This window comes from Manis javanica, chromosome 4 (genome assembly GCF_040802235.1).
Source record: "Manis javanica isolate MJ-LG chromosome 4, MJ_LKY, whole genome shotgun sequence".
NCBI classification, from domain to species: domain Eukaryota; kingdom Metazoa; phylum Chordata; class Mammalia; order Pholidota; family Manidae; genus Manis; species Manis javanica.
The window spans coordinates 166,563,953-166,689,097 of NC_133159.1; the positions used below are offsets into that span (position 1 = coordinate 166,563,953).

The 125,145-nt window shown below is 46.9% G+C and overlaps 6 protein-coding genes and 1 long non-coding RNA gene across 23 annotated transcripts; 4 read left to right on the plus strand and 3 right to left on the minus strand.

The window, feature by feature from the left end:
• Positions 1–4,583: 4,583 nt before the first annotated feature.
• PLCD3 (phospholipase C delta 3) lies at positions 4,584–22,112 on the minus strand. 7 transcript variants are annotated; one of them, XM_073235696.1, is made up of 16 exons: positions 18,249–18,320; positions 13,741–13,873; positions 12,764–12,925; positions 12,441–12,669; positions 11,983–12,112; positions 10,750–10,978; positions 10,363–10,447; positions 9,933–10,077; positions 9,061–9,246; positions 7,904–8,044; positions 7,649–7,799; positions 6,745–6,861; positions 6,022–6,188; positions 5,707–5,842; positions 5,461–5,610; positions 4,584–5,256 (listed from the first exon to the last, which is right to left on the minus strand). In XM_073235696.1, exons 1-16 carry the CDS (start codon positions 18,303–18,305, stop codon positions 5,168–5,170), a joined length of 2,307 nt encoding a protein of 768 aa, XP_073091797.1. In that variant the 5' UTR covers positions 18,306–18,320; the 3' UTR covers positions 4,584–5,167. The 7 variants fall into 7 exon arrangements, with proteins under 7 accessions (XP_073091797.1, XP_036853173.2, XP_073091796.1 ...); XM_036997278.2 differs by having other exon boundaries at positions 9,094–9,246; positions 10,246–10,447; XM_073235695.1 differs by having other exon boundaries at positions 10,246–10,447.
• Positions 22,113–23,587: 1,475 nt separating this feature from the next.
• Positions 23,588–30,170, plus strand: ACBD4 (acyl-CoA binding domain containing 4). Of its 10 annotated transcripts, none has more exons than XM_036996846.2 (11): positions 23,594–23,810; positions 24,194–24,323; positions 24,580–24,700; positions 24,771–24,855; positions 25,116–25,236; positions 25,488–25,574; positions 25,892–25,962; positions 26,047–26,125; positions 26,826–26,956; positions 29,432–29,550; positions 29,909–30,170. In XM_036996846.2, the coding sequence occupies exons 2-11, from the start codon at positions 24,236–24,238 to the stop codon at positions 30,054–30,056; spliced, it is 1,050 nt and encodes a 349-aa protein (XP_036852741.1). In that variant the 5' UTR covers positions 23,594–23,810; positions 24,194–24,235; the 3' UTR covers positions 30,057–30,170. The 10 variants fall into 10 exon arrangements, with proteins under 10 accessions (XP_036852743.1, XP_036852741.1, XP_017526481.1 ...); XM_036996845.2 differs by having other exon boundaries at positions 23,617–23,810; positions 29,429–29,550; XM_017670991.3 differs by having other exon boundaries at positions 23,622–23,810; positions 26,050–26,125; positions 29,429–29,550.
• A 3,873-nt stretch (positions 30,171–34,043) lies between these two features.
• Positions 34,044–36,168, plus strand: HEXIM1 (HEXIM P-TEFb complex subunit 1). Its single transcript, XM_017670986.3, has one exon. The coding sequence runs from the start codon at positions 34,713–34,715 to the stop codon at positions 35,790–35,792; it is 1,080 nt and encodes a 359-aa protein (XP_017526475.3). The 5' UTR covers positions 34,044–34,712; the 3' UTR covers positions 35,793–36,168.
• A 5,770-nt stretch (positions 36,169–41,938) lies between these two features.
• On the plus strand, positions 41,939–47,066 carry HEXIM2 (HEXIM P-TEFb complex subunit 2). The gene is given in 3 exon segments (XM_073232902.1): positions 41,939–42,103; positions 43,767–43,865; positions 46,028–47,066. Coding segments are annotated over 3 exon segments (1,059 nt in total). The 3' UTR covers positions 46,823–47,066.
• Positions 47,067–50,046: 2,980 nt separating this feature from the next.
• Positions 50,047–68,416, minus strand: LOC118968138 (uncharacterized). Of its 2 annotated transcripts, XR_005055580.2 has the most exons (6): positions 68,285–68,416; positions 67,648–67,837; positions 62,123–62,195; positions 57,667–57,818; positions 57,383–57,455; positions 50,047–56,111 (listed from the first exon to the last, which is right to left on the minus strand). It is a non-coding gene; the product is annotated as an uncharacterized lncRNA (long non-coding RNA). The 2 variants fall into 2 exon arrangements; XR_005055583.2 differs by lacking the exons at positions 62,123–62,195; positions 67,648–67,837; positions 68,285–68,416 and adding an exon at positions 58,244–58,341.
• Positions 68,417–69,538: 1,122 nt separating this feature from the next.
• Positions 69,539–85,412, plus strand: LOC108407769 (formin-like protein 1). The gene is given in 16 exon segments (XM_073235711.1): positions 69,539–69,668; positions 70,040–70,177; positions 70,467–70,484; positions 71,791–71,899; positions 72,423–72,499; positions 72,716–72,809; positions 73,751–73,864; positions 74,125–74,184; positions 74,187–74,237; positions 75,341–75,490; positions 76,021–76,122; positions 76,283–76,514; positions 76,755–77,054; positions 77,227–77,351; positions 78,035–78,237; positions 79,342–85,412. Coding segments are annotated over 15 exon segments (1,860 nt in total). The 5' UTR covers positions 69,539–69,668; positions 70,040–70,046; the 3' UTR covers positions 79,436–85,412.
• A 5,569-nt stretch (positions 85,413–90,981) lies between these two features.
• LOC140849174 (serine/threonine-protein kinase TAO1-like) lies at positions 90,982–112,631 on the minus strand. Its single transcript, XM_073235712.1, has 5 exons — positions 111,667–112,631; positions 108,938–109,141; positions 106,747–106,986; positions 102,456–102,638; positions 90,982–97,172 (listed from the first exon to the last, which is right to left on the minus strand). The coding sequence occupies exons 1-5, from the start codon at positions 111,784–111,786 to the stop codon at positions 96,846–96,848; spliced, it is 1,074 nt and encodes a 357-aa protein (XP_073091813.1). The 5' UTR covers positions 111,787–112,631; the 3' UTR covers positions 90,982–96,845.
• Positions 112,632–125,145: the final 12,514 nt, after the last annotated feature.

The following is a 125,145-nucleotide window of genomic DNA, read 5'->3' on the forward strand; positions in this document are numbered from 1 at the left end:
GAGCTCTTAAGCCAGCTGTTGCCAGCCTTACAGGGATGATTCCCCTCTGAGATTGTTTTTCTACTGCCTGGGATAACTGGCAGTTTGATGGGGACTTTGGACCCCCTTGTAGTGTCTGGGAGCTTGTGGAGCCATATCAGTGCCTGCCTTGCTTAGCTCATCCTAGAGCAAAGAGCCGGCTCCCTGATTTCCCCAGGGTGACTGGGTGAGGACGCATGGGGCCAATACCCAAACCCCTTCAGCTACCAGTCCCATTAGCCATCTCTTGTGCTCTTTTCCCAGATACACAGCCTATAAGGAATGGCAAGGAGTGCTGGTTAGGCACTGATCTGGACTTGGCAACAGAAATTATTTCATGTTGCCGTTGTCTGAGTCTTTCACTAATGATGTTCTGTGGATTTTTGCGGTGGTGGTGATGGCTATTGATGCTGCCAGTTTCCCCAAAAGTAATGGAGTGTCTGGTCATATGGCTGTCCATGTAGGCATTCCTGCTGTGCTTAGCCAAGTGGCTTGGGGAGGATTGGGCTGTGGAAGGGTCTACAACCCACACCCAGGCTTGTATATAACATTTGCTCTGGGAGAAAGTAAATGGGTGGATAGCGTGATGTGTGGTGTGGTGTTGGGGGTTTCCTTGCTGCTGTCACTTCTCAGCTACTCGTCGTGGAAAGAAGCTTTAGCCGGGATGCAGGCTCAGCCTAGTCACACTCACTGGAGGCATGGTCTGCAGGCCAATGGAGCTGGGTTTCAGGCTGCAGATTGTGGTGAGGTTTGTCAGAGGCTACTTCTGCAGAGTCCCCAAAGCTGGAGGAACTTGTGTGTTTGGAATGGGGGCCACGCCACCTTCCTGAATGCTGCTGGAGTCGCAGCTGCACTGTACCAGGTTGTCACCAGAGGCCTCTAGGGGCCACCTAAAGCTTCCTGTTGTCCCTGTGCTGCAAACTGCAGGCACCAGCAGTCATGGCTGACCTTTGACTCCTCCAAGACACCCAGACCAAAGAAGCTGCTGTTCTTAGCAAGATGTGCACTGTTTTCCACAGACCGGAGGAGTCAGAGAGGCGGGGGCTTGCCTTTACAGCCTGATGGACATCACACAGATACATGGCGCCCCAAGTCCCAGAGCAGCTCCCAGTGTGGGCTTCTAAGGATATCAAAGGACAGAGTACCACTCTTTCCTACCTTGCACAGGACCTGGAACTGGAAAGGCTCCCTGTCATAGGTATGGTCAGCCCTGGGCCAGGTCCCAGCCTGAGCTGCCTCTGAAATTTGGGGTGCACAACAGCCCCTGGAGTGAGCTTTGCCTTGGTTGACCCAGGTCTTGGAATGGGAACTGTGAGGCCTGTGGTTGCTCTAGTAGAACCAGATTTCCTGGAAAGGCCCTGTGTCTCCCTCTAAAACCATGTGGCCAGCACCTTGGACTCTGCTGTTGTCTCATGGTGTGGATCTGCCCTACCCTGAGCACCGCCACCCCCATCTGCCTGAGTGGGCTCAGCAGCTGCCGTTAGTCTCCTTGTGGTCCAAACAGTCCCTGGTGTCTTCACTCAGCCCTTCCAGGACTTAAGTCAGAACACTCAGAGAGAAGCCTTGTTTGGGGTTCGGGGCCTCTGCACAAGGAGCTTGGCAAGATGGTGGAACCAGACAAGGAGAGGACCCTGGGGCTTCCGAGCATACCACCTGGGACCTGCCTTGGGCAGCTGCTTTTGGAGGGCCTCCCAGGCCTCACCTTCTGCCACCGGTTTTTGTTGGCATTACTGGGCTATGGACTCCCATGTTTCCAGATACTCACCTCCTCCCACTGTACTGACTCTGCATTTGACCCTCGACATGTGGCACATTCCCATGGCCTCCATTCTCGTGTAGGGAAAGAGCCGGGTAGAAAGGAGGCCTCAGCTCTGGGTTGAGGTGTACATAGGGCTTACTTCCCACCCCCTATGTACCTACTTCGGAAGATGCTGACATCTTGTTTGAAGCCAGCCCACACTAAGCCACTTCTACACCAAGGTTTATGGAAAATTTCAGGCTTTGCCTGCAACTCCCTTCTACCTGCCACTGTCCCCCATTATTTGCTGGCTCACTGAAGCTCAGGATGGGTGTCTCTGTAGTCTTGAATTCTTTGTCCAAAGATGACCAGCATTTTACCAACCAAAGGATTGGCCCAAAAGGCCTGGCTGGATAGCTTCTTAGAGCTGCAGTCCAGAAGAAGGTGAGAGACTGGTCATCAGGCCAGGGAGGGGACAGGGCGGGACCATATCTCTGGCCAGGGCCTCCCCACCCAAGGGCAGCCTTTGTGTGGCCTGACCCTACTCACCACCCCATCTTCCCAGAACCGGAGACCCAAGGCTTCATTTTCACCCTACTGCCAAGTGTAGGCAGGCCTGCAAATAGACTGTCCCTAGGGAGTCTGTGTGGGACAGCTTCATTCAAGTAAATTCAAAAATACTGGCTGCAGGCAAAGTGCCACATCTGAGACAGGGAAGGGGGGAAGCTTCACCTTTTTGTCTGGCTTTTCTCTGGGCTGTGGGAGGGGCATCCGTTTCCAGGGTGGGGGAAGAAATACCAAATGCATTGTTCTACTTGATACATCTCACTTCTAATAAAGGAAGCAGCTGAACAAAACCTTTCTGCCCTCCTTGTTTTCCTCTGGTCAGCAGGTGGCAGCCAACAGAGGGAGCCCCCTGCCTGGGCTAGAGCGCCCTCTCCCTGCGGGTGACAGGGTCCCACAGGAAAGGCCACTTGAATACCTTCCTTTGTAAGGCTGCCCTTTTGGGGCAAACTTGTGTTTTTTCCCCTAGCCTCCCCAGCCTGCCATCAAGGAGCCAGTGCCCACCCACGTTCACTCCATGTAAGAGGAGCGGCTGGGCTGTGAGCTGTCACCGGGTCCCCCGCAGCAGAGCCAGTCCCAGGCATCCCTGAAGCAGAGCAGCTCTCTGGGCCAGCAGTGGCCCCTCTGATGCAGGGCACAGGCACCGCCCCTCCCCACAAGTCCAGTACCCCATCTGCCCCTCTGAGCCAGAGCCTGGTGGTTCCGCTGAGCCAGCAGGGTGCTTTTAACACTAAGTTTCCAGGCCCCACTGCACATCTACTGAACCAGTCTCTGAGAAAGGGCCTGAGTGACTACATTCAGATATCCCATGTCCCCATTCTCTTCCTCGGAACTTTTCGTCCATTCTCTGATCCCATGCTCCTTTTAGGCCCTCCGTAGCTGATGCCTCTGAGCCCCTTTGCTGAGAACCTGAGCCCTGAACTGCAGCCTGAGAAGACACTGGAATCATTTGTGAGGCCTTTCCTAGAGTACTTGACACCCCACCCTGCAAAACCCACACTTTGTGTCTCTCCCCACTCCCAGCACCCCTGCCTCCCACCCCAGCTCACCGTAGCTCCTGAATGAAGATTGCCTTCATTCCCACCCTTAGATTTAGGCTGAGAACAGCCCTGTGGGTGGTCCCCACCCAGGGACCTCCAGAGTTACAAGCTGTGGCGTCTTCACATCCACTTCCCATATTCAGTGCCTATCAGCTTCCCTGTGTTAAAGACTTGCCTTTTCAAGGCCATCTTCTCAGCTTTGGGGCTCTTACCCTAGCAGCAGCAACCCTTTTCCTGTTACACCAAGCCAAAGAAGCAAAGCAGGATCATGGATCTCTGCCCCGGGTCCAGAGCTCACCTGACATAGGACCCCCAGCCCAGGCCCTGACCGGAGCTGGCCCTGCAGGGACTAGACTCTATTGCTCTTTGTATATTAAGACTGGACTCGGCCTCGCTGCACCTCTCAGCCCAGGGCTGCAGTTTACGTGGCCCTCCTCACAGCCCCAGGCACCGGGTGCCTGGATTGCATCAAGTCATGGGATAGCAGGAACGTGGGGACAGCACAGCCTGGAATCTTGGGTGGCAGATCGAAGCCCAAGCCCAGCCCTCCTCTCGGGCCACCCTCTGGGAACTGCCATCAAGCTCTGTCCTTATTCGGTGCTGGTGCTGTTGACTGATGGAACGCAAAATACCAGGGCTCTGCTTTTAACCCCAGAAAGTCAACTTTCTTACAGGTGTTTTCTGGATTCTGTCATCTGTGTCTTGGCACGCTCTCCCAGCGTCTCAAGGAAGCCCGGAGCAACCTGCTGCTTTCCAGACCTTTGTTTAAAAGGTTGGTGGTTGGTGGAAGGCGGGCCCCAGGTCTCTGGGATTTGTCTGCTGAGCAGACAGGGGCCTCAAACCCAGCTGAGCCCAGGAAGTGGGGGTCTGTCTGAGGCCCCTCAGAGTCCTGTCCCCATCCCCTTTAGGGCTGTAACAATTCTTCCCTGGCAGAAGCCCACCTACCTGCCCCTCCCCATTCAGGGCACCTCCGTGTGCGTCTGGGGGGCGGGGCACGGGGGCGCAGTGAATTAGTGTCCTCACCATCTTGTGATTCCAGCGGCAGCTTTAAGCCAAGAGGCAGGGGTGGAGCTATTTAGAGCCGCGGCATTTCCCCCAGCATCCTCTGGCTGTCCTAGGCAGATTCAAGCCCTGCTGGGGGAAGACGCCCAAGGAGCTTTGCCCCCCAGCCCTCCTCATGGGCCTCTGGGTGTGCCTCAGAAGTGCTCAGAGAATGGCACTGGTAAAATAAACTTGCTTTTTTATTTTTTAAAGTAGACTTGTTTTATCGTCCTCTCGAGGGTTCTTCTATGACACAAGTTAAAAACTTATACCTAGTTTCCCCCAGGACTCTGGGCCTCAGCCCTGGTCCAAAAGCTGGAAGGGGGAACCCAGGAAAGCCTGGGGGAAAGGAGGGCCTAATGCCTGGTGGTGGACAAAGGGGGCGCTGGACTCTTCTGGGGGAAGGAGTCTGGGATGACCTCATTGTGGGGCAGAGGGGATGAGGGCTCATATGTCCTGCTCCCTAAGTCTCTTGGCAGCAACAGCCCTGGCTCTTCATAAGCCATCATGGGCAGGGGGTGGGCAGCAAAGCCCCGAGCAGCTGAGCCATCTCAGCAGCCCAGGGTTGCAGGGAAAGGATCAACTGCTTGTCTGGAGGGGCCGAGGCAGCCCAGCACCAGTGGAGACCAGAGTCTGGCAAGCAGGCAAAGTGAGCAAGCTGGAGGGGCTGGTACTCCCCACAGTGCTCCCCTCCAGAGGAGGAGAGGGCCTCTGCTACAGGGTGCAGACTGGCACCTGCAGAACTCCAGGCAGCGTCATTCGGCCTTCAGGAGTACTGGACACGGATGTGGACAAAAAGCGTGGCTGGTGACAGTGAGGCCCCATCCTTGGAAAGCAGGTGGATATGGCGGTACCCTGTAGGGAGGGTAGCCAGGCATCAGGTTCTCTGCCCCCAACCCTATAGGGGCAGGCCCTGGGAGCACAGCCCACCCCTCGGGGCTGGGCTCCAGCTCAGGCCTGGCTCAGGGCAGGCTCTCAGAGGAAATTCATGGCCCAGGTGCAGAGGGTCTTGGAGGCCTGGACCCCAACACCTTTCCATCCCCACCAACCCCCGCCGACCTTGCTTCAGGCTGTGGAGAGGTAGCGTGAACTGGCCCACAAAATCATTGGGGGATGTGGTGTCATAATCTTCTACCACAAACCGGACAAGCACCAGCTCAGGAGCCCTCAGCTGGAACTGCAGGGTCTGCCCCCAGCAGGGGTTGAAACCTAGGGCACAGGCACGGCAGTCAAGAGCAGCTGCTCCCTGGCCCACCCCGTGTTCTCTGTTGCTGCCCCCCATGTCCACCAGCAGGGTCCACCCACCATTGTTGAGGACGTAGTTGGTCTCCTTTTGAGCACAGTCTGCAGGCACCCCATGGATCTCGACACGCACCAGGGGGTCCACGATGGAGTTTGGCTTCTCAGCGTTCAGCTTGGGCAACTGCTGTGCAGTGAGCACCTGCACAGGGATGATGGGCAGCTTCTGTCTGGTCCCAGCCAGGACCCAAGCCTGCCATGTCCCTCCTTCAGGGCAGGAAGCCTCTGGTCCTGGGCATTTAGACACTTGGGCTGCCCTCACCCCAAGCTGTCCCCAGACCTCACCCTGACCCAGGGGACAGCTTGGTCCAGGCTGCTAACCTGGATGGTGAGAGTAGTTCTGGGGGGTCCAGGGCACTCAGGGTTAAAGTTTGTGTCAGGCTGCCACAGGCAGGCAGGTTTCAGGACGTAGCCGCACTGCCCATTGATGAGGAAGCGCCCAGCATTGAGGTCCATCTCGTAGCCTGGCGTCTGGAAGTTCAGGGCCACTGTGGACAGAGCAGGGTCAGGGCAGGGGCTCTTCGTGGCCACCTTCTCGCTGCTCAGCTTCAGGGGCCCCACTGCTCACCTCGATCCACCATGGCTTGGGGGCTGCATCGTGGTAGCCACAGAACCCAGCCCCCACTGTCACTTTATCCCTGGTACCCTCGAGGCCAGAGGGTGGGGCTGGGCATAGGCCTGAGCCAGAGCTGGGGGCTCCCATGCCTATCCCCAAGGGGACGGTATTTCCCTCCTTTGTCAGGGCTCAGCTCACCTCCAGACCCACCCTCAGCGTTGACCCAGTGGGACTCCCAGGGGCATGTGTGTGTATATGTCTGGGGGCACATGTGATGGAGGTTTAAAATTTTTACCTTCATCAAAATGTGAAACTTTTACATTGTCAAGAACAAAATGAACCTGATTTGTGTTTACCCACCTACCTTGCTGACAAATTCTTTTAATAATTGTTACTAAGAAAGCACGTCTTCCTCCATTCTGGGAAGCTGTGCCCCCCCACCCCCCTGCAGCACGCTGCCCACGCCCCATTTCTGCTGCCCCACTCACCCAGCTGACAGCCTGAGTTCCACATCTCCTGGGGGCTGTAGTTGGCCGAGTTCATCCGTAGCCCCAGCGGGTAGACACGGGTCAGATGGCGGGCATTGTGCCTGACGAAGCTGTTCCCTGAGGAGATTGGGGTGTAATGTGGCCGCCCCTGGGGGGCCCCTCACCTGGTGCCAAGGCCTGTAACCTCTACCCTCCCAACCCCAGGGACAAGCTGGACACAGAGGCTGAACCCCTACTCCAGACCCCCTGCCCCAGCTCCTTGATTTCTCTGGCCTAGGGTGAAGGGAGGATCTCACAAAGGAGACTGCTTTAGAGAGGGGCAGGGACCCGTGTCCACAGCCCGGCACAGCACCCCAGCCCCAAGTCCCCACACTCCTGACCCCAGGCCCTCGTCCCTCATCCCGCGTGCACTCCTCCAGCCATGCTGCAGACTCCCAGGACTCTTCCTGCGCGTCACGCCTCCAGGCCTTTGTACACCTGCTCCTCCTGCCTGGAAACACCTCCTCCTTCTTCCACTGGCTGCTTCCTCCTCATCCCTTGCTCAAGTGCCTTTGCAGGCCTCACCTGCTCAGGAAGCCTTCCCTGATCTCGCCCTTCTGCTGGGCATCCCTAGGTCCTGTTCATGGCCCAGGTGATTGCCTTGCATCATAATTCCCTGACTATGTCTGGCTCACCATAGGCTGTGAGCCCCGTGAAGGCAGACAGCAGCCTCCCTCCTCCCTGCACATGTGGTGCAGAGCTGGGCAGGTGCTGGGCACCTGTTCCCTGAGCCCCTCTCTGGGGTCCTCCTATTTTAATGCACTGAAGCCCTCTCAATCTCCTTTCCAGACCGACTTCAGAACACAGGATCCTGCAGGCTTCCACTGCCCTCCTGCCCCCAGATACCCGATGTCCCGACTCCTACCTGCCTCTCGGATGAGCTTCTTAGCCTTGCGCTCACTGAGAGAGCTGACCTGGCAGGGCTGGGGCAGGGCAGGCGGCAGGCGCAGGGTCCGCAGGCGGCTGGCACAGCAGTACACGGCCAGGGCCGACAGCTCCGGGGAGATCTGCTTGGCCTGGGAGACGAGCCCAGTGGAGGTCCAACTTGCTTTCCCTTGCACACTGGCCTGAGTGCCACAGTAGTACCCAGCCCCTTCCCAGCCCAGCCAGGCCCACTCACCCACCGCCTCTGCTGCTCAGCCTCCACCTCCCCTTCCTCCTCCTCTTCCTCCTCTTCCTCCCGGTCAGAAAGCATCCGAGCATCCTTGCTCTGAGCATCTGGTAGCTTCTTCCCTTTCACCAGGATCCGGCCCTTCAACTGCTGTTAAGGCCAATATGGAAGGATTAAGTCCTCCTGCCCCTACGTCAGTGGCTGGCTGGGGGTGGGGAGCAGGAAAGGAGGCACAGAGACAAGTGGTGTTTGTAACAGGAAAACCGGGGAACAGCCTGCAAGGCCATTCGGTGGCTGGTGAACCCCCTCCCGACACCAGAACACTGCACAGCAGCATTCAATCAATGGGGCAGCTTGAGACTGAAAGATCGACATGAAAGAAGTGGGTGTAGAACACACAATCACATGATCTTCCTGGGTGAGATCTCTGAAAGGGAAGATAGCTACGTACAGATAGCTTCATATAAATGCATGGGAAAATTCTGGAAGGACACACAAGAAACTGTTGAAGGCGATTACTTCCTGTGAAATAGGGCAGGAGAATCCATTTTTCATTGTATACACTTTAGCTCGTTTTTTGTTTTTTTTTTACCATTTGTATGTTATTTTCATGCTAATAAAGTCTAATCATACACACACACATGCACACACACGCAGAGGTGGATCGACATTCTCTGCGTATTTGGGGTTGGGAGTAAGGGGAGCCTTACTTTAGGCTTTCAAGGATCCTAAAGAAGATAACTGTCTTGAGGAGGCGATAAAATGTTGTGGGGTTTGGGAGGAAAGAAGGAAGGACCATCTCTGGCCAGAGAGCTGAGGAAGGTTTTAAGTTTATAAGGCCACAGGAAGAGGCCGTTTACTTTGAGCTAGAATTCTAACCAATTGGGCTTGGTGAAGACGGTGTCAACCAAGGGAGTGGCAATGACTGAATTTGCAGGGACTCTGAGCAGCAAGGCAGAGTGGGGAGGGCAGGGCCAGGTCTTGGGAGGTTTGAATTTCAGTTGAGAAGGTGGGGTGAGTCTAGTCAAGAATGGAGGGCAGGTGAGTGACAACACCTTGGTGACAGATAACAGATGAAGGTGAAGGCAGAGAGATGTGAGGGGTCCTGACCCAGGAAGGTGGCATGAGCAGATGCGGATGGATGGTGGACCACAGGCAGGCCCTACCTCCGGCCCAGGCTGAGTGTCTGGGGGCATCACCTCTGGGGTCGGCAGCTCTTCAGGGTTCTGGGAGTCCAGCGCCTGTGTCACCAGCATGTCCCCCAGGATGGTGCAAAGGTGGCGGGCCATGGCAGCCTGCTGCTCAAGCCCACAGTGGTTCTCGAGGGACAGGATGACGGGGTATGGGGACAGCTGTGGGGGGTGGGGGGCAACAGCTCAGAGCCACTCACCCCTCCCCCATCCAAGACCCCCGCCCCCCACTCCACCTGACCCCCAACCCCTTTCAGGACAGGCAGGCGAAGGCAGGGCTCTGGAGAGCCCACTCTGAGGGGACTGGGTAGGTGGGATGCGGGACACATGGTGGGACCAGTGTGTCCAGGGAGGGGCAGAGGTCAGACCTGGGGTCTCAGGGAAAGGGGTGGACTGTCTGGGAGGCTGAGAGCAGCTACAGAGATGTTTTTCTTTTATGAATGTTCTTTACACGTTAATGACATTGACCAGTTGTTTATGTTACAGATGTTTCCCCTGAGTCCACCCTTTGTTGATGGAAGGATATGTGTGGCTTAAAAGAAGTTGAAATTTTATAAAGACGCCATGCTGAGCTTCTTTTTAATGGCTTTATCTTTGGGAGTCATGATTAAAATGTCCTTCCATACCCTCAAGGTTTTCTTCTGGAAATGTGATTTTAATACATTTACTAAATCTGAAGGTGGGAGAAGGGAGCCTCTCACAAAGCTTCATTCCTCCACTGGCCAATTGTCCCAGCAGCACTTGGCGAAAGAGTGAGTCTTTGGGCAAGATTTCCTTTGGAAGGGCTGAGAATGGCTGGAGTCACCCGGAGGACTCCGGGGCTGGGCATAGGGGTCCTGGGGGCTCACCGTGAAGGCGTGGTCACGTACAACCTGGACCACATCTCGGAAGAGGATCTTAGAGGTGAGGGTGTGGCCATGGTAGATGATGGGCTCCCCTCCTGGCCCCTCCCAGCAGTCAAGCTCCACACAGCGGCATCCCTGCGCAAAGGCCCTGAGGACAGACAGATGGACGGGCATGGTATCATGTGGGTGCCACAGCACAGGGAGACAGATGGGCTAAGCCAGGTAGGTCCAGGAAGTTCACAGTAGGAGCTGAACTCCATATTGCCCCCAAGTTGGACTCTCAGACACGTTCACTCCCACTGTGCCCTGGCTATACCTAACATAGGCCTCGGTGCTGCTGGGTCCCCCAATCTGAGAGTCAGTCAAATAGGTATTGTGGGAGGAGGAGATGAAATAGTGGGAGAGGGGGTGGTCCATGTCCTGGAACACACACGTGTGGGCCGAGTCCAGGGCAGCCCCTTCAGGTGACAACAGGTACATCATAAAGCCATCCAGTGTCATCAGCTCGTGCTGCTTGGCTGCAGGGATGGGCAGAGCAGAGCATCAGGCCATAAGGAGGATCCCATGTCCAGCCCCAAATGCCCCCAAAGCTCACTCAATAAACACTATCTACCACCTGAACTCTACCTAAGTTAGGCCATTTCATCTCCACCAAACCCTATGAGAAAGGCACATTACTCTGCCATTTTACAGATGTGGCAGCTGAGTCTTGAAGAGGTGAGGTAACCTGCTGAAGATGGCCCACTTGACTGGAACCCCGACCTGTCAGATGCCAAGGTGGGACTGTGTTGACCCCAAGCCCCTCTGTCAGACCCCCCACCTGTCTCATTGAGCTCATAGGTCTGGATGAGCTGCTGGGCGTGGGCCAGCGTGGCGCCATCCTCGCCCTGGTCCTCCAGGAACTCCAGCAGCTCAGGGGCACTCAGCACGCGGTCTTCGCCTGAGTACCAGTGGAAGATGTCCTCCAACTCGGGGCGTTTCAGCAGACGCCGCAGAAACTCTTCAATCTCAGTTCCCTCTAGCCGCTCGTTGTTGGAGTGGTCACACTCCTAGAAAGCAGCAGGGGAAACTCAGAGGAAGGGGCCGCCCTGCGCAAGCTAGCCTGCCCTGACACACCTGCCAGAGCAGGAAGGCAGATTTCACAGGCTGAGAAGTGGAGAGCTAGTGAGGCTCCAGTCCCGTGCAAGCTCACTGCTGGTACGTTGTAGGGCTCGGACTCTCAAGAAGGTCTCTTGGCTTCAGTGCCAGTCCCCTATACCATGACCTACCCCAAGAATGGAGATGTGGGAGGAAAAACAGTGGTCTTGGACAGAACTGAGCCCATGCCATAATTTCCCTTGCCCATGCATACATTACCATCCTCACAGTTCCACATTCATGCCCAGGGGCAGTGTGCAACAAATAACCGAGAATCATGTGGAGCAGTCCGGGGGGAGCTGTCAGCCCAGGTGTACAGGTGCCATGGCTCTCTTCAGTGTCAGGCTGGGCAAACAGGTGTCACAATATCCACACAGGTGTTTACCATGTGCATGGACTGGGCCTTGGGTGCAGAGCCCAGCCCTGTGTGCCCCTGTCTGTGCTCCCACACATAGGGTGTACACGGTCACATGTGGAGGTGTCACATGAGCGTGTACACGGTCATGTGTGGAGGTGTCACATGCACCACAGCGGAGGAGGTGTGCACACGTGCCTGTGACTGGACTCCTGCCTGTGCTCCTGCATGCACACCACACACAGTCACCTGTGCAAAGGGGGCCCTGTAGGCCTGGAAAAATGAAAACTATGGCTTTGCTGCTCACTTTGGAGGGGTGGGAAGGCCCGAGGCCCTGCCTGTGCTAGGGCTCTGCCTGGGTGAGGAAAGAAGTTCTGGGCCGACACTCCCATCCCAGCCCAGTGGCCTCAGGGGAGGGTAAAAGGGTAACCAGGCCCAGATGTGGCCTTTCTGCAGGGAGAGGCCACTCTCCCACAAGATGGGGGGGTGGGGTGGAAGCTGATGACTCAGACGGCTGGGGGAGGGCAGACAGCAGAGGTCAGAGTGGTGGCAGGAGCCCACCTTGAAGAGGCGGTAGGCGTACATGTCATTCATGTCCACGTTGACCATTCTGAGCAGGCTCTTGATCTCCTTGAAACTCATCTTACTATCCTGGTCCGAGTCAGCCCGGTGCAGGTAGGAGTGGATCCAGGTGTGGGTGCTCAGGAAATACCAGCAACAGGCTGGGCACTGCCCCTAGCTGACAGGTAACTGACAGGTAGGTCACCTCTGCCTGGCTCCAGGGCACCCTGCAGCCTTGGACTCCCTGAGCACAGTATTGGCATGTCCTTCAAGGGACCAGGACTCTCCAGAGATGGGAGACCATGTCACCACCCACAGTTCTGAAGACAAGGGACTGTTTCAGAATATGGGCCCTCTAGGGACAGGGTCATGCCTCTCCTCGACCTGGGATCCTCCAGGGACAGGGCCTGCCCTCCCGTCACACCTGGGGATGGCCCTCCCCTCCCCGGGCAGGATATTGGTCGAGGCGCTCGCGCTGGCTCATGGCGTCGAGGCGTGCGCGCAGCTTGGCCAGGCCGCGCACCCAGCGCTGTGCTTCCTCGGCTGTGGGCGCCGCCAGGTCCAAGTTTTTGCGGCGCCCCTTGAAGGCGATGGTGAGGCAGCGTGCCGGCGCGAAGGCACCGCCGAAGCGCCGCAGGCCCTCGGACTGGTGGCCCTCGCGGACGGCCTCGATGTGCTGCACGAGGACTGTGGGGAGGGACGAGACGCGCGCGGAGGGTCAGGGCGGCCGGGCGGGCCTGGGCACTGTACCAGACCGTCCGGCTTCCCGGCCCAGGCTCACAGATATGCTGCGAAGGCGCACGCGGGATGCTCCGCTGGAACCACACGCTCAGGCCATCCTCCTGCAGCCGGTACAGCCGCTCCTTGTGCCACGTCCGTGAGCGGATCTTGCAGAGCCGGGATCCCCGCAGCATGGCACGCACATCCTCATCCTCTGTCAGGCCTGCAGGGGGCACAAGGCCACAGGGCTTGGGGTCCTGGCCCTGCTGGGAAAATCCCTCCACCCTCCTCCCAGCTGCGAGCAGCGGCCTACCTCCCTGAGCCTTTCCAAACCTGCTCAGGCTTTTCTTCCTCTCCTTGGTGTAACAGGCTCCAATACTGGGCTGGGCTTTAGGCCCTTTGGCCCCAAGGTCTGTGATCTGTGTACCCCACCCAGACCCCCTGGGAGGGGTGCCAGTAGCAGGCCACCTCCTCCCTGCCAAGCAGCCACCTCTGGAGGCTCTCAGAGTAGAGCAACCCTCCGGCAGCGCCTGGGTCTCAGACTTCACTAGAAATCACCCTCTCTGTCACCCCCTCCATCACAGCCTCCAGCCTTCAAGCCCCAAACCTGCCACCAACAGCCTTTTTCCTTGATGTGAAACCTGGACCATCAAGAAGGTCGTCTCGCTATCTAACCTAATTCTCTCTTGCTACAACTCAAGCTCCTCACCTCTGCTTTCCCAAGGACAAGGGAGGAAGGCAGAGGCCTCTCTGACTCCAGAGTCCTGGGCCAAGGACTCCAGGACCAGCCCTGCTTTGGCAAGCCTGTGGCTGATCTCCAGGGGTCTCTGACCTGGTGGGGCCCAGCCAAAGGCTTGGTCTTCTGTGGCCCCTTGCCCAACCACTGTCACAGCCCTGAGTAATCCCTCAGTGCACATGTGCTTTCTGGTCATTGTGTCCTCCTTCCTCAATGGGACAAATGCTTACAAAGCGCCTACTGCGTGCCAGCCTCTGCTTGGGTATTAACATAAGAAAACAAGTGCAGGAAAGTGTAAACACCTGCCAGAATTCCGTGGCTAGAAAGTGGTGACGCAGCTTCAAAACCTGGAGGCTTGGCTTTGCGCTTGGCCACCACACAGAACCCCTCTGCTCCCGCTTGTCTTTTCCTCTCCCCCACCTCCCTGCTACTAACCTGGGAAGGGGATAGAAGGAAAAAGTAGAATTTAAATTCAGGGGTCCATGGATTCCGATCTGGTCACTTCCCAATGACATGGCCTTGGTGGCACTGACTTGTGACTGCTCTAAGCCTCCTATTCTCCATGCATAAAATGGAGACCACAATAGTACCTCCAGCAAAATCCAAAATTCAATCGACATGCTGCCCATCCTGGGGGTGCCGCACCCTGCTCTGATTTGCCTCAGCAGGGGTCAGCACCAAGGGTTTATGAGGCAGGGAACAACAAAAGGGGTGGGAACCAGGCAACTGGAAGGCCCACACCCTTTGGAAGGAGGAGGGCAGCAGGAGTGGGTGAGGCTCCGGAGTTTCCAGGGAGCAGGAAACTGGGTTTCTATGTGAAGCATCCAGATTTTCCAATGTTGGCAAGTAAATCAAACTGAAACGATAACAAAAAAATCCCTAAAACACCACTGTGCTAAACCAAACAGGACAGGGGGCCTCTCTTCCTACTTAATTTTAACAAACCACCAATACTGGGTTTGGCTTTAGGCTTTGTGACCCTGAAGCCCCTGCTTTCTCAAGTTTCAAACTCTGACCCATGGAATCAAGTCTAAATCCCTGGGCCTCCTTCTCTCACTCTCTTAGAATCTTTGTAGGATCCTTCTCCCTTTCCTCTTCCTCACACTGGAGTACTTCAAGGACCAGCTCAGACACTGTCTCCTCCAGGAAGTCCCCCTTGATTTGTCCTCAAATGGTTATTCTCCCTCCTTGACCACCAACAGCACTTTTTACTTTAAATCACAAATGTGCAGACACTGCAGGTAAACTGGAACCTCAGTGAGCTTTAATAAACTTGAGGCAGGTATGAGGTCTTGTGTCGTCACCTCACACTCGTTCCAGAGCCAGGCTCACAGCCTGTGTTTTCTGAAAGGGGAGGCAGGTGGACAGACCACTGGGGAGCTAAGTACATTGTACCCCCAGCCCTGCCCCATCTGTCCTGAGTTCAGGGCAGAAGCCTTATGTTTCAGGGTTTTTCAACCCTGGCTGCACATCAGAATCACATGGAGGAGGATGCAAAACCCATGGTTCAGAGATTCCTCCAGCAGGTGTGAGTTGGGGCCTGGGTAACTGTATGCTTAAAAATCTACCCTGTGACTTTGAGGGCAACTGCAACTAAGAATCAGATTCTTGGGGCCAGCAGGAAAAATCTGCCATCCTTAGGAGGCTATGGACCCCTTCAGGGCCAGCCTGTGGCCCAAATGGCTCCAAGGGTCTCTCAGGAGTCAGTGCCCATTTGGCTTCCCTTGGCCAGGAGGGGGAGGTGGGACTCTCTTCTTCTTTCCGAAGAGCTAGAATGTGGCATGTACCAGACCAAGAGACTCTCCAGACCTTCAGCCCCCTATGTCCATCTCCAGGCAACCTGTGAATTCTCTCATCCTGAGAAACAACAGGGCAGGGGCAGGACAGTTGGGGAAATTGCAGGGCCACAGCTGAGCCCGGCCCTCCTCCACCTCTTCAGCTGTGGGAAAGGGGGCCTCTCCTTCCCACGATAGCCAGGCTCTGCAGCTGGGCCCCCCCTACCCCCCACCCAACCAGCCCTCTGATATGCCAAGCCCAGAGTTGGGGGGTAGGTGCGGGGACTGGTGAATGACTAAAGCCGGAAATGGAGGTGAGTCACTGAGGGCCTGCTTTGTCCAGAGTCTTCTACAAACAGTACATCGAGACAGGCAGCCAGAACTCCTGACCGGACACCCTTAGGACAGGTTCCCACACTGAGGGGGCCCCTGCTCTTGGCCCTCATCCCAGCTCCCCAAGAGACTGTTGGGGTAAAAGGTGACATTCCAGTATGCCACCCAACCAGTACTGGCCCCTGGATCACACTGTCCCCAACCACACACCCAGTGGAAAAGCGACAGTGTGGTGCCAGGTAGGCAGGCCTTGGTGCTGATTCCCAGGTGGGGGCCACTATTTCTCTGTTGCTTGAGCTTTTGAACGCTGGAGTAGTGAGGGGGCTTCAGACAGGAAGGGCAGCTCCAGCAGAGGTAAGAGGGTGAGGTCAGGAGGAGGGCCCAGGGCCTGGGCCATGATGCTGAGAGGGGCCTGGCCCTCCGGCCAGCCGCCTAGTAAATGTTTATAGGTCCTGCCAGGCACAGACCCGCAGATGTTTCCTGGACCTCACTCCTGCTTGGAGCAGGTACAGCTGCCTCCTGCGGTTTCTGTGGATTCTCTACCTATCCATCTCTGCCTGTACCCTGGGCTGGACCAGCACCATGGCCACTTCCACTGAGCAGGTGTGGGAAACAATCATGAAATAAGAGCAGTAAAGATGAAGGTGAAAAATAGCCAAAAAGTGGAAACATGTCCATCAGCAGATGAATGGATGATCAAAATGTGATGTACATGTACAGCGGAATAATCGGCCATAAAAAGGAATGAAATCTGATCTATGTTACAACATGGATGGACCTTGACAACATTATGCTAATGAAATAAGCCAGACACAAAAAGACAAATATCATACGATTCCACTTATATGTGGCACCTAGAAGAGGCAAATTCATAGAAACAGATTATATGTCACTTAGACCTTAATTAAATAAGCAAACTCTGAGACCGAAAGTACATTAGAGGTTACCAGGTGCTGGGGGAAGGGAGGAGGGGGAAATTACTGCTTAATAGTTACTGAGTTTCTGTTTAGGATGATGGAAAGTTTTGGAAATAGTAGCACAATACTGTGAATGTAATTAATGCCACTAAATAAGTTGCTTAAAAATGGTTAAAATGGCCAATTTCATTAGATATATTTTACCACGATTTTAAAAAACGAAGAATGTAATATGCCAGAAAGCGAGTATACTCTAAATGGGTGAGTTGTCTGGTATGTGAGTATCTCAGTAAAGCTGTTGAAGAGGCGCAGAGCAGCTCACTTGTCCAGGGCCACCAGGTTGGCAGTGTGCAGCTGGAATGCGTGGAATGAACTGAAGCACGGGGAGCCCTCTGTTTAGGGCCGGACCCACGTCGGGCACTCACTAAATTATAAAGAAGGAAGCTGAAGCAGTGCTCCAGGAGGGAAGAGGGATGCAGTTCTTCGATCCATCTGTCCTCCTCGGTCCCGGGGCCCCCAGCAGAGCCCCCAGCGGGGCCCTCCTCTGCCCTGTTCAGTGTTGTCAGCTGGGTTCAGACACATTCCCTGCTTGTCTCAGCCTCCAGAGAGACCAGGGTTGGTGAGGAATGGGCAGGTCCACAGTTTCCCAACTACTACCTTTAGCCTGGGCGATATGGGCTGTGTGTGGTCTGGGGCCTGGGCAGTTCTATCTGGGTAGCCAAGGCCATGGGCAGGAAACTCAACGGCAGAGCTAGAAGGGGCGTGGCAAAGGCCAAGTCCATCCCTGACCCCCAAATTCCAGCCTTTGCATGCATGGGTCCCTGGAGCTCAGGGAGGGCAAGCCCTCTGACAGCAGTGTGGCTGATAGCAGTGCGGGCTGCCCAAGGCAAAGATGGGTGGGTGCAGGGCAGTGGCAGGGGTGGGTGGGGGCCAGAGCAGGGGAGGTGGGGGTGCTGTGTGGTTACAGGCTGTGTACACAGAGGGGTAATATGCAGAGAGCAGGGTGTGGAAGGAGTGGTAGGTCTCCAGTGAGGGTGTGTGTAGGGTGTGTGTGCACTGGTGTGTGTGTGTCTGTGTGTGTGGTGGGCAGGAGGAAGGTGGGTCAGCTTAGGGAGGAAAATAGGCTGTGTGTGTGTGTGTGTGTGTGTGTGTGTGTGTGTGTGTGTGTGTGTGCCAGTGCACTCAGGAAGGGCACATGGGCTCCAGCAGGAATGTGAGACATGCAGGGAAAAGTGACAGCCCAGTCGAATGATAGTTTCATGCCAAAGGGGGGAGGGGAAGGAGAGCAGCTGTTCCTGGTGGCTGGGGCCATGAGGCTCTGGGAGGGAGGACACAAAATGGCAGGGGGTCCCAAACACCTTCGCACCCTAATCCTCTAGCCAGCAGGCAGCCCCAGGACCTCAGGTACTGAGCATGTCCCCCTTCCTGGCCACCACACCCAGTGCTATTGCCCAGTGCAGCTCAATGCCAGACTCCATTAACATTCCTGGGAGAATCAACAAAGTCAGGAAAGGCAGGCGGTACTTCTCCTGCTCCAAGGCTGGACACAGGAAAGTGGGGTGGTAGCCCTCTTCCAGGCAGGGCGAGAGTAGGTGTGAAACCTACTTGGGGACAGAAGTCATGGTGGGGTCTCCTCAGAGCTGAAGAAGGCAGAGAGAAGAGGGGTCCACAAGGCATGACAGAGCCAGTCAGCCACCCAGTCTTGCCGGGCATGAGAGGCCAGGCACCTGCCAGGACTGGGAGGCCTCTCTCAAGGCCAATCCAGTGATTGGCAGCCCCACTCACCCTGCAGGAGACGTGCCGGGCAGGCCATCGGGAGAGCCCTCTTGCTCTGCGGCCCATGGCGGAGTGTGCAGGCCAGGAAGGGAAGGGAGCAGGATTCTGCCCACTCAGGGCTCTGCTTGCTGGGAGGACTAGGGGAGGGTGGGGCATCAGGGCCACAGGCACGGATGGGGCTCTGGGAGTTAAGGCTCTCAGATAAAATTCAGATGTCCAGTTAAATCCCAATTTTGGATAAACAAATATTTTAGTATAAATATGTCCTTCATTGTCCCTAATTGTCCATTGTTTAAAATTCACATTTAACTGGGCATCCAGTATTTTATTTGGCACGCCTATGAGGATACCCCCAGAGGTTGGCAGAGCTGCTCCGGGAGAGGGGAGTAGCAGGCCCTTCCCAGGCATAAATCACTCATTCACTCATTGTGCTCCCAGCTGGGACAGACTGCCTGAGCTGGCATCCTCTCTCAGCTACTTCCCTGCTTTGAAGCTCTCTGAACCTAAGTTTTCCTCATTTCTAAAATGAGGCTAACGGTACCACCTAGCTCATATGACTGTGAGCATTAAATGAGCTAATACATGAAGTACCCCCGGCATAGTATTATAAAGGCATTAATTAGTATTCATAAATTCTGGAAATGAAGAGCTATCATTGAAAACTAGGCTTTCGGGGCAGACAGACCCGGTGGCCCTGGGCGGGTGAATTCAGCGCCTCCGCCTGAGCTCCCGTGCACTGGGAGAACAGTAGTGGCACCTTCCCCTTGGGACCGCCAAGGACCAGGCAGGATCTGGGCAGACGACGGCTCAGCCCTGTGCCTGGCCCATTGCAGGTGTGCACTGGACTCTGCTTCCACAATTCCCAGGCTTCCTGGGGCAGGCCAAGCCTGCAGCTGGCCCAGGGGCAGGGACAGGAGAGGGACCCCAGGTTCACAAGTGACTCCCAGTCAACATGGGGTGACCATTCCTCCCTCCTCCCCTTTACCCAGTTTCCCCAGTATAGCCCTAAAGGCCCTTTCTTTTCCTTGGGCACCTTTGAGCTTTTGAGCCACTCCCTGACCTAGTCTCTCGATCTGATCTGAAATAAAATCTGCTCTGTTAGCCAAAGGGGTGTGGCCATGGCTGTGACAGGGAGCAGTGTGGGGGCCATCTCAGGACGAGCTTCGGCTCCCTGTATTGGGGGGCCTGGGTCTAAGCCCTGATGGCCCAAGGGGATGGGCTCACTGGGTTTCATCTCTACCCTGTGTCTGGACTCAGTGAGGCCTGGGGAGGGCCTTCCCCTCAGACCTGACATTCCTCTCAAAGCAGTCACTCAACATGATGGGGCAGTGGTGGGGAGGGAGGGTGGCCCAGATGACATTCTGACACCCACATAGTTCCTGACAGTGTCCCTGTGACCACGTGCCCAGAACTCCCGTGCAACCTTACTCAGCCAACAGGTGCTGAGTCCTGGGCTCACCTGCACTTATTTGTTGACAAGTGTCCCCTGCTACTAAGCTGTGTGCTCCCCCAGGGCAAAGTGCTGTGTCACTCACTGCCATAGCCTCAGCCCCTGACACAGTGCTCCGGCACACTGATGGGGCTAAACAAAATGTGTGCAGAATGAAGAGGCAGACAGGTACGCAGGTACATCGCCGGGCCCTCCTGAGGTGGCCACAGCCCCTGCGGCAGCCAACTCGGAAGGATGGCTGACTCCTGGGGCTGCTCCTTTGGCCAACACCAGCCCTGATTGCCTCAGTGGCACCTCATCCCCCACAGCCATCCTCCTCTCCCCAGACTACTGCTCCTTAGCCTAGAGAACGACACTGCCACCCACCAGAGACACCTTTCAGATCCTGCAGATAGCAGAGGCCAACACAGTCTACCTCCTAGGTGGTCTTAGAATCCACCTTGGCTGCGCCCGCCCAACTCTGAACCCCACCATAGCTTGTCAACGAGTCTCCGTTGACATAACACTTTCCTGTTTCACCCACGCTTTCGTCCAACTCACTCCCTCTCTGCACAACTCCTGCCTCCCTCCTCCTGCTTGAGACCTTTCTGGGGCTCCTGCTGCCCTCCAGTGGAAGCCCATAACTTCCTAAGGAGGACCCTGAGGACCAGGCCACCACCTGCCTCACCCCCTTTGCCTCTCCTCAGTCTCCCTCCAGCTCTGGGGTGCAGCCTGGGCCCTCACTAGCTCCCACTTGCCCCCTCCTTTTATACATAGTCTTAGTTCTTCATTCCATTGTCTGACCTCCTTGCCAATACTTCAACTCTAAGGGCCAGGACTGTGTCTGTCTTGTTCATTTCGGGATCTGCAGGGCAGAACGTCCTATAAGCACTCAATAAATGTTAGGTGAATGCATGCATGATTGGTGGAAGGTAAGGTAGAGATCATCTTATCAAGATCATAAGAGATCATCTTATGTCTCTGCAAGGCAAATGCCAGGCTCAGTGCTCAGAACACTCAGCGCTCAGTAAATTCAGGTCGAATGAGTGGCGGGTGGGAGAAATAAGAACAAAGGGCGGGCAGCGGAAAAGAGAAGGCAAGACTGTCAGCTGGAACCCCTGAAGTCTACTCCACATTCGAACAGGCTCCTGGGCAGCCCTGCCCTTCTGTTCCCTCAGCCACACACTTGGCCTCTCCATCATTAACTATTCTACCCACAGCAGGTCCAATATGCCACTCTGGTTTCATGATACTTTACATTTTATAGAAGACAAATTCAAGCCACTCAGCCACCCAATCGGCCACACTTTGCTCAGACCCTGAGAGGATACCAGCGGCAGTGTGGTGCAGCACTGCCTGCATGCCCACCTCTGCCCTATACTAGCTGTGGGGTCACAGACAAATTCCTTGACTTCTCTGAGTCGATTTCCTCATCTGTGACCTGGGGATCATACCACCTACTTCTCAGGAAGGTGAAGAAGACTGACTGACACCGCTTATGTAGCTACACCATGCCAGGCCTGTCTGGGAGATGCTTAAAAAGCCACAGTCACATTCCTTCTCCCCAGCGACTTCTCCCAAATCTGAGGTAGAACTCTGACTTTCTGACTCGGAAGGCAATGCGCTCACCAGTTAGACCAGTCCTACTAGTCTATGTTGCTGTTGCAACTCTGTGGGGGCTGCAGCGTTGGAGGACTGGTTGACAGGCCAGCCTCTTCCACAATTCTCATGCCCTCCTGCCAGCGGCCAAGAACCCAGGACGCCCTGGGGAGCCGCAAACCCTAGAAGGCACAGGGTGTTGGGGAGCTGGGTGAGGGAACATCGCAAGCCTGACGTTTCAATCTACTCTCGGAGCCCTCAGGAACACCATTCCGCGTCCCTCGCCCAAACTCCCACTCCCGCACTCCCCGCGGGCGCCTCCTGGTGGGAAACGAAGGCCATCCTGGGCGCCTCGCTCGGCCCGGAACGTCCCGTGACCCCAGGTGCACCCCCAGCGAGACCGGTGCTGGCGTTCCATCCCTCGCCCTACTCTCCACAACCCCATGCAGCCTGGGGAGCCCGCGAACGGCTCGCTGGAACACCCAGGCCCTCCCGGGCTGCCCGCTGAGCGGAGTCCGCGCCCACCCCGAACCACCCCTGCCGGTCACTGACCCATCTTCTTCAGCGCTCGCAGCCCGGGTCTCTTGGTGCCGCCGTCCGGGGGCGGCAGCGCGACGGGCGCCGCGACCTGGGCCGACACCGGGGATATCTCGGGCGGGCGGCCGCGGCAGCTGCTCCAGCGGCCGCACAGCATGGCTCGGTGGGGCCCGGGCCGGGCCCGGGGTCTGCGCGCGGGGACAGGGCAGCGGGCGCGCCTCTCCAGGCCGGCCCCGGCTCAGAGTGCAGTCCGGAGCGAAGAAACTTAGCGGCCCGGGAGGGCGTCGGGAGGAGGTGGTGTCGGGAGGAGGGGGCGGGGGAGGAACGAGGTTCAGGGAAGGAGGGACCCGGAGGGAGGGGGCGGGGCCGAGAACGGCGCAGGAGGCGGGGGCGGGGAGAGGAGCGGTGACCGCAGGCTGGGACACGCGCCCTGCCTGAGGTTTGGGAAGGTGAAGAGGGGCCGGCCTGCGTCCCCCCCTCCGAGTCTCCGCGTTCGCCTCCTGCTCATGAGTCTGCCTGCCCTTTCTTGGAGCGATCCTCCTACCCTGGCCCCATCGGCGACTGGAGCCCCCATTCAGGGGTTGGGGCGCACCAGAGGGGAAGAGGGCTGCCCTCTAGCACAGCCACCCTCTCCTTTCCCCAGACCCACAGTCAATGCGGACTCAGGACCTCTCTCCATCCGCTCTTTCCCTGACCCTCCAGGAGGCCTCAGAAGGGAGCCAGACAGGGACGGGGTTCTGGGCCAAGGGTCCATGGGCCGGAAAGTCGACAGAACCTCGGGAGCTGAGGTGGGCTGCCCAGCAGCTCGACCCCTAGGGATGGGGGAGCGGGAAGTGAGGGGTGGCGGATAGGAAGGCTCTGGCTGTTATGTCACAGGATTAACCCTGTCAGTGCCAGGGCAATTGCCGTCGTCTCAGTGGTAGAAGTCTAGAAGTTGACTGATCAGGAGAGGATGGTATGGCGCTAAGTCAAGAGTCACTAGCAGAATCCCGGTTCTGAGTTCGAGGGTTGGAAGGGTTGGCACCCCAGCGCACGCTCTTTTTCCTGGGACAGCCGCTGCACGCTTCGTAGACGTCCGTGACATCAACCCATGGGGGAGCGTCAAGTGCGGGTTCTGGTACTGAGTCATGCGTTCACTTACTATACGTGAAGCCACCGGAATATTTGTGGTTGAAGGGTGGGAGGACAGGGACGAACGCTTGCGTGTGCACGCCTGTCTGGGTTGTCTGTAAGTGCCCTAGGTCAGGATCGGAGAACTGGGCGCACAGCGCCCCTCGGAGGCGGCCAAGAGCGTGGCATCTCAAAAAGAAAGCTTAGTTTCTCTGGACCTAGATTTGCCTTCTATTTGCTTCAGGCTCTATCCCATTCTCAGATATTCCCGACGCAGAGATTCTGCATGCTGGTTGGGTCCCCACCCCTCTCTGGATATCTTTCTAAATGTCAAATCTTCGTCTCTGGACTTTTGATCCTGCAATTCTTTCTTCCAAGAATGACCTTCCTCATTCTTCTCCTGGTTTGCACTTAAGTGTTCCTGGGGACACAATGTCCCTACTCCTGAACCCCTGACCCCAGGACATAACTCCCTTTTTTTTTAACCAGCACCTGGTAAGTGTCTGAATAACAGCTGAGTTGGTTCACTGGAATCCGCAGGACCTGGGTTCAGCTGACAGGTTTCCACCAGTGGGCGAGAGGACTCAGCATCATTTCACTATGTCCACCGGGGGGCGCTTCCGCCCGTCTTTGGCTGTCAAGGATTGGGGAACCGCCCAGCGGATTCGCCCCGCCTGATTGGGAGAGGCACAGCTAAACTATTTGCATAATCCTGAAAGGGCCGCACTGAGTGGTTGGGGTATAGAAGCCGAATCTGAAACGGGCTATCTCATTGGTTTAAATTTCCCCGCTTGCCTTGCTTTCCCGTCGCGGCCAGACTTGGCCCTGAGGTCAGTCGGAAGCCTCCGGCTAGTGGCGAGAGAGGACCCAGGTGTCCAGGCCGTGGGCGCTGCAGGGTGAGTGCCGGGCGGCCGGGCGGCCGGGCGGGGGTATGAGGGAGCCAGGTGGGGGGATACTCTTCGCCCCGCCCTGACTCCTCTAGGCTTGCCCATTGGCCTGTCTTAGAAGTTGGAGATAAGCATCTACAAAGGAACTGCGACCCTTGCCACCTGCTTCTCCACCCACCCACTGAGGTCTCCTCCGCCCACCCTGGCCCCCACCCACGCTGCCTTGGGTTAGGAAAAGGGGTCTTCTCAACCGGAGCTTCTGGCATTGGAGTATCTCACTCAGGCCTCTAAGAGCTTAGTCTGCCCCTCTGGAAAGTGGATCACAGGCTTACAGAGGTGTGTGCTGGGATGGACCCTGGGAAACCTATTCACACGGAGGCTTGTTCTTGCAGAGTCGCTCAAAAGCAGGGCCCCAGGGCTCGAAGCAGTTGGGTATGGGTACTGAGAACGAAAGCCCAGAACCGGACTGCCAGAAACAGTTCCAGGCGGCAGTCAGCGTCATTCAGAATCTGCCTAAGAACGGTGAGGGTACAGGGACCCGCATTTAGGGGTCAAGATGACTTGGGTCTGCCTCCTAGGAGGCTCTGATCTCTTAAGTTTCTGCAGATGAGTCCCTGCCTGGGTTTCCCTGGTGGTCCCCCCTGCCTCCTGGTCCTGTCCAGCTGCCCTGGGTGGGAACCCTCAATACTCTGTCCTCTCCAAGGGTGGTTCTCCCCCTCCCCACTCTCTTGGAGCTTGGGGTAATACTCTGCCCTCCACTCCCTAACCCCATGCCCAGGCTCTTACCGCCCCTCCTATGAAGAGATGCTGCGATTCTACAGCTACTACAAGCAGGCTACCATGGGGCCCTGCCTGCTCCCCCGGCCTGGGTTCTGGGACCCCATTGGACGATATAAGTGGTGAGCTCCCCACCAGTTGGGCAAACAAGCCTCAGCTGTCAACCAGCCTCTCATAGCCCTCTGCCCTCAGGGACGCCTGGAACAGCTTGGGCAAGATGAGCAGGGAAGAGGCCATGTCAGCCTACATCACTGAGATGAAGCTGGTGGCACAGAAGGTAGGGAGAGGCTACATCTCCTCTTTGTCCCCAAACTCTAAGCCAGGTGGCCTGCCCCCCACCCTTTCAGTGCTGACCCCCATTATGTTTCCTGTCCATTGACACTGCCACAGGAACTATCATCTTCATGCTCATCAAATCATAGACACTCCCCAACCCCACCTGTCTCTGGTCCCTGACTAGATGGAGGGGGCCCAGCTCAAGGGGAATAGGAAGGCAGGAGGGGCCAGCCCCTCCCCAACAGTTGCCTTCCTCCACAGGTGATCGACACAGTACCCCTGGGTGAGGTGGCAGAGGACATGTTTGGTTACTTCGAGCCCCTGTACCAAGTGATCCCTGATATGCCAAGGCCCCCGGAAACCTTCCTAAAAAGGGTCACAGGTCAGGCCCCTAGGCTGGGAGCTCCACAAGTGCTGAGTGAACTTTCTGAGGTCCAACTAAGGGGGGCTGCTCAGTTGGAGGGGGTCTGGGGGTAGAAGGCTCCAGGTGCCATCCCTGTAAGGCCCCCAGCCAGTGCCCCTGGTGGGGTGGGTCTCAGGCAGAGTTCATGGCTAATGCCGAGCAGGGGTCTGATGTCACTGGAAGGCACCAGCCTCTTCCCAGCCCCACTTCTGGGTGCTGCATCTTGGCAGGCCGGAAAGAGAAGGTACTGAATGGACATGCTGGGGCTGCTGCAGAGCCTCCCTGCCTCCCCAGTGAACCAGCACCCACCAGCCCAGGTCAGTGCCTGGGTAGGAGGGGAAGACAGCCAAACCCAGGCCAGGGGAGGGGGGGACAACCAGGAAGGTGAAGGGGAGAAGGATGGATGCCACGCTGTGCCTGCTACGCCTCCACAGGCACTGAGACCTACTGTCTCCCAAAGGCCAGGAGGCAGGCTCAGGGATTCCTGTTTCGGGGCCTCACTTCTGTGGGCCCATCTGTGCCTCCTGTGGCACAATCTCTAATGTGCCCTGACAGTTGCCTCTGCCCAGTTGCACACCCCTCTCTTCCCTCATACCCTCCCTCTTGCCACTAACCCTACTCACACCCTCCTCAGAGTCCCAGCTACCTAGGGACCTAGACTCTGAGGTTTTCTGCGATTCCCTGGAACAGCTGGAGCCTGAGCTGGTGAGACTCCCCCCATATCCCGTCCCCACCCCACTGCTCCCTGGCTGCTCGACCCCCACCCTGGGATCTCGTGACTCATCTCAGCAGGTTTTGGCAGAGCAGCAGGGAGCCTCCGGAGGAGAGCCTGCCACCGGAAACAGCCCCGTGCCCCCTGCAGAGAAAGGTGAACCCCTGCGTGGCCCTTCACCTCCGTCTCCCCTTCCCCGTGGTTCTGATATCCTAGGCCTTCCCTTGGCTGCCCTCTGGGGTTGGAGGTGAAAGTCCAGTGTTGGGCCCTGGAGACAGCAACCTCTGCCCAGGGAGGGTTCCCAAACAGCCAGGCACAGCCAGGATGGGTAAAGTCCCTGCCTGGTCTCCTGTCCCTGAGGGCCACCAGGAATCTGCCTTGGGCTGGCAGCTGGGATGGGAGTCCTAGCCTGACTCTCTCATCTCCAGCTACATGGCCTTGGGAGTTATCCTCTCTCTGGGCCTCCCATTTGGGACTCTCAAAGGACAAGTTCTGTCCTATCTCCTTCTAGAACTTCCAGTATGCCATGCCACACAAGGGGCACTTTCATACATAATATCTCCCTTATTCCACTAAGCAGCCCTGTGAAGGAGATGACATCTTCCCCTAATTCTCAGATGGTGAAATGAAGCTCAGAAAAATTACTGACTTGCTCAAAGTCCAACAGCTAAGTGGTATAATGTTGGAATTCAGTCCCTGGCAGCCTGTTCCTCAGGCATGTAGGTGGACTTTACAAGAGTTATACTTGGTACAAGAGATTGTGCTCTACTCTTACTCTTCTCTGGACCTGCCACCAACCCCCTGCCCCCAGCTAAGTTGCCTCCTGATTGCCCTTTGCTGTGTGTCTGCTCTGCAGAGGGCAGCCTCCTAGGGCCCCAGGACTTGGACACGTGGCTGGTGGGGACAGTTCGGGCACTGCAGGAGAACATGCAGGATGTCCAGGGGAGACTCCAGAGCCTGGAGAGCGTGAATGACCCACCCAAGCAGGTGAGCCCTGACCAAAGCCCAGGGCAAGCTTGGGGCAGAACGCTGACGGTCTTTATCAAGACCCTCTGACTTCTTCATCAAGTCACTTCTGACTTTGTCCCCACCTCTTCACCTGCCCACATCTCTGCCTTTGCCAGAGAATGGTGTGGCTCCACGCTGCAAGCAGAGAAGTCAGGGGGTCTGAAGTGCTTCCACCCTGGGAGGGTGGGAAGGGCCCTCTTTTCCTGCTCTTACCTTCCTTTGCCTGAAGAGAAGCAGAGCATGACGACTGATTTCAACACTTTGGAAGAGCCAGGATGTGTCTACTCTTTGCATTGTGGCTGGGGTCCCTTTTGCTCCTCTGAATTTCTGTTCCCAGATTTAGAGTTTGCCCCCAAACAATTCGACTCTTGCATCCTTCACTCCCGCCCCGTCTCCTACATCTGCTTGCCCCTTATACCTCTGCTCCTAAACTCCTGCAAAATAAATGACAGCTGCCATTTCTGTAGCCCCAGCTATGTGCCAAACACATTATTTACATCATCTCATTTGATCCACACAACAACCCTGTATGTTTTCTTTTAATATCCCTTTTACAGCTGAGAAACTAAGTCTCTTGAGAGGTTGAGCAATTTACCTGAAGTCATACAACCTGGAAGAACCTCACAGAGCTGTTGTGCGGATTAGATGAGATAATTCAACTAGGTGCTTTTGCAATGCCCAATACACAGGAAAGTCTTCTTGAAGGGGGTTCTGTGTTATTATTACCATTAGGTGATGGAGCTGGGGTGGCCCCAGGTCTGTCTCCCTCCAAAGTTGGCACCCACCATAAACTCTGTGTAGGTCTGTTATTAAGTTAAGCCTGAGTGGTGGGGGCAGGAGAGCGCCGACTTGCTGGATGTGGGGGAGCACCCGGTGACTCCTTGCTGTATTGGCACAGTGGGTGGTGGGAATTTCCTCAAATCTACAGTGGCTCTCTTTCAGCACTCACCCCCATGAGGCTTTCCTTATTTTACCTTTTACTAATTTTATATGTTGAAAATTTCAAAGGTTTCTACCTTAAAATTTTTGGCTTTGCATCTCTAAAAATCAGAACACACTACTACCTAGCCAAAACTACATTTTGTCACACACAATAATTAAATCCTTCATGTCATCAAACACCCGATCCAAACTAAGATCTTCCCAGTTGTCCTGAAGTTGCTTTTTCCAGCTGCCAGTCCAGGAGCACATGCTGCACCTGGTTCCTCTGTCCTTTCAGACTCTTAATCTACGCCAGTCCCTTTTCCTTGCTATTGGCTTACTGAGACTGGGCCAGTGGTCCTATAGCATGCTCACTTTTTGGGTCGGTCTGATTACACCCTCCTCGTGGCTAGTTTACATGACCAGGTTATGTCAGAAGTGACGTTCTTCACATCAGGGGATGCCTATCTGGATGTCCCACTGTTAATGATTCTAGCACGGATGAAGGAGTGAGTCTGTCCTACCATTATAAAGTCATGTTTTCCTCTTGCAGCCAGGGGATGTCTAGTTCCCCATCAGTCCCATTTGCCACACAGTTTTTGACAACAATTGATAGATAATCCTCACCTGGATTAATTATTTAGTGGTTGCAAAAAAAAAAAATGTTGACATTTAAATTCCATTATTCCTTTTACTTTTATTCACTGCCATTTTTCTGTAGCATTTCCATGATCCAGGCACATCTAGGACCTCCCTGAAATACAGTGCCCTTATACCAAGGCAGAATAAACACTTAATCTTTCTCTTCAATTATCTATTTTTAAAGTAAGGAGTTGATTTGCTGTGGTGACAAATTTCCAACTTTCTTTTTGGGTGTCATTATGGAATCATGGATTTGAAAGATTCAGTATTTCAAGCAACTGTAATTTATTTATTTTGATACACAGATTGTCACAACTTTGGTAGCAGAGACCCTTCTAAACTGGGTCTCCTGTTCTTACACCCATTACCTGATTAATCTTTAAAAGCTTCTTTGCTTTCTAGTACAATATGCCCCACATTCACATCTACCTTCCCTGTACCACTCTAAGAAGCCCTGGCTCCTTTAAGCAGAGAATGATATTCAGACTCTAAAAATCTGGGCAACCAGGGTCCTCATTTGAAATGTGTGGCACATCCTTTACAATATGGGGTCTTTGGGCTACACCAACAGGGTCACTGCTTTGTACTTCAGAGGAGAAAGCCTAGAAGCCAGTGCCTCCACCAGCCTCCAACCCTCTTGGCAGCTGGGATTGCCCTGGGACAAGAAGATGTGGGAGGGAGGTGGGGCTCAACTGTCAGGGACACCTTGGGAACCCCAGGATCCCTTCCTTTCTGGTAGTGCTGTTTTGGGGGTATGGTTTTCTCTGTCCCAGTCCTCACAATCTCAGGGAGGCAGACATTCCCACTGAATTCTGGGAACAGGTTTCTCAGGAGGGCCCAGTCTGTGCTGATGCCTGGGCTGACCCCTAAATCCTTTCCTCTTGGCAGCAGAGGCGTCTGCCCAGTGCCCAGCCTTGGCCCCTCCGGCTCTCGGGCCGCACGCTGCTCTTCTTCCTCCTGTGGCCCTTCATCGTCCAGTGGCTCTTCCGACAGTTTCGGACCCAGAAGAGGTGACTGTCTGTGATGGGGATGGGGGGGCTATTCAGCCAACTGAGGAGGCTATGAGTCCCCTGTCCTGCTGTGCCCTGAGCCTTCCTAGGGTTTAGGAAAACAGCATTAACTGCGGTTTCTCCCACCACCCAGTGGTTGCCTTGGCACCCCTCCCCTAATGGGGTGTGGGATAAGACCCCACCCTTCCCTGCAGCTTCACTTGGACGCCCGCTCCCCTAACCCCAGTCTCCCTGGGAAGGCTGCAGGAGTGGTGTCAGTCCCAGGTTCTGGGTGGGCCTGTGACTCGGGGGCGGGGCTGCCCGGGCCCAGGCTCCGCGCTCTTCACCGTCGGGTCACCTGATTCTCCTTCCACCCCAGTCTCTCCCCGTGGAGGCGGTTCTGGGGCCAGCTGGGACTTGGGCCGGGGCCTGGAAGAATGATTGGCTGGGAGGCTGCGGGACGAGGCCCGGAGGCCCGGCCGAGCTGGGGGAAGGTGGGGAGGGCAGGCCCCAGAGGAGGGGAATGAGCTCGGTTTGCTGGCCTCCCTCCCCACCCCCGCCGCACACACTCAGGACGTCTTCACTGAAGATACACTTACCGATGAATGTTTCACTAAATAAAATAAAACCTTACTCCTATGCCGTTCGGGCCCCCATGGGGTAAGGGAAGCCGGATCTGGCGCGCACGGGGGACAGCTCCTTCCCTGCCCCCTCCCCAAAGGCCCGCGGACAGCCGTCGGCCGGGGAGGCCAGAGGTCTGTGTTTGGAGGTAGATTTCCCCTCCTCCCGGGGCAAGTGATGGGAACACAGCGACACACAGACTCGGGTCTGCAGGGGAGGCGGGGGCGGCGGGGAGCGGGGACACCGCGAGCGGGGTGGGGGCCCTCTGCGGCTCCGGGCGGCGAGGCGAAGAGCGCGGCTCCGTCGGGGGGCCCGGCGACTTGAGGGTGGCGGGGAGGAGAGGAACCCGGCGGGGATGGGGCGGCTGCCGCCTTGCTCCTCGCGCTGGGCGTGGCTGGGGGGTTCCCAAGACTCGGGCCACGGAAGTGCCCACGCCCACTTCCCCGTCCTCGGCAGCCCGCTCCCAATGCTCCTCCCCGAGACATCCAAGCTTGGGCTTTCACAGGGAATTTTCTGGAAGGCCGAGACCCAGCGGGAGCTTCGTCCTGCCCCGCCCTGAGGAGTGGGGGGCGGGGACCTGCGCGGGAGCCCCTGTCGGGGTGGGCAGAATCCCTGCTGGGGCAAAGACCTCCGGGAGCGCCGGTTGCTGCAGGCCGCTCGGGCTCCGAACTTACTTTTCTCAGCGCCTGGCAGCTTTGGCCCCATTCTGGTCAGCGCCAGCCCTGTCGTCCCCAGGCTGTAAGCCACGGACCCGTATTAAGCTGGGAACCCGCCGCTCTGAGTGCCTGCTAGTGTTGGTGCCTCAGAGGCCATTGGCCAGAATCCCCATCCGTGGAGGCCGCAGCAGCTTTGAGCCCCCTATAGCTGCCACCACCTGGGATCCTGGACCTTCTTACCCCCTTGGTTTGGAACAGACAGTTTTGAAGGCCCCTCCTTGGAGAACTTTAAACTCCCAAACTCCCTCCGTCAGTCCTCTCACAGCGGGGAGAGTGTCTGCTTTGGAGACACACGGGCCTTGTTACTTCGGGGTCCAGCCCAGGTTAAGCAGAGAGGCTGAATAAATCGCTGTGTTAAAAACGGACATCAGGACAGTGGGACAGGCAACAAAGTGGTGCTGGGGTTGCAGGCCTGGGGGGACACACCTCCACCACTTGCACACACTGGCTGTGACTTGGGCACATTAAGCGTTCTGAGCCTGGATTGCCTTGCTTGTGAAATAAGGATGAAGAGCTCTTCATAATAAATCAGTCCTGGTGTTTAAATGACCAAGACATATAAAATGCCTGGCAGAGGGTTAAAACTCAGCTAATATCAAGGTGCCTGGTCTCTTGTTTGGCAAAATTCTAGAATTCCACAACTTATCAGTCTGGCCACCCTATCCATGACAAATGAACCCATTCAGCTGAGCCCCGTCCAATAAACTGAGGCTGGACTCAGCTGTACCTTCAAATCCCGATTGAGAGTACACAGGAGTCCTCTACAGTCTGAAAATGTGGCAAAAGTTTACAAGTCTCTGAGTCCCAGTCAAGAAATCTGCAAAATTTTTTTACTCAGGGAGTTCTCATTGAGAGCGGCAGCTCTTAGAGGGAGCCTCCTGCAGGACTAATGAAGCACCACAGAGAAGGGCAGGCTTTTCAGATAGACCCGAGTTCTTGAAAGGCCAGGGAAAACAGGCTGGGACAGTTGATTTTAGAACATCCGTATGTGCCCCAGAGGCACTCTTGTTTGCCTCTCCCTTTAGGCATGCTGATCACCACTTCCCCCACAGAACCATTCACAAGTTCCCAGACAAGTGTCTTTGGACATGGTTCTTGCTGTTCATAGAACGCGCGCTTCATGCCACCCTCCCTGAAAATTGTGCATCCTTCAGAGACAGCCGGGATGTCACCTCCCCAAGAAACCTGTCCACAATTCTTAACTCCTAAGCATGTTGGCTCACAAGCTCCTGCAGAGATTTTCTTCTCCTGCCATTTTGGCTCCCTGTGGCTGATGGTCTCTCCACACAATCCATGAACAGCAGAGATAACATTCTATTCATAATGTGCCCTTCTAACAGATGTTTGTTAGATGAAGAAATAAATAAGTGCCTTTTATTAGGTTGAAGCAGTAGGCAATGAAGAGAAACTAAGTCCAGAGTTCTTGAGAAAAAAGGTAATTTTGTGTTTGACAGAAAGAAAAATGGCACGGGGACACAAACACCTTTGCTTCATGCCACTTTGTTGTATTGTTGTATGACCTTGGACAAGTCGTTTCACTTGAGTCTTACAGATTTCTTATCTCTAATAGGGAGTCAATAATTCTACCCAGCTTAACTCACTGGGCTGTGGTGGGGATCAATGGTTCTCTGTGTTAAAAACGTTACACGGTGCAAAACAGTTGGAATGTAAGACACTGCTAATAAGGAAGAAAGGAGGATGGGTCATTGGGTGTGTGGCAAGGAGAAACTGAGATTACACTCAGGTTTTAGGCCCAAGTGATTCGAGCAGAGGGTTTGGGCTATTTCCAGGGCCCTGAGCTGTGGGCAGGAGCTTGGAATACGGGTGATTTTCTCAAGAATATATCGCGCCTTCTTTCCCCATTTATCTACACCACAGTACCGGGCCAAATGCCCCTGCCTCCATTTCTGAGAAAGGCCTCCTCCTCCTCGGGGAAGCCTCTGGCTGTTTCCCTCCCGATGTTGCCCAGAGCCTATCGATAAGGAAGAACCCCTGCTGATGACACCCCCTTCTCTCTTGGCCAGTTAGTGTTGATTATTTAAACTGGTTAATTTCGAACCCTTTCCCAAGCAGAAGGCTCATCAGCTGGCCCAGACTCCCCTGTCCCTTTCTCAGAAAACGTTCCCGGTCAGCTCAGTGGGCTCGAAGCAAAGAAACCAAGTTGACCCCAGGAGGCCATTTTCTTCCAACAGAAGCCGAGGCTCCGGGGCGAGGCTTTCCTGCCCCGGGTCTCGGGGGAACCCTGGGCTCACACCCGACGCTTCCCGGATCCCGGTCCAGGTGAGGGGCTCGGGCAATGCCCACCATTTTGCAGGGTCCTTGGCGCAGCGGCCGCCCTGGAAGATTAGTCTGGGGGTGGGAGTCGCCCTCGGGTCCCAAGGCCAGTCCGAGGGTGGACGTCACCCGGGACTCGAACCTGCCTTCTCATCTTCTGAGGCCTAGTGCGAAGTTGCTGCGCTAGAGCAGTCACACTTTCCCTTTAAGGCGGGACTTTTTATCCTTCATTTGTTTACTTCTTCATGCGCTGTTCTTTTTTTATGAAATATTTTTATAATATTCTCCGCAAATGTCAGTCCCAGGCACTAACCACACAACTTAAAACCATTACTAAAATCTTAAGAATCAAAAGTTATTAGCTGTGGGCCAACATCTCTCTTTATACGATTTAATCCTTTTTTTACACGTTAGGGACTACTTTTTAGGAATAAACCATTTTCGCTTTCGTTAACAAATGTTTATTATCTTCAGAACCCTTACGCTAAGGACAGGTATACGATAATAGCCTTTAAAACGCACCGTTTCATAAAACTGTTCCGTGTGAACCCGTAGAGACCATAGAATCTTCTCGTATTCCTGAAGCAGAATGGTACGGTCCAGAACCCGCCCCATCTTCTCTGCGATTGGTCTTTCTTCCTCGGCAAGGCGTCTGCCTCTTGACCAATGGTCACTCAAATTTCTTTAGTAAGGGATAAGCCATGGAAGGAGGTGTCCTGAAAGACGCTCCCTACACGTTCTGGGATTGGCTACGTCGCACGGCGCGCGAGGACAGCGGGCCTGAAAGATAGGAACTACGACTCCCATCTTCCGGCGATAGGGACTCCGTTACGCATGCGCGTAGGCGGGGCGAACAGGCCTCTATATAAAAGGGGCGCAGAGGGCTGGGAGGCAGCAGTTGGAAGTTGGCAGGTGGAGTGGAAGGTTGGGAGGGGAAGTTGGGGGAGGAGGCGGAAGAGGAGCTGTAGGAAGGGGGAGGGAGGAAGGGAGGGAGGAAAAGAGGAGGCGGAGAACTGAGGAGAGCAGAGCTTCGAGCCAAAGGGGAGATGAGTTTGTCTGTCCTCGGCTGAGGCTCCGGCCGGGCCTAGGGAACTGGGAGTTCGGGTTGGAGCGACACCCGTGGAAGTGGGAGGAGGTGACTCTGGGACTTTAACCCCTTGTGGGCTCTGCGGCAGGGGATTTAACCCTTTGTGGATGCGGCCCCTCGGAGGCAGCGTCATCTGGTAGTTTTAACCCCTTCGGGGCTGGGTTTAACCCGTTGGACTTAATCTCATCGCTTTGCCCACCAACTCCTCGGACGTGGGGGCGCTTCTCCGCCCATTACTGCTGCTGCATCCCCTTGGACCCGCTAAGCTGCCCGCATTGTGGGGGCTTAACCCTTTAGTGACTTGGGTTCCCCGAAATTGCAATTGGAGTTTCCTGACAGGATTGGCGAAAGGCATCGCTGCAAGAATTACAGACCGAAGAGGACTCTATTGGAGAACATTTTTTTTCTTTAAAGAAAAACCTCTCTTTTTCCTTAAGGACTTACAGCCCACAATTTTCAAACTTCGAGAAGAGGACTGTATCAACATGGCCGAGCCACTTCTGTCAGAATATCAGCATAAGCCTCAAACTAGCAACTGTACAGGTGCTGATGCTGTCCACGAAGAACGGAACCCGGATCGCCCCCCAGGAGCGGAGGAACGTGTGCCCGAGGAGGACAGTAGGTGGCAACCGAGAGCGTCCCCCCGATCGGGTGGCGGTCGGGAGCAGGAGGGGGAAGGGACCCTGGAGCGCCAGCCACCACCTCTGCAGACCCAGGTCTGTCCAGAACCTAGTTGTCCGGAAGTGGGTGAGAAGGGCCAGAATGGGGATGACCTGTCCGCTGGTGGAACTCCCCCACCGGCAGCCGGCGGGGAACCGAGGCCCGAGGCCGAGGCGCTCACCCAGCCGTGTCTTGACTCTGAGGCCAACAAGTTGGGGGCTCCTGCCGCAATGGGCGAAGAGGAGTGGGGGCAGCAGCAGAGACAACTTGGCAAGAAAAAGCATAGGAGACGCCCCTCCAAGAAGAAACGGCATTGGAAACCGTACTACAAGCTGACCTGGGAGGAGAAGAAAAAGTTTGACGAGAAACAGAGCCTGCGAGCTTCAAGGATTCGAGCCGAGATGTTTGCCAAGGGCCAGCCAGTCGCGCCCTACAACACCACTCAGTTCCTCATGGATGATCACGACCAGGAGGAGCCAGATCTCAAAACCGGCCTGTACCCAAGGCGGGCCGCCGCCAAATCCGACGACACCAGCGATGAGGACTTTATGGAAGAAGCGGGCGAGGAGGATGGGGGCAGCGACGGGATGGGAGGAGATGGCAGCGAGTTTCTGCAGCGGGACTTCTCGGAGACTTACGAGCGGTACCACGCAGAGAGCTTGCAAAACATGAGCAAGCAGGAGCTCATCAAGGAGTACCTGGAGCTGGAGAAGTGCCTCTCGCGCATGGAGGACGAGAATAACCGGCTGCGGCTGGAAAGCAAGCGACTGGGTGGCGACGACGCGCGTGTGCGGGAGCTGGAGCTGGAGCTGGCCCGGCTGCGCGCCGAGAACCTCCAGCTGCTGACAGAGAACGAACTGCACCGGCAGCAGGAGCGAGCGCCCTTGGCCAAGTTCGGAGACTAGACAAACTTTTGAGGGGGGGGGTGGTAATGGGGACTTTTTACACTGATGGAGAATGTAACATTATATACATCTGTATATAAGACAGTGGTCCTTTTTAATGACACATAATCCTAAAAGAAATCCCCCCTAGCTTTGGTTGATTTGGTAAATTTAGCTATGATGTAGAGCTTGTGTGCTTTTTCCTATTCTTTATGTGAAACTGAAGGGTTGCTTTCTTTGTTTTCCTTTTTAGAAATTTTTTTTATGTGTAAGTAATTTGACCAAGTCATACAATGCATTTTTCTGTTAAAAATTCCCTCCTTAAAGGGAGCTTATAAGATGGCCAAATCTGAGAACCATTAAATTCACTCATAATAAATAATATTTGTAAATGTAAGTTGCAGTGTGATTGCTAGAGCTAATTCAAAACAATACTGATTTATGTGATTGCATTTTGGAGGGTAAAGTCATTAAATTTATCGTTTTCAAAAAAAAAATTTATATGGGTGAATTTTCAATTTGCCGGATTTTTCCCTTGAATAGGTTTCTGTGTGGTACAGTGTACAGTTCAAGCAAAATATGAAGACTCAACTATCTTCAATACTTAATGTTTGCTTGCTTTCTAATGTCTTGGATTTCTTAATGCTGGAGAAATGAACCAGTTTGGGTGTTTCGGGAGCAAAAAGTGGCTACAATCAGAAGATTAAAGTTTTAATTCTATTCAGTAGCCATTCACATCTATTAACAAAAATGTAAACCTAGTTTGGCAGTTAGACGACTGACATGCTCATTTCATTCTCACAAATAAATTTTTAGTGATCCCTCCCCTCTCCCCACTAAGGCTGTAAGGAGTTTCTGGATGCTTGCAAGAAGCTCTTGCATTCTTAATGCAAGCAATGGCTGGATAAACTTGTGGGGCAGCTCTTTATGTAAAGATGTTTGGAGATAGGGAATATTGGATTTATAGAGGAAAATGGCCGGGGCATTCCAAGGACTAGACCTAATTATCCAATATTTAGGTGCTCCCGATACCCCCCACTCCCACTCCGCAAAACAACGACGCTGCCCACCTTTCCAGGAGGATCAAAGGCTGGTGGTTAAGGAGTTAAGTCCTTAGGGGCTGAGGGGAAACCAGCACATTCCCTGTAGACACTACTCTCAAGTCTCCTAGACTGCTGACAGCTGTTTAAGTTCTAGAGTTCTGCTCTTGAAAATGTGGGAAGCCCTGGGAATTAACTGCTGCCCCAAAATCACACTAGTAAGAAATCATGATTGCTCCCTCCTGCCACCATAGTTAACCCAGGCCCATCTCCACCCCTACCCTGTATCAGTATTTCCCTAGGGCCACTGTATTACTCAAATCATGAGCACAAGGGTTCCTCAACTTGGGGCCTTATAAACCATAGGGGGCCTTGGGGTACGTGGACCCCATGAAATTTTATGCAGATTTGTGTTACATGTACATTTTTCTGGGTAGTGGGTTCAAGAGAATGATGAGATTGTCAGACTCCTTGGAAGTTGAGAACCCCTGCAGGGAAAAGAAACCTCCCACTGGGGAGCTTGCTTCTGCAGTTAAATGAAATAGTGGAGATGGGGGGGAATTTCAAGAGTGAAATGCATGTTATGATGCATAAGCAGCATTCACTAATCAGTGAAACAAGTGAAATTATCCTGGTCAAGACTGACTCAGGGCTTTCAAAGCTGGACTGAGCTGGCCCTATCCTGGCAGTCCACTACAGATGATGACTGATCAGTTTTTCATTTGGCCTAAAAATTACATTAAACGTCTATTTTAAAATAGTTTCCTGGTGTTAATTTCCCTTCTATGACGTCATGCTGCTTGGTGGACTGGCAACAACACTGCCCTCTGGCTTTACAGTGCTGAGCAAGAGCTTCACTTTGACTCATGCAACAGCGATAATCTCAGATTCTAGAACCTCTTAAGATGGATTTAAGTAAAACAATCTTGTTTTCCCTAGTTACTAGTCTTGGAAAGACACTGTAAGTGCATTTATCAGAAAAAAAGTTTTACTTTTAGACAAATTCAGTCTTTAAAAATATGCAAATATTTAATTTTCAGTAATTCATAAATTACTAACTTACCTTCAAATACACAACTTTCTGAATTCTCCATTCAAAGACACTGGCATTTTATATTGCATTTCTGTTCTCGGAATGATGAGGTTTGTGTGAAATTTCAGTTTTCTATCAACACTTGCTACTGAAACACTACTCTAGCATATAATTGCTCTCAATTACCTATATTATCAGGGGGTTGTGATGACAAATAGTCCTAAGCCCACTCTAACCTTTCACTAACGTGCTCTCTGCCAAAGGTTTTAACAGCTGCTCAAAAGACCAAGTTTACACATAGGCAATTGATTTGTTCCCTTTTTCATACTGGAGCCTGGTTATCCAGCCAGGGCAAAGTGTTTCCCAAACTTTGAGACAGCTGGCACAATAACTTGATCCTCCTTTGAGTAAGGAAAACTTTCCTTGGGCTAGCCTCTAACATAAAGTAGCCCTCCAGAGACAGTACTCTTTAGATTTCAGTTTGTGGGACAGAAAACCAGGAGTCACAGATGGGTTTAGTTCAGGGTAAAAAAAACAGATGAGGTATCTCTAAAGGAAACATACAAATTAGTCCAGACTAGGAGTCAAAAATCCAGGGTCCTAGTCATAATTTTACCATAAACTAACAGTACAACCCTGGACATATCTCAAACTCTGTGTGCCTCATTCTTCATCAGTAAAATGGGGCCATGACTATTTTACATAATTTGTAAGGACTAAACAAGATAGCATGAAAATGTGCTATACAAATGTCAAGTACCATTTTTAAGACCAGCTGGCAACAAATATTCACAACAGTGTGATGGAAAATTTGGCTAGAGTTAATTAAGATAGTATGTGTGCCTAAGTACACTTGAGTATATGGGTTTTTAAAAAAAAACATATTTTTCACATTTGACAAGATCACCGGAATAAAATTCCTCATTACTATTATTTCTCAAAGTATAAATAATTGATGCTTGAAACAAAGGTAATTTTTAAAAGAAGGAAAATGTTAAAGTCAGGCCCTGCACAGTGGGATCTGCTGACCAAAGGGTAATAGTCCTACTCTGCAAGTGGAACAAAATACACAGAGGCAAAGATTCAATCTTGGGCCAATTTTTTGCCAGTCATCTTTGAATATTGGAAAGCTTACAACCTCAATCCATTTCTTATTGAAAAAACAAAGGCTGGGTTTAGGCAGATCAATAATTTAGCTCTCACAAATCCTCCTGAATAAACTTTTTCTTGGGTGTTAGAGGCAGTTCAATTATGACAAATGATGCAACTACATGGGCAACAGCAAGAATCCTAGTTTACTAATAAACCTTTGCAGACCAACAGAATTCTTTCAAATGGTTGAGCTGCTACAGTAAACTATTGGCAAGTCTTTTGAAATAGCTAGTGTGATCCCTCAATAAAGCTCACAGAGCAATTATATGTGGCTTAAACACTTTTTTTAAGAAAAGCAGAAATTCAGAAGGGAATTGTAAATTCTCACCTGAAATCACATTTTATTTGACACTTCCACTGACTTCGTGTTAAGTGTTAAAAAGCCCTGGGTCTGCAGTGAGCAAAAAGGGTATCCCTGAAGGAAAAATGTAGGGGCTTTAGGCAGCTCCAAGCACAAGAATTTGAGAAACTGATAGCATCACTTGTCCTAGCCTCCAGAGGGTCAGAATAATTTGAAGTTCTGAAACCTGCTTTAAACACAGAATTCTGCATACCTGAAGAACTCCAGTACAACTTTTAGGCACAGGCAGAAGCCCAGACTGCAGGATGGAGGGGAATATGTCTGAGAAGTCGGTTCTCTCTCTAGTTATAATTACTAAGTGTACTTAATAAATAGCAAACATTTTAACAACTTAAAAGGAGAAAAGACAGAAGATGATGGGGAGAGCCAGACATAGAGTGTAAAAAACTGATTAACTGTAGAAACCAAATGGTTCAGAAGCAAGCATCTTCATCATAAAGAGGACAGCTGTAAAGAATCCATTCCTCCCTCTATCAAGGAATCCTGCTCACACATGGCCACAGGTCGCCAGGAGTAAGCCACCAGGCAAATGCACATGTCGAGGACATCACTGTAACAACTTCTTGGTACCCAGGAAAACTGACCCTCCTTCAGCTTATCTGGATAGCCAACCTTTATGCTGCCATGGGCAACAAAGGCCACAGTTAGGTAAGGCAGGCCTCCCAACTGCCCCAAATAACCTTTGAAGCATTAAGTTCTAAAGTTCCCAAATAATGAAGTTACAGCAAGTAAATGTTTACATAGCTTTCAAAGTGATTACTCTTCAAGGTATTTATGAGGGAGGCAGCACTGATACCACTTCAAATTAGGAAACTGAGGTATATAGGGTTTGACCAATTTGTCAAAAACTACAAAGCAACTCATGTGAAAGGAGAGAGCTGAGGAAGTTGAAGGTCTGGATGAACATTAGATGAACAACAGACTCAGCAACAAAATGCCAGCCTGGTCTCCTCCTCAGATTTGGTCTCTAGCCAAGCCTATCAAGTCACTGGCAGCGCACACACAAATAGAACTTGGAGTTCCTAACTTCCAGTCCTGAGTTTTGCTCAGTTCATAACCAAGGGACCCCTCATAAATTAGTTATATTCCAAACTTTTCTTATCAAGGAATGGTTATGGTCAACCCTTAAAGATAAGTTTTCAACTGTACAAATAACCAGTTTCTGCACTTGGTACAGTGTTCTTCACTTGATAGCATCCAGAGGCTTAACTAGATTACTTCACAATGGAGCCACAAGAGGCTAGGATCCTCCTCCATTAAATTCTTGACAGAAGAACCACACAGTACTTTCAGCTCCTGTGACTATTTAACTTAACTGCTACCAAGTAGTTTCCCAACTCACATATTGACCTGTAGATCAGTGTAAAATGAAAACAACATAAGCCAAAAGCCAACCTACAGTACAAATCAAGTGTACTGAAGCTTCTTTTTAGGTGTAAGTGGTTCAAATTCTGGATTAAGAACCCAAGTCAATGGTGATCATATTTTTGCAACCTAGTTCTAAGACTTTCTCCAAGAATATCTGGGGGTAGGAGAAAACAGTTCAAGCTATGGAATTGTTACTCTTACAACTTAAAAAATACACATATATTAATAGGAGAAACAGGATTTTGGTTCTGAAGAACCTTTTAAGGTTCTTGCTACTAAGGCCAAAGGCTTCAGAATGATCTACGTATAACTGGCAGAGATTTACTGCAAGTTACGCTCAAAGATAAAGTTCATTGCCTACGTACTCGAGTCTACCTAGGCATAACTTTACCTCACATTTTTGGCAACAAAATTATTCAGATATCCCTGAGCTATAAATCTCTCTGAATTTAGATTCTGAACAGTAGGAAACAAGATAGTTTAATTTGCAATTCAGGAAAATAATTTCACATCAAACTTCAATCCTTAAGAAGCTGCTACAGCTATAATGTTTATTTTTTTTCAAAGTATGTCTTCCTAACCCACCAAAGGCCACATATGTGATGTAGCTCAAAACCAATTTCTATTTTGGTAGCATCTAGGACCTACAGAAATGATTTTCAATTAATTACAATTTCAAAATTGAGGTTCCTTAGTAACAATACCCAGTGGCAAAACAACACCCCACCACCACCATTTTGTTTACTTTGTGGGAGAAAAGTTTTCAAACTGGAAAGAATTTGTAGTTTTATGAAGATTAACATTGGAATTCTCTAGGACAGCAACCATTTCTCCACAAGTTTTGGTAAAGGTTATAGCTCAGATTTCAAAGTGCAAACAGATGTTCCTGGAGCATCCGAAATGGGCCACTCCACTTTTATTCCTAGAGCCGTCGCGACTCTTATGTGCCCCAACCCCACAAAGGGCAAAACCCATCCCCTTTTAGTGTACAAGTGCAAGAGCACACTTTCGGAGTTTCCCAAAATGACCGGCAACGTACGAACCCGGGTCGTTCCTAGAATCGGGGCTGGTCAGGAGAAATCTTGAGGGAAGGGGCGCCCAAAGATTTCCAAGCACTGGGATCGTGAAGGTTTCCACGTGCTCCTATCTAGGGAGAATCGGTGGCTGCTACAATAGGAAGAAGGCTGCTCCTTTCCGTGGCCCTGGCCGCGTAATGGCTTTGGCGTACGGTGGGGGGATGGCGGGTGCACCGGGGTCCCCGCCCTCGGAGCCTTCAGCTGACTGCCACGCTAGAGGAACGTGCGGCTGGAGCTGCGGCCTCCACCCTCCCCGGCGCCAGTCTTTAGAACCTGGCGTCGCCCCCACCTCGCCCGTCGAAGTGGGTGTCCCGCCACGCTGGGCCTCACCGCCATACCCAGGCCGCATGGGGTAGGGAAAGAACTTCGCAAATCTCGGCTTCAGAGTCTGCGTCCCCGTGGAAAGAGCAGAGGAGAGCCGTTTCACCCGATCTCATACCAACTGGGGTATTGGGAAACAAGCGGTAATTGCCTAAGAACCCCGAGCTCTGAGAGGTGAGGCTGCGGGGACGCCGGGACGGTTTGAGGACCGGGCCCGGTCGGGAAGACTCCAAACTTCACCCCTCCCAGGTCCCCGGTCCCACTCCCCGCCGCCTCCTGGGGCTGCCACTTCAGGCAGCCCACTCGGCCCGGCCTGTCCCCGCGCCCGGACCACCCCCCATGGGGTGCTCTCACTGCGCAGCGAGTCCCTCCGCTGCTTCCTCCCAGCCCAAAATGGCGGCGGCGGCCACCGATCCTTCTCGTCGCCCTTCTCTAGGGGCGAGGATCCCTCCGCGCCCACAGCCCCGCCCCTGGCACCCGGATCTGTTTTCTGCTCAGTGAAGATTAACTCCAGCAATGAACTCTTTAATTGAGCTCGGAAGAGGCGGATCCAGTTGTGCTTCTTCACAGCTAATCGTTGATGAAAGTGGAAATATTGGCAGACAAACTGGCCAATCAAAACAGGCCTCGGTGAACGCGGACGCCGCTCGCGCAAGGGTAGACGGGTTTTGGAGTCCTCGCTGTGGCTGTTGACGTGACAGTATCTTGATCCGCCTTTCTAAGCAATCCCCAGCAGGCCCCGCGCTGCCAGCCTGTCCCCTCCCCGCAACTTCAGTGCTTGAGCGGCTTGACTAGAGCTGCTACAACGCAACGAGAGGTAGAATAGAAGCGTTGGGATTGCACAGACAGGCGGTCGCACAGAAAGACACACAGACATAGTCGTGTGTCAAATAGGTCAGTTATGCCCTTGCAGAATCTTCCCGGACCATTTCCCCTCACTAAGAAGTCCATTCTTATCCCAGTTGGGTTTCCCTCCCAGCTGCGTGTAGTGCAAAAATTCCTTTTCCTTCCTCTGTTTCCCCCTCCTGAGAGGAAGGAGGGAGGGAGGCAGGCCAGGTCTGTAGATGAAAAGGCCTCAGGCCCAGCGCGGGCCCCAGCCGTGTTTCTTGAAGCATTGACTTCTGGAGCCCGGCCTGGGAAGGAGGTGGCTGGGGTGGGGGTGGGGGTGGGGGGACAGTGAAGACTGGGGGCGCTGGAGGCAGAGGGGAAACGACCCATCCCAAGCCTGCTACATATTTTCTTGGAGCCCCTGACCCACTCGACACGCAGCCTCTCCCGGTCATTGCTGGAGAGGTCATATTCTCCTCCCTGGTAGTCTCTCTTCTGGTTGTTGGGGGAAACAAAGCATATGCCTCACTTCCTAACAGTGAGCCTGGGCCTCAGTGACTTCCCAGAGAAGTCATAGGATGTAAACCCTGGCCTGCGGCTTGAGGAGCAGAACAGGGAAGATGACCTCTTAATCCCCATTTGGCCCCTTGCTGGCTGGAGGTGTGAAAGCCAGGGTGTGGGGGCAGCCTTCAAGGCCTTCATTTGAAAATGAGGGTGTGCAGGTTTGGTGCTACAAAATGGCCGCTGCTGCCTTGGTTAAAAAAAAATTCTTCTTCAGGACTTAGGTTGCTTGTTATTTAAAGCAGGTGTCATTAGTTAAAGGCAACTGCTGAAAGATTTGGAACAGAGGAACGTGGCTACTCTGAACCAGACCACTGTGATATAGAGTCACCAGCAGCCCTGGAGGAGGCTAAGGTAAGCCCCACACTGCCAGACACCTGAGTGCCCTGAACATGGATCCTGCCAACTAGGATCCTAGCATCTTGTTTCAGATGTGTCGGCATATTTAGAAAATCAGTATTTTTGAATGAGTCCTTACTCAATATGCCAGATGCTACATCTGTGCCATCTCATGACAGCCTAGTAGTCCTTCAAGGTGGGAATTATTATTTCCACTTCAAAGAAACTAAGGTTCTAAGAGCTGAAATACTTTTTCTAGTCTCATGCAGCCAGCAAGCAGAAGACCTAGGGTTTAAACTTAAAAAACCCTGCCTTGCATTTTGTCCTGGCTGAGAACCAAGTCTAATGCAAGGAAAAGAGTTTGAGCAATTGGTTCATAATTTAGGATGGAGGTGGAGAGTACAGTATCACCCAGGAGAGAGGGGAGAGACAGATTGTATCAGGCCCTCTGATATGGCAACAGGAGCCCAAACCTTCCCAGCCCATGTTCTCACCTTGTCCATTCTTCTCACCCAGTCTCCAGCTTCCTGCATGGGAAGAAGGAACTTAGCTCCTCTGACCCACTCTACCTAGCCACCGGATTTATTTATGACATGTCAGGCTAGAAAGTTTAGAGAAGGCAAATTACTCACCCAGAGCACACAGCTTGCCTGCAATAGTGGTAACTGTGGTAGAGGAACAAGTTTTCAGGAGAAGGTGGCGCTTGGGGCTGTGGGGCAGGTCTGGATAGGTCAAGAGAAAAGAGCACTGGGGGCATTTACTGAAGGCTGAGAGTAGGTGGATGATTGGGCCACCCTGCCTCAGAGTTCCCAGTTCTCTTGATTGATGATTTCCTTACAGGTGAAGTAATAATACCACGCAACAAACAACACTTGCACTTCCAACACACCCCATCCCAAATTATGAAGAGAACTTCACAATCTCCAAAACACACATAACACACCTCTAGCTCTTTCAGGCTGCATGTATTCCCCAATACATGCCCTATGCTTGCATGGACCTGTGCTCAGATGTCTCTGAACCTGTTCTTTATAATAAAACAACATGTGAATGGTAGTGGTTATTATTAGAATTTCCTAAACCACAAACTTAGAGCAGTTCATTCCCCATCCCCCACATGCAGTATTCCCACCCTTAACCATGGGCAGAGATAAACAGATGCCCTGAACACACACTCTCTTGACAGAGTCCTTTCCGCCTCTAAAATAAGTTCAAGAATTCTCTTGTCTGCAGCCTGAAGGTTGACCCTTCCTCTTCCTAATTAGGACCTCCTTTCTGCCCCTCATGTTGAAGAGTGATACCAATTTCTGCCTGGACTAAATACATTCCATCTTCTTCACCCTAGAATGACAAAAAGGAGTTTAGTTTTCCAATTTTATGTCATTTAACATATATTTATTGAGCACTTACCTTGGGCTGTGCATGGAGACCCAGTGTGAACTGAACAGACAAGATACATTCTTACAGGAAGAACCAGATGGTAAGTGGTAATGTGCTAAGTACTACATGGGACATTAACTGTGTCACATGATAGGGAGTCTCTGGGAAGGGAATCTGGGGGCTCCTCTAGATAGGATGGCCAGGGAATGCCTTTCTGAATGAGTGACATTGGAGCTAAGCCTTAAAGGATGAAAAACAGTCAGCTATGCAAATAGTTGGAAGGATCAGCTACATTATTTGTGGAGCTCAGTGCAAAGGGCTCTTTGCTCAAAAATTACTAAGTTCGAGACAACAGCAGAGCATTAAGCAAAGTTTGGGGCCTGAGCAGCTGCATAAGTGGCTTACCCGTGAAGCCAGCTCTGTCTGAAAGATAAGCTTTCTAGGAAGAGGGAAGAACAAAGTTCTGTTTGGGTTTCTCATCAAGCAAATGCATCAGGAACCACTTTCCACCTGTTTTCTCCTCCTCTTCCTTCATTCATTCAAAGACTATTGAACCCTGTACCAGTATTGTTGTAGACATTGAAATTACAGAGTGAATACACAGGCAAAATTCCTGCTCTCACCATGAGTTTGCTGGGGGAGGGTTGGGGGACAAACAGTAGACAGGTAAGCCCATAAACAAACAAATGGTTGCAAAAGGATGAGAGGCTAGAGAGGGACCAAGTTAGCTGTGTGGACAGGGAAGAATTCTTCCACCAGCTGGCTGTGATCCATCCTCCACTGTCCTCTCTCTTTAGACCTCAGGTGCTCCTGGGAGCATGGCAACACCCCCGGAGGCTCACAACCCTCGCTGTTCCCTGCCCCTGACACCCAGGATGGAAAGCCACTCAGAGGAGGATGATCCAACCTGGGCTGGCAGTGGCCTGGACTGGAACAGTAGGGGTCCCAGGACCCAGAGCCCAGGGAGCTGCTCAGTGGAAGCTGTGCTGGGTCGTAAGAAGCACCGGCGGCGGCCTTCTAGGCGCAAGCGGGACTGGTGACCCTACCTGGAGCTGAGCTGGGCTGAGAAGCAACAATGGGATGAGAGGCAGAGCCAGAGGGCCTCACAGGTCCGTGAGGAGATGTTTGCTAAAGGCCAGCCCGTGGCACCCTACAACACCACCCAGTTCCTGATGAATGACCGGGATCCCGAGGAGCCCAACCTGGATGTGCCCCATGGCGCCTCCCACCCAGGCTCCAGTGGGGAGAGTGAGGCTGATGACAGCGACGGGCAAGGCCGAGCTCATGGTGAGTTCCAACAGAGGGATTTCTCTGAGGCCTATGAGCGCTACCACACAGAGAGCCTGCAGGGCCGCAGCAAGCAGGAGCTGGTGCAAGACTACCTGGCTCTGGAGCAGCGGCTGTCACAGGCTGAGGAGGAGACAAGGAGGCTGCAGCAGCTGCAGGGGTGCAGGAGCCAGCAGCCCTGTTGCCAGGTAGAGAAACTGGCTGCTGAGGTAGAGAGGCTCCGGACTGAGAACCAGCGGCTTCGGCAGGAGAAGGAGATGTGGAACCGCGAGGGCAGCTGCCAGGGTGGGGTGCTGGGCACCTAGGGGTGCCCCCCATCCAGGTTGACCAAGGGAGAAGGTTCCATTTCATACATGTTCAGACCAGCGAAGTCTCAAGGAGGCAGGTGGCAGATGAAAACCAACCTCAGGACTCCTGAGCCCCTGAGAACAGCTAAAATAGGTTCAGACTTCCACTTTGTCATTTCTGCAATTTGTTCTTTGACACGATCTTATTTTTCCCAAAGAAATTAAATGGTTTTGATGAGATCAAATGCGAGTGGCTAGGATTAATGTCACTAGGCCTGCTCTGAGAATCAATGCACATTCATTCCAGAGAGCTCTGAGACTGGGGTTCTAGTTCCCCCTTGCCCCAAGTGTGGGAGGACAGCAAACCTCTGGATCCAGGACCCAGCAAGGTCTTCAGGATGCTTGAATTCTACTCCATGTGTCCGGGAACAATCTGACTGCTCTGAAAGTTCTATAGATAGGGATGCAGAGGTGAGAGGGGGCTCAGTTAGGAGCCACAGTGTTGAGCCAGAACTTGACTTAAGATTTCTGATGGCTGTGAGGAGCTGGGACCTTCCCCTGGAGGACAGAGGGTTGGGACTTTTGGAGAAGGCCCAAGTCCGAGGCTCCTTCAGGGTTTGTTCCCAGGCTCCCTGTATTCTCCCTATCCTCCCCACAGTTCAGAAAACCTGGCTAAATGAGGTCTGGGTGCTTCATGGGCAGGTTAGTTGGCCCTTTTCCCCCTTAACTTACAGTAAGCACTCAGGGGAAGTTTTCTCCTGATCGAAGAAAATCTGAAAATAGAGGAGGGGTGGGCAGTGAATCTATACTTAGCAGAGCTGGTGGCCTGGCTTTCTGGTGCCCACCGTGCATCATCTGGTACATCCTGCTTCTCTTAGCCTAATCACCTGTGTGATTGACTTCCTCCGAGGTGAGCCCCTCACCTGTCTGCATAATAGAGAGCTGAGTCGGCCAGGCTGATGCAGATACCACCAACATGCTAGCAGTCTCGGCTCTGAAATGCGCTTACACCCCCCGCCATAGTCACACCCTTCTGCATCACTGTTCTGTTCTTGCTGGCTGCAGAGTGTCAGGCTGTGGTGGTGGAGGGGAAGTTAGTGAACTCGCCAGTGAGCCCAGGTTGGCTCTGCCCTGTGCTAGGGGAGGGGTGAAGGCCTGGCCGGCCCAGCCTAGCTTCCCCTACAGGAAGGCTCATCTTGACGGAGCACCTTGGGCAAGAGAAGGGCTCAGGCCTGGAAGCTGCTGGGATGGAAATGTTGATGAACACTGTGTATTGCCAGGACAACTTGCATTTTCGCCCCGCCACACCCAGACCTCCCCAGCGCCTTCTACAATGAATCAAGGCAAGAACAGATTCTAGGAAGGGATGGGTTTCAGTAGAGAGATCCAGGAACCCTGGTTGAGGGCTCTAGCCCCCTGCCCTTTGATCCTGGACAGCTCTGTCAGGAAGGGCTAGAGGACTGCAGACCCCATTTTGCAGATGGGAAACCCAAGGCTCAGAGAGGAAGTGGCTTTCCGGATTCCAGGAAAGCTAGCCTGAGGCCTGCCTTCTGTGGGGTACAAGCCAGGGACCCAAGGGCCCTTGGGCCAGGCTCAGCAGCTGCTGCATTCCTCAGCCTGGAGGGAGAGAGGAAGGCCAGAGGGGAAGGCCGGGAAAGGTTGTTTACCCAGACACAGTGACACGTATGTGTGTGTGTGTGTGTCCTAGAGAGAAGCTGGAGTGTAGGGGGAGGGGTGTGGACACACACACACACACACACACACATACACACACACACACACACACACACACACACACAGAGTGGCTGAAGGGCTCTTGGTCAAGTGGGTTAAGGAGAAGGGTGCGAGGTGGGAACGTGTCAAGGGGCTGAGAGGGACCAGTGAAGGGGAGTCAGGTGTCCCTCCCTCCTCTCATCTGGTTCCCTGACTTCAGTGCCCCCAACACCAGGGTGGAATAGGGGTACTTCAGGGCCCAGTACTGGAGAGAGCCGGCTCAGCTCCCGGTGGTGGCCAGGTGCCGGTTCATTTTGCTTCTCTCCTTTTTGCTCTGGCTGCCTGGTCCTGAGGCCTGGGCTTCTCTCTGCCTTACCACAGGGACAGAAGTTCCAATTTACAGTCCCCCCACTACAGAAACCCCACCCTCAGCTGGAGGGACAGTCGGGCTTAGACACACCCCTCTCTCCTGCCCAGGCCTTTCCAGACCAGATGCCCAGGGCCTTATTCCCCTCATGCCCTTCTGCTTTCCAGGACCTTTTTGGTTACCTGGGCTGGGGAGGGAGCCCCCAAGAAGCAGATATTTCACAGCAGTGACTGCTAAAGCTTCCTACCAGCACTGCTACCCTGGCCTGGGAGCCTCCCTTCTTCATCAACAACTCCTTCACCCCCAGTGGAAGCTCCTATATCTAGTAGACAGACCCTGCCTGCAGTGGGGTCAGGGAATGAGAGGTGGAGAGGTGGACAGAGGAGTAGAGGGGGCAGGAGGTGTCTGCCACGAGTGTGAAAGGGGTCTGAGGTGGTAGGAGGGAATGGGATGGCCAGGCCCCATTGCCTCTGTTGGGCACAGACAAGGATGGCACTGGCCCTTTAAGTGGGGGTGCCAGTTAATGCCCTCCCCCAGCTAACCAATTCATGGGCACACTGAGCATGTGCAGGAGCTGTACAAGCAGAGGGGAGGGAAGTGTGGGAATAGATTCCAGAGGGAACTCCTCACCCCCCAACTTCCTGTAGCTGCCCCCACTCTCCTTCCTGGGTCTGACAAAGGAGCCCCTGGTGCCCACCCAGTCCCTCCCCCATCCCAGCCCCTAGTGGGTGGGGTCCTCTGAGGGTGCTGGGGCCTCATAGGGGTGGTGGGCAGGCCCTATCTGCCCTGGAAGTCTCCGGCAGCCTCCCGCTGTTGCCTGGAGGTGGCACACACTCAGCCCAGAGCCAGGCTCACATCCCTGGTGTGGGTGTTGGATGGTGGGTAACCTTACTGCCACTCACCATGTTTTATTTCATTCCATTGGTGCCAATGTTTTTAAAAGAAGCATCTACCACCAATGATGCTCTACTCTGAAAATTAAAAACAGCTAAAAAATGAGGTCCCTGCGCCACTGCTGGAGCTTCCAGTTTAGAGTCTCAGAGGAAGCAAACAGCTGAGAGGCTGAAGGCACCTGCCCCACTCCCTCTCCTACTTCTCCTTTGTTCCTCTAAAGCGCAGTGGCTCCCCAAGTCCACAAGGGTCAAGTTCTATCTCCTCAACCAGCTACAGCCTGCAGACCTCCCTCCCTCAAACCTTTCCCGAACCTCAAACTTCCCGTCTTCTGCACCGTCCTCCTCCTCCCTCAGACCTCAGCCCTCCTTCACCTTCCCTACCCTGCTTGGCACTTGCCCACTCTTTTCCTTCCCCTAACCTCTTAGTGACAGCTACCCTTAATTTTAATTGAGGTGAAATTCACATAACATGAAATTAACCATTTCCAAGTGTTTAGGGGCATGTAGGACATTCACAATGTATGCAACTGCCACCTCTATCCAATCCCAACTGTAAGTACGGGGAGAGGAAATCCCAGGGCAAAATACCTCTAAAAGCCAAAATCAGTCAAAAGGAGAAATAAAGTTTGAAATCTGTTTATTGCTCACAAGCTGCAGTCCTGGAACAACTCTCTTTCCTGCTCCAGCAGAAGCAAAACGGGACCTCCCCTCACCTCTCAGGTACAGATAAGCCCTCCTTTGCCCAGGTAATTACCCACTGATAAGGAGATGAACTTCTCTCCACCCCTGAGGGTATGCAAATGCACTAAAGCCAGGCGAGATATTCTGGAAATGTTACAACTTTCCCCACACCATTATGACCCCAAAAGGAAACCCCATATGCATTACAGTTACTCCCCATTCTTGCCCTTCTCCAGATCTGGCAACCACAAATCTAATGCCTCCTGCCTCTATGGATGTACCTATTCTGAATATTCTGGAGGTAGAGCCAAGAGGGAAAGCCTGGTCTCCTGGGGCCTGTATCTGAAAAGCACAGATTCCCTGAAGGCCTGTTGTGGAGGGAGCACTGGACCAGGAGTCCTGAGACCTGTGATCCAACCAAGTTCTGCTTCTAACTCAGGGACTTCCTTTCCTCCTTTGTTCAAAGGGGTGGGGAGCTTCAGGCCAGTCCAGGGTCCTGGGCCCATCCCTGCCAGGAGGCTTCTGTCTGGGATTGCACTGCCTGGCCTGAAAAAAGAATAGTTCCTTGATCCCCTCGGCTCTTCCCTGCCAGGTTCAGGTAGTGAAGGTGGCCTCAGGGGACAGTGGGATCAATACTATGGGGTTTGTGGTCAGATACAGGAGATGAGGAAACTTTGGCTCAGAGAAGTTGAGAAACTTGCCCATGGCCACAGAACTCCTGCTCCACTGGAGTAGCAGCCTGTTCTTATCCTGTTGTGTTCTGGCTCTTGACCACTGTACTCTCCTCTCTTCAAAGGGATACAGTAGGTTAAGGGCTTACCAAGTATCAGCTGTGTGGGAGGTGCTCTCATATGGAAGCATAAAGTAGTAAAATTTTACTACTTTTGGGGCACTGCATAATCGGGAAGTGAATAGCTCCATTCCAAAGTGGTTCTTGAGAGTTTCTCTCACCCCCTCCCACCCCTTCCCTTATCTTTAGGAAGGAGTTTTCTTTTGCCTTCTCTACTGGCCTTCCTAGAATGATAGCTTTTGTTGGGGCTGAAAGAGGCTACCTGTACCCTGAGACCTTAGGGCACTGGGAGTGGGAAGCATGGCTCTCCTCTCCCCCAAAGAAGATGTTACCATTGCCATCACCTGGGGTTCAGTTCCCTCATTTCTCCGTGGCTGAATGTCCGTTCTTGCCCCCAAACAGAAAGGCCTTCGTGGACCCAGGGAAGGCAGGAGACTGCACAGGCCTTGCCTGGCAAGGGGACTGGCTGAGCAGCTGGCTTCCAGTTGGCCACTGTGTTCGAGCTGCCTGTTGGCATGGACATTCCAGAGACCACCTGCCCCAGAGATCCTCCCTGGGCTCTATCTAAACTGGGACAGCCAGATCAGCCTTAAGGGACCTGCTTTTCTCCTGCCTCAGGACAACCAGGACAGGCCCTTTGCCCAGCTCTGTCCTTATCCCAGTGGCTCTGAGAGGAAGTTCCTGAGGAAACTAAGTTGTGAGGAAGACATGATGAGCAATGTGGGCACCCAGCACCCACCTCTGCCACAGCCCATTATTTCAGAGGGAAGGAAGGGAAAGGGGTCTCCTTGGGCCCGTAGTCTCATCCGGCTCTTAGTCCTCGCAGCTCCCTCCCTGGGATTCTCCTCAGGGCTGTGCATACCTAGACAAGCCAGTCAGCCTCCGTTACCACAAGGTGAGGACCTGGGCATTGTAGGAAGCCGCAGGCAGCCATGCCTGGAGCCTGGCCCTGTGGCTGTGAGGCTGACCGGCTCCTGCTCTTACCACTGGGTCCTTAGGCCCCACCATCCTTTCTGGCTAGACCTCCCTTCCTTTGCTTCTCACTCTCAGCCTCAGCTAGTTCCCTCTTGAATCTTTGAAAAAGAGGATCTTTTTTCTGTGGGTCCCTGGGCCAGTTGCCCTTGCCTGTAATTCCCATCAGCTGTGTTTGTAGCCACAGGCGCCCGTGGACCCACCCCACTGCTGGGATCCCCCAGAACAGCTCTGCCTTCCCTGGCCTCCATGTGCTGTTCACCAGCCTCCCCTTCCTCCCCTCGGCTCCAGATGCTAACGGCCTCCCCCCCCTCCAAATGGCTACACAGGTGGTCCTCACACTATTTAAAAAATTCTTTTGTCACCATGATTTCAAATTCCATGTTTATCATAAACTAGCTTCATGTATGCATTTGTGGGTTTTCTATTCCCACAAATGGGGTTCAATTCTCTCTTATTTATTGATAAACCAATAACATTAAAAAATTATTATAGCTGCATAATATGCTTTAATATCTGATATCTCTATTCTTCCTTTTCTTTTTAACCTTCCTTTTACAGAAGATGCCTGGGTATTACTGGATTTTTTATTTTTCTAGGTTACTTTTAAAAGCACCTTCTTCAGATTCCCTCCCTAAAGCATATCTTCATATATTTATATAAAGATATAGATAAGATAGATATGCAGATATAGACATAGATTCAGGTATCTCAGAAGGAAGCATACAGAGATTTCTAGATGTTGCCTAAATAAATATCCCATCTTTAGTCTGGATTAAATTGCTTTCTAAATCTGCAACTATCTCCTGTATTCTTTAACCACTTTGAGGCATACAGTTCAGGGGTATTAACATTCACGTTGTTGCGCAGCCATCGCCGACATCCATCTCCAGAACTTTCTTTTTTTCATCTTCCCAAACTGGGAGTGTGTACACATTAAATAATAATTCTGCATACCCGCCTCCCTCCAGCCCCTAGCAACTGCCATACTTCTTTTCTAGAAGCCTTTGGATATGATTGCTTCCCTGCTGCTTCCCATCCAGCTGGAGTCCAGGTTTCCTCTCCTTGTAGTATTCCTTTGTCCAGTAAGTGATTGCTTCTCAGCTTAATGCCCATTGGAATCACCTGGGAAAATTTTTTAAAGTCCTGCTGTCTGGGTGCCACCCCCAGAGATCCTGATTTAATTCTTCTGGTGTGCAGCCTGGGCACTAGAGTTTTTCAGGCTCTGTGGGGGCTGCTCATGTGCAGCCAGGGCTGAGACCCAGAGTCCTAAGAGCTCCAAATGTTCTCTTTGCCCAGCTCGCCGTGGTCAGGAGTCCCACATGTGGGTGCCTGTCACCTGCCCACATCCCTAGGAGGGCTCCAAGATGGCATGACCTCCGGTGTGCAGATGCCAGACAGGGAGTCAGGTGTTCAGGGAGCCTTGGAGGGCAGACAAGATATGGGCAGAGCTCAAGTTAAAGAGAAAGGAGGAATTTCCACCGAGAAGTTGCAGTCCAAATTGTCTCCAGAGACTCCTGGCTTCTATGGTGTGCCAGCGCTCACGAGGAAGGGCAGGAGGTGAGATCAGAAAACAGGCCAAGGGCCCCTTCAGCCATCAGATGTTGAGCTCTGCCTAGCAAAGAGCTGTTGCTTCATTGCCACAGCAGCCCAGCCCCTGGCAGTATGTGCGGGTGATGACTCCGGTTCCATCTGGGCAGGGGCCTCACCACAGGGTACCCCGGCCCCCTGCTACGGACATCCAACTGAGAGCAGGTGCTTTGTAAGAGTCTGCTGGCAGTTTCAGGATCAAATACTATCCTCACTTCTCTTTTTAGTGCCTTCTTGATTATCCCCTGCTCCATTTCTTCTCCATTTCTTCTTGTGGAGGTGGGGAGGAGAGAGGCCACTTGGGCTCTAAGGCAGGGTGAGCTCTCGCCAGCTGGGCTTCTCTAGTGTAGAAATTGTGAGTGTGTACTCTGGCTTCGGAGTGCTCAGGTTTAAATCCTGCCTTCTCCTGCCCACTGCTATTCCCTGCCCACCACGGAACAGGACAGGCACCTTCCCCATTGCCTGCCTGGACACACACATCCTCCTCTGCTGGGGAGGAGATGCCATATTTCACTGGAAGCACCCACAGCACAATTTGTTCATGCAACAAATATTTACCGCGTGTACTGATCTTCTGGGGCTGCTGCAACAATGTATGTACCATGATCCTGGGTGGCTTGGAATGACAGAAATGTATTGTCTCAGTTCTGGGGGCTAAAAATCTGAAATCAAGGTGTGGATGGGGCCCATGCTTCCTCTGAAACCTTAGGGGAAGGGGTTTTCCTTGCTTCTTCTTAGTTTCTGGTGTTTTGCTAGCAATCCTTGGCATTCCTTGATTTGTAGATGCACCACTCCAATTCTCTGTCTTCCCTCTCAGTCTGTCTGTGTCCAAATTTCCATTTTTTAAAATAAGGGCACTAGTCCTGTTAGGTTAGAGCCCACCCTCATAAGCTCATTTTCACTTGATGACCTATGTAAAGACCTTATTTCCAAATAAAGTTACGTTCTGAGGTACTGGGGGTTAGGACTTAAACATATCATTTTTTTGTTTGGAGGGACACAATTTAGTCCATATAACCCTGGGCTTCTATCTGTGCCAGGCACTCTGCTAAGCAGTGGGGATATCACAGTGAGCTTGATGGGTATAGTCTCTACCCTCATGAAGCTTACTCTCTCAGGGTCTTTTAACTTATAATTTCTTATTTAATATGAACTCTTGTTTATGAATCACTCTGGAGGGTGTAAAGCACTTTCATTCACATGAGTTTATTTTGGCCATAGGATGAGATCCCATTTCACAGATGGGGAGACTGAGTTTTGAAGAACCGAAGTGATTTGTTCAGGGTCACATGACTAATAAGTCCTAACACAAGTAAAAACAATGTTCTGCACTTGCTGGATACCAACCAGTGCAAGCTTCACTCACTTCATCTCATTTGGTCCCCACCAGCATTTTTCATGGTGAAGAAATTGAAGTTGCCCAAGCCATGGGTTATCAAGCGATTGCATCGGGACTTGAACCCAGATGGTCTAGTTGCAGGGTTCAAGCTCTTAGCCACCTCATGGCTCACTACAGCACGACACAGCCTTGTGCCATTTCCATGGCTCTGCTCTTGCTCTGTGCCTGCAAGTCAAACCTGATTAATGCCTGTATCCCTTTATGCCTAGCAGAGAGCCTCCTTTGTTCTCCCTTACTCAACTCATCTAAAGCTCCTTCTCCCTTCCTTTTTCCTTCCTGTCCCTCTTACTCTGGATAGAATTGCTTTTTCAAGTGTTTAATTATTTCATCATATTTTAGACGTAAAGCAAACACCCATGCACCCACCGCCCAATTTAAGAAACCCCAGCACTGCTGTTACTGTTGAAGTCCCTGGTGTAGTCCTCGACCTAGATGGGACCAGGATCCTAGATCGGTGGCAATCATTTCCATGCATCTTTAGAAACATGAAGTTGCTTTTGACTGATGGTAAGGGATTTTTGAGCTTGATTCTTGACAAGGAAACATAGCAGGAGGTGGGAATCAAGGTGGAAGTATAGCCTCAACTGAATCTCTTTTGAAAATATATTATGAGGAAATATTTAAGACATAGGAAGGCATGTAGAATAATAGAACAAACCTCCTGCTTAGGAAATAATACATTAAAAATAATCCCCAGGGTTTTCCGCCCTGATTGCATCCTCCCAGATGAAGCACCCACCTGAATTTGGAACTTATTTTGAGCAGAATCTTGGGAGATGAGCAGGGGTTCACAGTCAGGTGGGGGTGGCAATAGCCATCACGAACAGAGGGAACAGTAGGGCAAAGCCTTGGAGAAAGGGGTTTAGGAAGTAGGTGTTGGGCATGGCTGGCAAGCTGGGTACCTGTGTGGGAGGAGAGAAGGAGCAGTTTGGGGAGGTAAGAAGCTGTCAGCCCTGCCTTCCTCAGGGCCTCAGTTCCGACTTCCCTCTAGCATTGCCCTAATCACATGGCATTGTTATTATTTATTAGCTTGACTCTGGGTTCCTAAGGGTAGGGACCTTCTTAGTCACCTTTGTCATCCCAGCATCTATCCAGTGGCTGGCACAAATGGGTTTGTATCAAATATTAAATTGCCTAAAGAATGAATAATAACAGTTTAATTTATTACAGCCTCTTCTGGGTGGGTGAAGGGGAGTGCTGGTGAAAAGAGGACAGTCTGAATGATAATGTTTTTGAAGAGAACGGTCATCTTATTATCATAAAGTGCAGAACACCTCTACCTTCATCAGTGCTGACAGGAAGAGACCTGGCTTTACTGCATAACCATAAGGGTAAGAAATGTGCTATGCAGACAGGTGTGCAAAGATGGGATAGATGACCAGATGGGCTCATTGCAGTTTTAGCCACCACCAGCATCATCACAATGCTTCAAACTATTCGCTTTGATTGGAGGTAAGCGACTGATCAGCCTCCGAGAGAAGTAGAACCTATTTGTTTTCCTTAAAAACAATCGTCAAAGCCCATGCATCCCCTCCTATGTGTTCATGATGTAATTAGCTCTGCTTTTTGCTGCAGAAGCAGGCGGGTCGTTTGCATTCCTTGAAGCCCCTCTCAGGGCTGGGCATGCTTTGGTGGGTTTTCGGTAGAAGTGCTTTTCTCAGAGGCTGCATTCCACATGGGGCCTAACAAACAGATAAAATGGGTCTGCAATTAGTGGCATCTCTTCGCAGGCAGAGAATTAATGTGCTGAAGGCTGTTTGTTGATTCTCTTGTAGCAGCCAACTATGCCTCACAATCCTGTTTTGACCAAACCTTGAAAGCCCCCTTTTCTGTCCAGTGGAGAGGACAGTGCACTAATATAAAAGAATGAATGCATCAAGCTGGCTTATAGATAGACCACACAAGGTTTTGGAGAAAGAGGAAATTATTAAAAGATTTTGGCAGTATGATTTGTAGAAATTTAGGCCACCAGCTCCTCAGCTTGCAGAGTTCAGATTGAAGCAGTTTTGTTCCTTCTCTATGCCCTGCACTTCAGTCATTCTGGAATTCAGTTCCAATACAGAGGCCACTGAGTGAGACTGGGGGCCTCCATTATTGCTGCCCCTCCCAGCCACTTCCCACTTGTGCTCTGCACTCGGGGTGTGGTGTGAGAAAACATGACATTCAACCCTACCTCTCGCGATTTTACTGGCCAAGTGATCTTTCATTCGCCAAACATTTGTTGAGTACCAGGCACTAGGTTGGAACTGGAAAAAGGCAAAGATAAATAAGACAAAATTCTCCCCCTCTGTCATTCTTCTTTTTGTTTTTTAAAACTGAGGACTGTTTTTAACTATGACATATGTCAGACAGTCAGAAAAGTATGAAGCGAACAGAATAATAAAATGAGTACCTATGATAAGAACCACATAGCTTAAGAAGTAAAGCTAGAAAAACAGCCGAAGTTTGTAGGCATACCTTAGGAGCATTACGGGAAGTGTGGTGTGGCCCCAAAGCTGACTGAGATCAGTCCCACTTGGGTGAGTCAGGAGGAGTCACAGAGGAGCACTGGATTGAAATGGATCTTTGGACAAGTCGCCGTAGAGTAATAGTGTCCATCTCCAAAGGTCCTAGTGGGGATTTAAGGTGCTGGCATTACGTAAAGCTCCTGGTACTTTGCACAGAGCTCGCGCTCAGCGAAAGGTTTTTGAAGGAATGAGTGAACACGCAGGACTGGCAGGTCTTCTCAGTTATGGTCCGTCCTGGAGCCACAGGGGTGGACAGAATGGCCTCTCTAGGCGCTTTTCATCTTGCGTCTGCGAGGGCCGGGGAGAGCTGGAGTAAAGGCCCCCCCCACCCCCCGCATCTAGGCAGGGAATCCCACCCCGGACCCCAGCAACTGCAGCCGGGCTGTGAGAACAGCTCCTTTTACACAGGAAGAAATCACATCACGGCATCACCCCACCTAACTCTGCACCCTCCTGCCCCCGCCCCCCGCCCTACTTCCCCCACCCCCACCTCCATCCTGATCCCTGCACCCAGCAGAAGCACCAACCCCTAGAGAAGGGCCCAGGCAGGGATGGGCTGAGGAGGTGTGTGTTTGTTTTGAAAGCCTGGGGCTGCTCCAGGACTAGGACAAGGAGGAGGAGGAGAGACAGGAAGAGGAGGGAAAGGAAGGGGAGGCGGAGTGAATGGCGGAGGGGGGAGGACGAGAGGGAGACGGAGCAGAGAAAAGGGGAGGATTGATTTGCTACTCAGTCTCCAGGGCCCAGGGCTGAAGCGTTTTCCTGCTTGTCCTCTCCCCTCCTCCACCCAAGGGGGTGCCTGTGGGCACACATGTTAGGGGAGGGGTGCAGTGAAGCTGGACCTGGGATTGAGAAACTAGACCGAGGTCAGGATAAGCCAGGCTGCCTACGGACCCCGGTGGGCTGGGCTGGGCTCTGGAAGACACACCAAGGGCGCACCGCCTTCAGGTCCCGGCGGAGCCCGGGCAGGTTCAGCCAGAGGTGGCTCAACAGCGGCGCCTGCTGGCCGCGGCCCTCCCTGCGGGGCGGGGTGGGGCTTCCCGGGCGGGGCTCCCCCTCTGCCCTGGGAGCCCGCGGGTGAGTCACTCCCGGCCTGGGTCTGCGACTGCCCCAGCTGTCGGATCAGAAAATGTCGGAGGCCGAGGAATGTCCCCAGGTGGCGGGCCTCGGCCCTTCCAGGCGCCACCTGTACCCCTAATCCTGCCTTGTACACCCAGAACATTGGCCGACCCACCCACCCAGGGTCTGCCCCCGGCTAGCCCCGGGCCAGCTCTGGGAAAAAGGGCAGGATAAAGGTCCCTGAGCTCAGGAGGCTCCGGGTTTGGTAGTTTTTAGAAACGTTTTTATTTGCAAAAATTTCAAGCTTACAGAAGAGCTGCAAGAATGATGGAAAGATCCCCCATATACCCCTTACGCAGATTCATCAGTTGTTAAAATTTTGTCCCATTTGCTCCTTCTTCCCCTCTGGCTGTCTCTCTGTGTCTGTGCCTGTGCCTGTGTCTCTCTCTAGATTCCTCAGGTTGTAGGAATCCTATGTATATACATACATATATATATGTAGTTTCCTGAACTGAGAGTAATTGGCAACCATTGTGCCCATTTACCAGGAGTACGTTAGTGGGTATTTTCTAAGAACAAGGACTTTTATCGCATAAGCACAGTAGACATTGCAACTTTGGGAAATTTAACATTGATACAATACTTTAATCTACTGCCCATATTCCAGTTTTATCAACTGATTCATTAAGATCCTTTAGAGTTTTTTTCTCTCATGTGTAGGCTCTAGGCCAGGACCACACATTGCATTTAACTGCCATGTTACTTTTAGGTTTCTTTAATCTGGAGCAATTTCTTATCTTTTTTCATCCCTCATGACATTTTTCAGAGTAGAGTACAACCCATACCCGTTTTTCTTTTAATTTAATGTTCCTCATGTTGAGTTTGGTGTTTTCTTAAGTGTACACATCCCTGGTGGGAATACTAAATAATCGATATTGTGTTCTTGGAGTGGGATTCTCCACCTTAGGGGAACTCTTGAACCTCTAAGGATTACTTCTAAGCTAGAAGTGTAAAAACTTCTACCAGATTGTCAACACAGGTTAAGAATGGCACCACTGATTATGACTGTGTTTTCTTTCTGCTGATGGCCAGCTTGTTTCTCCCCTTCTCTCCTACTGCCACAAAACCTGCCCTTGAGATTCAGCAGCTTCTGTTGAAAGCATTATTCTTTCTGAAGGCCACTAGGGACACCCTAACTGCCCAACTCATCACCTTCATGGTCCTTAACCTCTTGACCTCCTCCCAAGGGAGGGGACTCACCCTTTTCCCTGGAACCTCCCAGGCCAGCTTCCCCAGTCTCCTCCCATCTTCCCTCATCAACAAAGGACAGACACAATGCTAGCCGGTGCCTGCTGGCTGCTTGGCGAGTTAGTCCGGAGGAAGGTGCTTTTTTCGGGGAAATCTGCAGGTCCTGGTCTTTCATGTGGCCTCCCCACACCTCCACTGGAGACACACTCCCAATTCCTTTCCCCAGATGGGTCTCTGCACTCATTCACCAACCTGGGGACACTCAGCCTTCTTGCCTCCCCTTCTTCACCAACTTAGGAGTGCAGCCCTGAGCCTCTGTCTCCCTGTCCGGAGTGGCCCCTTAGATTCTAGGAATCCCAAATGAGCTGTTAACGCCTCTCCCAATCTATAACTCCTCTTTTGTCCTTGTTCCTTGGAGTCCACCTGCACTCCAAACATGAGCTATTTTTCACTCTCACAAATCAAAGCGTATCCTGACTCTGGAAGATCTCTCCCTTCCCTCCCCTCTGGTTCCCTTTCCTGGTCTGCTGTTTTTCTTTCATTTTGAAATCTCTAACTGGTCTTCAGTTCTTCCTTCTCTCTCTGATGTACCCAGCTGATCATGTTTCTCCTGCCCAACCCAACCCCATCAACCACCAAGTTCAAGTCTCACATCCTTATCGTGTGTCCAGGACCTTGGATATTGAACCTGTGGATCCTACCAGACTCCCACTCTCCTCCCTCTAGTCCCATGTCCCTCATTCCAGTCATAACAAATCTGTGTGTTTCTCTCAACAAGTCATTGCCACTGGACCTTTGCATGTGCTGTTTTCTCTAAACAGCCATTCACTTTCCTTTTCCCACTCACTCACTAATTTGGTTAAATGCTCAAATGTCATCCTCTCTGTGAAGATTTTCTGACATTCTCAGGCAGCTCTGCCTCATCTTCTAGACCAGCTGTCCAATAGCACTTTTTCTGATAATGGAAATGTTCTGTCCAGTATTGTAGTCACTAGTCATATGTGGTTATTGAATACTTGAAATGTGGCTCAGTGAGACTGAGGAACTGAATTTTTAATTGATTAAATTATAAATAGTGTAAATCCAAATTTAAACAGCCCCATGTGGTTAGTGGCTACCATATTGGATAGCACAGGACTTGCCCATGCCTCAGGTACCTGAGATCTTGGGGTTCCCTGCTCAGAGGAGCGTGCACAGGCTATGTCCCAGGTATGTGTATGTATGTGTGTGTGATTGTGGCTCCTCTTAATGCAGGACAAAGCTGAGGGCAGGAAGCACTCTCTGACCTGTCATATTCCAGTGCAGAGTTCTAGAATTGTTTTTTGAACCTGGCGTTCAGGGTCCTCTTGAAGGTATATGAACCAGGGTAAGAGGACAGAATTTATTTATCTGTGTTAGCTCAATTTATAATTTTAAATGTTTAGATGAATTGTAACTGGGTTCCAGCTGACTTCTGGCCCTGGACGCAAGAGTGTCAGGAGTGGGTCCGGGTTAGTTTCTTCTGTGGCCCCTGTGACATGCAGCACCTCCCCTCATGCTCCCACTCTAGGCTGTGAGCTCTTTCTGGATGGACTTGGGTCTAATTCTCTAATACGATTAGAGAATTCTATTTTAATAATTCTGATGCAAGCATACTGCTGACCCACCATAAATCATCATTGAATAATAAGTAAATCGGTTCAACTGCTTGCCCAAGGGCTGACCTTGGATTTCATCACATTGGCCTGTGGGTTGGCCGGATGGCCTGGAGGGAGACATTTGAAAACTTCCCTGCTCCAGAGAAAATGGTAGGGAGAGCTGGGCCCCCAGACCTGGGGTCTTGTCTCTGCTCTGTCATTTTTCTTGACCCTGGACAAGTCACTTAACGTCTCTGAGCTCTGGTCTGTAAAAAGTGGTACTAATAACAGTAACCACAGAGTGTTACCATGACGAACAGACCAAACACCACCTGTTCACAGGCACAGTGCCTGGTGTTCAGCAGGTCTCCCTTAAGCGTTCCTTCAGGCAGTGTTAGTTGCTTACTACATCACACCACGTCCAAGGCTCTGTGACCCCTAGCCCAAGGGATGGGCCTTGCGGTCCTGCCCACCCTCTCCTCTCACCTGTGTGCCCCATCCGTTTGGCTGCTGCTTGGATGGGGTCTCCTCTACCCTAGTCCATGTTGGCTTCTGGGTCCTGAAAGGAAAGACCTCGTGTTTCACTTATGGTTGGGCTAGCAGAGCTGGTTGAGACAGATGGACACACAGACCAATGAAGGTAATGCTGTGGTTTGTGACCTCTCAGCTGAGCAGACACTCCAGGGTTTGAGAGGGGATGAAATGCCTCCTTGGCGGACTGTTTCAGAGATTAAAACATTTAATTTGAGATTAAGATTTGGTGTTAACCAAAAAGTTTGTCCCCACCTCCCTCAGCTGCACCTTCAGGGGCAGCATGAAAAGTGAGATGGCCAACCTGGATTGGAGTTCTGGCTTTGATGTTTGAACTAGGTGACTTGAGGACCTTCTCCATTCGCAGCCCGGGGACCTCAGTAGGAAAATGGGACCAGAATAATCCCTGGCTCACAGGTTAGTTGAGTGCCCTCCTTCCCAACTTAGTGGTTACCCCTACCCATAATCCTTAAGTTTTTACCCCTCTGCCTTTGATTGTGGAACTGACCACGGCAAAGCGTGTCTCACAGGAATCACCTGTCCACAGCCTCTTGCTTGTCTTCACCATCATCATCCTCACTTCCATTTTTAGGGCACCATGTGCTAAGGACTTTACACATAATACTTTGATGGTCTATTCTAGATATTTTAGTAATTTCTGTTAGGGGTTCTTCAATCCATGAAATGTTTAGAAGCACACTGACATTTTCAAATGCATGGAATTGTCTTTTGATTGCTCACTTTTAATTTAATTATATTGCTGTCAGATAATGATGTCTGTATGATTTTTCTGAATTGGTCAAGACTTGCCTTATGGTCTGATATGTGTTCATCTTTGTAAATGTGCACCTGAAAGCAAAAGTGTATTTGCCAATTGTTGACTGGAGTATTCAAAATATTCAACTAGATTAAGCTTGCCATTGTGTTGTTCAAATCTTGTGCACCCTTATGAAATTTTTTGTCTGCTTAATCTACCATCTCCAGAGGGAGGCGATTTAAATCGTCCTTTACATTGGTGGATTGTTCTAGTTTCCCACTATTTCTCCTTTATGATTTTGAAGCCATGTTACTAGGTGCAGACAACTGTAGGATGGTTATATCTTCTTAAGAAACGGAGGCAGGCAAGTATCCTACCATCTCTTTCTGCAGGGTGGATTTTTCTTTTTTTTCCAAATCTACCCAAGAATGTCACCTTTTGGGCACCCTTGATTTTTGGAAGGGGCAGACCATCTCTGCCCAACCTCTTACCTTATGAAGCCCCAGGTTTTGTCTTTCTTCTTTTTGTATTTGTACCTTTGAGGATATTTCCTTTCTTGCCAGCTCAGTCTTGCATTGAAAGTCACACACACACACACACACACACACACACACACACACACACACACACACACAGAGTCACATTTTATCTTTTATTTAGTGCTTCTAGTTCTCTACCAGAAGGGTTTCTTTGGACATATATCTTCCCTATTGCTACAAATTAAAGTGTCTATTAGCCCTTTACTTGAAATTTTATTTAATATTCAAAAGAACGCCATGAAACCTATTACTATCTTTGCAGATTAAGGAAACTGAGGCTCAGGGGGTTTATGATGGGTTCGGATCCCAGATCTGACATTTGCTAGCTGTGTGACCTTGGGTAGGTCAGTCACTCAAGAGGACACTGAGCTCAGAGAGCACAGCAATGGGCCTGCCTCGCCAAACTGCTGTCCAGCCTCAAATGACACTTAGGAAATACCTGCCTCTGAACCTTCCCTCCAGTTGGTGCCTGGAAAATGTCAGTGGCCACTGCTGTCTACAGGGAAGGGACATGTGCCTGATACTGGGCTTGTCCTCTCTTCACTAGGGGGTATGGACAAGGATAGTTCAGTGTCTGCCAGAGAGTTACCTGGTGGACCATAAAAGCCACAGATCCCTGACCGCACCTCCCCCCTAGAGTCTGGTGCAGAGCTAGGCTTGGGCACCTGTGTCACTTTGGGTTGTGGCTCATGAGGCATTGCCCACCCCACTCTCCTGGGCTGTGGTGGGTCCCATACAAGGGACAGTGTAGTGGGTTACTTCTCTCATTTACCACAAGTTGCCAACAAGAGGCATAGAACAGCCCTCCTTGGTTAGACAGCAAGCAACTTGCTTTTATTTTACTTTGTTTTGACTGGGTAATAAATGCATATGGTTCATAATCAAAATGGTATATAGAGAAATGCATTGTCTTGTCTCAACTCTCTCTTATTTATTATTTATTTTTAATAAGGTATCATTGATATGCATTCTTATGAAGGTTTCATATGAAAAACATGGTTACTACACTCACCCATATTATCAAGTCCCCCCCATGCCCCTTGCAGTCACTGTCCATCTGTCCATCAGTGTAGTAAGATGCCACAGAGTCACTACTTGTCTTCTCTGTGCTACACTGTCTTGCCCATGATCCCCCCACACCATGTGTACTAATCATAATACCCCTCAATCCCCTTCTCCCTCCCTCCCCACCCACCCTCCCTCACTGCCCCCCTTTGGTAACAGCTAGTCCCTTCTTGGAGTTGGTGAGTCTGCTGCTGTTTTTTGTTCCTTCAGTTTTGCTTCATTGTTATACTCCACAAATGAGGGACATCATCTGGTATTTGTCTTTCTCTGCCTGACTTATTTCACTGAGCAAAATACCCTCTAGCTCCATCCATGTTGATACAAATGGTAGGATTTGTTTCTTTCTTATGGCTGAATAGTATTCCATTGTGAATAGGTACCACCTCTTCGTTAACCATTCATCTACTGATGGACACTTAGGTTGATTCCATATCTTGGCTAGTATAAATAGTGGTGCAATAAACATAGGGGTGCATATGTCTTTTTGAATCTGAGAACTTGTTTCCTTTGGGTAAATTCCTAGGAGTGGAATTCCTGGGTCAAATGGTATTTCTATTTTGACTTTTTTGAGGAACCTCCATATTGCTTTCCACATGGTTGAACTAGTTTACATTCCCACCAGCAGTGTAGGAGGATTCCCCTTTCTCCGCATCCTTGCCAGCATTTGTTGTTCTTAGTCTTTTCGATGCCTCCCAACTGTCTCTTGTCCACCCTGTTTCCCCACCTTACAGCTTACCACTTTTATTACTTTCCCTATGCAAATTCAAGCAAATACAAACATTTATTCTATTTTCTACTTCCTTTCTTACACAAAAGATAACATACTATATGTACTGTTCTGCACCATATTTTTACTTGAAAATATATCCTGGAGACCTTGCCGTATCTGTATCTGGATCCTTATTATTATTATTATTATTATAGTTGCATAGATTTCCATTGTGGGGAGACACTATAGTTTAGTTAAACCTACACTGTCTGATATAGTAGCACACATGGCTATTTACACGGAGCTTAATTACAATTAAGTAAAATTTGATATTCATTTCCTCAGTTGCGCTAGCCACATTTCAAGTGCTTAGTAGCTACATGTAGCTAACGGATCCCATATTGGGCAGCATAGATACAGAACATTTCTATCATCACAGAAAGTTCTATGGGATTGCTGGTTTCACCAGTCCTCTATAGCCAAACACTGGTTTATCTTTAGTCTTTAGGCAGTTTAGTGATGACGAGGCCCATCCCTGGGATGCAGGAGATTGGAGTGAGAGCTGCCCGGGCACTGCTGGATCCTCAACCAGATATTGAAATCTGGGAAGCTGCTACAAGAGGGGGGCTTTTGGGGCAGAGGCCTGGAAACAAGAGTGGCCCTTAAGGGTGGGCTTTCTCCTCACCACTAGCCCTCTGCTCCCTCCCTGCAGGCCTGCCAAAATGCAGTTTTGTGTTCTTTCATTCAATATTTATGTCCTGTGCTGGGATACAGAGAAAAGACACAGTTTTTGCCCTGGAGATACAAGCAAATCATCACCTGCCTGTGACAAAGACTTTCACAGACGCCTCACCAAATATCGAAAGGCCCAATAAGACCCTCTGTTAGTGAGGATGTAGGGAAATGGTCAATCTCGTCCACTGTTGGGAATTGCCAATTGGGGCAAACTTTTTGGAGGGCAATTCCAAATCTATACAAATTTAAGTAAAAATCTATCCAAAATTTAAAAGCACAAAAACCTCTGGCCCAGCAATGTCATGATGATAAATTTGTCTTACAGATACACACACATAAGTGCAAACAATTATATGTGTACCAAGACATTTTTTGGAGGCACCATTGTTTATAGTAACAGAAGGTTGACACGACTAAATATCCATTAGGAGAGGAATAGTGAAGTAGATTGTGACACACCTATGTAATGGATGACTGTATAGATTTTGTAGAGGCAGATATATATATATATATATTATTAAATGAAAATTGCAAGGTACCAAACTGTGGAGTGTGGGCTATCATTTGTGTCACACACACACACACACACACACACACACACACACACATACATACACTGCTCGTACATTCCCAAAATATCTCTGGAAAGATACATTAGAACTGTTTTTCTTAGAAACTGCACATGTATTACCTTTTTTCCTTTTTTTAAAAAGGCACCTGGTGAGCAGGGAAGGGGAGGAAGAGATTCCTTGGGAAACCTGCTCAGTCACCTGCCCTCTGAGTGTCCCCAGTGACTGTACAATCCCTCCATCCGAGGTGACAAGGCTACAACAGTCCATAAATACCACCCATACTGTGACTCCAAGTCTATCACCGGTGGAGGCCTTGACTGTCTTAGCTGTCATACCTCCTGTGCCCAGTAGGTAGAAGCACAAACCCACTAATGCATTGGTTCCAAATATCACCAACCATCCCTTCTAGAATTTCCTTCTCTGTGGACCATAATTGCAAAGATACATTCTGCCAAGCCAACCACATTAGACAATAATTGATTAATTTTCTCTTTTTTTCCTTAACCTCACAGTTCTGACCAGCATGATAGACAATGTAGGCTTGCCAAACTGATCATTTTCCACACGAGGTCCTACTTAGCCCAGCTTTATTTCTGGGTGGATGGTGGTTGACTATGGCCTACACACCTGCAGGGCTGGCTACTGCATTACAGGATCTCCACCCAGCTTGGATTTTCAGCTGCAAGGACAATCCCCACCCTTCTACCTGCTTGAAGTAGTCCTGGGCAAGAGGCAGTATGAACAAATGGCACCAGAGGCGGACTGTTAGTAGCCACTCTCCCAGATGTGCGTAGAATCTGTCCCTTGCTGGGCTGTGAGCAGCCCACGGACAAGGACTCTTCTCATCTACCACAGAATCTCCAGGACTGAGCACAGTGCTTGCTGGTGGGCACCCGGCTGGTGTTCAAGTTTGTTGTTAAATGGAAACAGCCATTGAAGGCATCAGAAACTAATTCTTTAAAAAGAAATACAAAGAGGAAAAAAAAAAGTACCAGCTAATCTCAAGGGCCAGAACCCAAGAGCAAGACTGGTATGTCCTGGGCTGGAGATGAGGGTACTGGATCACTGTCTTAGCATGCTGAAGGAAACCTACTTTGTCTTACCTTATGGGTCCCTGGCTAGGAGATGAAATAACTGACCACATCTCTCAGCCACCAGACGTGCTGGTGACCTTGGCAGAAGAAAGCCTTAACACAGGTCAGGCTGGGGAAAGGGGTGGCTCATCGAGGGTCTTTCCTTAAAATTAGATACACTTCCCAGCTCCTGCTTCATCTCCTGTCAGTGGTTCTGAATCTGAGAAGAAGGGCAGAAGAAAGAGTAAGCTGTCAGGGGAGGAGACACTTATGGTCCTGTGCCTCATCTAGAGAAAATCCAGGGCTCATTTTACAGGCCCTCCCTCCTCAGTGCTTTGGTAAGACAGGGAGGGGTAACTGGGGATCTCCACAAATTAAATGGGGAAACAGAGGAGCAAGTGAAAGAGGAGGGCCTCAAATTCAGGCTGGATTTTGTGCCCCAGACCTGGAGTCCTACATCCCCCAAAACTCACCCATCTGGCCCAACCTGGATGAGAGGGCAAGGCGAGGGGAGCCAGGGCAGCAGCCCCAAGGCCGTGTAGATGTGGGTGGTGGCCAGAGAGGGGGCCTGTTTTTGCCCTTTCTTAGCTGCTTGCCCTTGGGCAAGTCACTTAACCACTCCAAGCCTCAGTCTCCCCATCTCTAAAATGAGATTATCAATACCTACCTTCCCTGGTCATTGTCAGGATGAATGAAAAACCTCTGGAAGCATTTCTGTAATTGCCAGACTTCTGAGATTGTTATTCTCCAAGGCGGGAGGCCACCCTCCGTCCCTGGAGGTGACTGCATGAGGATTTTATCCGCCTCTGCGGCACCTGCTCCTTTCTCAGCCTGAACGCTGGCTTTAATCCTCTGCTCCCCAATCCCCGCGTTTCTCCTGAAGACTGCTTCGATGGTACCCAGATTCTTGCAGCCTGCATTTTTCCTTGAGCGCCTCCATTCTAGAGCCGCTGGAGATGCCGGCACAGGCGCAGGGTTGGTCCAGGGCGGGATAGCTGGCGGGGGTCCCGCTGGCGTGAATCTGCACCCCCTGCCCTGCTTTGGGGCTCTTATTTGCAGGCGGTTCCCTCTGGCACTCGGCTGGTCTCTGGGCTAAATGGAGGAGGAGAGGAACAAGGGCTAGGGGCCCTGGAAGGGGGTTCCCACCTTCTCAGTCGGGAACCCGAGAGAGGGCGGAGCCTTGCGCCCCAACGCCGCTCCATCGTGGGTCTCCAAGCCGCGCTCGCGGTTCCTGACAGTCCTCGACTCCGAGGTTCGCCCCGTCGGGCCTCCAGGCCGCGACCCCCTCCGCCCGGACCCCGCCAGTGCCCCAGCTCCGAGCGCGTGGGAGCTTACGGTTCTAGGACCCGGAGGCGCCGCCGCGCACGCAGCCGCCTCTGCCTCGCCTCGGTCGCCTGCCGCTCCTGCAGGTGTAGCGGCGCCGGGCGCCCCTCGGCGAAGGTGACCCGGGTCGGCAGCCCCTTCCCCGCCGCGCCATGGCCGCGGCCGACCCCCTGCCGGCTCCCGGCGCCCGCCCCCTCCCTCCAGCCCGCCCCCCTGGGGCTGGGTGCGTAGCGGCGGCGGCGGCGAAATGCGGTTTGCGCGCACCGGGAGCGACAGCAGAAGTTAGAAAATCGCCGAGGGGGGAGACTGCGCCGCAGCTTCCTGCCCCCGGCCCAGCCCTCTGGCCCCGGCGGCCTGCAGCCTGACTTCCTCCCCCGACGCCGCAGCTCGCCGCCCGGCTCCTCGGACGGGGCCGCCCCGATGGGACCCCGCGTCCCGGCCCCTGCACGCCGCTGAGCCGAGCGCCGGTGTCGCCGAGCCCCTCCGCTGCCGCGAGCCGCTGCCCTCCTCGCCCCTCAGGCCGGGAGCCTCGTCCCCTGACCCCCGGAAAGCTGGATTTCCGAGGCTGGAGGCGCCTGGCCGACTGGGTGGGGGCCACCATGGGCAACGCTGCAGGCAGCGCGGAGCAGCCCGCGGGCCCCGCCGCCCCGTCCCCCAAGCAGCCCGCGGCGGCCAAGCAGCCGATGCCCGAGGCCGGAGAGCTGGAGGAAAGGTTTAACCGGGTCCTGGTGAGTCCGACCCAACGCGTGCAGGGCGCGGGCGGGGTCCGCAGGGTCCCGGCGTGCGTTCCCGCCCCCGGGGACTCAGGTACTGCTTGGAGATCCCTGACCCAGCGGCTGCTCTTCCATGGGGTGGGAGTTACAGTGGCTTCTTTCCAGAGTGACTTAGCACTCTCCCCCCAAATCTTTCTTCTGCAATAGCTTAGGCTCCTTCCCCAAGACTCTTCTGTTCTACCATTTCCTGTTTCCCTGCTGTGCCTGGCACAGTGCCTCCTCCTCCGGACCCCTGGTTTCCTGCATATCTGTCTCCCCTTCCCTTTCCCCAAGCGCTCTCCTAAGTACCCCATGCAGTGGCCTCCAACCCCACCCCCACCCCGCAGGTATGACATGGAGAGCACAGAGGATGGGGCCCCTGGACCAGAGAAGAGCAAGCCCCTGGAGCAGTCAGTGGAAGACCTCAGCAAGGGTTCACCCTCATCCTTGCCACCACAGCCCAAGAGTCGTCACCTGACCATCAAGTATGTGAGTCCCATGGCAGGGTGGTGGGGAGAATGACAATTTATCCCTAGACTGCTGTCCCCAGTCACCCCCACCCCAGACCCTTGGGGATGGTGGGAGGTGTAGCCTGGCATTGAGGATCAGAACAAGGGCCTCAAACAGAGCTTAGGTGATGGGTGTGTGGAGAAGCCTCTAGTGGGGGCTAGAGGCTGGAATCTTGGTGGGTCTGGGATAAGGAGGGGGTTCCTGGTTCAGTAGGTCCCCTCTTGTGCCCATCTAACCCCCTGTTTTCTCCCATGTGGCTGCAAGGTGCCCCTCTTCTCCCCGGTACGTAGCCGCCTCGAGGGAGGTGCATGCCTGGTAGGCGCCCTGGGTGGTAGTTGGGTTGGCTGGGTTGTTCCACTGATGCGCCTGGGTTCACCTGCTGTGGATATGTCCCCTCACTGTAACTGAGGGCATCCTGCTGGGAGGCAGGGAGAGGGAAGGCGATGGACCTGGAGCCTCACGGGCATGTCCCGCTTCCTCCCTCTTCGCTTTGGGTGTAGGGGACCAACTTCCTATGAAGCCTCAAACTCTCACAATATGTTTTCTTTTTCATTCATTCAACAAGTATTTTTTAGCATTTACTGTGTATCAAGCATGGTGGCAGGTGCTCAGGAGATAGACTACCTTACCGTGGGGAGCCCTTATTCTAGTAGGGGACATGTGTGACAGGCTGTTGTGGAGGTGTGACTGGGAGCTTTGAGAAGGGGGGTGGCAACTGCGTGGGGAAGGTTTCCAGGAGAGATGGCACTGAACTATGTCTTGCAGATGGATACAGGCTGTACAGGCAGTAATAGGGACAGGGAAGGGTATTCCAGGCAGAAGGAACAGCATCCGCAGACTCAAAGGCATATTTGAGCATCGATGGCAGAAGGGTGATGTGGCACTCTGAGGGAGGAGGGGGGCCTCCCAGTGTTGTTGGAAATGTGATAGAATTTGTCAGGAGAAACTGAAGTGTAAGTCACGATTGGCAGTTCTGCAACAGTGAAAAAGTCCCATATTTTTAAACAAAGAATTATGAGTCACATTCACACAGTTCTTATTATGTGAGAATCTGTTCTACTCATTTCATAGTCCTGACAACCCTCTCTGAAGGTATTATTACCATTCATCTGAGGAAACTGAGGCACAGGGAATTATGTAACTTGCCTTGTAAGTGGTGAGCTGGGATTTGAACCCAGGCAGTCTGAAGTCAGAGCCTCTAAGTCGGAAGAAAAGCCCGTGTGTCTGTGAGCGCCTCCTGGTGGAGAGCATTTCTACGGGGGTTTCCCAGCGTCGGCTGTCTCTTCCCTCTGCGGGCTTTCTACCCCCACAGCATAGCAACCCTTTTACAAGCCAAGCCGCTCTTCAGCATTTTTGCTTTCCTGACCTCCCGTCTCCTCTCCCTGCAGCGTGTAGTCCCCAGGCCTAGGGGTTCAGGAAGCCTTCCTGCCCTCAGCTGGCCTCTTTTTTGTGGGGTAGATGGGAAGTAACAGCCACAGGTTCCAAATGTGCCCTTTTCTTACTCCAGAGGCCATTTGAGTGGTGGTGGGGTGACGGGAAGCTGGGTTTGGGGCTCTGACCCCTGCTGCCTCCTCCCCACCCCGCTCAGGCTGACCCCAGCCCACAGCAGGAAGGCCCTGCGGAATTCCCGTATTGTCAGCCAGAAGGACTACATCCACGTCTGCATCATGTGCTTGCGTGCCATCATGAACTACCAGGTCGGTCAGTGGGCGTGGGGCAATAGGGGCCGTAGGGAGCCAGGCCTGTCCTCACTGGGGGTTGCCTAAGCTGTTAAAGTCCAGGAGCCAACTGTTCCCCCACTGGAGAATCCTGGGGATCAGGACCCTTAGAGTTGCCTGGACATGTAGGGGGGCATGGCTCTGCCTCATGTGAGGACGCAGGTATGCCTACTGAGAAAGGCTGGACCCCGGGCCCACGGGGAGAACAGCTCCAGGTTACTTTGTTTGGAGGAGTGATTGGTGAAGCCAGCCTTTGAGGACTCCCTGTCCTCAGGTGCTGAGCCCTCTCATTAGCTCTTGAATAGACAAATGTATTTTAAAAGAGGGACCAGGCTTTGGCTGCTGCAGAAGTGGTTGTGATTGGATATGAAGAACTTCCTAAGCTTGAGGACAGTTAGAGATCAGAATGGCATGACACTGACAATGTCCAAGGTGGGGGGCTGGAGGGTGCTGGCAGTCCTGGGGATCTGCCTGGAGGAGCTGACCTCTCCTCTTTCCCCAGTCTGGCTTCAGCCTTGTCATGAACCACCCAGCGTGTGTCAATGAGATTGCTCTGAGCCTCAACAACAAGAACCCCCGGTGAGGTCCAGGCCCCTACCTTTCTCCACATCTAGATTCTCCTGCTTTAGCCCCTTGCCTACTCTGTCCCCAGTTCTAACCCCCGATTTTAACTCCCAGTCTCATTCTACACCCGCCATCAGCTCTCCTGTCCTCCCCTAGCCAGGCTCACATCCATCCTTGGATGAGAACAGGGTCTGCCTGCTGTCACATGACAACCCTCCCTTCTCTCTGCAGAACCAAGGCTCTGGTGCTGGAGCTGCTGGCAGCTGTGTGCCTGGTGAGGGGAGGACACGACATCATCCTTGCAGCCTTTGACAACTTCAAGGAGGTACTGGAACTCTCCCCCCTAAACCAACCCATCAGCCAACAAACATGTAGCTGCTTTCTAGTGTTTCTTGGAGCCGTGCTGCTGGCAGCTGTGGCCTCTGCTGGGGATGTTGGGTGGGCATTTGGGGAGCACAGGGTGGGGACGATGTGGGATGGGGAAACTCTGAAGGTAAGACGCAAGGCCACACAGCAGCATTGCCTGGGGTGACAGGGACATCTATGGGGATCTGCTGAACCTCTGACCCTCAGCCTGACCAGATATAGACTGGACTTATCCATGTATCTCAGAGTTGCATACATGCATCTCTGCTGACACGGTTAACAGGCTCATGAGTAGTAAATTCATGAGAATATCATTCATAGGGCAGCACATGGTCATTCAGTCCCTTAATGAATATTTATTGAGTGACTACTGTATGTCAGGCACAGTGTGGATACTTGGAATACTTTAGTGAACAAAAGAAAAAGAAAGCATAGGAAGACAGAAAATAAACAATATAATAAATAAGCAAATGGGACAGTGCATTAGAAAACAATAAATGCTACCGGGAAAATATCAAGGATGCTTTTGGGAGATGGGGACCCAGTTGCAGGGCGGTCAGGGAAGCCTCTCCAAGAAGAGGAGATTCGAGCAAAGCTGTGAGGGAAGTGAGGGACTTGCTGTGGTGGCCACCTCGAGGAAGAGCACACCAGGCGGCTGGAACAGTAGGTACAGAGGCCCTGAGGTGGGAATGCCCGGGATGCCAGTGTGCCCAGAGTGGAGTAAGTGATGGGGAGGCCTGTGGGGGATGGAGAGTAAGAGGAGGTTTTGAGCAGAAGAGTGAGCTGGCCTGATTTTGATTTAACTTGAGAATAGCCTGTAGAGGCACAAGGGTGGCAGCTGGAACATGGCTTAGGACGTGTGTCACTGGGGCCTCACCGACAGCCATTCCCCCCACCCAGGTGTGTGGAGAGCAGCACCGCTTTGAAAAGCTGATGAAATATTTCAGTAACGAGGACAGCAACATCAACTTCATGATGAGCTCAGGGGCCCAGCCTGGGCTGGGCCACTCTCAGGTGCAAGTAGCAGCTAGGGACCTGGGGATCTGGGATCTGGGCTGTGCTACTGCAGAGTATGAGGATTGAGGGGTGGATTTCAGAGATGGGGAGGCAGGAGGGAGGGGTCACTGGGGAGAAATATAGGGAGGAACATAGCTGGGTCAGTAGAGGGAGAAATGTGGGAAGGCAAGGAGGCTCAGGGGTAAATGGGGAATGGAAGGCACTGAGCACACCCCACTCAGAGGTTCCTAGACCTGCTTTTGTCTCCTGTCCCCCAGGTGGCCTGCATGCAATTCATCAACATTGTGGTCCACTTGGTGGAGAACATGAACTTCCGTGTGTCTTCCTGCAATATGAGTTTACCCACCTTGGCCTGGATCTATACTTGGAGGTGAGCCTTGCATTCCCAGGGGAATTAACCACTTGCCCTTTGCAGAGTATGGCTCAGTGAGTAGCAGCTTGGGTGTTGTGGTCATGCAGACTTTGGTTCAAATCCTGGCTCTGCCACTTCCTAGCCTATGTGACTTTGGGTAGGTCTCTTCCTCTTTCTGAATCTCAGTTTTCTCATCTGTAAAACAGGAGACTCATAAAGTTAATAATGACTCTAAACAGAATGGTGTAGAACAATGTCTGCCCCATAATTGGCTTCCAGTCCATGGAGCTGCTGCTGCAGGCACTAGAACAGGCTCTAGGGGGCACTGAGTCTGGCCCTGGGAGAATGAGGCTCAGCCTCAGCCTCAGACAGCCACTCTGACTCAAGCACATAGGGCAGCCAGGGCTATTGGTCCCAAGTGGGAGCCAGCTCATGCTGGGTGGGCCTAGGCCATGGAGGAATTCCTTGCCCTTGGGGAGGGAGGCAAAGGGGCTTGATGCTTCCTGGTCCAGCCGAGGCAGAGAAACTGAAGCTTCCCTGATTGATTTGGGAGGCTTCTTGGAGGAGTGGAGCCCTTGGGATTAGATTTTTGAAAGGTAGGATTAACAAAAGATGAAGAGCAGACTAGAGTGAGATGGCCATATGATGGAACATTATGCAGCCATAAAAAAGGAATGACATACTGATTCGTGCTACCACATGGGTGAACCTTAAAAACATGCTAAGTGACAGAGCCAGACACAAAAGGCTGAATATTATCTGATCCCTTCACACGAAATGTCCAGAATAGGCAAATCCATAGAGACAGAAAATAGATTGGTGGTTGCCAGGGGCTGGTGGAGGAGAGAATGGGAGATTGCTTATATTTGCAGGGGTTCTTTCTGGAGTGAAGAAAATGGTCTGGAATTAGTGGAGATGGAATTACCTTGTGAATATACTAAAAACTATGAGTGGTACACTTTAAAATACCGAGTTTTATGGTATGTGCATTATATCTCAATAAAAAGTAAAGGAAAACAGGCTAGGGCCAAGCCCCTTCCTCTGGAGTTTGGGGGTGATGGCGGGTATTGGAAAGACTGCTCACATCAGGATTTACCGTGCTCCTTCCATTTGGGGAACAGAGGCTGCGGCTCACGGAGAGTGACAAGCTGCAGGTGCAGATTCAGGCATACCTGGACAATGTTTTCAATGTGGGCGCCCTGCTGGAAGACACTGAGACCAAGAATGCTGTGCTGGAACACATGGAGGAACTGCAGGAGCAAGTGGCCCTGGTGAGAGCTCCTCCTGGACTCAGCCTAGCACACAGTAGGCCCACAGGGCCTCACACTGGCATTGGACACTGGTTCTAGGTGTCAGCTGGGGGCGGCTGTCTGCCTGGCCCCTGAGATTGGCCTGAATCCAAATCCTGAATCCTCTGGGTGTCTCTCTCAATGAGTGTTCATTGAGCTGCACACTGTACTGGATCTCTGAGGAGGACAGGCCCCCTCCTCTCCCCGTGCCCAGAGTCTAGGCCCTGACTTGGGTGGTACTGGGTTCTGGGGGCCCCTCCTAGCTCAGTCTCCTCTCCACCCCTCTGCCTCATAATTGGTGCTTTGGTTTCCTCTCTGGAGAGAACTTTAGTGCCCTCAGTGCCTCACTACTTGGGTTCAAGTCCCAGGCTCGGCCCACCCACGGTAATATGGGCTAAGCATATCCGGAAGCCTCCCCCAGCCCTCCAGGCAGGCATGCCTGATGCCGCCCCCTCACTGGTGGTGCCATTGCCCGGTAGCGGGTGGGAGCTCACCATGTGCCGGTGTCACAGCTGACAGAGCGGCTTCGGGACGTGGAGAACGAATCCATGGCCAAGATCGCGGAGCTGGAAAAGCAGCTAAGCCAGGCCAGAAAGGAGTTGGAGACCCTGCGGGTAAGCCTGGGGGCGTGCACTGGGAGAGGAGCGGTCCTGGCTCTCAAGAACAGAACATATGGGGCTCCCAGGCTTTGCATAGCCATCCACCCTGGCAAGAAGATAGGGAATCTGTGCCAGACCTGCTGGTCGATACTGATCCCTTCCCCTGGGATCATAGGAGCGCTTCAGCGAGTCGACCCCCATGGGCGCATCCACGGGCCCCTCTGAGCCTGAGAAAATGCCTGCTCCCCACCCGGCGCGACGTTCGGCCCTTGAGCTGAAAATGGAGGACCTGGAGGAGAAGGGGTTAATCCGTATCCTGCGGGGGCCTGAAGATGCGGTCTCTGTGGCAAATCCGAGCGGCAGTGTTGCGCCGACTCCGGGGCTGCCTATGGGCTCCCCGAGCGCAGGTGCGCAGGAGCTTCCGACTGGTGGGGTGGTAGAAACGAGGGCCCTGGGGGGCGTCTCCGGCTGGAGGAGTTGAGAGACGTAGGTTTGGGTTGTAGGCGTGGCTCAGGTAGGTGCGGGTGGGTAGGCGATGGGCTGAGTGCGCATGCGTAGGGCGGGGAGGCGGCCACAAAACCATCCAAACCAAGAAGTTGACATTTCCCCTCTTCCCGTCCTGTGTTCCCTGTTCTCGCTGGGCTCAGATCTCCCACCTGCAGCGGAACCAGTTTCCGGAGCAGCACCTCCACCGCCACCTCCACTGCCCCCACTGCCCAGCCTCTCCAACCAGCAGGAAGCACCGCCCTTGACGCCTCCATTGGTCTCGCCCATCCCAGGCACCCCGGATCCGCCGCCCCCACCTCCGCTGCCGGGAGGGGTGCCACCACCCCCGGCGCCGCCCCTGCCACCTTCAGGTGCAGATGGACCGGTGCCTCCACCGCCCCCACCGCCTCCGGGTGGTCCCTCTGATGCCCTTGTAGGGCCCGGCCCAGAGATGGGCCCAGGTGAGAGGACTGCCCAGAACTGGTGGTGGGGGGAATGGAAGGAGAGACCCCACCTTTTGTTTGGGGGCGGCCTACTGTCTCTTGCCTGTTCTGTTAGTCTGGCTGGGCTCCAGCTCCCTCCAGCCGTTATACTGCCTACTGCCCAATGCTCACCACTTCCCCCTTGTCCCAGGCGTGAAGGCCAAGAAACCCATCCAGACCAAGTTCAGAATGCCACTCTTAAACTGGGTGGCTCTGAAACCCAGCCAGATCACGGGTACTGTCTTCACTGAGCTCAATGATGAGAAGGTGCTACAGGTGAGTGTGGCCCTGCCTTCCTGCCAGTGTGGGCACCAGAGGGCACTTGCCCAGATCATGCTGGGCACTGGGTGTTGTTATCTCCAGCCCTCCCCCCAACACACACACACACACACCCATTTTACAGATGACATGGAGGCCCACCGATGGGTATTAAGGCCAAACTGGATTAGTGCCTCTAGTAGGCAGTGTACCCTTACTCCCCTGGAGATGTTCCCCTCCATCTTTGCAGAGGGGTGCATCCCTCCCCCAAGTCCGACTTCTCTTTCCAGCTTTCAGACTCCCCCTCCCACCATCTCCAAGACAAGCAGGGCTCCAGCCTTATAATGCCACATTCAGTTTTCTGGAAGGGATGTGTTTTCTCGTCCCCAGGCCATTGCTCATGCTGCTCGCTCAGCCTGGAATGTGCTTCCCTTTCCCCTTTCATTCCTGGCCAAGTCAGTTCTTCCTTCAGCTGTAGCAGCTTGGAGTCTCGGTCCCCTGGGTGTGGGCGCTGCTGCTGCTTCTCAGTGTTCCCCGTTTCCCTTGGATCCCCCATCAGGGCCAGTGGTCAAGCTGCTGACGGGTTTGTTTCTCTGTGGGTGGCCTGTTCAGGGCTTGGGTGGGTGGCTCTAGCACCTAGCACAATACTCAGGAAGGTACCCAGCCCCACCCAGCCCCACCTCCTCTCCCCGTGCCTTCAGGAGCTGGACATGAGTGACTTTGAAGAGCAATTCAAGACTAAGTCCCAAGGTCCCAGTCTGGACCTCAACGCTCTTAAGGGTAAGGCAGCCCAGAAGGTCCCCAGCAAGACCACCCTCACTGAGGCCAACCAGGCCAAAAATCTGGCCATCATCCTGCGCAAGGGCAACCTGGGGGCTGACCGCATCTGCCAAGCTGTTGATACGTGAGTACCTCTGACCTGGGCTTGTGGGCAGCCTAGCTCTCTCTTCTAGGTCAGGGTCATCAGGCAGATCCTAGTAAAAGTGCCAACAATAGGACAGAACCCATCAAGCTTCATACCAACCCTGGTCAGGGCTGGGGTGGGGAACCTCATTCCATTTTTAGGCCAAGAAAACTGAGTCCATACTGTGTGTCCATGCTGGGGGAGAGATGTTTCCATTCCCTTCCTGCCTCCTCACCCAGCTATGGGCACTCAGGTCCAGATATTTGCAGCTGGTCATCTGCCAGTGAAATATGACAGGAACCCCAGGCAGCCTGGCTCGCTGCTTCTCTCAACTCCTATCTCTTGTTCCCTGAAGCTGTTGGCAAATAACAACTTGAGGACCTTCACCATTGATGAACAGACTTGCAAAACATCATGAATATACTAAATACTACTGAATTGTTTACTTTAAATGATTAATCATACATTATGTGAATTTTGTCTCTAACAATCCAGTTTGTACATTTTTTTCATTATAGTCAGTGTTTTTTGTGTCCTACCCAAGAAATATTTGGTGACCTCAAGGTCATGATAATATTCTGTGTTTTCTGCTGTATGATTCTGGATTTTAGGTTTAGGTCAAGTGACTCTTTTCAAATTAATTTCTATATATAGCATGATTAAGCATTTATTTATTTTGAATACAGAGAACCGGTTGTTACAGCAGAATTTGTTAAAAACGTTCCTTTCCTCTTTGAAATAACTTGAGTTTTTGGTAGCAAATCAATTGACTGAATATATGTGGGTCCATTTCTAGATTTTACTGTGTTCCTTTGCTCTATTCAGCCTGTCCTTTTACCAATACCACACTGTTTAGATTACTGAATTTATATCTACCAACTTTTTATCCCTCTTCAAAATTTTGGCTATTCTAGGTCCTTTACATTCCCATTTAAATTTTAGAACCAGCTAGCTTGTCTGCTTTTTCAGATGAAATTTTATTAGAAGCTGTTGACTGGGATCTCCTACATGAATTACCTACTTAGTTGATAGTAGACTGGTTTAAGATGGTTTTGAAAGAAAAAGCTTTTGCTTTATTTCATTCTTTCCTCTCCATTGTTGTAGGTTACAAGGCAAATGCCAGAACATGAACAGGAAACTCAGCTCAGAGAACAAACGTCTGGCTGTAAGAGAATGCCGCAACATCAGAAACAGCTGATGACTCTAGAAGATAAGCTAAAGGCTGAGATGGAGGAGCATCGCCTCGGATTAGAGAAAGATCTTGAAAGTCACTGTAACAACTTTGCTGGAAAAATGAAGAAACTTATCAAGAAACATCAGGCTGCAATGGAAAAAGAGGTAGTTGACCAGTATTACTAATGTATTTATTCTAACTTGTGACTATTTCAAAATTAACCAAGATGGACATTTTGATGTTAGGATATGTGTTCCCCAGAACTAGCAAATCAATTGGGGAAAGGGAGAAATATTTATATAATAGGTAAAATATCAAATGCTGAGTCGGGAACCAGTAGATATGGAATTACGTCCTGATAACTTGATACTTTTATCATGTAACAATGGTTAAGTCAGGTAGTTCAGATTAAACATGAAGATGTGAGAGGTGAGACAGAGGCCTCCTCCCAAAACCACATATAATACGAAAATATATTTAATACAACTAACCCTAAAAGATCAACAGGAAAGAAGGCAGCACCAGACTGTTTACACCTGGAGAAAAGAACAGACCTCAAAAAGGGTAACATACCAAAGCTATGATCTGGGGGGACCCATGCACTTCTCTCACCCCAGCTCACTGGCAGAAGGAAGAGAAATGGAGGGGGAGAGGGTGGAGGCCTAGGACTGCTGAACACCCAACCCTGGAGATCTGCTGTGGGAGCACAAACCTATATTGCATTGTGCTCTGGAGATTAGTGGGGTTTGAAAGCTAAGACAGCAGGAATACTTGGAGAGTGAGATTCCAGCCGCTTGTGGAAAACAGGGATGCACATCCGGCTGCTCTGGGACCAAAGAAAGGCAGGCAGTATGAGAGACTTCCTAACAGTGAGAGGGGTACTAAATGGGCAAGGATTGCACAGGGCTTGCTGCTCAGGAAAAAGGACAGGTAGACAAAATTGTCCAGATGCACTCTGCCCAGCAGGTTGGGAACTTTTCAGGAACTTCAGGCGCTCCATCCCCCTGGCTGGCTACACAGCTCTGAAGCCTTCCATCATGATATGCAGCCTACTGCACCTTCTGGGCAGCTGGCACTGGCTTGCAAACCAGCTGCCCCTTCCCTGGCATCAGTGCAGCCAATGGAGGCCCTGCCTACAGCAGCTACAAAGGCAAAGCACAGAGGGTTAAACCTGTGTACTTGGCCCACTGGTCTGTCTGTGGAGAGAGGCACAGTAGCTGTGAAGCGGGAAACAGCTCCTCCCAATCCTCAGTCACCAGTGCTGCCCCCCTGTGACCGCTGACAATTCTCCATGGGCTAAGCAGCTCCAGAGAGTAGACCTTCTGGGTACTAGAGGTTGCCACATACAAATATGAAATGTCAGAGGAGCCTGGTTCAAACCAAAATCCCCCAAACACCATAAAAAGGGTCAAGTGAAAATGAAATGAACTCTTCAACCTTCCTGAAAGAGATTCCAAAAAAAACCCCATAAACATGACCATGGAGGTACAGAAAAACATTCAAGAACTCAGGAAAGAAATCAGCACAGAGATCCATTCATTCCAGAGTACAATGGGGGGACTTAAAAGTGGATTAGATATGGTGGAGGAGAGGATAAATGAAAAAGAAAGTGGGGAAGATGAAGCTGAGGCACAGAAAAAAGGATCTTTAGGAATGAAAGAATATTGAGAGAACTGTGTGACCAATCCAAATGGAACAATATTCGTATTAGAGGGGTACCAGAAGAAGAAGAGAGAGAAAAAGGCAAAGTGTCTTTGAGGAGGTAATTGCTGGAAACTTCCCCAATCTGGGGAAGGAGATAGTCTCTCAGGCCATGGAGGTGCACAAATCTCTGAACACAAGGGAGCCAAGATAGACAACACCAAAATATATAATAATTAAAATGGCAAAGATCAAGGGTAAGGACAGAGTATTAAAAGAAGCCAGAGAGAGAAAAAAGATCACATACAAAGGAAAACCCATCAGGCTATCATCAGACTTCTCAGCAGAAACCTTACAGGCCAGAAGAAGTGGTATGATGTATTTAATGCAATGAAGCAGAAGGGCCTGGAACCAACCCAGCAAGATAATCATTTAATGTTGAAGGAGAGATCAAACAATTTCCAGATCAGCAAAATCTGAGAGAATTTACCTCCCACAAACTGTGTCTGCAGTGTATTTTGGAGGGACTCCTATAGATGGAAGTGTTCCTAAGGCTAAATAGCTGTCACCAGAGGTAATAAAACCACAGTAAAGAAAGCAGAACAATTAATTAGTAAGCAAATGCAAAATTAAATGAACTACCCCAATGTAGGTTAAGGGATAGAAAAAGAGTACAGAATATGATACCTAATAAAGAATGGAGGAGGAAGAAAAGGCAGAGAGAAAAAAATAATAACCTTAAGATTGTGTTTGTAATAGCATACTAAGTGAGTTTAGTTAGACTATTAGATAGAAAGGAAGTTACCCTTGACCCTTTGTAACCATGAATCGAAAGACTGCAATGGCAATAAGTACATACCTATCGATAACCACCCTAAATGTAAATGGTTTCAATATACTAATCCAAAGACATAGAGTCACTGAATGGATAACAAAACAAGACCTGTCTTATATGCTGCCTACAAGAGACTCAGTTCAAACCCAAAGACATACACAGGCTGAAAGTAAAGGGGTGGAAAATGATATTTCATGCATCTAATAGGGAGAAAAAAGCAGGAATTGCAGTACTTGTATCAGACAAAGTAGACTTCAAAAGAAAGAAAGTCACAAGAAACAAAGAAGGACATTACATAATGATAAAGGGGTCAGTCCAACAAGAGGATATAACCATTATAAATATCTATGCACCCGGGGACTGGCCGGCCAGGAGCGCGAGCGTGGGGCGCGCACCGTTAGGGGCCGCGGAGGGCGTCCGAGGCCCCCGAGGGGGCCCCCAGCGCCCGAGCGGTGCGGGGCGCGGCGCGGAAGGACCATGGCAGGCGCGGGCCGAGCGGGCTAAAACCTGCCACCGACCGGACGAGAAGCTGCGAGCTCTACCGACTGAGGGGCGCGGGCGCGCGGCTTCTGGGGAGACGGGCCGGGCTGTACCAAGCGGAAGGTACGTGCACCCGAAGAGGGGTCATCGTGGCCAAACCACCGCCACTAGCGGGGGGCAGCGCCGCGTACCAAGCGTCCGCGAGGGGGCGTGGCCGGGGCGTACCAAGATAGGGCTGGGGGAGCCTGAGGGAAAGGAGAGGCGGGGGCGGGAACGTGGCGTTGTAGGATAACTGGGCCGCTGTAACTAGTGAAGAGGGGACCGAGGGCTTGCGAGAAACAATTTCAGGGGTCGTGGCGGGAACGAACAGGTCAAAGGATGGAGGGGTTAGGTGAACGTAGGAAAAGTGAACCAAGTTGGTTCCGGGCGGGGGCGCGGCACCGGGACACCTTGCCCCGCGGAGCCGGGAGACTACACCAAGAAACCTCCGGACACGAGAGGAAGGAAGAATAGTCCTGGCGGCGGGGGAACCGACCCAGATGTTTGGGGATACCTATCATACCATGCACAATGGGAGGATTTAAGGTTTGAAGGCAGTGACGTGGCTAGGTGGGCAGGGGACCACAACTCCCAGCGGCTCTCGCGCGGCCCAGAAGATGTCTCCAGTCACAGCTACGTCCCCATTGGCCCCTGCGCTCTAGCCTCCGCCCGCCTCCCGTTACACCTCCTCAAGCTTCTTGTCACGTCACCCCGCATCTCAGGGCCATTCATTGATTCATTCATTCACTCAGCTATGACAGGAATGCGTATTCACTTACTGCAAGTTGTATGAGGTTTCTTGCTTCACTTTCCCGCTTCGTAAATATGGATAATAAGCCTAATGTGGTCATGAGAATCAAATAAGTATTAGGATGGGTACTCGGCACAGTAACTTAAATGTTATCTTTTTTCTTTTAAAAAATTCATTATTAATAAAAACTCTCAACAAAATGGGTATAGAGGGCAAGTACCTCAACATAATAAAGGCCTCATATGACAAACCCACACCCAACATCATACTTAACAGTGAGAAGCTGAAAGGTTTTCCTCTAAGATCGGGAACAAGACAAGGATGCCCACACTCCCCGCTTTTATTCAACATAGTACTGGAGGTCCTAGCCACGGCAATCAGACAACACAAAGAAATGAAAAGCATCCAGATTGGTAAGAAAAAAGTCAAACTGTCACTGTTTACAGATTATATGATATGGTACATAAAAAAACCCCTAAAGAATCCACTCCAAAACTACTAGAATTAATATCTGAATTCAGCAAAGTTGCAGGATACAAAACTAATACACAGAAATCTGTTGCATTCCTATACACTAATGATGAACTAGCAGGAAGAGAAATCAGGAAAACAATTCCATTCACAATTGCATCAAAATGAATAAAATACCTAGGACTAAACCTAACCAAGGAAGTGAAAGACCTATACCCTGAAAACTACAAGGCACTCTTAAGAGAAATTAAAGAGGACACTAATAAATGGAAATTCATCCCATGCTCTTGGCTAGGAAGAATTAATATTGTCAAAATGGCCATCCTGCCTAAAGCAATCTACAGATTCAATGCAATCCCTATCAAAATACAGCATTCTTCAACAAACTGGAACAAATAGTTCTAAAATTCATTTGGATCAGCAAAAGGCCCCAAATAGCTGAAGCAATCCTGAGAAGGAAGAATAAAGCAGGGGGGATTGTGCTTCCCAACTTCCAGCTCTACTACAAAGCCATGGTAATCAAGAAAATTTGGTACTTGCACAAGAACAGACCCATAGACCAGTGAAACAAAATAGAGAATCCAGATATTAACCCAAGCATATATGGTCAATTAATATATGGTAAAGGAGCCATGGACATACAATGGGGGATATGACAGCCTCTTCAACAGCTGGTGTTGGCAAAACTGGACAGCTACATGTAAGAGAATGAAACTGGATTACAGTCTAACTCCATACACAAAAGTAAACTCAAAATGCATCAAAGACCTGAATGTAAGTCATGAAACCATAAAACTCTTAGAAAAAAACATAGGCAAAACTCTCTTGAATATAAACATGAACAACTTCTTCATGAACATGTGTCCATGGGCAAGGGAAACAAAAGCAAAACTGAACAAGTGGGACTATATCAAACTAAAAAGCTTCTGTATAGCAAAGGACACGATCAGTAGAACAAAAAGGCATCCTACAGTACAGTATGGGAGAATATATTCATAAATGACATATCCGATAAGGGGTGGACATCCAAAGTACACAAGGAGCTCACGTACCTCAACCAACAAAAAGCAAATAAACCAATTAAAAAATGGGCAGAGGATCTAAACAGACGCATCTCCAAAGAAACTCAGATGGCCAACAGGCACATGAAAAGATGCTCCGCATTGCTTGTCATCAGAGAAATGCAAACTAAAACCACATTGAGATATCACCTCACACCAGCTAGGATGGCCACCATCCAAAAGACAAACAACAAATGTTGGCAAGGATGTGGAGAAAGGGGAACCTTTCTACACTGCTGGAGGGAATGTAAAATAGTTCAACCATTGTGGAAAGCAGTATGCAGGTTCCTCAAAAAACTCAAAATAGAAATACCATTTGACCCAGGAATTCCACTCCTAGGAATTTACCCTAAGAATGCAGCAGTCCAGTTTGAAAGACAGATGCACCCCTATGTTTATTGCAGCACTATTTACAATAGCCAAGAAATGGAAGCAACCTAAGTGTCCATCAGTAGATGAATGGATAAAGAAGGTGTGGTACATATACACAATGGAATATTATTCAGCCATAAGAAGAAAAAAAATCCTACCATTTGCAACAACATGGATGGAGCTAGAGGATGATATGCCTAGTGAAATAAGCCAGGCAGAGAAAGACAAGCACCAAATGATTTCACTCATCTGTGGAGTATAAGAACAAAGGAAAAACTGAAGGAACATAACAGCAGCAGACTCACAGAACCCAAGAATGGACTAAAAGTTACCAAAGGGAAAGGAACTTGGGAGGATGGGTGGGAAGGGAGGGATAATAGGAAAAAGGGGCATTACGATCAGTACACATGTAGGGGGGGCAGGGCACAGGGAAGGCAGTAGAGCACGGAGAAGATAAGTAGTGATTGTATAGCATCTTACTACACTGATGGGCAGTGACTGTAATGGGGTATGTGGTGGGGTGTTGATAATGGGGGTAATCTAGTAACCACAATGTTGCTCATGTAAATGTATATTAATTATAACAAAATTTTAAAAAATTTCATTATTAGTAAAAAAAAAGAAAAATATCTATGCACCCAACACAGGAGCACCTACATATGTGAAACAAATACTAACAGAATTAAAAGAGGAAACAGAATGCAATGCATTCATTTTAAGAGACTTCAACACACCACTCACTCCAAAGTACAGATCAACTAGACAGAAAATAAGTAAGGAGACAGAGGTACTGAACAACACATTAGAACAGATGGACCTAACAGATATCTACAGAACACTCCACCCAAAAGCCACAGGATACACATTCTTCTCAGGTGCACAGGGAACGTTTTCAAGAATAGACCATATACTAGGCCACAAAAAAGAGCCTCAGTAAATTCAAAAATATTGAAATTGAACCAGCTTCTCAGACCACCAAGGTATAAAACTAGAAATAAATTGCTCAAAGAAAATGAAAAAGCCTACAAACCCATGGAGGCTTAACAAAATGCTTCTAAATAATCAATGGATCAAAGACCAAATAAAAACAGATAAAGCAATATATGGAGACAAATGACAACACTAATTCAACACTGCAAAATCTGTGGGACGCAGTGAAGGCCGTGCTAAGAGGGAAGTATATTGCGATACGGGCCTGCCTCAGGAATGAAGAAAAGTCCAATATGAACAGTCTAGACTCACAATTAAGAAAACTAGAGAAAGTAGAACAAATGTGGCCCAAAGTCAGTAGAAGGAGGGACATAATAAAGATTAGAGCAGGCCTAAATAATTTGATGAATGGAATCATGACATTATGTAATGTCTCTCTCTACTCCTTGTAATTTTCCTAGCTCTGAAGCTCTGAATATTTCATGTAGTATTAATATAGCCTTCAGCTGTCTTTTGTTTGATATTTTACATTTCCCTTAATGGAGGTCAGATTCTCTTAGCTTTCCTTCATCTAAGTCTCTCTCTCTCTCTCTCTCTCTCTCTCTCTCTCTCTCTCTCTCTCTCTCTCTCTCTCTCCTTTTTGCATTCATTCTACAAGACTTTTGCTTAGATAAAGGATTCTCTTCTGGGTTGGCAGTTCTTTCCTTTCCTCACCTTAATCATTCAACATTCTGTGGCCTCCATTGTATTTTATGAGAAATCTGTGATCATTCAAATTGTAGTTTATCTTTGCTTTTTAGCATTATGACATGTCTAGGCCTTATCAGGCCTAACTGTTTGTTAATGATTTTAATTTTAGGCCTTATCAGGCCTAAACTCTTTTGAATTTGCTCTGTTTGGGGCTTGCTGAGCATCTTGAATCTCTAAATTTATGTTTTTGTCAAATCTGGGCTCTTTCCTGCTTTGAGTAAGAATTATATTCTCTAAAAAAATAAAATTCTCTTTTCCTTTATATAACACCTATAATGTGAAGTTTAGACAGTTTGATACTGTCCCACAAGTTTTCTAAGGATGTATTCATATTTTTCAGTGTTTTTTCCTGTCTTTCTTCAGTGTAGATAATTTCTGCTGCTCTGTTATCTTCAAGTTTACAGACCCTTCTATCATCTCTGTTCAGTGGTTGAGCCCATGCAATTTCTTTTGTAATTTCTGGTAATTATATTTTTCAGTTCTAAATTTCTCAATGTGGATCTTCTTTTATAGTTCTTATTTTTCTGCTAAGAACTTCAGTCTTTCCAATTATTTTGAGAGTGTTAACCATTACTGCATTTACTATGGTTATAATAGCTGCTTTAAAGTCTTCTGTGATAATTCTAACGTTAGGCATCTCAAAATAGGCATCTGTCCTTTCTTTCCCTTGAGAATTTGTCACATTCTCCAGTGGTGTGTGTGTGTGTTGTTTTAGCATGTACAGTAAATTTTGGATTTTATTCTGGTCATTTTGAATATGATATTGTCATTTCTGAGTCATGTTTGCATCTTCTGGAGGTTGATTTGTTTGTTTTAGCAGACAGCAACCAGTGTAGATGACATGTTCTGTCTCACTTTCTGTGGGTGGCGGTTCTAATACCAGTTCTACTTTCAAAACTTTCCCTGTGCTCTTTACATTTGGCCTGTGCTATGTCTCTCAGTGATAGTCTGGGACTTAGGCAGTAGTATATATCATACATTATTAGTTCTCTTTCTCATAGCCTTTGCTATACTTTATGAGTCTATTTTAAACAAACACAAGTTGTTATTTGTATTACTTTATACCCAGAATAGGGATGTCTTTTCCAGTTGTTTCCTCTCCATGATTTCCCCCATTCTCTTCAGTTTCCAGTGGCCTTTTCCCAGTTACTTTGGTCAGAAAGACACAGACGCCCTTAGACTTCTGCATTGTACAGTTCCCCGTAACTGAGGCTGTCCTTGCATACAGTGCAGAAAGAAGAGAGAAAAGGAAAAAAAACATAATGGCAATTCTCCTCATACTGTTTGGGCAACAGAGGCCCTGTTTCTAGCTTTTCTGGCCTGAGAGAAAGGTTTTTCTCACAGGGTTTTTCTGTTCCTCTGGCACTGCAAGTCTAGGGCGAAGAGGAAAAAGAGTAGGAAAAAACCCCAGCATATTTCCTCACTATCTCCAGGTCACAGGGTCCCCTTGGGGATAGAAGAAGGGGACTCCTTTTAAGGGTTTTCTTGTCATCACCACTATCAAAATAGTTACTCAGGCAACTCTTAGGTCAAAGCCAGGAGATAGAGGAAAACGGAATCAGAAAACTCATGACTACACCCATTATGCTTCAGGTTTTGACTTCTCCCAATTATCTCTATTACCTGTTTATGGAATGTTGAAATCCTTTGGCCATTTATATATTGGCAGATTAGGTACTTTCTGAGTGATTTGAATGATATGTATATATTTAAGGAATATTAACCCTTAATTAACCCTTAATCTGGATGTTTCTGTTTTTGTGTTTCATTCAAATTTTTTGACATAGTAATTTTTAAAAATGCGTTAGTCTTTTGTGGATTAAAAAAATTTGCTAATAGCCATTTGGGTAGTCTCCCTAATTAGAGTATGTGTTGTGGTTTTTAAAATATTCTGTTTTATTTTTCTCAAATTTAGAACAAAATTTCTTAAAATTATGAGTGATTGCTACAAAAATTTAGGTAATACAGATGTCTAGGCTAACAGGCAATGCTCTTCACAGCTCTACTTACTTTAAGAGAGAAATATTAGCATTTCATACAGATCCTTCCATACTTTGTTCATAAGTTTGCACTATATATATATAATTGAGGTATGACTTACATGCAGTAAATGCGTGTACAGTTGGAGTTTTGAAAAGTGTACACTTGTATAATTCACTATCCCAATAATATGTAGAACATTCTATCATCCTGTGAAGTTCCTGTGGTTCCTTTTGTTCTCACATCCCCTTTTCTGCCCCCTACTAGCCCCAGACAACCGGGCTTACTTTAGACAAATTTTGCCTGTTAGAGAATTTAGGGAAATTGTGTAGTATGTGCTATTTTGTTTCTGGATTTGGCTGAACATAATGCTTTCCATAGTCACCTGTGTTGCTGCCATGTATCAGTATTCTACTCCTTTTTATTATGATGCCTAGTATTTCATTGTGTGAAATTCTATAATACATTATTTTATTGATAGATATTTGTATTATTTGCAGTTTTTGGTCATTATGAATAAAGCTGCTGTGTACTAGTTCCTGTGTGCCAGTGTTATAATTTCTTTTGAGTAAATGATAACTAGTTAAGGACTTACTCTATCCTAGTAAATGTTTATTTAACTTGATAAGCATCTGTTAAAGAGTTTTCCAAAATAGTTGCACCATTTTACACTCCCATCAGCAATGTAATGAGTTTCAGTTCCCCACCTGGCACATTTATCATTTTTTTTTCTATTTTATTTTTATTATTTTTTGGTATCATTAATATACACTTACATGAACAACATTGTGGGTGCCATACTGCCTTCCCCGTGGCCCCCACACACCACATTATGTGTGGTAATCATAATGCTTCTTTTTCCCCTTATCCCTCCCTTCCCACCCATCCTCCCCAGTCCCTTTCCCTTTGGTAACTGTTAGTCCCTTCTTGGTAACTTGTGATCTGAAGACTACCATTAGGCCAAATGGTTTCTCTTCCCTTGTATGAGTGAGATTTTGTAAATCTGAATATAAATGAGGGAAAAATTAGTCCATGTGACTATAAAGAGGGCTACCAGAATCCAGTAGAAATTATAAATGCACAATAAAGGAAGAGTTGTCAGCTTCAATTTCTTTTTCTAGACAGTGTTCAATAAAATTAGTTTTTCACAAAGAAGCATTTCCAATGCAGACCCATTGTAATGATTTCATAAAAGTTCAGACCACATAACCAGACACACAGCAAAAAAGACTTCAATCAGTAGTCCTTGTGCACTAGAGGCAAGTCTGCTAAATGTACAGCACACTCTTCATCCTTTTAAGGAATCTGAGCATGGGAAACTTCCAGTTCTTACCAACTTAGAGGGCCTTTTCAAAGGCAATGCTACAAACTGGTGGGAGCCCTATCACGTTAGATGAGGCAAAACAGAAGAGCGAATTTGTTTTTCTTTAATAATGACCTGTATTTTGGTAAGCAGCTCCAAGATGGCAGCCCAAGATGTGACTTTTCCCCTTAGAGGAAGAAGTTTATCTAAAAAACAGAAACCTCCTTATATCACTAATAGCGATTCATACTTATATACTTAAACATATTATTTCCTGAATTGAATACACACTAGACACTTTACATTGGGAGAATGGGACAAAAATATGCAGGACCATATAAAATTCGTCGGAAAGGGCTGCTGTGTTGGGCCAAATCTGTGCTTATATAGTAGTGGCTCAGAAGGGGCAGAGGTGCGGGAAGAACTATTAGCAAGCAGGAAGAGGCAGCTGGAGAGAGAAAGCCCCCTGCCAACCCCATATCCCTCCCCCAGTGGCCATGGCCTGTTGACTTTAGTTTAGGAGAACCTTAGATGCCATAACCGCAACTCCTTTCTTGGCTATTTTGGTCCTTAGCAAAATTAATAGTTATTAGTATTAATGGAGTACAGAAAGTACAAGGATCAACGGCATCACTAAGAAAAATGTAGAGATAGCGCACATGAAGATTATGTGATTGGCTATCATCTTTGCAGAGGAATCACCACCAGTGTTTTTCAATCTCCATGGTTCGTTTCTCTCCGCATCACTTATTTTTTACTGTATCACGACACAGACCCATGGAAACACTAAGTGGCTCCATCCCCAGTACTTTTTACTGCATTGCATCTTATGGATCCACATTTTACCCAGCTTTCTTCCCACCCACACAAGTGCTAAGAGGGTATTAAAAAGGAAAAGATAGCATCTAATGACCATCTTTTCATAAATATCAACCCAGAGTAAGAAACACATGCATTCTTGCCTTAACTGAGGACTGAAATAATCAAGTAACAGGACCTTAAGTGCCCTAATGGAAATGTACAGTATGAGATACATCCACCTATCTATACACACATATGGGCACTCATGTGTATATACAATATATACATACAAATGATAATAGCTATACCAAAAATGTGCATACTTAACAGCTTTTTAAAAAGCCACTAGTGAATGGCACAAATGGAGAAATGCCAAAGAGGTGTTGCGAGTACAATAAAGTCATATTTCACAGGTGAAAATGAAAATACAGTATTATTCCAGTGTCCAACACAATGTACTCTATGAAAGTTTAAAATGCCAGACATTTAGTACTTAAAGCAGAAAGTTACTAAAGTCTGCCTTATGGTCTGAAAAAGACACTCATAACAGAGTTTTTGGTTTTTGAAAAGGGGGTGAAGAAACAGGCGGGAGTGGGAAGGAGTGTCAAGGACAGTTTCTTAGTTTGCTGAGTGGTGTTTATCTGATGTCTAGGCAGCTGAACATCATGATGGTTATGCTAAAAAGTTCAATTTACTGGTAAATCCTTGGCTTAGAGTACTAAGCGTATTATACCTGTGGGTGTGGCTTTAAATGCAGGACTAGTCATCTCCAGGTATAGAGATCACTGAAAAGAATGGCAGTTCTGAATAAAAATAATATAAGTACATTTTCCAGCTATCCTTATGTATCAATAAAAATACCTGTAGACACTGTAATTTGGGGATACAGCTGATTTTAATAAATGGAGAAAAATATGTATCAAAGGGAAACCAATTAAGGAACATATCAAGGCATGAGGTTTTACATTTTCAAAATGTTAATTAAAAAGAACACAGGAAACTTTTTACTGCCAAGTTCTGGATACCAGATATAGCATTTACAAATTTCTGATATGCTGGACGAATTTCCCATATTTTTTATTTTCTTAAACACATACATATTAAGTGAACACCAGCACTGGGGAGGAGGTAGTATTAGTTTAATCGAAGGTTGACATTTGTACACTGATTGAGAAAGTGCCTGCTTCTTTCTTTAGGATCTTTCAAAATCCTTCAGATTTTCCTGCTTTTACTCTTTGATGATCCCTACCATGATTGAGATTCCTCAGAAGTTAATCTTACAAACACACACAAACCAATCTGAATGATTAATCTGAATTAATTTGAATCTTTTTGCAAAGTATATATATTTTAATTCAAATTAACTTAATGGAATAATCCAGGTATAGTGATGTAAAACTGGTTGCCACACAATTCAATCAGATCTGTGTGTCAAAAACAGACCCTTACTGGGCAGACACTTGGAGTCAGTGTTCAATCACGATTTTACAAGTACATGTAGTCTGCATGAACTCACTCATTCAGTTTGACTAATTTAAGTCCATTTCGATTTTAGAGTTTTATATGCAAAACTGATCTGCTTCAGTAGTGTAGAGGAGCCAGACCTAGTAAGAATTCTTTTAAAAGATATCAAATTCCATTATATTTTTGGACATTTTATAAATTCTAAAGTTTGGTCCTATCACTTTCCTCTAAACATGTAGATATCTCAATTTGTCTGGTGTTTTCTGTTGTGTGATGTTAACATGATGCCAAGCAATCACTAAGTCTCAAGGAACTAGAAGTTTGTAAAGTATTGCAGCAACAAAACAGCAATCAACAACAACAAAAAAAAGAAGAGGACCTGCACATGCAGCAAAACCTACAGTGGTGCTGAGGGTTAGTCAGCCCTGGTAAAGTCACAGGCTCAGTGACTCCTGGCTCACTATGGCAACTAAGCACTTAAGTAACGGGCTATTCTACTTGTAAACAGGAAACCCCATAAACCAAAAGGGGATAATCGAATTATGTCTAAGTAGTGTGATGAGAATTCCAGGAGATGGCAGTCTGTAAATACGGCATCATTCAAATACCTCTGTTCTTTGATTTGTATTGGCTACATGTCTTTGTTTTTGTATAAAAAAAGTAAAAGTACTGTTTGGGGTCTTGGAAGTTAACAGAGCTTAGCTCAGCTAGGATGACGTATCACAGCATAAGCAACAAAACGTCAGGATATACATAGGCTTCATCTCCTCACTCTGCTACTGAACATACCTGTCATATGAGCTTTCAGGGGCCCCTCTCACCCTTTCTGTCTTCCCCTTTGGAGACTCACAGGTTTCATGATGCAATTTCCACAAAACTTGGGATCTCCTGAAGCACCTCCATCTCACCATACCACAAAGAAGGCACAATTGAATGGACCAAAAAAAAAAAAAAAAATCCCTGACAAGCTTGCAGCATTCAGAAAAAGAATTAGGTTGTCTTCTACTCTGAGTCAATGCAACCCTTTAGTGTTCATGGATTTCCACTTTTTCCCTACTCCAAATGAGGCCAATTTAATAAACAAAAGTCAGACAAAACACATTTATTTAATAAACAAAATACATTGGTGAGGGGATACAGGTGTGTTTCCATAATAACTTGTTTTAGCATATGCTGCCTGCTGTGAGCGGCTCATAAGAACCTGGGGTATACAGAGAAAGGCTTTAGATCTTTTCACAAATTTCTTAGGATAGACTTGTCCAAAAGTGATGACTCAAGCCATGTTGCTGAATTGTTTTTGCAGTTTTCAGATAATACACCCTATCTAACCAGTTTCTTTTTACCACGTGCACTGTATGTGTGCATGTGTGTGCGTATTTGATAAACGCACATACACACCAATTCCCCTTTACATAAAATTTCCCCAGAAGTTAAAAACAAAACAAAACACAAAACCTGATGGCTAAATACTATGACATCTCAATTAGTAAACACAAAACAGAACGCTTTACAAAAATGTATAAAATATACCATCTGTACTCAGCTTCCACATGGTAGCACCCAAGTGAGGAGGCTGCTTGTGATGATGTCTACAGGGAGTTTCCTTTGGTGGACTGTTCCAGCGGAATGGCCATTCTCAATTATTTTGATTTGGTTGTTGATCCATTGATTATTTAGGAGCATGTTGTTAAGCCTCCATGTGTTTGTGACCCTTTTTGCTTTCTTTGTGCAATTTATTCCTAGTTTTATGCCTTTGTGGTCTGAGAAGTTGGTTGGTAGAATTTCAATCTTTTTGAATTTACTGAGGCTCTTTTTGTGGTGTAGTATGTGGTCTATTTTGGAGAATGTTCTATGTGCACTTGAAAAGAATGTGTATCCTGTTGCTTTTGGTTGGAGAGTTCTATAGATGTCTATTAGGTCCAGCTGTTCTAGTGTGTTGTTCAGGGCCTCTGTGTCCTTACTTGTGTTCTGTCTGGTGGATCTATCCTTTGGGGTGAGTGGTGTGTTGACATCTCCTAAAGTGAATGCATTGCATTCTATTTCCTCCTTTAATTCTGTTAGCACTTGTTTCACATATGCTGGTGCTCCTGTGTTGGGTTCATAATATTTATAATGGTTATATCCTCTTGTTGGACTAAGCCCTTTATCATTATATAACGTCCATCTTTATCTCTTGTGACTTTCTTTGTTTTGAAGTCTATTTTGTCTGATACTAGTACTGCAACACCTGCTTTTTTCTCCTTGTTTGCATGAAATATCTTTTCCATCCCTTGACTTTTAGTCTGTGCATGTCTTTGGGTTTGAGGTGAGCCTCTTGTAAGCAGCATATAGATGGGTCTTGCTTTTTTATCCATTTTATTACTCTGTGTCTTTTGATTGGTGCATTCAGTCCATTTACATGTAGGGTGATTATTGAAAGATATGTACTTATTGCCATTGCAGGCTTTAGGTTTTGGTTACCAAAGGTTCAAGGTTAGCTTCTTTACTATCTTACTGTCTAACTTCACTCACTTATTAAGCTATTATAAACAGTCTGATGATTCTTTATTTCTCTCCCTTCTTATTCCTCCTCCTCCATTCTTTGTATGTTAGGTGTTTGTGTGTGTGTGTGTGTGTGTGTGTGTGTGCTCTTTTGTGTTTCCTTTGACTGCTTTTGTGGGTAGTTGATCTTATTTTTTGCCTTTAGTTAGTATTTGATTGGTCCGCTTTCTTTGCCGTGATTTCATTTTCTCTGGTGACATCTGTTTAGCCTTAGGAGTGCTTCCATCTAGAGCAGTCCCTCTAAAATACCCTGTGGAGGTGGTTTGTGGGAGGCAAATTCCCTCAACTTTTGCTTGTCTGGGGATTGTTTAATCCCTCCTTCGTATTTAAATGATAATTGTGCTGGATACAGTATCCTTCATTCAAGGCCCTTCTGTTTCATTGCATTAAATATATCATGCCATTCTCTTCTGGCCTGTGAGGTTTCTGTTGAGAAGTCTGAGGATAACCTGATGGGTTTTCCTTTGTAGGTGACCTTTTTTCTCTCTCTGGCTGCCTTTAATACTCTGTCCTTGTCTTTGATCTTTGCCATTTTAATTATTATGTGTGTTGGGGTTGTCCTCCTTGGGTCCCTTGTGTTAGGAGTTCTGTGTGCTTCCATGGTCTGAGAGGCCATTTCCTCCCCCAGTTTGGGGAAGTTTTCAGCAATTAATTCTTCAAAGACACTTTCTATCCCTTTTTCTCTCTCTTCTTCTTCTGGTACCCCTATAATGTGGATATTGTTCTGTTTTAATTGGTCACACAGTTCTCTTAATATTGTTTCATTCCTGGAGATCCTTTTACCTCTCTCTGTGTCAACTTCTCTGCGTTCCTGTTCTCTGATTTCTATTCCATTAATGGCCTCTTGCATCTCTTCCATTCTGCTTTTAGGTCCTTCCAGAGATTGTTTTATTTCTGTATTCTCCCTCCTTAGCTCTTGCATATTTCTCTGCAAATCTATCAGCATGGTTATGACCTTTATTTTGAATTCTTTTTCAGGAAGATTGGTTAAATCTATCTCCTTATATTCCCTCTCAGGGGAGGATGTCTGGGTTAGTCTGGTCTGTATCAAATTCTTCGGCCTTTTCATGTTGATAGAGGTAGTCATAGGCAGTTGGCATGTGTGTCAGCTGGGAGATCAAAGTCCCTTTCCACTTCCTCCTGGCCTTCCTTTCCTGGGAGAATGGTGACGCTTAGCAGCTTTTACTGGGCAGCTGCGTGCAGACAGGGTCTCTGATTCTTGCCCTGCTACTGTGGAGTAAGCTCCATGCGATTGCTGTGGGCGTGGCCACTTTTAGGCTGCTGCTTTGCTCTGGCGGGTCCGCACCAGAGGGGGAATGGGTAGCAGGCCATTTATCACTGTGAGGGGCCTCCGAGCTGTGTTGTCACCCAGAGGGTTGGGGCACCTGGAGTTCCTGGGGATTCCCAGCTGCTAGGCTGAGTGTGCTGGGATGCCTCCGTCCAGCTGTGAGACCCCTGTCCCTTTAAGGCCTTCCAAAAGCATTTGCTTTTCTTTTGTCCCAGGTGTGCCGGTCGCGGGGACCCGCTTGCAGGTTTTACTGTTCAGTTTCCCTAGTATCCAGCACACCACACACTGCACTGTGTGTCCGTGCTCTGGTGCAGATGGCTAGGGCTGGGTATTTAGCAGTCCTGGGCTCCCTCTCCCTCCCCGCTCTGACTGCTCTCCTCCCGCCAGGAGCTGGGGTGGGGGGTGCTCAGGTCCTGCCAGGCCGCGGCTTGTATCTTACCCCCTTCATGAGGCACTGGGTTCTCGCAGTTGTAGATGTAGCCTGGCGCTTGTACTCTATCTTCTGGTCTCTGTTTTAGGAAAGGTGGTATTTGTAGTATTTTCAAAATACATATGTTTTTGGGAGGAGTTTTCCGCTGTCCTACTCACGCCACCATCATGGCTCCTCCTTGCCATTCTCAATTATTAAGTTACATGTAAGACATGTGTGACCCTTTGGATATTTGTCAAGTGACACTGGTGCTTCTGTTCATGCCCTTTTCCATCCATCTCCCGGCAGCTGTCCGCCTCAGAACCCGAAGGCTATTGCGAACTCCCATACTGCTACCTCGGGGTACCCCATGCATTGGCTCAGAAGGGTGACCTGCATGGCTGGAGACCCACCTTGTATTGGATGGCCCCAGGCTTGTGGTAGCCCTCCTATGGGATGCCCCCTGTGAGGAGCTCCGGGGGGTGTTTGGCTGAATGCCTCAGGGGCAAGGTTAGAAAGGTCATTTCTAAAACCCAGTCCCTCGCTTTCAGATTTGAAAGCTTTCATCTCTTTTGCTCGACACTCCAGCAGGCTTCGTATTCTTTCAGTGCACTCATTCTGAAATGTCAATATCTCATCTTCCATCTGTTGTGGGTTGGTGGGGGGAAGCAAAAAGAAAGCTCATTTATTTTAAGAAATCTATAAACTACAGAAACAGTAATTATTCTGGTTTAAAGTGAATCATAAAAATTTCCACTCTGGCTATTTTAAAGGATGTACAAAATCAAGGAGATGTGCTGTATAAATCATATATAACTTATATTGCTAAAATGTGTAAATTCAAGTTCTTAAAAGCAAATGTAATAATCTCTAGTGAAATAATAAATCAAAGCAATTATCATCAATGGCTACCAAGTCCATTAGGTAAAAAGATTGAAAAAGAAAATGTGTAAGGAGAATCTAGCCTTCTTAGATACACCATAAGGTCACGCTAATGTAATAAATATGGTATTGGTGTAGGAACCAGTAATTAGTAAAATAGAAACAGAATGAAGTTTGTAAGTTTTTAATGCAGGACAAAAGCACTAATTAATTTAATGGGAAAAACAACACAGGCACAAGTGGCTAGCCATCTGGAAGAAAATAAAAATGGAACCTCATCTGATACCATATTCCAGAAAGATCAGAGCATTAAGTGAAAAACAAACAGAAACCATAAAGTTTCCATTAGTAAGTTAGGAGACTCTATGTACTTAGAAATCAGTGGTTGGGTAGCCGTCAGAATCAGTTTTGGACAACTCAAAGGTTTACAAATATATATAGCTGGCTAGAAATAGTTTTAGTGTGAAAAAATACACAATAGTCAATGACAATGGGAAGAAGTTGATGGAGAAACTTTTAATGAATGAGAATATCTGAGCCCACTCATTAAATATGACTTCAAAGTGGGACAACTGGACATTACATATCTTTTGATGTGATGCAAAAGGAAGTGTAACACAGTAACCCTTATGAACATTCCTCGCAAAAATTTTTAAAAGGAAAAAAAATTTAAAGTAAATATAATCATGCCCCTAGATCTAATGACCAGTTTACAGGAAATGCAAAGTAAAGAGGAATGCATTAAATGACGCCATGAGGATGGAATCAGCCAAATTCAAATGCGAGAATTCCTACAAAGCAAATGACCCAGTCCACAGTAATAAAAAAAAAGGGCATGGGAGACTAAAAGGCTTAAAAGACAATCAAATGCAATATCTATGCCATGTTTGGGCCCCAGTCTAAATAAACCAAGAAGACCTTTTTTTAGATACAAAGGGAAATCTAAGTACTGAATATTAGGTAATCTTAAACATTTATTATAATTTTGTTAGTTAACACAATGGAATTATGACTATGTTCAAGTAAAAGAGTCCTTATTTCCTTATCTGTGTTTGTAGTGAAATGATTCTATGCTGGGATTTGCTTTAAAATATTTCAGATACTCTGCACCCTATTCTGCTCCCCTAAAAAGCTGCATGTGGAGTCGGGAAACAGATGAAATATAAGCAAGATACTGATAGCTGTTGAAGTTGGGTAATGAGTATTTGGGGACTTCATTGTACCAGTTCTTAATAATTTCACTAATACTTTTTGTGTATGTTTGAAAATTTCCATGATACAAAGTTTTAAAAAAATAGGAAATAAAGAGTATTTGTAAAGAAGTATTAAATTAGGTTTCAAGATACTTGAGGACTTAAGCCAATAGTCATTGTTCTCTACACAGAAATCTAGCTCAACAGATGTGCTTAATTTGTATGTATTTTTTTTTCCTAAGTTATCATTGATATACAATCTTATGAAGGTTTCACATGAGCAACATTGTGGTTACACCCTTCACCCATATTATCAAGTCCCCTCTTATGTATCATTTTTTAAAGTGCCCATTTAAAAACACACAATTTAGCATGGAAAAACATGCAAATAAAAAACTGCCACATAATATGATAAGATGTAATAACAGATTTATAAGGTAAAGCAGAAATACAAAGGGATGGAGTACTTCGCTCTATAGGGGAAGAGGAGTAGGGCAAAGAAGTCTTCTCAGAGAAGGTGACAGAAACTGGATTCAGAAGGAAAAGCACAAGTTTTCCAGACGACAAGGGAAGGGGAAGATATTTTCAGCAGGGGGAACATGGGCAAAGGCATGCAAAATGATAAAAATGTGTGCGGGGAATTACAAATAGGCCAGAATGGACTTTGGTAGGGTGAGCTTGAAAATTATTAAACTGTAAGTACTAAAGTGTTACAAAGGTTTAGAGAGGGCACTTCCTAATGAAGGTTGAAAGAGAACCTAGATTAGACACAATGCTTCTTCTAAGGGAAAGATATCAAATTGTTAACTGGTGATTTCTGAGTGGTGAGATTAAAGACATTTTAATTTCTATTTGTTTCTCTATAATTGCCAAGTTTAAAAAATATGTATTTGTAAAATAACTTTTCCACTCTTTTAATATCTACATATAAAATACCCAATTCACATAGAATTAAATTTATATATCTGTAAGGATTCAAATAACTTCAAATTTTTCTTTTAAATCTTTTCTATTTCAAAATTTCAAAAGTCCATTTATTAAGAACATTTAATTCAAAGGACCTAATAAAGGATAGGCTTGTACTGAGTATTTAACTAATTTGAATGCCCTGTATATTATCTGAAGGAAACTCATGATAAAAATATTAAACACATGAATGCTTATCCACTTTTATCCAGTAAGCACCCCTTCAATTTTGTTTGCTGGATTAGTTTTGTCATTTAAGAAACTCAGAATATTTTTCAACAAAAATTAAAACTAAGATTTGTGATAGGTTATATTAACCCCCATTTCTTTGAAAATATCTTATTTATTACTGTAAATAAGAAAGGTAGTTTCACTGGATATAAGACTTCTGAGACTTCTCTCCTAACCTATCTTCTCTGAGATCAAATGTCTGAATATTTGCAGTTCAGTATGTCCTGTAAGATATTCCAATGGTCAATTCTTATTTAAAAACTACCAAGCATCTTGTTGATATTAAGTGAAATATTCAGGGGAAATTAAAGGAAATGTTAAGACAAAGAAAAGCTCATTTATACTTTGGAAATACTGCCACTTTTTATGCATGTATGAAATGCACATAGAATTGAACATTTATAGTTATGTTGTCATGTTGCTGAAACTTTAATGTAAATGAAGCACAAGGAAAGTTGCAGTAAGACCTCATGTGAGCCTCAACCGAGGCATCCTCTGTTGGTGTCTTGACCTGGAGGACAATTCTTGGTTCATTTGGAGGCTGAAAGCAGTCTTCAAACAGAATTATTATACATCTAGAAACAACTAACATTCTCTCTGGTTCCACCTCTATTTTGAGATGACTTTCTTTTCTGTACAACTGGTAGGCACAAAGTACAGAAAATACAGATGTTACGATGTTTTCAAATCATACCATGGGTATATCACTGCCTTGGTAGTTGCCAACTGACTGACCCCAAACTGCTTTATAGTCATGCACTTCACTTGAAATATAAACATGAGCCCTAAAAATCAAGCAGCAACTCAAAGCACTGTAGATTTATTCCACTGTTTCTTTTATTATTTTTAATACTAAATAATCTTATGCATGTCTATTATCAAATACAAACCACCACAACCAATCTACCATATTAATATAGCCATTATAAGTATTGGTTCAACTCACTTCAAGTGTGATTTGTCTTTATTTTATTCAACACCTCATAAGCATTTTTCCACATTAATACTATCTTTATAGCCATATGGTTGAGTAAGATTTTACTAAGTGGCTTGGTCATAAGCACTTAATTATTTTAGATGGTTAGGTGTTTTAAACCATTGTAAACTATGCCATAATTAACATATTTATGCATATTGCTTTTCCTGTATTCAGGATTTCTTTTCTCTAAATTCTTTGCTTAACATTTTCAAAGATCAATATATATTTCCAAATTGCTTTCCAAAATGCATTAACAATGTATGAGAGTGCCACTGCACTTCCGGCAATGGTATCAGCCCTATGCCAACATTTTACCTGGTTTGTAGAACACAAAGGCTTAGTTCATATATTGAAATGACTACACCTAAGATACTAATTAGCACTCTTTAACTCGGAGCCACTAGGTGGAGCTAAAAATACTATTAAAACAGTACCAATATTTCTCTCATGACACTATGACTGAAATACTATAGGTTTCTCTTTTAGTGATAATTTTGAAGCATAAGAGATGGAACTTTAGATTAAATTTTAAATATGCAAGCTGAAATCAGGCAGATTTATGAAATCTGTACATGGGACAACTACATTTTTCTAAAAATTTATATGTGTTTCTGTCTTCCCATCTTGAATGAGAAACACAATTGAGATAATTTTTAGAGGCAAGTAACTCTTAAAGGAGCCAGTAATGAAGACAGCTGTGCCAGAGAAATAGCAACACCTTATTCAGGTGGAGTTTTTAAGAACATATTTTTTTAATAGAAATGAGGTATTCTATTTTTATCACAAGAACTGTAGAAAGTAGAGGAATACCTATGGGCCAATTAATGGTCCAGAAGCAATGACAATTTTTAATAGACAAAACCATTAGGCACGTGTTAACTTACAATGGACCTAAGACCATGCCAGCTGCTGGGAACTTACGGCTCAGGAATTCTGGAACATAGCATTCAATCCTGGATACAAGTGATATTCTACTACTACTCAGAACAAATGTCTTTCCTCTCTTTCTTTCTCGAAAGCTTCTACCCTTTGTTCTTTCTCCAACACACACACACACATGCAGCCTCAGTACCTTAAAGGACACAAGTGAGTTTAGGGATTCTAGTTCTAATATATATGATAAAGAATAAGTAAAATAAATAAAGCTACATCTAGAAATAATATTTTCAGCCTGAATCTTCATCTGTGTAAAACTGGTTTTACCTTCTGTTTTCTAGTAATGCACCAATCTGTACAGTTTAAGACCAGGGATGAATGAATAAAGTATATTCCTGATCCCTCTTCCTTGTCTCTCTCAAGCAATTACTAAAGTTTTTTCCTTCACTATCCAAGTTTCTTTCCAATTTCTTTAGGTACAACTAGGTACACAAAAGAAGGGAGGAAGATGGAGCCAGAGCTATCCTTTTACAATTCAACTATCTTCACATAACTCCACATCATTCCTCTAGTAATTACTACTTAAGTATATTCCTTTAATACATCACACTCATTTATTTTAAGGTTCATTACTGAATCAGTAATTTTAAAGAAAAAGAAAACACTACCAAAACTAGAGTTAAGGAAATATGGTATTGTGAAAACAATCTAATGCCACCTCTGTCATCACAAAAATATATTTATGAAATGATTTTGATGAAAGCAAATCCTGGCACAATTACTTTTTTCTATTATGCATACCTGTTGTTTTAAGAGTGCCTTGCGGAAGGAGACCCTCCGTTTCAGCTCCCGAAGCTCTTGACCGTGTTGTGCCTCAGCCTGCATTTTGATCTTGCTCTGAAGTTCAGTCAACAGCTCCAGTTCCTGCTGCAGCTGCGTTTTCAAAGCCTGGCACTCTGCCTCCTGCGCTTCATCCAAATGCGGCTGAAAGAGAAAGAAAACATACATCCTCCTGTGAGCTACCTTCTCATGACCTATGGAAAGGAGGACGTGTAAGTTAAGGCAGACTACTCTTCTATAGGGCACAACTGTTCTCTTTTACATCTTGGGGTAAACATCTCTGGAAAAGGAAAACACAGCAACGAATGAGAGCATTATAAGAATAAAGCTGTCATAAGCTATTTGGATGATGCCTAAATAATCATTATTTTTGAAAGGAAAACAGAATCTGATTGATATAAGACTGGGAATGTCTTCTCTCCAATGGAAATAACTACAGAACAGGGACAAGCATGCCACAGCTTATGGGCCAAATGCAAACAGCTACCTGATTTTTTTGTTTTTGTTTTTCAATAGTCCACTAATCAGGAATGGTTTTTTACATTCTGAATTGGTCACATTTTAAACGGCTATGTAAATACCCACATAATAACCTCAGTTTTTCCTCCTAAAATATTTACTATCTGGCCCATTAAGAAAAAGTCTGTAAACTGACATAGCAACTATTTTGTGCCTGCACTCAAATGTGACCATCTGGATTCCTGGTAAAGCGCTACTTTTTGAACCCTGCTTAACAAAGCTGCTTCTCCAATCTTGATGCACTGTTGGTATACGTACTAAACCTCTGCAAGGCACCAGCAGAGAGCCTATGTGGAACCTCATGACCAAGTGTATCAAAGAGAATTACATATGCATCCTGCATATTTCCAAGCAATGCTGAGAACAAGAAGAATATGGACCACCTTCACTATTTCCCAAGGTGCAGCAGCATTTTCATCTCCAACTTAATATTTCAATTTTTGGGATTTTATTCAGGTTGTGGAAGGAAAGGGGCACTAAATTTGTTTTGCCTAAGTAAAATAAACTTACAGCTCGAGTGGAGAGCATTTCATTAATGTTGTGGTCATACTGCTCAGTTAAGATGGCTAAGTTTTGGGTCTGCTTCTCCTTAGGCTTTACTCTTTAGCACCACGAGCAAAAACCTGGAAGTCAGCTAACTAATCTTTCAAAGGTCAAAGAAAAGTTATGAGGCAAGAGAAGGGACAACCCTTCTTGTGGAAATGATAACAGAGATGAACTACATAAACATTTTTGACATAAAATAATTTGAGTTCAGAAACAGAATAACTCTGGCTTTAAATCACAGGTTAATTATTCTGTGAACTCAAGTTTCAACAAAACGTAGTAAGATGAGCTATATTTGATAAGGTATAGCCATCAAGCCTACAAGTAACAACACTTATTTGCTACACAAAGGCAGAACCTACAGTTGAAATTATTTACCTCAGTATATATACTGCCAGATATTGAATGGTTGACTAAGTGTGCAAATGCGTGTATGACCAAACACTCTTGTCAAGGAACTATTCCCACTCTTTGCTCCCATACTACAAAATCAAATATATATCCTTTTCTGCATTTTACACCAATTGAGGTACGAAGTCATAGTCATGTACCTTTATTCTGTGAAGGGTCAACAAATGTGTGGCTACAAAGACAAACTCTTGGTTTAGTTACGCTTAGCACTGCTCTTAAATACTGCCCTTGGTTAATAAAATTCCTCCAAGTTAGCCATAAATGGAACAATGAAATTTAGAATTCTCTTCTGACTTTGTGTAACAGCCTCCATTCTTTAAAAAACTTTTAAATATTCAAATATATTGCCAAGAAAACTATAGTCACTCCATATCACTAGCTAATGACAAAAAGGAATGCCCTGGAAAATTTTTTCAACAAGATTAATACTTATACCAAGAATAAACTATATTCCTCAATGTTTCACTCAAGTGAAAGCAGGATAAACATGTTCCAGTTGTTTCTTAATCACTTAATACTGACAAAATGTCACCTAATGGCAGATGAAGAAATGGGAGATAAACAATAGGTGTTTACCCAAGTCACTCCTCAGAAATGCTGCCCCAATGTCTACAAATACTGCCAGCTCACCTAAGTGTGCAAACTGAAGTCCTCCTATCCCCCTTAAAGTCTTGGAGAAAGTTGGAATAGTTGCAACTATTGAAGTTGAACTACTACTTAGTAAATACAAATTTACCTTAAAAAGTTGCAACTATTACTTACGTAAATGAAATGACATGATGATAAAATAGTCTGTTTTCTCCAAGAAGGGACTAGGGTTACCAAAAAGGAAGGGGTTGGGGAGCGTGGGTGGGGAGGGAGGGAGAAGGGGATTAAGGGGCACTATTATTAGCACTCACAATGTAGTGGGGTCATGGGGAACGCAGCACAGCACGGAGAAGACAGTACTAACTCTATAGTGTCTTACTACGCTGATGGACAGTGACTGCAGTGGTTGGGGGGGACTTGAAAGTATGAGTGAATATTGAAACCACAAAGTTGCTCATGTGAAACCTTCTTAAGATTGTTTATCAATGATACCTTAATTTAAAGAAAAGAGTCTGTTTTGTTCAAATTGGGCAAGTAGATAGATATATACAACTAAGAGGAACATGGTGATTTTCTTTCCCACTAAAGTAACAGAACAATTTCTTTTATGGAAAATCTTGAGCTTATGTATCATGAGAAGGACGCTTTCTATCTGAAGTCTGCCTATGACTGTGAGACATTATTTTTCCCCTTGATTTTTTAACAGTATCTGAAAATCAGACTAGTGTCTCCAAGCTTTCAAACGGAGAAGGGGGCCACAACAGGGAACCAAAAGGAAGGGTTAAACAGCAAACAACTAACCTATTCCAAGCCCCAGAGAAATGAAGTCCTATCAGATTCATGGTCTGACCAAAGAAAACTAAACAAGCTTTCAGTTCGGTTTACTTCTGGGTGCTGCTCACTTTAAAACTGTAATTCATTTTATAGACATGCTTTAAATATCTCTTGGTGAGAACCTCTACTATGTAACCACTACAAAGACAAAATAAATCTGGAAAATCATTATGAATTCTGATTGTGATAAGCATTAACTAATGACGGTTATGAGGGTAGTCAACGTACGAGCCACTCTGTAAACGATGTTCATTAGCTGTTTTGAAGATACAGCAAAGTATAAAATTTTACTTAGATTCACAAGAAAGGGTAAATCTTAGCTTTGCTTCTGTGTTTTGTTCAGGACAACTTGTATGAATGGAGTTGAATAGGAATCAGAGACACCACTAGGTATGGTTTAGCTTCTGGTTTGGACACAGATTACTTCTGTGAGTGAATTTCACTTCACTTCAGGAGAGTTATTCAGGTAAGTGTTGTTACCTGACAATTTTATAGTTAAATTGTCAAAGAGATTGAAGAAGGGGGTAAAGAAGATACCGTGGAACCGGGCTTTATTGGATGTAAACACAAGTTTACAATGTGCAGACATGTACAGATTAACTGAGGTACTACTGTGGGTGACAACATATATAGTGGGTTGTTTTGGTTTTTTGTTTATTAAGATTCATGTGATTATACTTCACATATTTATTACAACTTATGAAATTAGAAAATTCCTTGGAGTTGTTAACTCTGGTTGATTTTGGTAGAGGGGGCTGGACCAGGTGGCCTAAAGAACAAGGAGAGGGAAACCTTTACCTTTATAATAAATGCACTTTGGCATCTTTTGAATTTTGTATCATATAAATAAATTTCTCTATCAAAGAAAATACAAAATTTAAAGTCCTTTGATATGATATATCACCAATACTTGTCTTTCCTTATTTGTCTACAAGAGAGCATGTAGTACCTTCCTTCACCCTGATGTACTAATTAAAAAAATACACTCCAACTACACATGCCCTGGTCTTACCTATGTTACCAAACACAGAAAGAATGGGAGTAACAGTGTGATAATTCCACTATTCCTCTAAAGATGAGTATTGACAATGAAGGGAGAGGGGGTAAAAAGGCGTTTTTCATTCACTGGTTTCTGTACTAATTAAGAACTTACCACCTCTTTTGGATACAAATCACATTCAGAGGAAATAAGATTCCAAAACTATAAAACTTGGAACAACAGAGAGAAGCCAGCAAGTTAGGATGTTGATATGTAGATTGTAGTATCAACACTGGACATTTGGGTACACTTAAAATGAGAATTTTGAATCCTTTTATGTGTTCTCCTTTGCCAAGAAGCTTAGGCTAAAGGTACCTTCAGACTCTTAGGCTGCTGTCGAGCCTGCATGACGTGCTTCCGCCTTAGTTCTCGCTCTCTCCGCTTATTACGCTCCAGCTGGTCAGTGAGCTCGGCTTGATGCTGCAGTCTCATCAACTCACAGCGCATCTTCTGCACTGTGTTGAGGTGGCGGAACTCCAGTTCTTGCGTGGATTCATGCTGTCGCAGTAGCATTGCATGCTCTAAGTCCTTTTGAGCCTGCCTTTTATTTAATTCCTAATCCATAAAAAAAGACAAAGGCATAATTTGATGATGTACAATGCCAGGAGAAAAAAAATCCTAAGAAACAGAATAACCAGGATATAGATGTAATTCTCTGATTCAGTAATGGCTGCACAGTGAATATTAGAGTTTTATTACTGGAACTGTAGAAAATGGGCAATTGCCTTATCTGTTCATTTACTATTTATACTACTTTTAGCAATAAGCTTAAGACATATCACATCTGTCCCAAGAGACTTAATGTCCTTTCTACTCTCTTTCCGTCATTTAGTTTCCTAATTTTGTATCTGAACAGGATTTCTAAGTCATCCTTTGACTTTCTTCAGAGTATACATTCAATTCTACTACATGCAGTATACCCAGTATAGTGCAGGGGTTAGGAACACAAGACTCTAGGGCTAGGCTGCCTGCTTTCGAAATCCTGGCTCTGCTACTGACAAGCAGTGAGTCCTTGGGTTAATTACTTAAACTCTCTGTGCTTCCATTTCATTACTTCTCAAATGGAGACCATAACACAGCTGTTTCATAAAATTAACGTGAGGGTGAAATGAGTTCATACGTGGAAAGCTGTAGAATATCTACCTCATGATCAATAAATGTTACTACAATTTTTTTCAGTTTAAAAGATCAAATGTACAACACACACACATACACTCACACACTCTCTCTCTTTTACTATGTAGAAGGAAGTCAGACGTGCCCCCTTTGCCTCCGCTGCCCCTTCTCCAGGGGCCAACATTTGGTGCATATGTTTCCCAACCTTCCCCACGCTTATCGTGACACAACTATTACACAAAAACATACAGTTTTAAAATTGAATAACAATATATATTATAGGCATATAATATGCTTGCTTTACCTAAAAATATAATGGACAAATACAGATTTTTAAAGAAATTTTTATTGGAAGCTTCTGCTTTCTGATGCCATAGTTTTTCTACTTTTTGCTTTATGACAAATTTTCAATAAACGTCTACACATGATACACCATATAATTATGTTACTATTTCTTTAGGATAGAATTCTAGAAGCAGATTCGATGGGTAGAAGATACATGCAAATTAAATGGTTAAAGCTGCTGAATTATGCTCCAAAATGGCAGTATCAATTTATATTCTTACCAACATTGACCACTTTCCATGCCACTACTAGGACTCATCAATTTTTTAGACCGATCTTATCTAATTGATGCAATTGTCTTAACTTGAATTTCTTTATTAGTGAATTTGAATAATTATGTTATACTTGAAGTTTATTTTAAGCCACTCTTGAAAATAAATTGATCTATGCTCATAGGTATACCTGATAATGAGTACCGTTCTTTTCATTGGCATAAGTTTCTACATATTCCCAATGAATAATTTAATATTTATAAAATTATGTTAAATGGTAGTATATACCTTCATGGCACCCATTTTGGATGAAAAGGCATGTTATCCAATTAATTTTCTCATATTAAAAATTAACAGTTCTTTCATTCGTGGATTTAATATTTATTAAATATTTACTTAATACATATTTATTGAATACCTATTATGGGCCAGCCACTAGCTACAAGGCCTGGATATATCTAGCCACTGGATATAAAAGCCCTGAACAGAACCTGGGACTTGATCTAATTTCCATTCTACTTGGGGAGAGAGAGAGATCCCCATAAAAAGTGTGTGCACGTATGTGTGTATGTGTGTGTGTGTGTGTGTGTGTGTGTGTGTGGTGTGTGTATGAGAGAGAGAGAGAGGAGTGCAAGAATATTTATAGAACGGAGGAGGATTAGGAGATCAGAATTGAGGAGATATGAAGTGAGGGAGAAGGTGAATCGTATGGGTTGGGTTTCCAGGGAAGAAGGACTTAGGCAAAGGCAAGCAGAGGTGCTCTAAGGCCCTGAGGGTGGGATGTGACTGACATATTTTCAGGAAGATTCTAATTTCACACCATTTAAACATACCTCCCTGAGAAGGTCCTGCTCCAAGTTATGGCTCCCAAGTAGCAACTTTCTTTTCAAGCAACGGCATTGCAGCTCTAGGTACCGTTTCTGATGTTGAAGAAGATTGGTCTTCTCCTCTTCTTGGAAATGCTGTATGTTCTGTTTCTGGCTTGAAAGCCATTCCTGTTTTTCTTTTCTTGGGGTGCTCTTGTTTTCATTCAGCTCCTGGCAAGATAAAAAACAACTGAGTTCAAAATACATAAAAATTAACTACATGAATATACTATTTGGTAGCTGGTAATCTTCAGTAAAAATACTTAATTTGTGCCCTCTCTCATGGGCAGGCAGGGCAATGACCTTAAAGGGGGTAGGTAGTATTTTTCTGTTTCTGGAGTTATCCATGAAGTAGGACAAGAAAAGAGAAAACATACACTAGAAAACATGCACACTTTTTAGCTTTGCACAGCTATATTTAGGATGGCTCGTAGCTTTGAAAGCATGCAATGATTGGTGAATGAAGTAAAACATCTTTGTTTGAAGTCCTCCCCAAAAGGGGAAGAAGACAGTGCTTTCAAGTAAAAATCACACATGAATTAAAATTAAGGTTAAAATATAGTTATGTCTCACTTCTTGGCTTTCAACAATAGAAATACTAAGTTTTTGGCAAAGTTAAGGATGGGCTCAGTATAAAAGACCAGAAATTAAATGGAAAATCAACAAAACCACAGGAAAATAGAGACCTTTTAGAATAGATTTAATCTTCAGCACTGTAACCACTGAACAAGGCAAGACCAATGTTTTTCTACAGCATTTTAAACATCATCTCACAAACTACCTAAAAAAATTTATTTATACTGGACAAGATGAGAATACTGACAATACATTCAATGATGCAAACCCAAGGATGCTAATTAATACTAGTATATTTCAACCTACAATGCATCAACCTTGCAGAGAATATAAATCAGCCATCTTTCCTAGGTCTAAGATGATTTTTTAGAGACTATTAACCTTATGATTCTTCATCTGTTGTTCAAGAAAGAAACCAATGATTCATTACTTTCATTGATAAGATATTCAAATACATAAAAATAAATGGCACATGAGCTTGTAGTTCTCAACTTAAGGATGTCAATGAGAAGACAGGGATAATACAGGCATATACAGAAAGAATCACTTGGCTATGTTTTTCAAAATCTTTGGCCAAGGAAATTTCCCACCCACTAAGACTATAGTATGTCCCTTCCTCTATACTGATAATATTCTAAATCAACACACACACACACACACACACACACACACACACACACACACATGCAGACACAAAACTACCTTCTAAAAGAAAATGAGCTTATTAGTTAGACTATGAATTATATGCTTAAAGGATTATCTAAACCAACACATTCATTTATAAAACTAAAACTTGATTTCACTAGGAAACAACTATAGAACTGCATTTTGTTGGAGATTTATTTACAGTTGGGAATCCTGTTTACCATCTTTTCAAATTGAGTTTAACTTTTAGATTACAGTAATGGGAATACATAGCAGGTTACACTCTTTAAAGTTGGAAAAATCTTATCAATGAACCTCACTCGGCAGGGTATATATAGCAAGGCTTTGTGCCACCAATGTCCTTAATAACACATATATCTAATTATAGGTCAAATTCCTACCCACAAAAAATCACTGTACCAAAGAGATTATGGTTATTTTATCAAGATTAATTTATCTGTGTGCTAATAATTAATTACATGGACTAAAAATTTCAGTCCATCAGTCTGTAAAAGAGGGTGTAAACTGGAGAAGTCTCGGTGGGTGGGGAATTTCCTTGGCAAAAGATTTTGAAAAACATAGCCAAATGATTCTTTGTGTATACGCCTGTATTATCTCTGTCTTCTCATTGACATCCTTCAGTTGAGAACTACAAGTTTATGTGCTTTTTATATTTATGTGTTTGAGTATCTTATCCACAAAAGTAATAAAGAATTGGTTTCTTTCTGGAATAACAGGTGAAGAACCATAAGGGTCAATAGTCTCTGAAAAATCATCTTATACCTACGAAAGATGGTTGATTTATATTCTCTGCAATATAATAAAGATGCTATAGTTGACACATATCATTTTCCTGTCCTGACCACTATCCTGAATAATAATCCCCTTTCAGAAATTACCTTAGGACAACATGGCTTTCCTCACAGTTAGACTAGATCTGCGATAAAAATAAGTTCAAGAAAGCAGCACATAAAGGGCAAACACACATGAAATCCTGTAGCCATAAAGACATAATTAGCATGCTTTCCTATTAAAGAAAATGGGATAAGAAGAAATGCCTCTTATCCTTATTCTGTGTTAAAATCAGAATAAGAACAAATTATTGTAATCTGAGCCCAAAGTAAGAAGGTGTGATTTACTTTTAAAGGAAGAGATGTATGGCTCCTTTTCACAGCTAAAATATTTTTATTTCTAGTGACACAGTTACTTAATAAGTGCTTAGGAAAGCTACTATAAACAAAAGCTTTATAAAATAATTCACATTTTCAAGAGATCACTCTTTTTAGATCCCACTCAACTGAGGATCTCAGCCATTGAAAAGTAATAGGTTATAATCAATGTCCTCACTTAAACTGATATATTGTTAGTGGCCACAAACAAAAGGAAATTTTATCTTAATGGTTCTACGAGTAGATCAATATTGGATATAATCAGTAAGCAGGTAAGTGGCTTGAAAATTTTTATAAAGTAAATACCTCCTTAAGTTGTTCCTTTCGAAGTTTGTGTTCTCTCCTCTGGGACTTCAAAAGGCTATTCAGTTCTTTCTGCTGCTCAGCCTGAATACGTTGTTGAAATTTTTTCTCCTCACTGGACATCAGTTCAGCCTATAGGAAAATTTTTAAATGGATCAAATTAGCTAAGCAGATAAGCTTCAAAGCAGCAGTTAAATACACATTAGCAAGGATTATTTCCTCCCACCTAAGAATATAAAATCAGTATAATCATTACCAAAACAAGAATATCCAATAAATTATTAACAAGTATTACTCAGCATCCTTATGATTTGAATTTCAGAGAACCACTAAAATGTAACTCATCTTTAAAATGCTGATCTTTTATAGGGTCAGTGTTTTCACCGTTTCCCCCCCATTTAACTAGAGTATGCTGCCCGACCCCCCCAACTAATAAAACAAAACAAATGTAATTAAGTTATGACCTTTTTTCTAGCTTGACTTGTATATTAACTACTAAAAGCATACTGCTGACTGGCAGCCTTACCAACAACATGAACAGATATTGACACATATTCTGTATGTTGTATAAATTATATACTGTATTCTTACAATAAAGAAAGCTAGAAAAAAGAAAATGATCTTTTAAACTGTCTCCCAAAACATTTTCCAAGACCTTTATTGAAAAAAAATGTGTATAAATGGGCCTGTGCAGTTCAAACCTATGTTATTCAAGGGTGAACTATACATATTCATTGTAAAACATTTAGGAAATACAGAAAAACACAGAGAAGAAAAATCTTGCATGATTTCACCACACAGAGATAACCAATATAAACATTTTGGTGCATACCCTTCCTAATTTTTTCTAGGCATGCATAGATATTGATATAAATATATAAAACAAATCTAAAATCATATTCTAAAATCATCCTGTTTCATGAATTCCTTTCCTAAAAATGTTAGTATCTACCTCTTTACAAAGTACTCAAGAAAGTACAACACCAAACAGGATTCTAAATATTTCTACATTCTTTTGCCAAATTATTTCAAAATCAAATATTCATTTACACCAGAAATTATTTTGCTAAATTCTCTATTACTGTGAGAAGGTGATTCTTCTTTTTTTGCAGGGAAGGGTGAACAGGGTAGCTGTAAATGCCCCAGGGCAGACTAGCCAGACATATTTGAAGATATGGTGTAAATTTATTGAGAAGTTTACATTTTACTTGACAACTGTGATTATCAAAATAAATTGAAACTAAAGGGACACCAAGGAAATTAGAAACCAGTTTTCACAAAAGACTCCTAAAAAAATGCACCTTTATCATACAGTAGAATGATACTTATTTGTAGTAAACAAATGGGCTAAATGTGAATCTGAAACCGTCTTAATTCCTCTTAATTTAACATTCTCTGTATATTACAGTACTCTTCAATTCTTCTGACATAAAAATGCTACTATAAATTTAAGGTTTCCAAAAAGTACATAGAGAATGATGAATTTTTTTAAAAACCTTAATCACCTACTAACTGACTTATCAAACTCCTCAGATAACCAAAGTACCCAAGGCCTAGAACAGAATACTTAACGATTTTTTTTTCATTAAGGTATCATTGATATACACTCTTATGATGGTTTCACATGAAAAATAATGTGGTTACTACATTCACCCACATATATCATCGAGTTCCCCCCATACGCCATTGCAGTCACTGCCCATCGGTGTTGTAAGATGCCACAGTCACTACATGTCTTTTCTGTGCTACACTGTCTTCCCCATGATCCCCCCAACACCATGTGTACTGATCCTAATAGCCCTCAATGCCCTTCTATCTCCCTCCCCAACTGCCCTCCCACACACCTTCCCTTTGGTAGCCGCTAGTTCCTTCTTGGAGTTTGTGAGTCTGCTGCTTTGTTCCTTCAGTTTTGCTTCGTTGTTATACTCCACAAATAAGGGAAATCATTTGGTACTTGTCTTTCTCTCCCTAACTTATTTCACTGAGCATAATACCGTCTAGCTACATCCATGTTGCTGCAAGTGGTAGGATTTGTTCCTTTCTTATGGCTAAAAAGTATTCCATTGTGCATATGTACCACTTCTTCTTTATCCATCCAACTACTGATGGACACTTAGGTTGCTTCCATATCTTGCCTATTGTAAATAGTGCTGTGATAAACATAAGGGTGCATATGTCTTCTTCAATCTGACAATTTTTTTCTCTGGGTAAATTCCTAGGAGTGGAATTCACGGGCCAAATGGAATCTCTATTTTTAGTTGTTTGAGGAACCTCCATATTGCTATCCACAATGGTTGAACTAGTTTACATTCCCACCAGCAGTGTAGGAGGGATCCCCTTCCTCTGCATTCTAGCCACCATTTGTTGTTCCTAGTCTTTTCGATGTTGGCCATGCTAAATGGTATGAGGTGATATCTCATTGTGCTTTTAATTTGCATTTCCCTGGTAATTAGTGATATGGAGCATCTTTTCAAGTGCCTCTTGGCCATGTGAATTTCTTCTTTGGAGAAGCATCTGTTCATATCCTGTGACCATTTTTTAATTGGGTTATTTGCTTTTTGGGTGTTGAGGTATGTGAACGCTTTACATATTTTGGATGTTAATCACTTGTCGGATATGTTGTTTACAAATATATTCTCCCATACTGTAGGATGCCTTTTTGTTCTGCTGATGGTGTCCTTTGCTGTACAGAAGCTTGATGTAGTCCCATTTGTTCATTTTTGCTTTTGTTTCCCTTGCCCAAGGAGATGCGTCCAGGAAAAAGTTGCTCATGTTTATATTCAAGAGATTTTGCATATGTTGTCTTCTAAGAGTTTTATGATTTCATGACTTACATTCAGGTTTTTGATCCATTTTGAATTTACTTTTGTGTATGGGGATAGACAATAATCCAGTTTCATTCTCTTGCATGTAGCTGTCCAGTTTTGCCAACACCAGTTGTTGAAGATGCTGTCATTTTCCCATTCTATGTCCATGGCTCCATTATGGTATATTAATTAAGCACATTTGCTTGGGTTTATATCTGGGATCCCTAGCCTGTTCCATTGGTCTTTGGGTCTATTCTTGTGCCAGTACTAAATTGCCTTTGCAGTAGAGGTTGAAGTTGGCGAGTGTTTTTGCGTCTATGTTCACCAGGGATATTGGTCTATAATTTCCTTTTTCTGTTGTGTATTTGCCTAATTTTGGAATTAGAGTGATGCTGGCCTCATAGAATGAGGGTGGAAGTATTCCCTCCTTGTCTACTTTTGGAAAGCTTTAAGGAGGATAGGTATTAGGTTTTCATTTAAATGTCTGATAAAATTCAGCAGTGAAGTTATCTGGTCCAAGAGTTTTATTTTTAGGTAGATTTATATTACCAATTCAGTTTTGCTGCAGGTAATTGATCTGTTCAGATTTTCTGTTCCTTTCTTGGTCTGCCAAGGAAGGTTGTACTTTTCTTGAAAGTTGTTCATTCCCTCTGGGTTATCAAGTTTCTTAGCATACAATTTTTCACCGTATTCTCTAATAATTCTTTGTATTTCTGTAGTGCCCATAGTGATTTTTCCTTTCTCATTTCTAGACACTCTTTTTTTCTTGATAAATCTGGCTAGGGGTTTTCCTATTCTGCTTATTTTCTCAAAGAACCAGCTCCTGCTTTCATTGATTCTATTGTTTTATTCTTCTCGATTTTATTTAAGCCTGCTCTAATCTTTATTATGTCCCTCTTCTACTGACTTTGGGTCTCATTTGTTCTGCTTTTTCTAGTTTTGTTAATTGTGAGTTTAGACTGTTCATATCGGATTTTTCTTCTTTCCTGAGGCAGGCCTCTATTGCAATATACTTCCCTCTTAGCACAGCCCTAGCTGCATCCCACAGATTTTGCATTGCTTGATCTGTTTTTATTTGGTCATTGATCCATTGATTATTTAGGAGCATGTTGTTAAGCCTCCATGGGTTTGTGGGTATTTTCATTTTCTTTGAGTAATTTATTTCTACTTTCATACCTTTGTGGTCTGAGAAGCTGGTTGTTTCAATTTCAATATTTTTGTATTTACTGACATTCTTTTTTGTAGTCTAGTATATAATCGATTCTTGAAAATGTTCCATGTGCACCTGAGAAGAATGTGTATCCTGTGGCTTTTGGGTGGAGCATTCTGTAGATATGTTAGGTCCATCTGTTCTAATGTGTTGTTCAGTGCCTCTGTTTCCTTACTTATTTTCTGTCTGGTTGATCTGTGGAGTGAGTGGTGTGTTGAATTCTCCTAAAATGAATGCATTGCATTCTATTTCCTCTTTTAATACTTTTAGTATCTGTTTCAGATATGTAGGTATTCCTGTGTTGGGTGCATAGATACTTATAATGGTTATATCCTCTTGTTGGACTGATCCCTTTATCATTATGTAATGTCCTTCTTTGTCTCTTGTGGCCTTCTTTGTTTTGAAGTCTACTTTGTCTGATACAAGTACTTTAACTCCTGCTTTTTTCTCCCTATTGTTTTCATGAAATATCTTTTTCCATCCCTTCACTTTTAGTCTGTGTATGTCTTCGGGGTTGAGGTGAGTCTCTTTTAGGTGGTATATAGATGGGACTTGCTTTTTTATCCCTCATATTGACTCTGTGTCTTTTGATTGGTGCATTCAGTCCATTTACATTTAGGGTGATTATCAATAGGTATGTACTTATTGCCATTGCAGGCTTTAGACTCGTGGTTACCAACGATTCAAGGGAAACTTCCTTACTATCTAAGAGTCTAAGCTCACTTAGTGTGCTTTTACAAACACAATCTAAATGTTCTTTTTTTTCTCCTCCTTTTTCTTCCTCCTCCATTGTTTATATATTAGGTATCATATTCTGTACTCTTTGTCTATCCCTTAACCTACCTTGGGATAGTTGATTTAATTTTGCATTTGCTTACTAATTAATTGTTCTGCTTTCTTTAATGTGGTTTTATTTCCTCTGGTGACAGCTATTTAGCCTTAGGAACACTTCCATCTATAGCAGTCCATCGAAGACACACTGCAGAGACAGTTTGTGGGAGGTAAATACTCTCAGATTTGCTTATCTGGAAATTGTTTGATCCCTCCTTCAATGTTAAATGGTAATCTTGCCAGATAGAGTATTCTTGCTTCTGCTTCATTACATTAAATATATCATGCCACTCCCTTCTGACCTGTAAGGTTTCTGCTGAGAAGTCTGATGATAGCCTGATGGGTTTTCCTCTGTATGTGATCTTTTCTCTCTCTCTGGCTTCTTTCAATACTCTGTACTTACCCTTGATCTTTGCCATTTTAATTATTATATATTTTGGTGTTGTCTCTCTTGGCTCCCTTGTGTTGAGAGATCTGTGCACCTCCATGGCCTGAGAGACTATTTCCTTCCCCAGATTGGGGAAGTTTTCAGCAATTACCTCTACAAAGACACTTTGCCTTTTCCTCTCTCTTCTTCTTCTGATACCCCTACAATACGAATATTGTTCCACTTGGATTGGTCACACAGTTCTCTCAATATTCTTACATTCCTAGAGATCTTTTTTCTGTGCCTCAGCTTCTTTGCATTCCTCTTCTTCAATTTTTTTCATTTATCATCTCCTCCACCATATCTAATCTGCTTTTAAATCCCCACATTGTATTCTGTAATGAATGGCTCTCTGTTCTGGATTCGTTCCTGCATTCTTGAGTATTTTTCTGTACCTGCATGGATGTGTTTATGATTTTTTTAATCTCTTTTAGGAAGATTGATGAGTTCATTTTCACTTGACCTCTTTTCTGGTGTTTTGGGGATTTTGGTTTCAACCAGGTTCCTTTGACATTTCATATTTGTATGTGGCACCATCTAGGACCCTGAAGGTGTACTCCTGTAGTTACTTAGCCCATGGAGCCATGTCAGGGGTCTCAGAGGAGCGGCACTGGTGACTGGGGGTTGGGAAGAGCTATTTCCTGCTTCCCAGATACTGTACATCTCTACACAGCCAGACTAGTCGGCCAAACACACAGGTGTAACCCTCTATGCTTTGCATTTGTAACTGCTGTAGGCAGGACCTCCCTCTGGCTGGACTGATGCCAGGTCAGGGGAAGATGGTTTGTAAGCCAATGCCAGCCTACCAGAAGGTGCAGCAGGCTGCATATCATGGTGGAAGGCCTCGGAGCTGTATAGCCAGCCAGGGGGATGGAGTGCCTGAAGTTCCTGAAAAGTTCCCAACCTGCTGGGCAGAGTGCACCTGGACAATTTTGTCTACCTGTCCTTTTTCCTGAGCAGCAAGCCCTGTGCAATCTTTGTCCATTTAGTAGCCCTCTCACTATTAGGAAGTCTCTCATGCTGCCTGCCTTTCTTTTGTCCCAGAGCAGCTGGATGTGAATCCCTGTTTTCCACAATAGCTGGAATCTCAGTCTGTCCAAGTATTCCTCCTGTGTTAGCTTTCCAACCCCACTAATCTCCAGAGCACCATGCAATATAGGTTCTTGCTCCCACAGCAGATCTCCAGGGCTGGGTTTTCAGCAGTCCTAGGCCTCCACCCTGTCTCCACTCCATTTCTCTTCCTTCTGCCAGTGAGCTGGGGTGCGAGAAGAGTGTGGGCCCCCCAGATTATGGCTTTGGTATGTTACGTGTTTTGAGGTCTGTTTTTTTCTCCAGGTGTAAGAAGTCTGGTGCTGCCTTCTTTCCTGTTGATCTTTTAGGGTTAGTTGTATTAACAATATTTTCATATTATATGTGGTTTTGGGAGGAGGTCTCTGTCTCACCTCTCACGTCGTCATCTTTAATCTGATCTACCTGACTTTAACCACTGTTACATGATAAAACTATCAAGTTATCAGGACATAATTCCGTATCTACTGGTTCCCAACCCAGCACTTGATATTTAAACTATTATGTCCATATTTCTCCCTTTCCCCAATTGATTTGCTTCGTTCTGGGAAACAGATACCCTAACATCAAAATGCCATCTTGGTTAATTTTGAAATAGCCACAAGTTAGAATAAATACATTAGTAATACTGGTCAGCTACCTCTTTTTCCACAGCAGCTTGATGTTTCGTGATCAGTTTCTTCATTTTTGCAGCAAAGTTGTTATGCTGCATTTCAAGATCTTTCTCTAACCTGAGATGATGCTTATCCATCTCAACCTTCAGCTTATCTTCCAGAGACATCAGCTGTTTCTGATGCTCAAGTTTTCTGAGCTCATGTTCTTCCATTTCCCTTGTAATCTACAACAATGGAGAGGAAAGAATGAAATAAAGCAAAACCTTTTTCTTTCAAAACCATCATCGACCGGTCTACTATCAACTAAGTAGGTAACTCATGTAGGAGATCCCACTCAATAGCTTCTAATAAAATTTCATCTGAAAAAGCAAACAAGCCAGCTGGTTCTAAAATTTAAATGGGAATGCAAAGGACCAAGAACAGCCAAAATTTTGAGGGGATGTGAAAAGTTGGTAGATTTAAATTCAGTAATCAAAACAGTGTGGTATTGGTATAAGGACAGGCTGAATACAGCAAAGGAACACAGTGAAATCTGGAAACAGACCCACATATATTCAGTCAATTGATTTACTACCAAAAAGTCAAGTTAATTCAAAGAGGAAAGGAAAGTGTTTTTAACAAATCCTGCTGTAACACCTGGTTCTCTGTATTCAAAATAAATAAAAGCTTAATAATGCTATACACAGAAATTAATTTGAAAAGAGTCACTTGACGTAAACCTAAAATCCAGAATCAGAGAGCAGGAGAAAACACAGAATATTGTCATGACCTTGGGGTCAGCAAATGTTTCTTGGGTAGGACACAAAAAATACTTATTATAATAAAAAAAATCTACAAACTGGATTCTCAAAGAGAAGCAAAATTCAGATAATGTAAGGTTAATCATTTAAAGTGAACAATTCAGTAGCATTTAGTATATTCGTGATGTTCTGCAACCACTGCCCATTGTAAAGAAAAAAATGTACAAACTGGATTCTTAAATTGAGACAAAATTTACATAATGTATGATTAATCATTTAAAGTAAACAATTCAGTGGTATTTAGTATATTCATGATGTTCTGCAAGACTGCCCGTATCTAGTTACAAAACATATAATACTTCAGAAGAAAACCCTGTATGTTTTAAGCAGTTGCTCCCCCATCTCCCCTTCTGGTAACCACCAATCTATTTTCTGTCTATGGATTTATCTATTTTGGATGTTTCATATAATATGTGACCTGCTGTATCTGGCTTCTTTCACCTAGCATGTTTCCAAGGTTCATCCATATTGTATAGGATGTAATAGTACTTCGTTTCTTTTTATAGCTGAATAATATTCCACTGTATGCCCATACCCTCATTTGTTTATCCATTTATTTGCTGCTGGACCTGTGTGTTGTTTCCACCTTTTGGCTATTGTGAATACTGCTCTTGTAAACATTTGTGTATATGCATTTGTTTAAGTACCTGCTTTCAATTGTTTTGGGTATATATCTAGGAGTAGAATTGCTGAGTCATGGGGAAATGCTATGTTTAACTTTTTGAGAAATCATCAACTGTTTACCACAGCAGCTGACATTTTACATTCTTACCAGCAATATACAGCAGGAGTTCCAATATCTCCACGTGCTCTCAAGTTGTTATTTTCCATCTTTGTTTTTGTTTTTCTCTCTTAATAGCTAACCACCTAACAAAACAGCAGCAGACTCACACAGTCCAAGAAGGGACTAGCAGTTACCAAAGGGAAAGGGGTGGGAAGGGTGGTTGGGAAGGGAAGGAGAAGAGGATTAAGGACCATTATGATTAGTACACATAGCGTAGAGGGGGGAGATGGGGAAGGCAGTAATAGCACAGAGAAGACAAACAGTGATTCTATAGCATCTTACTATGCTGATGGACAGTGACTTCAATGGGGTGTTAGGTGGGAACTCAATAATATGGGTGAATGTAGTAACCAGTGTGGCTCATGTGAAACCTTCATAAGATTGTATATCAATGATACCTTAACAACAACAACAAAATAGCTGGCCATCCTAGTGGCTGTAAGGTGGTACTCATTATAGTTTTGACTTGCGTTTCCCTAATGAGTAATTATATTGAGTATCTTTTCCTGTGCTGTTGGCTATTTGTATATATTCTTTGGATAAATGTCTATTCAAGTCTTTAACACACTTTTAAAAATTGAGGTATAGTTTATATATTAATTTGAATAGTTTTTTGGTGGAGTCTTTAGGGCTTTTTTTATGTAGTATCAGGTCATCTCCAAACAATGACAGTTTCACTTCTTCCTCACCAGTGTGGGTGCCTTTTTGTCTTGCCTGATAATGTAGCTAGGACTTCCAATACTCTGTTGAATAAAAGTGTTGTGAGTAGGCATCCTTGTCTTATTCCTGATTTCAGAGGAAAAGTTTTTAGCTTTTTCATGGCCTTTACTCATTTTTAATGGGTTGTTTGAATTGGATTTTAAAACTAAAATTTTTAATTTATCACAGATGGAGAAAAAATATTTGCAGGACATATCTGAGATAAAATACCTGTATGTTTCTTATGAAAGTCAAACATACATATGCCCTATGACTCAGCCATTTTATCCTATTATTTGTCACAGAAATTAAAACATCATGTTCAAAGACATGTACATGTTTGTAGCATCTTACTATGCTGATGGACAGTGACTATACTGGGGTATGTGGTGGGGACTTGGTAATAGGGGGAGTCTAGTAACCATTGTGTTGCTCATGTAATTGTACATTAATGACACCAAAATAATAAAATAAATAAATAAATAAAAGTATTTATTTCATCTTCCACTTGCCCCTTAGCAACCTCTAATCTACTTTCTATGAATTTGCCTATTTTAGATATTTCGTCTAAGTGGAATTCTAATAATATTTGTCCTTTTGTGTCTGGCTTATATCACAGCATGTTTTCAAGTTTCATTCACATTGTAGCATATATCCGAACGCCGTTCCTTTTCACAGCTGAATAATATTCCATTGTAGATATATACATCTTTTAGCTATTGTGCCTAGTAACTTTTGGTAATACTGAAAGCAGTGAAGTTAAAAAGGAAGCATTCCTATCAATTGTGAAAAGGAGTTACCTGACCTTCCAATGTTTTCAAGAAAATTTAAAATCTTACACATGAAAGTGTAGCAAACATCCACATTTCCTAAACTGAGAAGTTGTAATTTTCTACAATTACACCCAGTTTTATTTTTAAAATGTAAACATTATGGAAAACGCAAAAATCACTTTCCATTATCACCCACCTTAAACCTTTCTCCACGTCCCAAAGGCAACCATTATCATTAATATCATGTTGTATACTTACTATTTTTAAATACCTTCGTTTTCATCTAAGTAACTTCAAATAATACATTACATGGTATTTATTTATTTATTTATTCTAAGATTTTAAAAATATTCTTTTTGCATTCTCAAAACATGTTTCCTAAATGCAGACATTAAACTGGGAATTAAAAAGTCTTTTGCCATTTTAAAATAAGTTGCCTAAAATTATGTTCCAACCTTCTGATACATCAAAGGAAAAAAAACTCCCCCAAACTCTTAAACTAACCAGACTAGGAAAATTAGTTACCAAAGTCAAAATTTTTTTCACTGAAATCCAAATACTCACAGATTCTGGATGGATGGCAGAATTATTAGACATGACTGTGTGGATTCCCTCTGTCACGTGTAGCTCATTCTTGTTATCTGAGGCATCTGAAAGAATGTTAACCCTACCGCTTTGACTCCTGGTCCTGTTGGACACACGGGGAACAGACTGATGATTTCCAATATTCACTGCTCCTGTCTGTCCAACACCGTGATCTTGGTCCTGAGGGAAAAGAGTATTAGATTCAAATATCTTTATCTCCTGAATTCTTGATTATTAGCATCTAGCACACCGCGTGGCACACACAGTCTTCAGAATGTTAGTGGTCTGTTTTGAGAAATTCCTTGTATTTGCCAAGACCAGAAAGTTTATCAGTTGTTAGTTGACAGATTAAAAAAATGACCAATAAGTAAATACCAAAAAGCCCAACCAACTATGTGAAAAAGTTAATCAATTCAGAGTTATTTCCAAAGGGTAGTCTTTTCTCTAAAATTTTTGACATTATTTTGAAATCCATTTCTACTACCCATCTCATGGGGTACACACAGAGATGCTGCTCATTTCTCAATTATTCCAATGGTGAAAACAAACCCCAACCTTTTTTAAAAATCCTATAAACATCCCTTTTAATTATTTTTTATTGAAGCCTTTTATATTTCTTTTCTTCCCAGAATATAGTCTTTAGCCTAAACTTCTTCCACTAAGTAATTTAATATTAATTCCTACCTATTTTTATGTAAAATTAAAAATTGTATATATATTTAATCATAATTAGAAGACTGTTCTTCCCAAGAAACCCGGCAAACTTTGGTATCTGGGCACCAATATTACAGTCTTACCATACCAAAACTCTGTCAGATATGCAGAATAATAAATACAGACCCATAGTATATGGAGGATCTTTTTTTACATCCACAGCCTTAAAAAGTTGCTGTTATTCTAATGTTTAATGACATTAGAATTTTATTAATTTCACTTGACTAAAGTATTTCATATACTTAAAATAGCCCCAATTTTCTAGTGACTAGTGTTAGAACTAAAAAATAATATGAAAAATACCAAAACTGTATGTAAGAAAGTCTTCTATTTTATAGTTCATTAATTTTGTAGTGTTATTAAAAAGAAAAGTAACTACTACTCCTGTTTTCAGAATGCAGGGATCTTTCTCAATGGAAAGCAATAAAAAAGAATCAAAGCTTTGGCATTGAGACATGAGCAAAGAAGAAAACAGAAAATACTTAGACTAAAAAAGATAGCTCCACAAATCATAGGCTTTATATTTTCCTTTGAGGAAGTTCTGTAACATTTCTACTGCAAATCTGGAAACATGGCAACATGGAAACAACTTGGTCTCAAGAGTAATATATGCATCTGAACCCATATGCTTCTACAGTAAGTTAGTTAACCACTCTGAGCCTTACTTAACTCACCTATGAAATGAGTATTTTAGAACCATGTAGAGGAATGAATTCCTATACACAACTGAAAAGAATGAAGTGTTCTTAGTAACAGAATAAGAATCCTTGGTAATTTTTTTCCCCCAGGATAAATGTAGCTAAGTCACATGTTTATCTCATTTATTTATTTATTTTTGAAAAAGCAAGAAATTTCCAATTTGATAAACATTTATCAAAGATTACACAAAAGGCACTGGGGGAGAGGTTTATACAATAAACAAGATAAGGAGAATGGTTGGTAATTCTAATGACTTCTCTGTGAGCACCGTCAACTTCCAAAACCTGTAATTTCAAATACTTCCAAAAGCGTGTCCCATGCCATCAGACAATCAGGCAAAAAAGTGTTCAGTAGACCAGAATTTTGAGAGGGACTTAAAGTTGAACAGGTTTCTCTAATAAAAGACTTCACAGAGCTTTACTATGCTGATGGACACTACCGAGAGTTTGGTTTAAAGAATGCAAAACCTTTTTCTCCACCTGGGACCTCAGAGAATCACTGTGAAGACACAATCTGGAAACCACTGATATAAAAGATTCTTGGCAAGAAAAGTTCCATAAGGAAAGAAGCCAATAAAGAGACCCCAATACTTGAGCCATTTCTAAGTCATTACCTTTCCTTCCTGTGCTTCTACTGCCGGCCCTTTATGTGCCTCCTGGGAAAGGACCTTCTTGTTTTGATTGTGCAGATTGTCCAGCACTCTTTTTTTTTCATCCTTTGCCCTTTGAAGGAGATCTATTAACACCGTTGTAGGGTGCTCCCGAAGCACAAAGGGGTCCTGGTTAAGAGTAGAAGGCAAAAGTCAGGTTGAGACCTATATATTTTTTCATTCAGAACAAATGAATCCCTTCTTGGACCCTAGAGTTACTATCCTAAATAATTATAGATAATGCATGTAATCTATGGTTATCTAATTCTGCTATGCTTTTTACTTCTTAGATTTATAAAATTTAATTTACATGTATACACTCTGTGCCTACATAACTTCCCCTGTACTTTTTATGAAAACTTTGAACATGACACCTTTGTTGGCCAAATGAAAATGCAGAGTTGAAATAATCAGAGTCTAAGTAAACATTAAGAATTAAGTCCAATTAGAGCCCTAAGTAAACGCTTACAAATTCTTAGAACTGGTTTCATAGAGGAGACACTATCAGTTCTGAATTACATTAGATCTCAACAGGAATGTGTTTACTGATGGTGAATTACATAACATACTACTTGGGTATAATGGGCTCCTTTATGTTGCTTAAATGAAACTTCATAAAACACTAGCAGTTGATTAAAAGATGTTATGTATTAGTGATTTTTACAATTAATATTTAAAAAAGCTTAACATTATCAAATACAGAAAAGTAGAAAGAACAATTCTACTATAAGATTATCATCATTACATTTGGTATTTTTTGGATATTTATGTCTTCTCAGAAATTTTCCGTGTATAGATTTTGTTTTGTAGTGAGCACACAGA

What these genes read in the sequence shown, in the direction of transcription:
- PLCD3 (XM_073235695.1), bottom strand. Translation starts at nt 18,305, where the DNA reads ATGGGCCGCAGAGCAAGAGGGCTCTCCCGATGGCCTGCCCGGCACGTC. An exon ending in GAACTACTCTCACCATCCAG is followed by an intron (nt 5,843 to 6,021) that starts GTTAGCAGCCTG and finishes ATCCCTGTGCAG; the next exon opens with GTGCTCACTGCACAGCAGTT. An exon ending in TCTCCACAGCCTGAAGCAAG is followed by an intron (nt 5,257 to 5,460) that starts GTCGGCGGGGGT and finishes CCCTCCCTACAG; the next exon opens with GGTACCGCCATATCCACCTG.
- ACBD4 (XM_036996845.2), top strand. Translation starts at nt 24,236, where the DNA reads ATGGGTACTGAGAACGAAAGCCCAGAACCGGACTGCCAGAAACAGTTC. An exon ending in CCCATTGGACGATATAAGTG is followed by an intron (nt 24,701 to 24,770) that starts GTGAGCTCCCCA and finishes CTCTGCCCTCAG; the next exon opens with GGACGCCTGGAACAGCTTGG. An exon ending in CAGTTTCGGACCCAGAAGAG is followed by an intron (nt 29,551 to 29,908) that starts GTGACTGTCTGT and finishes CTTCCACCCCAG; the next exon opens with TCTCTCCCCGTGGAGGCGGT.
- HEXIM1 (XM_017670986.3), top strand. Translation starts at nt 34,713, where the DNA reads ATGGCCGAGCCACTTCTGTCAGAATATCAGCATAAGCCTCAAACTAGC.
- LOC140849174 (XM_073235712.1), bottom strand. Translation starts at nt 111,786, where the DNA reads ATGTCCAGTGAGGAGAAAAAATTTCAACAACGTATTCAGGCTGAGCAG. An exon ending in AGCAGCCTAAGAGTCTGAAG is followed by an intron (nt 102,639 to 106,746) that starts GTACCTTTAGCC and finishes TTTCTCTTTCAG; the next exon opens with CCGCATTTGGATGAAGCGCA. An exon ending in AGGCACTCTTAAAACAACAG is followed by an intron (nt 97,173 to 102,455) that starts GTATGCATAATA and finishes AACCCACAACAG; the next exon opens with ATGGAAGATGAGATATTGAC.